This window comes from Bufo gargarizans, chromosome 8 (assembly GCF_014858855.1).
Source record: "Bufo gargarizans isolate SCDJY-AF-19 chromosome 8, ASM1485885v1, whole genome shotgun sequence".
Lineage (NCBI taxonomy): Eukaryota > Metazoa > Chordata > Amphibia > Anura > Bufonidae > Bufo > Bufo gargarizans.
The window spans coordinates 18,670,902-18,815,080 of record NC_058087.1 but is presented as its reverse complement, the minus strand read 5'-3'; the positions used below and the strand labels follow the sequence as shown (position 1 = coordinate 18,815,080).

Sequence of the window (144,179 nt, the reverse complement as noted above, 5' to 3'; positions counted from 1 at the left end):
TAATTATTTCCCATTAATGAGTATGGAATTAGTGAAGAATGCACCGTTATACCATTATTATAATTATAGAACATCAGTGCTCCAATTAGCATTTGCTGGTGCATTCTAACTGTCACTGACTACATGCTATCCAGAATTAAGTACGGGTTATAAAAAGCCAGAATTAGTTCCTGCTCCTGATTTTTGTATCTTTGCATCCTTTCAAGTAAATAGTAAGTAAATCATTATTTTAGTATTGGAATTTCCTTTTTTTTTTTTTTACTGATTTATGGCAGACTGTTCTCTCAATACGCACCATTCAAAAGCAGATTCCGCCATCTAGTGGTCATATCTTATACTGCAACCATCTTATTTTTTATTTGCAAAGTAAAGGGAGTTATTAATCAGGTGCTTTTCAGCTAGTATTGAAACATACGTTGCATTCGGCTTGAAAGATCCATTAATTAATCTTTTATAATGAATAGAATGTTCCATTCTGTTTTATTAAACTTAGGAACATTTGTGGCATACGCTGTGATCTGTCATTCCACTGACTAAGTAAAATCAAAGGATTACAAAGAAACGATAATGGAGCAGTAGGCTATACTATATGTATAGTAATGACAGACTGAATATATTATAGACCCCTTCTCTGGCCTAGACCACCGGTGAATGTAAAATAAAACAAAGTACTGGTAAGCCAACAGAGGAATTAAAGTTAACCCTTTCACTACCTTAAATCATCACAAACTTTATAATTATAAGAAAGACTCAACTAAGATAGTAAGTAAAGAGACCGTACTTTGGTTGTTGCCCAGGGTTCCCTGGAAATGGGGCTGAGCTACAATACCAGACATAGCCTATGGATATGAGTGGTCCTGTTTGGGCGGGGGTGGGGGAGCAGACCTTTATGTATACTATATAGAACAGAGAAAAAAAGGGGAAGTTAATTCAGACCCGTAGGGATCACAACGTATCCCAAAGGAATGAAAAATTTGGGCGCCGACAGGGGTGGTAGGGAAAAAGAGGAAGAGAGAAGGGAGGGGGAGGCAGCTCCAGAAAGTGTTTGTGGTTACAGACACTTAACAAGATAGTATATGCGTGTGCAGGGTGATATATCTACAGTGCTGGACAAAGGTCAAACACTTGCAGTATAGACCCTAAAGATAAAATCAGGGAGAAAAGAGCGCCAAACCCCGTATCAAAGTGCAGTTAAAAAAAAGGAATTGGAATATAAAGCACCACTTTCAGAGATAACTACTATGTTGCACAAAATATATCATAGAGCAATAGCGTGGAGTAAAGATGATGGGTACTCCGGATAGAGGACCCCGAGTACACCCAGCTATAGAGAAGGGACCGACTAAAACCATGTAGACATAATGAAATAGTAGAATAAGAAATTATATAAATGTGAAGTGTCCCTTGAGGCATTTTCACACAAATAACACTCACTTCACTGGGGGGGGTAGTCATCAGGATAAGCATAATACACCTGTGACTTGAACGCCCCCGGCCAGGATCGTATGTAGAATCGTAGTGATGAAGGCAGCAAAAATCCAGTGCTTCTGATCAATCACCTTTAATATGCATATGTGGCTCGACGCGTTTCGGGGACAACAATTCCCCTTCCTCAGGAGCATTACATCATTACAGAATACAAATGGCAATCTAATGATTGCTTGTTATAATCACCTAGGGCCGTGATGGCTAACCTCCGGCACTCCAGCTGTGGTAAAACTACAACTCCGAAGATGCACACTTGCTTGGCTGTTCTTAGAACTCCATAGAAATCAATAGAGCATGCTGGGAGTTGTAGTTTCACCACAGCTGGAGTGCCGGAGGTTAGACATCACTGACTCAAAAAAGTAAAAAAAATAAAAATCTAATCACCTCTGTTATGCAAACGTAAAATAAATAAACAATATAACAAATAAAAATTATAGGCATCGCTGCATCAGAAATTGCCAGTACTATTAAAATATAAAAGTATTTATCGCATACATTGAACAGCATAACAGGAGAGAAAAACTCAAAATGACCGAATTGCTTCTTTTTTTTCGGCGCTTCACCTCCCCAAAAAATTCAAAATAAAAGTGATCCAAAAGTCATGTACACACCAAAATGGTATAATTGAGAAGTACAGTGGCGGAAATAATTATTTGACCCCTCACTGATTTTGTAAGTTTGTCCAATGACAAAGAAATGAAAAGTCTCAGAACAGTATCATTTCAATGGTAGGTTTATTGTAACAGTGGCAGATAGCACATCAAAAGGAAAATCGAAAAAATAACTTTAAATAAAAGATAGCAACTGATTTGCATTTCATTGAGTGAAATAAGTATTTGAACCCCTACCAACCATTAAGAGTTCTGGCTCCCACAGAGTGGTTAGACACTTCTACTCAATTAGTCACCCTCATTAAGGACACCTGTCTTAACTAGTCACCTGTATAAAAGACACCTGTCCACAGAATCAATCAATCAAGCAGACTCCAAACTCTCCAACATGGGAAAGACCAAAGAGCTGTCCAAGGATGTCAGAGACAAAATTGTAGACCTGCACAAGGCTGGAATGGGCTACAAAACCATTAGCAAGAAGCTGGGAGAGAAGGTGACAACTGTTGGTGCGATTGTTCGAAAATGGAAGGAGCACAAAATGACCATCAATCGACCTCGCTCTGGGGCTCCACGCAAGATCTCACCTCGTGGGGTGTCAATGGTTCTGAGAAAGGTGAAAAAGCATCCTAGAACTACACGGGAGGAGTTAGTTAATGACCTCAAATTAGCAGGGACCACAGTCACCAAGAAAACCATTGGAAACACATTACACCGCAATGGATTAAAATCCTGCAGGGCTCGCAAGGTCCCCCTGCTCAGGAAGGCACATGTGCAGGCCCGTCTGAAGTTTGCCAATGAACACCTGAATGATTCAGAGAGTGACTGGGAGAAGGTGCTGTGGTCTGATGAGACCAAAATAGAGCTCTTTGGCATTAACTCAACTCGCTGTGTTTGGAGGCAGAAAAATGCTGCCTATGACCTCCAAAACACCGTCCCCAACGTCAAGCATGGGGGTGGAAACATTTTGCTTTGGGGGTGTTTTTCTGCTAAGGGCACAGGACAACTTATTCGCATAAACGGGAAAATGGACGGAGCCATGTATCGTGAAATCCTGAGCGACAACCTCCTTCCCTCTGCCAGGAAACTGAAAATGGGTCGTGGATGGGTGTTCCAGCACGACAATGACCCAAAACATACAGCAAAGGCAACAAAGGAGTGGCTCAAGAAGAAGCACATTAAGGTCATGGAGTGGCCTAGTCAGTCTCCGGACCTTAATCCAATCGAAAACCTATGGAGGGAGCTCAAGCTCAGAGTTGCACAGAGACAGCCTCGAAACCTTAGGGATTTAGAGATGATCTGCAAAGAGGAGTGGACCAACATTCCTCCTAAAATGTGCGCAAACTTGGTCATCAATTACAAGAAACGTTTGACCTCTGTGCTTGCAAACAAGGGTTTTTCCACCAAGTATTAAGTCTTTTTTTGTTAGAGGGTTCAAATACTTATTTCACTCAATGAAATGCAAATCAGTTGCTATCTTTTATTTAAAGTTATTTTTTCGATTTTCCTTTTGATGTGCTATCTGCCACTGTTACAATAAACCTACCATTGAAATGATACTGTTCTGAGACTTTTCATTTCTTTGTCATTGGACAAACTTACAAAATCAGTGAGGGGTCAAATAATTATTTCCGCCACTGTAAATGAGCTCCGTAGATATAAAAAGAAAAAAGTTATTGGGGTAGAGTATGCTTAGCACAACTACCTAAGGTGAGCCTCCATTTTTTGCTTTATCCACCAGTACTCCAATCTGGAACCTACTACCCTGTGGTGCGCTTTCTTGTATATATCTCTACAGCTTCCTTACGCCCAATCAGAGGCGGCTCTTCCATTAGGCCACTTAGGCCACCGCCTAAGGCCTCGCGCTGGTGGGGGCCTCGCTCTGGCTCCCACCCGACACCGCCGCAAGTACAAATTGTACTTGCAGCGGTGTCGGGTGGGAGCATCCTTAAGTCAAAACATTCGGGGCTTGAGCTCCAGTGCCCCGAATGCTATTCTCCACCCCCCGGTACTTTCCACTGATCGGCCACTTCAGAGCGCTGCGCAACCCTCCGTCCTGCAGCGCATAATCCCGCGAGACCTGCTGCGGGAGGTCACAGATCTCGCAGGATTATGCGCAGCAGGACGCGGTTGCGCTCTGAAGTTTCACTTTAACAACTTGCAGACCACCGGATGACTTAAAACGTGTCCAGCATGGTCCAGATGTATCTCTGCCATGTCTCTGGATGTTCCTGGATGTCCTTGCCAAGTACAAGGTGGGTGGCAAATTACATAATATGAGGCACTAGTGTGTGGGCAAATTTGTGAGGCAGTGTGGGGGGCAAATTACATGATGGGGGCAATGTGGCAGACAAATTACTTAATGGGGGCAGTGTGGCGGACAAATTACTTAATGGGGGCAGTGTGGCGGACAAATTACTTAATGGGGGCAGTGTGGCGGACAAATTACTTAATGGGGGCAGTGTGGGGGACAAATTACATGATGGGGCAGTGTGGCGAACAAATTACGTAATTGGGGCAGTGTGGCGGACAAATTACTTAATGGGGGCAGCGTGGCGAAGAAATTACTTAATGGGGGCAGTGTGGCGGACAAATTACTTACTGGTGGCAGTGTGAGGGGCAAATTACATGATGAGGGCAGTGTGGCGGGCAAATTACTTAATGGTGGCAGTGTGGGGGGCAAATTACATGAGGAGGGCAGTGTGGCGGACAAATTACTTAATGGGGGCAGCGTGGCGAAGAAATTACTTAATGGGGGCAGTGTGGGGGCAAATTACATGATGAGGGCAGTGTGGCGGACAAATTACTCAATGGGGGCAGTGTGGCGGACAAACTACTCAATGGGGGCAGTGTGGCGGACAAATTACTTAATGGGGCAGTGTGGGGGGCAAATTACATGATGAGGGCAGACAGTGTGGGGGGGGCAAATTACTTAATGGGGGCAGTGTTACTAATGAGGGCATTCTAGAAGGGAATTACTATTGGTGGGACTATGAGGAGCACTATTACTATGGGAGCACTATTATTTCTTCAGGATAGTATTTGGGGGTATTGGGAGGCACAGCGAGCAGCAGGATAACACTGTGAGGGCTCCAGGTTGGGGCATGATGATAGAAATGTGAGGAAGCTAAGATGTCTGTGTGTCACACTCTGCAGAGACGAGGCGGCGGAAAGAAGTGTCCGGACTGAATGGAGAAGACGATGACAGAGAAGATCTACATCCGAGGAGACGTCACCTGGGAGGCCCTGGATGTGACAGGTATGTGCTGCTGTATAGCGAGTACAGCAAAATGTGGTGTGTGGGGGGAGGGTCAATTTAGAGAACTGGGCCAGGGTTAATGCAAAGTGTTAATATGCACTGTGAATATAAGTCCTGTACTGTGTTGTCACTGTGCATATTAACCCTTTACTGAGGTGTCACTGCATATTAAAGGGGTACTCCGGGATAGGAAAATAAATCCCCTATCCAAAGGATAGGAGATAAGTGTATGATCCGGGGGATCTGGCCGTTGGAATCCCCCACGATCACCTCTATGGTACTCCAGATCTCCTTGTGCCCGGAGCGGTGGTCAACACTCCCCCTCCATGTATCTATGGGAGAGACGCAGATACAGCACTTGCGTATCTCCGAGTCTTCCATAGAGATACATGGAGGAGGAGTGTTGACCACACCACTGCATAGTGCGGTGGTTGACACAGCTTATTTCTTGAGGACTGAGCCAGGGTGCCGTACGGGATATCACGGGCATCCCAGCGATCTTCGTGGGGGCCTCATGTTTGAGTTTCGCCTAAGGCCTCACAAAGTCTAGAGCCGCCTCTGCGCCCAATTATTTAAGTATCATTGACTTTGAGACAACTTACCACAAAAACACATAAAAAATTTGTCACTCATAGTAAATGCCCATACAAATCTCCCTGCCAACCACATTCATACCAATGAGCCTAGTGACACAGATGTCCCTACACGACAGACCAGCCAAACCAGCCATTGCAGTTTCCTCCTCCATAGCCCTGCAATGCTCTTTACAACAGGAAGTTACATATGACCAGCCAATTAGAAGCCATTTAAAATTAGCCGCCTCCTCCTGTGTTGATGTCAGAGCTCAGCAATGGACGGTCCAGACAGAAGCAATCTATCACAGATCACTTCTATCAGGACCAATAGCTGTCTAGAAATCCCAATTACGTTCGTCATGGGATTGGGGATTTAAAAGGGGTTGTCTCTCTAAAAACAGTCAACATTTTTCAAACCAACATCTGGATTGTAATTGTATATAATAAAACATTTAGTATAGCCAGTGAGTGATACTGAAATCTATCCATATAGCGCCACCTGCTGTTTGCTCTTTTTCTAAAAATTCTCTGTCTAGCTCAGTGAGGTTAGCAAAAATGCTTAGTTCTATCCTTCAACTGCCACCATCTGCAGCAGAAATGACATGCCCCCTGAGAAAGGGCATGCCCCCTGACCTGCCAACTTGAAATTAATCTAGCAGAGCAATTGAAACAATGAATGGGGAGATCTCTGGATCCATGTGAGGTACAGGGCTATGAAATCTGATTTTCAAATTTTACATTACTCATGGGATAACCCCTTTAAAAGCCACACAAATCGACCATTGAGCTACTGAGCTACACTTTGGCCACCATTGGACTATAGTCTGCCTGCGAATAGTCACCATACTACAGACTACAGGAAGATTTATCAAAGCTGTTAAAAGTGAAAAATTGCAGGACTTGCCCATAACAACCAATCAGATTCCAGTTCTCATTCATCAGAGGCTGGGACCAGGGCAGTAACTACCATAGCGGCAGACCATGCGACTGCTATGGGGCCCAGGGCAGGAGGGGGCCCAGTTGGGATCATCCTCTCTTCTACTGGGGGTTATCACTTGGTCAGGACTCTGCCCTCTAAAGGAACAACTTTTAGAAAATGAGGCAGTGGAAAAATGGCCCAAGGGTTATTGAAAAGGGTTTAGGCAGAAACCCTTGTGTCCTCTGTGAGGGCCTGGTTTGATCCTTGCTATGGGGCCCTTACTTCTCTACAGGGAGTGCAGAATTATTAGGCAAATTAGTATTTTGACCACATCATCCTCTTTATGCATGTTGTCTTACTCCAAGCTGTATAGGCTCGAAAGCCTACTACCAATTAAGCATATTAGGTGATGTGCATCTCTGTAATGAGAAGGGGTGTGGTCTAATGACATCAACACCCTATATCAGGTGTGCATAATTATTAGGCAACTTCCTTTCCTTTGGCAAAATGGGTCAAAAGAAGGACTTGACAGGCTCAGAAAAGTCAAAAATAGTGAGATATCTTGCAGAGGGATGCAGCACTCTTAAAATTGCAAAGCTTCTGAAGCGTGATCATCGAATAATCAAGCATTTCATTCAAAATAGTCAACAGGGTCGCAAGAAGCGTGTGGAAAAACCAAGGCGCAAAATAACTGCCCATGAACTGAGAAAAGTCAAGCGTGCAGCTGCCAAGATGCCACTTGCCACCAGTTTGGCCATATTTCAGAGCTGCAACATCACTGGAGTGCCCAAAAGCACAAGGTGTGCAATACTCAGAGACATGGCCAAGGTAAGAAAGGCTGAAAGACGACCACCACTGAACAAGACACACAAGCTGAAACGCCAAGACTGGGCCAAGAAATATCTCAAGACTGATTTTTCTAAGGTTTTATGGACTGATGAAATGAGAGTGAGTCTTGATGGGCCAGATGGATGGGCCCGTGGCTGGATTGGTAAAGGGCAGAGAGCTCCAGTCCGACTCAGACGCCAGCAAGGTGGAGGTGGAGTACTGGTTTGGGCTGGTATCATCAAAGATGAGCTTGTGGGGCCTTTTCGGGTTGAGGATGGAGTCAAGCTCATCTCCCAGTCCTACTGCCAGTTTCTGGAAGACACCTTCTTCAAGCAGTGGTACAGGAAGAAGTCTGCATCCTTCAAGAAAAACACGATTTTCATGCAGGACAATGCTCCATCACACGCGTCCAAGTACTCCACAGAGTGGCTGGCAAGAAAGGGTATAAAAGAAGAAAATCTAATGACATGGCCTCCTTGTTCACCTGATCTGAACCCCATTGAGAACCTGTGGTCCATCATCAAATGTGAGATTTACAAGGAGGGAAAACAGTACACCTCTCTGAACAGTGTCTGGGAGGCTGTGGTTGCTGCTGCACGCAATGTTGACAGAATCCATGGATGGCAGGCTTTTGAGTGTCCTTGCAAAGAAAGGTGGCTATATTGGTCACTGATTTGTTTTTGTTTTGTTTTTGAATGTCAGAAATGTATATTTGTGAATGTTGAGATGTTATATTGGTTTCACTGGTAAAAATAAATAATTGAAATGGGTATTTATTAGTTTTTTGTTAAGTTGCCTAATAATTATGCACAGTAATAGTCACCTGCACACACAGATATCCCCCTAAAATAGCTAAAACTAAAAACAAACTAAAAACTACTTCCAAAAATATTCAGCTTTGATATTAATGAGTTTTTTGGGTTCATTGAGAACATGGTTGTTGTTCAATAATAAAATGAATCCTCAAAAATACAACTTGCCTAATAATTCTGCACTCCCTGTATGTACGCCACTGGCTGGGAATATGACCACTTAGGCCTGTGATTAGATGCAGCAATCATGTTAGTGGGAATGGAGCATTATCACTTCTCGTCTGGCGGGGACCGGAAAAAAGCCGTGGGGATCTGGACCTGCAGGGTCTTCAAAAGGGGAGTGATTTAATTTTTAATTTTGGTCGTTAAACCCCTTTAAGCTATGAGGGCAGGGCAAAAAATCCATCCAGTAAACTATTATCTTTACTGTCCAGCGGAGCAGATAAGCTGCAGACGGCAGATATATAGCAATAGGGTCATAACAATGCAGAATACAGTTTGTGGCTTCTGTGGTGGACATAGTGCTAGTTAAATGACTGCTCTGCACTCGGGAAATTCCCAGGTCCCAAGGTCCATGACTAAAGTCACTGATCTTTATGAAATGAGAAGAGGAATGTAATCGGTAGGGTGTTTGCGAAATGCTAATCTTCATTCGCATGATGGCATGGAAATGGATCCACTTTTCTTTTATCATTAAAAACAAAGTACATGATCAGAACTTCTCATGCAGCATTAAAGGGGAACTCCTGTCTGGGAAAAAAAAGGTTCCATTATAATAACTTGTTAGACTCCTAATGCACTTCATTGTAATGTAGACAAGCTGAAAACAACCAGTGGCTTGTGATAATCAGGCCGGCACTCCATGATACCTCTGGTCATGTGACCTCAGTTTTATACCTTGACCATTGTGTGACCAAAAGTATCTTACCCTGAAAACATCTCTTCTCACGCATGTTCAGGCGATGGCCATCTGAGCAGCCTAAGGACAGGATAACTCAGATTCAAACTGAATATATTATTGACCCCTTTACTGCCCTAGACCACCAGTGAATGTAAAATAAACCCCTTCACTGCCTTAGACCACCAGAGAATTTTAAGTTAAAATCACCATATCACTTACATCCCATATGTTACACTGCACGCTAATTTGTGTCTAGGACTAGGGTAAAAGTTACTGTCTATAGACTAAAGGCTAAAAGGCTATGGAAACCTTCGGGGCAATTTTTTATGATTGCATTTTACCCATTTTGGGCTATAAATCATTTTTTCAATAGATCTTTATTAAAAATGTTCAGCTCTTTCTGAAATATGGAGTTAAACATCAGTCTGTTTGCAGGCTGTCACTTTCTGTTTTCTTCAAATCCCGTCATCTGAAGGCTCTTGTGCACCTCTATCCCTGACCTCCTGAACTCATAAACACTCATTATAGCTCAATTCTTATCAAACTGTTGCAAAATGCCACGTCTGAACCTAAGTACAACTAACAGCTTAATTGAAGTACTCAGGGGTAGACTGGCCATAGACCCTACACAGAAATTTCCTGGTGAGCTGATGCCCAGGAGGCCACCCAAGGCCTACTCATGGCTGCTAGCCAGGTACATAAATATCTGATGCTCTCAGCCATAATTCATGCAGGGGCATTAGGACTTATGCAGCTGGCCAGCAGCCACAGGTGCTTTCCCCCCTGAATTTAATTGTATCATCACCCTCAAGATGATAAGTTTCACACGGTGTCTGGGGCGGCAGTATTTTGTGCTGCACTGCGGTATTTGAGTCTGCTGGGGCGGAATTTTGTGCTGCACTAAGGTACTGCGAGATGAGAAGTTCTCTTTGTAGTGGGTAAAAGGGAGTTGAAGCCGCGCTGCTCTAGATTAGGTTCCCCGGTCAGTGATGAATAGTGTTGGGCTCCACACGCCTTTTCTCTGTCACTCTAACAGGGTTCGATCTTCCAAACACAATAGCCTCTGTGAGGTTCAAAGAACAGGCAAAATAGTGAAGTACCCTTTATCAGATGGTATAAAAAGGTTTTAATGTACTCACAACAAAGTTGTTCAACAAAGGCATATAATAATTATTCCACTTTACAACGTCTCGTTCCTGCCCGACCCGGGTTTCGCTGTCTCGCTTCCTCAGGGGCGAACTGCGCAAATGCGCAATCAGGCTCCTTAAGTAGCCCAGCTGCCTCATTGCATTCAGTATTTCACCGGATCGTATCCGGGAAATACAAGTCAAGCTTTTGTATTATACATTTATAAAACAGCGAGAAGGGTGAACAACCAGTAATCGGTGTTGGCCAAAATGTGTACAACGCGAGGGTCACGGGAAAGGCAGCCTAACATAAAGTCAGCCATGTGTGCCAAAGTCCCAACATACAAGACTCCTCTGTTCTCATCAGGAGGATGACTCTCAATCTCCTCCTCCTCTTTCTCTTCTTCTACCCATCCACGCTGAACAGATGGAATAAAACTTTCATGGGTACTATCCTCTGTAGCGGAGGCAACTGTCTCTTGCTCCTCCTCCTCATCATCATCATCCAATTCGCGCTGAGAAGATGAACTAAGGGTGGTCTGGCTATCACCCTGTGTACTGTCTTACCTCATTTCTACCTCTTCCACATGCAAAGTGTCCGCCTTAATTGTGAGCAGCGAGCATTTGAGTAGACACAGAAGTGGGATGGTTACGCTGATAATAGCGCTATCGCCGCTCACCATCTGTGTTGATTCCTCAAAGTTGCGTAAAACCTCACAGAGGTCAGACATAAATGCCCACTCGTTGCTTGTGAAGAGTGGAAGCTGACTGGAAAGACGACGACCATGTTGCAGCTGGTATTCCACTACTGCCCTCTGCTGCTCACAAAGACTGGCCAATATGTGGAACGTGGAGTTCCAGCGCGTGCTCACGTCACACAACAGTCGGTGAGCTGGCAATTGCAAGCGCTGCAGCAGCGTTGCCAGACCGGCAGAAACTGTCGATGACTTGTTGAAAGGGGCACACACGCAGTGCACCTTCACCAGTAGCTCAGGCAAATTGGGGTGGGTTTTGAGAAACCGCTGAAAAACTAGGTTGAACACATGGGCTAGGCATGGTATGTGTGTGAGCTTGCCGAGCTCCAAAGCCGCCACCAAGTTACGGCCATTATCAGACACAACCATGCCTGGTAGTATGTTGAGTGGCGAGAGCTACAGCTCAGTCTGGTCCCTCATACCTTGCCACAGCTCTGTGGCGGTGTGCTGTTTGTCACCTAAGCAGATCAATTTAAGCACGGCCTGTTGCCGCTTCCCCACTGCAGTGCTATACTGCTTCCAGCTACTGACTGATGGCTGACTTGTGCTGCAAGATGATAATTCAGAGGTGGAAGTGAAGGAGGAGGCAGAGGAGGAGAAGGGGGGGTTGCAGCCACTAACGTAGGTGGCAGCAGAAACCCCGATAGAAGAAGGGCCCGCAATCTTTGGTGTCGGTAGCACCTGTGCCATCCCAGGGTACGACTAACTCCCGGCCTCCACAACATTCAACCAGTGTGCCATCAGGGAAATGTAGCGTCCCTGGCCAAAAGCACTTGTCCATGTGGCAGTCATTAAGTGAACTTTCCCAATAACTGCGTTGGTCAGGGCACGGGTGATGTTCTGGGACACATGCTGTTGTAAGGCTGGGACTGCACACCGTGAAATATATTGGCAGCTGGGGATAAAGTACCGTGGGACAGCCGCCGCCATCAGGCTGCAGAAAGCCTCAATGTCAACAAGCCTAAATGGAAACATTTCCAGGGCCTGAAATTTGGAAAGGTTTGCATTTAGTGCTATGGTCTGTGGGTGGGTGGCTGGGTATTTGCGCTTTTGTTCAATGGCCTGGGGTATAGACATCTGTACGCTGCGCTGGGACACAGAAGTGGATGTGCTAGCTGATGGTGCTTGCAAAGGTCCAGGTGCATGGCGGGAGGCACCCGGGCCTGCGTTTTGGACAGGGGATTGGCCAGCACGTAACACAGGGGAAGAGGAGGCAGTGGTGTGACCTGCAAGGGAGATTGCCGCAAGGGGGTGCTCTGGGGAACAGTTGCAGGCCTGTTTGGTGTTGCCCGCTGTGAGGAATATGGATTAATATTTACTGTCAGCCATGTCCTCACACCCCCCATTTGCTGACAGGATTTCCCTGCTTCAAAGCCCCCAGCCCTGATTGTAATTTTATGCACCTCTTGGCATGACTCAGTTGGCCAGGAAGACACCCCTCAGGGGGTCCAAGCTTCAAGGAGAAGTTCACACCTCTGTGCAGCAGTTGGGAGCCACCTGAATCTGCAGGAAAACCCCCCAGCAGGGGGTATCTGCTTTGGCCTGGATCAATGAGATTTCCTAGACATATTGGCACCTACCTCTCATAAGGAATTATGAATCACCTGGCCACCGCAGACGCAAACCGGATACATATTTGTGTCCCGGTGGCCACGAGGTACGGTCCCATGGTCTTTGTTTACTCGTACCCAGTCGGGGTAGGGAGATACCCATATCTCCCCATAGAAGCCACCTACCGGTACCAGGTTTGGGCTCTAATTGTAGCCGGAACCCAGGCAGGTCCATTAGTCCCAGAACCATCTCCCTGTGACCCTCTGGTCTGGAGCTATGACCCCTAAAGGGTTTTGTGGGTCATTCACCGTCAGCCCAGAAGAGGGGGAGTTGACCCCTCCCTGAGGCAGGGAGGGGGTGGGCCAGCTCCAGGTTAAAAGCCTGGTGCCAGCAAGTAGGGGGCGTCTTTTTCTGAAGAGGGGTCACATGCTACACATGTGTTTAGAGGGACCCAGGAAATAGCAGGAGATCACAGCCCCTCGGGTGGCCTCCGGTTCAGGACATCGCCAAGGAACTTTCATCATACTTGGTAACTTACTTTCACCCTGCTTAATCCTATTGTAACCATATACCCTGTAATCTGTAACCTCAGACCACTGTATATATATTGTCTGTGTATAGTGTGTTATATCTAGTGTGCTCTTATAGCGATTAAATCTATAATTTAATCTTGTGCTATCTTGTATCTCGATCACGAATCCCCACGTCCGTGTTTTGGCCTAGTTATAAGCTACCGTGGGTTGGTTTCTGATCCTATATAATCCCGTTAGCGGACCGGGCTTATATCAAACGAGAAACTGGTGGCAGTTACCCAGGCTGAGTGTGGGCTGTTTTCACTGCGGCAGTGAAAAGGCCCTTCCAGCTTGTTGCCTCTCTGTGCCCGCGTGGACAGGAGGTGTGTGTGTAAACTATACCAGCCTGACCTTACGTGCTCCTCTGGAGGGCGTAACTTCACGTTTTTGGTAAACCCCGTGATCATACCAGGTCTCGTGAGCTCGACGTGGTTGACGTCAGCGGACACGAGGGGTGGTATTCATCACACCCGCCTTCTCCCTTTTGCCACCCCACTGCCTCTTCCAGCCTGCTGCGGTGCTGTGGATCCATCCCCCTCTGTACTGCTGTCTTCGCTCGGCTTGCCACCTTCCCAGGTTGGGTCAGTGAATTAATCGTCCACCACCTCCTCTTCCACTTCCTCACTCTGACATCCTCCTGACTTGTTGACTTAACAACAACCTCAGTTATTGACAACTGTGTCTCATCCTCATCATGAACCTCTTGAGACACTAATTGTAGTTGACTTATTGGTAACTGTGTCTCATCATCATCATTCACCTCGTGAAACACTAATTGCAGTTCTCCACTGTCATCTTCTTATGACTATGGATGCTCCAGAGTTTGGTCATCAGGGCACAAGATCTCCTGAGTGTGTGGGATCTCTTGTTTGCCAAGACTCTGCATGGTGGGTGGAAGGAGTATCAGGGTGAGTATTCTGCTGACCAGACTCTTGGCTACTGAGACTGGACTTTGTGGAAGACAGGGTGGTGCTTGACCGACTGGAAGCATTATCTGCTGCAATTCATCCGACCACCTGGTCGCACTTGTCTGACTTCGAGAGTGGTGTCCTGCGCCGCCCTGCAAACTGGGACATGAAGCTAGGTATCGTGGATGAGTGTGTTTCTTGTGCTCTGGCAGCAGGCACAGTTTCACCACGCCCAGGGCCACAGCCTCTGCGTGTACAATCAGCAGCACGGCCACTTCCCCGTCCCTTACTGCTTGCCTTGCGCATATTAAATTATATATATGCTTGCAAGACACACGTACAGTAGCTCAGGTTTTGTAAGTGTATGCGCAAATAAAGTACACAGAATGTCAGATATTTTTAGGATTTGCACACGTTAAATAAGAGGTATAGCGCAAGTAATGTCGCTATCACCAGCAGTGAAAAAAATTTACACTTAATGAATATCACTGATTTTTAGGATGCGCACACGTTAAACAGGAGGTATAGTGCAAGTAATGTCGCTGTCACCAGCTGCTAATAAAAAATTACACTGATTTAATGTCACTGATATTTAGGTTGCACAAATGTTATACAGGAGGTATAGTGCAAGTAATGTCGCTGTCACCAGCAGCTAAATGAAAATTACACTGAATTATTGTAACTGATATTTAGGATGGGCAAACGTTATACAGAAGATGTAGCACAGGTAATGTCGCTGCCACCAGCAGCAAATAAATTAGACTGAATATCACTGATATTTCGGATACGCAAACGTTATACAGGAGATGTAGCGCAGGTAATGTAAGTGTCCGCCGCGGACACCGTCTACAGAAAAAGTACACTGGATGTCACAGATATTTTTAGGCTGCGCACATGTTAGGCTACTTTCACACTTGCGTTCAGAGCAGATCCGTCTGGTGTCTGCACAGACGGATCCGCTCCTATAATGCAGACGATGGGATCCGTTCAGAACGGATCCGTCTGCATTATAGTTTAGAAAAAATTCTAAGTGTGAAAGTTTCTCAGACGGATCCGTCCAGACTTTACATTGAAAGTCAATGGGGGACGGTTCCGTTTGAAAATTGAGCCATATTGTGTCAACTTTAAACAGATCCGTCCCCATTGACTTACATTGTAAGTCTGGACAGATCAGTTTGCCTCCGCGCGGCCAGGCGGACACCCAAACGGTGCAAGCAGCGTTCGGGTGTCCGCCTGCTGAGCGGAGCGGAGGACAAATGGTGCCAGACTGATGCATTCTGAGCGGATCCGCATCCACTCAGAGTGCATTAGGGCAGTATGGATGCGTTCGGGGCCGCTTGTGAGAGCCTTCAAACGGAACTCACAAGCGGAGCCCCGAACGCTAGTGTGAAAGTAGCCTTAGACAGGAGATGTAGCGCAGATAATGTCGCTGTCTGCAGCGGCCAAACAATTGCAAGCTATTTAGCGCAGGTTGCGCTAAAAATATATATTGCTGCCAGATACAACTATAGTCCTTAAAAGGACTTTTTGGTCTATAACAAGTATAAAAGCTAAAATATTCCTATTTCACTCCCTACACCCACACTATCTCTCCCTTCTGCTCTCACTGACTAAGACTGAGCCGAACACGTGTTATCGGGTGCTATATAGCACCCGATGATGCGATCCAGCCAGCCAATCACTGTAATGGCAATAACCAACATGGCTACGGCATGACAGTGAAGGGCAGAACTTACCTGCACGTTTATTGGTTGCGCAGGAGGAGACTCGAGCATTACGCTCGAGCACACGTGGTATTCGGCCAAACACCACAATGTGCCGAGCATCTCGATGCTCGAGTAAAATTAGTGTTCGGCCAAGCATGCTCGCCCAACACTAATAAAGATACTAAAAGATATACAGTGGATATAAAAAGTATACACACCCCTATGTCAGGTTTCTGTGATGTAAAAAAATTAGACAAAGATAAATCATTTCAGAACTTTTTCTACCTTTAATGTGACCTATAAACTGTACAACTCAATTGAAAAACAAACTGAAATCTTTTAGGTAGAGGGAAGAAAAAAATATAAAAATAAAATAATATGGTTGCATAAGTGTGCACACCCTTAAATTAATACTTTGTTGAAGCACCTTTTGATTTTATTACAGCACTCAGTCTTTTGGGGTATGAGTCTATCAGCATGGCACATTTTGACTTGGCAAGATTTGCCCACTCTTCTTTGCAAAAACACTCCAAATCTGTCAGATTGCGAGGACATCTCCTGATCATCCACAAATTTTCAATCAGATTCAGGTTTGGGCTCTGGCTGGGCCATTCTAAAACTTTAATCTTCTTCTGGTGAAGCCATTCCTTTGTTGATTTGGATGTATGCTTTGGGTCGTTGTCATGCTGAAAGATGAAGTTCCTCTTCATGTTCAGCTTTCTAGCAGAAGCCTGAAGGTTTTATGCCAATATTAACTGGGATTTGGAACTGTTCATAATTCCCTCTAGCTTAACTAAGGCCCCAGTTCCAGCTGAATAAAAACAGCCCCTTGGCATGATGCTGCCACCGCCATGCTTCACTGTGGGTATGGTGTTCTTTTGGCGATGTGCAGTGTTGTTTTGGTGCCAAACATATCTTTTGGAATTATGGCCAAAAAGTTCAACCTTGGTTTCATCAGACCATAACACCTTTTACCACATGCTTTTGGGAGACTTCAGATGTGTTTTTGCAAAATGTAGCCTGGCTTGGATGTTTTTCTTCGTAAGAAAAGGCTTTCGTCTTGCCACTCTACCCTATAGCCCAGACACATGAAGAATACGGGAGATTGTTGTCACATGTACCACACAGCCAGTACTTGCCAGATATTCCTGCAGCTCCTTTAATGTTGCTGTAGGCCTCTTGGTTGCCTCCCAGACCAGTTTTCTTCTCATCTTTTCATCAACTTTGGAGGGACGTCCAGTTCTTGGTAATGTCACTGTTGTGCCATATTTTCTCCACTTGATGATGACGGTCTTCACTGTGTTCCATGGTATATCTAATGCCTTGGAAATTCTTCTATACCCTTCTCCTGACTGATACCTTATAACAATGAGATCCCTCTGATGCTTTGGAAGCTCTCTGTGGACCATGGCTTTTGCTGTGGGATGCGACTAAGGAAATTTCAGGAAAGACCAACTAGAGCAGCTGAACTTTATTTGGGGTTAATCAGAGGCACTTTAAATGATGGCAGGTGTTTGCTGACTCTTATTTAACATGGTTTTGAATGTGATTGCTTAATTCTGAACACAGCTACATCTCCAGTTATAAGAGGGTGTGCACACTTATGCAACCACATTATTTTAGTTTATTTTTGTTTCCTTTCCTCCACCTAAAAGATTTCAGTTTGTTTTTCAATTGAGTTGTACAGTTTATAGGTCACATTAAAGGTGGAAAATGTTCTGAAATGATTTATCTTTGTCTAATTTTTTTTACATCACAGAAACCTGACATTTTAACAGGGGTGTGTAGACTTTTTATATCCACTATCAGGCAACCCAATTAGAAAGATCTGTGCAGGACGGTATTATTGGCTCTAGAAACACTTTTTTCAGTTTTGTTACCTTTTTAAACAAAATAATGAAGGTTAGCAGGGCCGGACTGGCCTGCCGGGATAGCGGGAAATTTCCCGGTGGGCCGGCAAGCCTGAGTGCCGCAAGGCCGCGGCCCTGGTGACAAGTGGGGGCGGCCGCGGCCAGCGGCAGGGCAGAGCAGGAGATGAGCGCCTCCATTGCGGAAGCGCTCATCTCCATAGTCATCTGTATTGCCGTCCTCAGGACGGCAATACAGATGCCTGTGCTGCGGCAGAGGAGGGAGAGGTGTGTCCCCTCCTGTTCCTCTGATAGGCTGCCGGCTTAGTGCTGGCAGCCTATCAGAGCTCAGGCCGGTGCAGGCGGCGCGATGACGTCATCGCGTCCCCTGAGCCGTATAGCGAGGGACACAGACGGAAGAGGCGGCCTGCATCGCATCGCATTGCTGGAGGTAAGTATAAGTGTATTATTTTTTTTTATTTTTTTTATATAGGTACAATACTGGGCTGGCACATAAGGGGGGCTACTGGGCTGGCACATAAGGGGGGCTACTGGGCTGGCACATAAGGGGGGACTACTGGGCTGGGCTGGCACATGATAAGGGGGGCTACTGGGCTGGCACATGATAAGGGGGACTACTGGGCTGGCACATGATAAGGGGGGACTACTGGGCTGGCACATGATAAGGGGGGCTACTGGCACATGATATGGGGGGCTACTGGCACATGATATGGGGGCACTCTGGCTACTGGCACATGATATGGGGGGGTTCTGGCTACTGGCATATGATATGGGGGGCTCTGGCTACTGGCACATGATGGTGGGGGGGCTCTTATTTCTGGCACATGATTGGGGGCACTCTGGCTACTGGCACATGATATGGGGGGCTCTGGCTACTGACACATGATATGGGGGGGCTCTTATTACTGGCACATGGTTGGGGGCACATCTTACTGCAGATTATTGGGGGGCACTATAGGGGCATCTACTGAGGCTAAAAAAGAAGATATTTTATATGGGGGCTCTGTATAGGGGGATTTTATACTGGGACACATTATGGTGGGTACTATGGGGAAGGGGGGGGCACTATGGGGGTCATCTACGGGGGCACTGAGAAGGGGTATTTTATATTGGCACATTATGGGAACATTAGCTCAACTGGGGGCATAACAAATGTTTTGCATATTATAAGGAGAATTATTACTACTGGGGGGGCATTATGGTGGGCTTTATTACTCCCCCATGGTATGATCCCCTAGTAGCAGCACCAGCCTCTCCCTGCTCTGCTATCCCTCTGCCCTTTCTCCAAATCCTTATTATGAAATCTTTCTCATTAGGTTAAAGCACAACATCAGCTCCGCCGAGCCCCCGGCCAAAGTGTTGAAGTGGCGTCCGAGATCCCCAAGGGCCAAGTCAAGTAACTGTAAGTTTTTATGGGGGTTCTACAAAAGAGCTATCGTGGGGCAAAGTTCATATTCGTGTTTACACACGTGTTTTAAAATGAATGCTTTCTCCTATTATAAACAAGTAAATAATGACGCAATGCTGTGGGGCTGGTGTGCAACTTTTTCCAGGGCTGGTTTTTATCCCCAGTCCGGCCCTGCCTGATTAGTTTCCATACAACCTGCCTGACCTGATTCCTCATCTAAAATCTCCCACCCCTGACATGGGCCATTGTAATCAGATAATTCATGTTAAGCTACATTCATACAATGATAAAGAAAAGTCCATTAAAAATGGCAAAATGGTCCGTTTTTAACGGTCGTTTCTCAGAAAATCATTAGTGAGATGGCAGGCAAACAGTTAATTTTATACTGAGACTAGTTTTATGCTTTTTGTCTTTTCTGCCAAGAGTTTCAGCAGAGATTTTGCGCCTTGATCTTTACAGGTACATCTTCATTTTTATTTAAAAGGCATACGATGTATTTTTGACTCGGCAGAACCTTCACGTCGGTGTGCCCAATCTCCGTCTGTCTTTTTCAATGCTGCCAAGTGGCATCTGTTGAAAACATGGCTTCTGTACATAGGTGACTCGCTGTATTCTGCTTCAGTAGAGGAGACCACCTGTTTAAAGTGGAAAATATTCTGTCTGTTCTGTAGAAGGCAGAGTTGGACGTCAACACCCTTTGAAATAATCCTTTATGAAGGTCACTGTAATGTATTTCTTTTACCTTTATTGCTCCTATCTTCTGTTCTGGGCTGTGGTCACATGACCATGTCCGCGCAGCTTTTATTTATTTTACTCACTTAAAAAAGCCAATGTAATTCATCTGTTTTAATGACCATGAAAAACAAATGCAAAACGACCGTGAAAAAGTAACAGATGACCAGAAAATGGATGCAAAAATGGTAGAAAAATGGCCATGAAAAACAGTGTGTCCATTGTTCATGGCCATGTTCGTGTGAATGTAACCTTACATAGCCCTGGCATATTCCACAGCACTTTATAGACATTAGCATCACTCACTGTCTCCAATGGAGCTCACAATCTCAGTTCCCTATCAGTATGTCTCTGGAGTGTGGGAGTAAACCAGAGTACCTGGAAGAAACCCGTGCAAACATTGGGAGAACATAGCAGCCCAGCACTGCAAGGCTATCCTATCCTACCCTATCCTAAGGGGTGTTCTGTCCTTATCTGTGAGCGAGACTCAAGTTGACAGGCAGCTACACTCCCTCCTAGCAATTCATTCACACAGAAGTAAATCCAACAAACTTTTATTGCAAGGATATTGGGAAACTGAGAACAGCAAGAAAATAATGTACTTACTATAGTGAATGAACTCGCAACAATATGCTAACACATTACAGTTACACTTAATACAGTATATCAATATATACATGCATATACAGTCCTACAATGCTAAGCTAACATTCTGAACATACCAGCGATGCCAAATTAGTCAGGATGTGTGGATGATTAGACATGTGCTGCTGTTCTTCAGTGATCTTGGACCATGACTGCTGTGGGCTGAGTTGATGATGTCACTAAGGGTAAAAGGTGATAGAGTACAGTGGCTCATTTGAAAAATTCTAAATATTAAATGCTAACTAGCTAAAAACTATTTATATAAGTGACCACTAGGTGGAGCCAAACAATGTTAATGCTAACAGTAAATGTACTATGCATATAATTTTCTGGGAGGCATGACAAGGGGTTTAACAAAATGTTCATAATATATTAACACTTCTTCTTTGAAAATTTGCTGTTGTACCCAATCAGCCTTCTGCAATGCCCATTACAGTCATTTTAATGACCATTGAGCAGGGTAACAATTGAAGGGTGTTGTCATGGATGTTCCCGCAACAGGTGGCAGGAGATCGGTGAGACTGGCAACACGTGGTTTGATCTGACATGTTTTCTGTTTGGATCAAATTATGTCTGTGTTGTTTCTGGTGCTTGCCACACTTTCTTTCCCCAAGTGTGGCTATTAGGGTCATTTAACCTTCTAAATTTATAGCTGTTTCTCCCACAATGCTGTGCGGTTTATAGCTTCTGTTTAGACCTTTGGATAGATTGTAGTTGGATCTCGGCTGAGTTCCTGCTGCTTCCATTGCTCCTTTAAAGTTAAGTCTTTCCTTTCCCTTTGGTATTTTGTTTGGGTTCTGTGTGTTGCATTTCTCTATTGTTTGTCTTAGGCCTGAAGGAGACTCCTGTCCGTCCTTCCTTTTGAAGGAACAGGTAGTCTTGTTCCTGCCATTAGTACCAGGGTCCTATAAGGCTTGATAGGACTCTAGGCATTCCTGCATATGAACTCACCTACTATTGGGTTCTGTTCATACTGGTAGTCAGTCAGGATTTTGGTTAGGATTTTTGGTTAGTTCTCAGGCAAGATTCCCTGTTCCCCCCTTACCTCCTATGCTCCGTGTGGTGTTTCCCTCCCACAGATCTGCCACAATTCATGACAAACTACTTCCAGTTTTGCCACAAGATTATCAGCACACTACTGCTCTACCCTTGCAACTTTGAAACTCAGTCTCAGAGATTTTTCACATGACCTGTGGAAATCCATGCAGAATCTACATGGAACCAAGCTCCCATTGTTTTCATTGGGAATCCGCACTAAAAAGGGCGACACATCTGGATTAACCCTTTCACTGGGGCTAACCATCTGTCAGATCTGTGGCACTCAAATAAAAAATCTGCAGCAGAAATGCAAGGGTAAGCCTCCGATTTCTGCTGCCCCGATTACGATATTTCCAAAATATATTTTTAACATGTACATGGCTGTTTGTGCTTCTGTGTGCCCTTGGCTTTGCAGCAGTAAGGCTACATGCACATGGTGCTTATTACATATGGATTTTATGCACAGTAGAAAAGTAGATGAGAATTTCTAAATTTCATGGATACGGTGTGGACCTTTTTCACAAGGAATTCGACCTGCGGTGCGGAATTTGAAATCTGCAGCACATCAGTTGTTTGTGTGGATTTTCAGTACAGATTTCACCCTTTGCAATGCATGGGTGACATTTGGGGCAAATCCGAAACAAAATACACAAGTGAATTTGGTGCAGAAATGCAGCAAAATCCATGCCAATAATTTGCATAAACTACACTACCGGGTGCATGTACCCCCAATGAATCTATAGACGTGTGAATAGTGTGAACAGTTCCCTACTTGCACCTGCGCTGTTGACCACATTCAGACCTACTGTAACCATGTGAAATGTGGTGCCAGAAGATCAAGCAGTGTGTCTACAATCAGGACTTTTCTGATTGTCATAAGTAATTCCAGCATAACTTGTCTAATTGGACACCGTCACTTACCCTGACACAACCATCTGTCTACACATCCTTTCCCCAACTGCCTCCGTTCCACTAGCACCTGTTCTATTATAGTCCCTAAGAGTCTCTTCTGTTGCTTTCTGTGCAGTTCACTGTACGCTTCATATACAGATGAAAGGGCTAATTAGAAACAAGTTTATTCTATTGTGTGCTAGCGACAAAATGGACACAAAGGCCGAGTTTATGCGGTGTCTCTGCTGCGGCTCGATTTTGGCTTTGGCTGACAGGGGTAGTACATGGCATAATCTAATAGTATGGGCTGTGTCCCTACTTAAAGTGAATTTATCATCAGAAAATGACTTTTTGTTTAAATCAAGTTGTATGAATTTTTGGTGATTTAAATTTTTCCATGTCATCAAATATATTTAAAAAAAATCCTAAAATCTTGCAATTTTCATTCTGGCCACTGAGCCTCACAATAGGCTGACACTTCCGGTTCTGTGGAGATCACCTCTCAGCAGTCACCACTTTATGATCACAATGACAGGTAACACCTATATGCAGTACCCCAGTACCTGCGACTATAGCTAATCAGACTTTGCTGCTTGTGAGAGATTACAGTTAAGACACCCATCACACTTCATCATGTCCTGGCCAGACATGCCTCTAAGACCTGTATCCCACAGTGGACAATACAGCCATAATTGCCAGCCTACATTCATGAGCCAGAGATTGAATTTAGCAAGACAGCATGCCAAGAGTGCCATTATTTGCCACTTTGCCAGCCTCCATACCTCGCCATCTAGGAAAAGGATTTGCACTGTGTATGCAGCGTCCCACATAAGTGTGTAAATGGGACACTTTAAACATCTGAATATATATGTGTTTATTTGCAACGTATGGTATTTCCTATTATCTGGCTGGCAATGTCATTACACCCACTCGCCCCTAGGTGGTGCTGTCACCATATAATATATATTTAGTAGGGTGTGGCTAGCTTAGAGGAAATTGCTATGTTAAAGTCAGAGTGAGAGAGGAGAAGGAAGCTAATGGAGGAGAGAAACAGGCCTAAATCAACATGTAGCTGTTTTCCTTTCCTCTGCGCCTTGATCAAGCCTGGAGAAGATGACCACAGCAACCAAGCACCAGTCAGTGAGTCTATGTACAAAGATGCAGAGTGCCTAGCGAGGGTAACAGCTAAACTTAGCTCATGGACCTCATTACACAAATGCCTGAGAGCAACTTTCCAAGTGCCAGGACACAAATGGACCGTTAGTGCGCAGAATTGTCCTTTTTCCGCTACACAAGCTGTGATGAATACCACGTCTCGTGCCCGCTTGACGTCAACTACGTCGAGCTTACGAGACGCGGTATGGTCCCTGGTTACCAAGAAGTGACATTACACACTCCTGGAGGAGCTTGTAAGGTCAGCTTGGTACAGTTTAAACAGACACCTCCTGTCCACGCGGGCACAGAGAGGCAACAAGCTGAGAGAGTAATCTGCCACCAGCTCCTCGTTTGATATAAGCCCGGTCCGCTAACGGGATTATATAGGGTCAGAAACCAACCCGCGGTAGCTTATAACTACGCCGAAACACAGACGTGGGGATTCGTGATCGAGATACAAGACAGCACAAGATTAAATTATATATTTAATCGCCTTAAGGGCACACTAGATATAACACTATACACAAAGAATATATACAGTGGTCTGAGGTTACAAATACAGGTAATATGGTACACACAGGATTACACAGAGTACAAGTCAGTTACCGGGTAGATGAATGTTCCTTTGGGTTAAGATGGTGAAATAGTCCTTGGCTGCAGTGATGTCAGCTGTTTTCAGGTCTCTCCAAACACATGGCACGATGTGACCCCCTTTCAGAAAAAGACACGCCCTTTTTCTGGCACAAGCCTTTTAACCTGTAGCTGTCTGGCCCCTCCCCTCCCGGCCTTTGGGAGTGGTCCCTTCCTCCTTGCTGATCCTGGCAGTTCAATGACCCACAAAACCCTTTAGTGTTCATAGCTCCAGACCAGAACGTCACAGGGGGATGGTTCTGGAACCAACAGATCTGCCTGGGTTCCGGCTACAAGTAGAGTCCAAACATGGTACTGTTATCAGGTTTCTGTGGGGAGATATGTATATCTCCCTTCCCTGACATCCCACCACCAAACTAAGACCATGGGCATGTTCATCGTGGCCACCGGGACACAAACATGTATCCGGTTTACGCCTGTGATGACCGGGCAATTCATAATTCCTTATAAATCGCCGGTTCCATGCTGTCTGGTAGATTTGATTGAACTGGGGAATAGCTTAGACCCCCTGCAGGGAGGTTTTCCTGCAGGATCCGTGCTGTCTGAATAGAGGTATGAAATGTAACCAAATGTGGCTTGCTAGGAGTTTTCTGCTATCTGGCTGCAGCTTTGAAGCAGGGACCTCCTGTGGAGTTCACTACCTCTGCTATCTTTCAACAAATTATGGGTGTGAGGACATGGCTGACAGTAAATATTAATCCATATTCCTGACACAAGCCTTCTGGGTCATAGTGGAAAACCTAAACCTTTTTAGAAGTGTATCCTGCAAATAATAAAGCAGATGTGTTGGCCTGCCACAAGGGAGATCGCCCTTAAAGGATAGTTCATAGTAACCAGATATATCAGCATACTTAGTACCAGAGTGCTATAGAGTGAACTTAGGATTACCACCGGGATCCTTGCCTGTAAAGTGTCTACTTTAAAAGGGACAATTTCTTCATTGACAACTGCCACTACCTGATAATAGAAGTACAATTGAACTTATTATTATTTGTGCTATACAGAAAGCTTTCCATTAACAAACTGTACCAACTGTCCAGAGACTATTGATTTTCAGTAAATGTTCAACTGGTTTACAACAAACCACTCCTCATTCTTACTACTGCTACTCTCAACATTTGCACCTTATGGAAATGGCATTACAAACAAAGGGCCCAGCCACCAAAGCACCTTAAACACCACCACCATCAAGGGCACCTCAACCAACATCTGGCTGGTGTTCCCTGCAACGGAGAGCGCCCTGGAAGATTTTGTGCTGTCTTCCTCATCACTGCATACCGGCTCAGGGAGGCTTCTGCTAACCGTGAGTACAAACAACTACTACCCCCATCGGCCCACCGTGAGCCTCAAGTGTTTTCCCCTGCGTGTCTCGGTCACTGCATGTACAGATTACTGTTCGGTGTACTATAGCTTTTATTTTCCACTAAAGAAAAAAAAAAGATGTGTCATTTTCTACCTCTGAGCTGTTTTCCTGGCTCCTACCTCACCATACACTGGCCACTGCCTGATCTACACACCTTGCTTTGCACCTATACAATCAACATCAATGGCATAACAAGTTACCACCAGGCAGGAGCCCCAAATACAGGAAGTGACCCGAGGGAAGAAAAGGTGCACCCTCCATCCACTGCACCGGACCTGGAGATTAACAGCCTGTGGGAAGCCACTGTGATAGACTGTGTCGCACCAAGAGCCACTATCACTCCCATCCTCTACTCTGGTTCATCAAGGGCTTGTTGCATATATATGCAGGATCTACCATTCACAATAGGTGATGGAATGAGCTCACCTCCTCCCCTTCCCTACACAGTGACCTTTGAACAGGTCATCGAGCATGCCTCCAAAGCCCCTTCATAGAAATCGATGAACGTGTCCAGCCTGGAGTATCTGTCCTATAAATAATTTTGTAGGAATCTGTAGAACTCTTAAGATTAAACACAGACACCAAATTGTATCCTGTGATAAAACAGGTTTATAATAGGAGTTTGGACGCTATTTTCGGGGGAGTTCAAGAGCAAGAGGGCTATCCGTTTTTTATCTGGGCAGATATCAAACATGAAAACTGGTGGTTCAATTTGTTATTGGTTTGGAACTGGGGCCCAGAGAAAGAAGCATTTCTCAGGATTGGTGGACTGGATTTTCACACTGACTATATCATTATGTTTCGGGGCACCTACGCTACATGGTGGTATGCTTATTTTTATTTTGGAGGTGACAGCCCTGTCCCCCCTTTAAGGGGTTGTTTGGAATTTTAACAAAGTTGACAAAATAACAATTACAATACTGACTTGGTAAATTCCCCTCAACTCCAACAGTTCTCACCAGCCCTGTAGCAATGATGACCTGTCCATCATTCATGTGAGTCCTGTGGCCAATCAAGGATCTCCAGTGACTCTTGTAAGGCACATGATCGCTGAGATCAGCAATTGGCTGCATCAGACATATGAATGATGTGCATGATGTCATCACTACAGCTAAGCAATGACTAGTTTCTATTGGAAACCATTTCCTGCTATTATGCAACTTCCTTAAAATCCTGGATAACCCCTTTAAAGTTAATTTACTGAAATGTGACGGTTTGTGATTTCATGTACCTTATTTGATAATCACTAGAGGACCGAACGCTACTACCGAGCTGCAGCGCTGGAGCGGCTGGGGATTTAACAGGTGATTAATGGTTATTTTTTTTATTTTAAACCATTTCCTGTTACGTGCTTTTCTTAGAATTCTGGGCAACCCCTATATCTTTGACATAGGATAAAATGGAAATACTTTCAATATCAGAGTCTAGGGTTTAATGATAAAGGAGGCCCCAAGTGAGCTGTTACTACCCTCCTTCCATTTTTTGCCTCCTTTGAGCCAGAGTAAATCGCTCGATGGTAAATTTAGCTGCTTTCTCTTCACAATGCCAGTTTCAGTTTGAATATCTTTTTACACAATGTTCTCCATTTTCACAAACCCTCAGAGTAATTTTTATTTATATCACAATGTCAGTCTGGGCTGAGATGGAGAAAGTATAAGATTTCATAAAAGGGGATTCCAAAATATGAAAGTAATAGTGGAAGACTCATGAGAATAATTTTCCATCCTTTCTATTTTGTATGCAAATACGACATACATTTATTGGAAACTTGTTACAGATTGCATATGCAGTACCTCAGAATAGGGTACTTGCAAACGGTTCTTGTTATGTGATATTATTTAATAATTTAATGCCTTGTGATGTAGCAGAATATCTCTGTATGGATCAGTTGGAGTTAACAATCCTGACTTTGCCTCTGTAGGAAGTTAGGTGTTGGACTTAGATCCGCTCCTACCTCAGTGAGCAGTGTTCTAATGGAGGAAGTGAGAGAAGCTACATGTGCTCACTTCTAAGAGAACTAGGCCTTCATCCCAGAGAATCACTGAGATCTATGAGAGATCCACAGAGAGGAAAATCATCTCTAGTTCACAGTACTCTAGAGAGAGAAAGAAAGAACTAGAAGGTCAGAAAATCATCTCTAGTTCACAGTACTCTAGAGAGAGAAAGAAAGAACTAGAAGGTCGAGAATCTCCATGGCCGAGCACTAGAGTCAGTCAGTAAGGTATTTGCTGTTTAAGGCTGATAGAGACTTTACTGCAATGGGAGACACATTGCTAATACACCCTACACACTTGGACACGGTCCTGGCCAGCGGTATCTTAACACTGTACCCCTCAACTAGGAAATACAGACAAGTTTGCAACAATAACTTTACCAGCCCTAGATTCTGTAGAAAGATAATTGGTTGAGATAAAGGGAAGGAGTACTACAATCTCCATCCTGGCCTATACCTATACATTGCTATCTAGGAAGACTTTTACTGTGAATTGTTTGGAACTGTGTTTTGATACCATTGGATGCACTACAACTCCCATTCTGCATTTTATCAATGGAGATAGTTATCTTCTACAACTGGCCTGCTATTGACTCCTGCACAATTCGCCGGTCATTTGCTATCTCCTGCCTTGCTCCCATACAACACTCATAACACAAAGGGCACACCAACTATCATCAGGCAGAAGCCTCAACATCAGGGTGTGCATGAGGGAAGAAAGGTTGTGCCCTCGAATCACTTCCCTGGACCTGAGGGGCATCCGCGTGAGGATTGCCAATCTGAGTAATTATTGCAGCCAGAGCCACTACCATTCCCATTCTCCACTCCTCCGGGGCTTGTGGCACATAGCATAAAAGGGGTCCTCCAAGAGCAAAAAACCATTTGGTGCTCAGGTCCCAGCATCAAACTCCTTACACTTCCAGTCCCTGCTTGATCAGAAGTGTAATGTGCCGTCTACCTTCACATCATCACATGCAGGCCACTCACGCCAGCAGCAGAGGTGATGTGATTGTAGATTGCACGTCACACTTCTGGTTCAGCAGGGAATGGAAGCAGAGAAGAATAGAACTTGGCACTGGGACCAAAACACCGGTGACAGGTGAATCTTTAATTTTATAATCCCTGCACCTTGCCTGGGAATACCAAAAGGGGTTCCAGCTGTTGAAGAACCACTTTACATTATAAAATTCTGTCTGGTCAACTGTCTATGCAGTTCAGTGTATATACACTATGCATTGAGCTCCTAAGCTCCCCCTAGTGGTGGCTCCAAATACCCATGATTTTGTCCTTTATGCTTTTGCATGGGGCTTTGGAACTGTTTATCACAAGAATTGAGCTTTGAATGGTAAAAAATATATATTGAAAAACTAATCAGTTTAGGATTTCGGACTTGGACAATTTGGATGATTTAAATTTTTTTTTATTCAAGAGTGGATATTCACTTTAAAGGCAACCATACACAGGACAGGGGAGTTAAATTATATTTTTCCAATCCTTTGTTCTCACAGTGGATAAGATAGATGTCTGGCAGGGGTTTATACCCATCTCTCTACTGAGAACACATGAACACTTAGACAAGCTGGGCGTCCATGTGTATGAGGGTTTGGAGGAATAGCTGTCAGATGAAGGAGCTATTGACCAACAGTTATCTAAGGTACATAGGCACCTTATGACTGTAGACAGTAATCCTTCATAGTTTACACTTCTTTAGTGGCATGACCTACCAAATATATAGTGTATATAAAATATCAGGTGGTCAAACCATCAAATATTTGTATCGAGGAATGGGTAGACAGAAACCATACCAAAGGTTGATGAAAAACACAGCTTTGCTACATCCCATATCTACAACTGAACTCCTAGTGTCTTGAATGGGTGCAACTTACTACTCTGCTGCAACTGTGGAAGAATTTGGATATCTTACAAATCAGCTATGGATGTAAACAGCATTGGAAGTTTTTTTTTCCATAGTATGTTTGTAAGTAAGTCTGCCATATGTTCCACTAAAAAAGCATGTTAATTACTGAAGATATATTACATCAAAAGGGATGCAAACTGCTACAGATTGACGGAGCTGTTGATCAACAGGACATTACTCGTGTGTTGAGGGAATATTCATTTTCAGAGCTGCCAAAAATGTACAATCATTTTAAGTGCACTCAATTTAGAAATATAAATCAACCGGGAAAAGTATGTAAGTGGCTTTTATCATCTCAAACTGCACCGGAAAAATAGGAGGAGAATAAGTTATTGGAGCGAACACCCAAAGGCCCCTCTGCCACCTAAGAAAACACCAGGTAATTAGAAGCCTGGGACCCTGTTACAGTTTTTGCATCAGGTCTAAGGAGCTTCCGGTATTGCTTTTGCCTATAACTAGTTCCTATGTCTGCTGGGGCCTGCAGGTCTCCTTGCCATGTAGCAGCACTGGTTTGGACTGGCATCTCTTGGGTCTAGCAGATGAAATGATTCTGAGGGCCCATCAGGAATTTAAAGAGAACATGATCATGCAGAGGTGTAACTATAGAGATGCAGAAGTTTTGGTAGCACATGGCCTAAAACGCCTCCTGCCCCATATAATGAGATCAATACCATGAATGATAGTGGGGTGGCCCTGTCATAGATTTTGCAATGGGCACAAAAACATCATTTTGCACCTACGCAATTATCATATATACATTACCTCATCAGAAAATGTTATTCCATGTCACTATCTATATTTAAAATAATCCAGAAATCCTGCAGTTTCCCACTGAGCCTCATAATAGTCTAACACTTCTTGTTCTGTAGAGATCCCTTCTCAGCAGGCATCTCATTATTATGACAAACAGGATAACAATGGAAATTAACCTATATATACACTGAACAAAAATATAAACGCAACTATTTCGTTTTACTCCCATTTTGCATGAGCTGAACTCAAAGATCTGAAACACTTTCTACATACACAAAAGACCCATTACTCTCAAATATTGTTCACAAATCTGTCTAAATCCGTGTTAGTGAGCACTTCTCCTTTGCCGAGATAATCCATCCCACCTCACAGGTGTGGTATATCAAGGTGCTGATTAGACAGCATGAATATTGCACAGGTGTGCCTTAGACTGCCCACAATAAAAGACCACTCTGAAATGTGCAGTTTGATCACACAGCACAATGCCACAGATGTCGCAATGTTTGAGGGAGCGTGCAATTGGCATGCTGACTGCAGGAATGTCTACCAGAGCTGTTGCCCGTGCAATGAATGTTCATTTCTCTACCATAAGCCATCTCCAAAGGTGTTTCAGAGAACTTGGCAGTACATCCAACCGACCTCACAACTGCATACCACGTGTAACCACACCAACCCAGGACCTCCACATCCAGCATGTTCACCTCCATGATCGTCTGAGACCAGCCACCCGGACAGCTGCAGCAACAATCGGTTTGCATAACCAAAGAATTTGTGTAAAAACTGTTAGAAACCGTCTCAGGGAAGCTCATCTGCATGCTCGTCGTCCTCATCGGGGTCTGAACCTGACTGCAGTTCGTCGTCGTAACCGACTTGAGTGGGCAAATTCTCACATTCGATGGCGTCTGGCATGTTGGAGAGGCGTTCTGTTCACGGATGAGTCCCGGTTTTCACTGTACAGGGCAGATGGCAGATAGTGGTTGTGGCGTTGTGTGGGTCAGCAGTTTGCTGACGTCAACGTTGTGGATCGAGTTGCCTATGCAGTGGGGTTATGGTATGGGCAGGCATATGTTATGGACAACGAACACGGGTGCATTTTATTGATGGCATTTTGAATGCACAGAGATACCGTGACGAGATCCTGCCATTCATCCACGACCATCACCTCATTTTGCAGCATGATAATGCACGGCCCCATGCTGCAAGGATCTGGACACAATTACTGAAAGCTGAAAACATCCCAGTTCTTGCATGGCCAGCATATTTACCGGACATGTCACCCATTGAGCATGTTTGGGATGCTCTGGATCGGCGTATATGACAGCGTGTTCCAGTTCCTGCCAATATTCTGCAACTTCGCACAGCTATTGAAGAGGAGTGGACCAACATTCCACAGGCCACAATCAACAACCTGATGAACTGTATGCAACGGAGATGTGTTGCACTGCGTGAGGCAAATAGTGGCCACACCAGATACAAGTTTTCTGACCCTCTTCCCCCAGTAAGGCAAAACTGTGCCCATTTCAGAGTGGTACAATATTCATGCTGTCTAATCAGCACCTTGATATGCCACACCTGTGAGGTGGGATGGATTATCTCGGCAAAGGAGAAGTGCTCACTAACACGGATTTAGACAGATTTGTTAACAATATTTGAGGGTAATGGCTATTTTGTGTATGTAAAGTGTTGTGTTTATATTTTTGTTCAGTGTAGATAACACAGGATCCACCGTTCACAAGAGGTGATGGTCACAGTTCATATAAGCCCCCAAACCCCCCGCACAGGTTACAGAGCATGCCTACACTCTCTAATAAAAATAAATGAGTGGAGATGAGCAAATTGATTACAAAATTTGAAAATTCAACCTGAATCTTTCAAATAACTCTGATTCTAACAAACCCAAATTTTGTGTGATTTGATTTAGGAAGAAAGAGAAGGAAGGAGGGATAGGGCTAATTTATATCAATAAATTATTTCAAGTGTAGAGGTTCCTATGTTTCATGTTTCCAAAAAAAAACTAAAAAATTACAAAAAATAATACATTTTAGTATCTGGTTTTAATTTGTAAAAATTTGATTAGGTTATTTATGAATATATCTTGCAAAGAGGTATCTCCCAAGGAAAGAGAACCATCTCGCTAGAGCCACCTTGTGAAAGTGGCTTCCTTTGAGTCAAATCCTGACTTTTTTAACAAACCTTGGAACGAGACAAGGCAGAATAGCCAAGCCAAAAATCCTTCCATAGATAGCTGTTTCAGCGTGCTTGCCCCTTATCAGTATGGAGTAGGATTCTGGATGACTGAGTGTGATGCCTTGGATTTAGGCAGGGTACTGGTTCTCCTCAAAAAGACTAACCGTGTATGGAGTACTTTTTGGAAGTGCACCAAGGTATGGAGACTTATAGGCAATGCTCCATGGGAAAACAATATGCAAATAGGTATCTCCCAAGAAAAGAAAACCATCTTGCTAGCGCCACCTTATTAGTCAAAATTGAACTTTTCAACAAGCCTTGGAACATGACAAGAGAGAATAGCCAAGCCAAATATCCATCCGTAGACAGGTGTCTCATGGAGTTTGCCCCTCATCAGTACGGAGTAGGATTCTAGCTGACTGAGTGAGCACTTCCAAGTCTCCATACAGGGCTATTCATCTTATGTAAGGTACTTAACCCTTTCAGGACCTTTTTTTTTTTTTTTTTTATTTCGTTTTCATTTTGCACTCCCTGCCTTTCCAGAGCCATAACTTTTTTATTTGTCTGTTCACATAGCCATATGAGGGCTTGTTTTTTGCAGGACAAGTTGTACTTTCCAACGCCACATATTGCATATGATTGTATGGGAAGCGGGAAAAAATTCCAAATGGGAACTTGCATTGAAGTCTATGATGATTTCACTACTTTCCTACGGAGCCCTATTACAGGCAAGGGCTCCATAGGAAATACTATGCAGCAGCCTTCTGTCATTCATAAAGACAGGGGCTGCTGCACACATTCTCTGGCTCCTCCGATCGGCACACGGAGGAGCAGGAGCACAACCGAATGCGCGCACTTTCAGCGCACTCAGATGCCGTGGTCAGGATTGACCACGGCATCTGAGGGGTTCATTGTCCGCGATTGGCATTACTGCCAGTTGCGGACATGAGCCGCGTGTGTCTGCTAAAAGAAGCAGGCGGTCACTCACGACTAGAGGGCAGGAGCGGGCACCATCTTTAAACACCCGCCCAGCGCCGTACATGTATGGTGCTGGGTGTGAAAGGGTTAAGCCAGTACCCCTCCTAAGATGAATACATCTTGTAAGAATTGTCCATAAGAAAGGAGATTGGCTCCGATACAGCTTCAAATCTGGATGCCTTCTACTGGACTCTACTGGATGATTGTGTCAGAGCATGCGCTCACCCAAGGATCCTCTAGTACTCTGGTGGGCCAGTCTGACTCTGCAGGAGAACTTCAAATGATCAATGAAATAATGTAATTACCTAATGTTCATCTCACAATTATGTTAATGTTCCAGATCGAGTCACCATGAAAGCAGGAGCTAATAATACTTCAATTTGTGACACATAATGGAATCTATCCAGCATAATGTCATCATATGACACATTACTTCATTAGTGGGTAGGTGGTGGGTCTACAGTAGCTTTGCACCATTGCCAAGGACTACCTGGGCCAGACAAAGAATAAATCAAGTAATATGAGAACAACAGGCATATACATCATCCCAGCAGTAGAAAAAAGTAAAATGGAGATTGTGCTTGGCAGATAGAGGCAAGCAGCAGCTGAAGTGATAGGGAGCCATATGTTTCATGCTGTAAATACTTCTACATTTTAGCTGACTGCTCGGGGAAGGAATTTACATATTAAAAGGTTGTTGACTTTCTCTGTCTTCAGCAGGATATTGGGGCAGATCTGTAAATGAATTCACTACAGTTTTCTGGTGGGAATACATTGAAAAATATGGCATTTGGACTGAACGTCCATATTTCCAAAGCCCCTGTGCTACTTTTTCTCAGCATTCGAGAGATTCCATTTGTTTTATACAGTGCCACATTCGTCAACTGGTATCTAAAGATGAACCTAATAATAATGATAATAATAACCTGATACTTTTTAGCCATGCTTTAGTAAGGTACATTACTCATGGGAAGCATAAAGAGGACTGAACAAACTTTGGCGTAGGTGACTATGGCACTGCTTGATATAAATAGTGTGGGATTAAAGCACAATTTTAGGTGTAGTTGCACATGAGAGTAATACTCAACCTGCCCAGTTCCAACACTGTGTCCTGAGGAATGCCAGCGTCTCACGCCAACAGATGCTATAGGTTGTTAGGCTTCTCCTACTCCCATTTTCCACTGCAGCCCTTCTGGATTAGGCCATGACTCTTACTATACAACAGCGTCAGGTTGCTAAGGCATTTGGAACCTGAAGACTTTGTAATTTCTGGTGACCTATTTAAAGGGGAATCATCATGCAATCCTTTGCCTGCTGATTGATGTTCAATCTTTGTCCTGGATCTCTTTCTTTGGACTGATCTTCCTGGTTCTGACCCTGATCCTGACCTCAGCCTTTTTCCTGGTTATTGCGCCTGCCTCACTGGGGATTGTTTGTTTAGTACCTGTTGTTCTGCTCCCGGCTCTGACTCTTGGCTTCATCCCTGACTACACTCCCACCTCATCTTCTGGCCAGTTGCATTTTGACCACTCTCCTTATAATAACAATTGGCTCCATTCCTGAATATGATACTATTACATCAAAGGTAAATATGTTGATATAGAGGCTGCATGGCTTCTTCTTTCCATGGCTGAGCCTTACTTCACCCCCTCCTCCCTCTTTCCCTCTCTCTGCCATTCACAGTATGATTAGCTTTTCACTTTCAAACACTGGAGCCAATATTCTGATGAACTGTGACTTTACTTTGTGCAAGGTCCTAGAAGGACTATAACAAAGCTCAATACCTTCATTCAGATGCCGGATCACTTTGGTACTTAATCAATCTCCTAGCGCTTAATACATACAAGTACTCTTTAAAGAGACCTGTCGCCTCTCCTGACATATCTGTTTTAGCAACTACTTGCATTACCCAAGAATCTATTCTTATGACTCTATGTTGTGCCATTCCTTTATTATTAATGCTGGAAGTTATGAATGAATTTCTAGCAATTTGCCATGAAGATCCAGTGTTACGAGTTGGGGTGGGGGATCCCTGCACAGGCTGATACTGGTAGCACTGACTGGATAGTGTCAGACTGTACATGGGCACACTCACAACTGGTGACACCCCTCTGGAACTTCATAGCAAGCTGCTAGAAATACATTCATAACTTCTAACAGGAATAATAAAGGAATGGTACATCATAGAGTCATAAGAATAGATGCTTCAGAATTAGTTACTACAAGTAGTTACTACAACAGACATGTCAGGAGAGGGGACAGGTCTCTTTATGGCTTAGTGAGAGTTTTTTTGGGTTTTTTTTTGCAGTCTGGTTCAATACAACATAAAGTCATGACTTGAACTGGCTGGACTTTTCTAATTTATTTATTTATTTTATGCACTTATATAGCGCTGACATATTCCACAGCCAGTTAGCATCAAGCTGTCCCTAATGGGGCTCACAATATAAGGTCCCTATCGGTATGTCTTTGGAGTGTGGGAGGAAACCCATGCAAACATGGGGAGAACATACAAACTCCATGCAGATGTTGTCGATGCTAATGATGTAGATACATGGATACAGAAATGCACAGACCCATCTTCCCCTCACACTGGTGCATTTTCCTTAAAGAGGACCTTTCATCGGTCCAAACATTGTAAGATATCTATCAGGCTGTGTAGAGCCCGCAATGTCCCCCGGTATTTTCGGTATTTCGTTTTTATCTCCTGCGATTGGACAGCGCAACAGCCTGGGAGAAGGAGACGCCCAGGAGAAAAAGGGCAGGCTCCTCCCAGTATAACCAAGTCAGCGAAAATACCGGGGGACATAGCGTGAGAACGGAGCGGTGCCCCGGAATAATAGTAAGTGCAGTGAGATCCCGGGGCACCGCTCTACACAGCCTGATAGATGTCTTACAATGTTTGGACCGATAAAACGTCCTCTTTAAACTCATGAGGTTCCTTTCAAGAGAAACAGCCTTGTGTTCCTTGTGATACAATTAGTATAATAGTTACAAATGATTCTGCTCATGCAGTTCCATGCCACCGCTCCCATTCTGTAACAGTACAGTATATCTATCCTAAATATCGCTTATTTCCACCCACTAATCCTCGGTGACGAGTGAATGCCACAAATTGGAATGATGCAGGGAGCTCAGAGGTTTAGAGAGGAAAATCTGTCGCAACCGTAAAATGTTATTGGAACAGATGTGTTTTGCCTTTGAAAAAGCATTCAGGCATAAGAAGATGTTATAGCAGCTGCTAAATGTAAATGCTGAAATCATGCCAAAATATGTTTTTTTTATCTCTCAATTTTTTAACGTTTATTCTAATACAAACCATAGTTGCCTTGACCAGGCGGTTGTGCTGCCTTTAGCAATATCGCCATACGTCTTGTCCATTGATACTCATGACCCATAGCTTTGGAATTGTCCAAATAACTTCTGTTCATGTATATTTAGAATGACTAAAAATGTATATTTTTGCGTAAGCTTAGAATTAGATGTAAGTGTTCATACGTCACACAGAAGAGAGTAATAGATATTGATATAGCAGGAGGCACCAGGTGGCAACTGTCAATATCCCAGGATTACAGATGGTACAACCGATTCTCCAGGTTCTAGATCTGCAGTGAATCACAGGGAGCTACATATTGGCAATGTGAATTAGAATTTAAAATGTTTTCTCTATGGAGGTGATAGGATCAACTTTCCAGGTTTGTTATATGGAGAAAATCAATATGATCTGCATTAATAACTGTGTATGTGAGAAAGAAAGGATTAATAGAGATTACATAGATCTGAGATACATAGATGTCAGATAGATAGATAGATAGATAGATAAATAGATGATAGATAGAGACTCTCCGCTCACATCCGGGATTTCACCTCTCTAGATGAGCAGAGAAAACTCCACATTCTACTGGGTAAAGAGGAGTCCATTGTGGAGATCGCTGCCCAATATGTCTCCACCTGCCACCAACTGAGAGGAAGATGAGATACCATGGACTGTTATGCCCCAATACTGCCCTACAACCCCATCCCTTTACTGCCCACTACATGTTGAGACACCATGGACTATTATACCCCTATACTGCCCCTTTAACCCAACATACACCCCTTTAATTCCCACATCAAACTCCCCTCCACAATACCTATTATTTCTTTTGCTTTGGCAAAGCTAAATGTTTGACTTGGACGTGCCAATAAAGCTTATTTGAATTTGATAGATATATAAATAGATAGATAGATAGATAGATAGATAGATAGATAGATAGATAGAAGAGATATATAGATAGATACGAGACATAGATAGATATGAGATTGAGAGATAAATAGATAGATAGATAGATATGAGCGATAGATAGATAGACATTAGATAGATAGATAGATAGATAGATAGATAGATAGATATGAGATCGATAGATAGATATGAGAGAGAGATAGATAAATAGAATAGATATATAGATAGATACGAGACATAGATAGATATGAGATAGATAGATAGATAGATAGATAGATATGAGATTGAGAGATAGATAGATATGAGACATAGATAGATACAAGAGATAGATAGACATGAGATAGATATTATCATCATTATAATTTTTTTTAATTATACATTTATTTGGAAGCACAATTAATTCCATGGCACTGTACATCAGGAGGGGGTTAGGATGGGTTCACATCATGTTTTTGACATCCAACATATACATTGGGAAAAGGATGCAAAAGCATAGCACACACTTTTGTATCCTGCAGAGTCCGGTAAAAAAAACGTATACGTTAACATATAAATTTTTTTTTTACAATAGAACTCTATGGTGACGGACGCCACTGTATGGCATCAGTCTGAGGCATCTGTTAACATATACATTTGTATACGTTAAACAGGTGGCAAAAACATGATATGAAGCCAGCCTAACATATACGGAATATAAAAAAATAATAATACAATAAATAAGAAACTAATAACAGACTGGTACACCACACCTGGCTGTGTGGGGGCAGTGTGATAAGCTATGGGACTCCAGCCCAACAGAAGTTTTCCATCTAGAGTTCTGCAAGTATCTTCTCCAAGTCCATCGCAGCACCTCGAACTCAGCATGTCGGGCAGAGCTAGGCAGATTTCCACTATGGCTGACTATCCAGCAGAGGGCGCTCTCATACTGGGCGCACATACAGAACAGCAACCCCAGCACTTACCACCATAAAGCCTCACCTGAGCCAGGGAGCCAAGGCCATACCATGCGCTCTGAAGCAAAGCACCAGCAGCCAGCCCAGCCAAGACCACCAACACAGCCTGACAAAAGCCCAAATAAAATAGACTATAGAAAGCTGCAAGGAAAGATACCTAGAGGAATGGAGGAGTGACATAAAGAACTCCTAGAAACTCACCATCTACCAAGCACTGCAGAGGGGGTACACAATGGCCCCTTATCTGGAGAGGCTACACCACCACAAGGACAGACAGACCCTAAGCCTGTACCGTCTGAGCGCCCACAGCCTGGAGACAGAGACAGGGCGGCACAGATAGACATGGAAGCCCCGGGAGGAGAGACTGTATAGACATTGTGACCAGGGGGCCCTGTAGGATGAGGCCCACTTTCTGCTACACTGCAGCAAATACTCACCTGTGAGAACTGCCCACTTCCAGAGACTCTCCTGCCCGCATCCCAGATTTCACCTTCACAGATGAGGAGAGGAAACAACCGTGCAAATAGCCGCACGATACGTCACTACCTGCCACCAACGGAGAGGAACATGATACCACATAGACTGTATACCCCTTTTACTGCCCCCTATACCCCATTCCCCTATGGACTATATATCCCAGCCCCCCATACTGTCCCTTATATCCTCCACACCCTTATGGACTGTAATACCCTAACCCCCTATACCCTTCCCTTTTTCCCACAACCGAATCCCCCCCTTGTCAATGCTTTGTTTTGATTTGGCATAGTTAAAGGGGTTATCCCATCATAATGATCACTGTTAAATCTGTTAATGATTTGACAGTGATCATTTTTGTAAATATACTTGATTAACAAATTCCCACCGTTTAGGATAAAATTCATCCCCACTTACCTTATTGTTAGTGACTCGGTCTCCCCTGGTTACGGCCACTGCTCTTCTCCAAAATCCCGATGGCCGCGCTTGCGCAGAAGACTCCTTCTTTTCTCCCGGCCGGGCCGCGACGGTGACTTCTTCCCGGACAGAATAGTACAGAGCTGTGAACTGCACACGCTGGCTCTGTACTATACTGGCCAGAAATAAGTCACCATGACGCATGCGCGGCGGTGTGCGCGTTCAGTCCAGCGCGTGGCCCGGCCTGGAGAAGACTTCAATCAAGATGAAGCCCGCCCCCAGCCAGAATCAAGAAAGTGAACGGCGCGGTGGCAGCAGGTAAGTATAAAAAGGCGAAGTGGGATAACCCCTTTAAATGTATTTGGTCCTGCCAATAAAGCTCTTGGAATTTGGAAAAAAATAATAATAATAATTTGGGTAGGTTTTCAGGTTACTTTTGAAGGTTTAGATGTTGGGGGAGAGTCTGATGTGCTGGGGTAGCGAGTTCCAGAGTGTGTGGGAACCATTCTTTCAACAAGTATTAATTTTCCCTGCAGCGCCTCTACAGGATAAATGAAGTATTACAATCCGTATTAAAAACAATGTTATGTATATGAAAAGCGAACATATTCTGGGTCCTCTAGGGTGCGAGCTGCTCTTTGCCCAGGCTCATAGTTGTCAATTCACTGGGAATTCACTATCACAGTGTTTGAAGATGGGTTTTCTATACAAGACACGTCATTTAAAGGGGTTGGCCTATCTTATACATTGGGGCATATCGCTAAGATAGGTGCCAGTCCCCAGAGTTGAAGGAGAGAGGATCGCGCATGCCCAGCCACCCTCCATTCATTCATTTCTATAGGACTGCCAAAAATTTCCGTCAGCCCCATAGAAGTGTATGGAGTGGTGGAGGGGCTTACATGGTGCGCTTCCCATTAATTTCTATGGGACTTCAGAAAATAGCCGAGCTTGGCAATTTTCAGCACTCCCACAGAAATGAATGGAGGCCGATTGTACATGCACGGTCCGCGCTCCTTCAGTTTGTGGGCTCTGTTCTAGAGATAATGTAGGTGCAGGTCCTGGTGGTGGGACCCACACCTATCAGATATTGGTGGCATATCCTAGCGATGCATGAGATGGAACAACCCCTTTAGGGATCATGCACACGACCGTATGTATTTCACGGTCCGCAAAACACAGATCCACAAAAAGAAACAGATGACATCCGTATCGCATCAGGTTTTTTTTGCGGACCCATTGTAACAATGCCTTTGCTTGTCCACAAAAAGGACAAGAATAGGACGTGTTCTATTTTTTTGCGGAACGGACATGCAGACATACGGAAATGGACTGCACACGGTTTCATTTGCGTTTTTTTTTTTGCGGTTCCATTAAAGTGAATGGTTCCGCATACGGACCTGTAAAAAACGGAACGGAAACGGAAAGAGAATACATTTGTGAGCATGAGCGCTTAATGTCATTTTAGAATCTATGCACAGAGGATGCAGTCAGGGGCGTAGCTATTGTGGAAGCAGGAGAAGCGGCTACTACGGGGCCCGAGCTCAGAAAGGGGCCCACCCAGAAGAAGGACTAAACAATGTTAGTATTATAAACTGGGTATGTGGTACAGTGGCTCACCAATTTAGCAATATGGAGTGAGGTGCTCTGTCATCGGCACACCCAGAGGCCGCGAGTTGAAAGAGAATGAGTATAGATGGGTATGACAGGCACGCTCTCATATGTTACTGCATGGAATAAATACAGAGACCATGATGGGGTTTAAAATTGTGTGTTTATTTGTATCTAAATATTAAAAGTTGTTTTATATAAAAACAGTTTTTATGAAAGCAATTTTTGGCAGATTTTGTTGGGGATGGGGAGTCTTCTTTCTTGAGTGGCTGTTCAGTTGGGATGTGTAAAGATGTGGTGTTTATTTGTGTTTATTTGTCGTAAAGGTTGGTTGGGGTGTAAGGTGTGTGGGTACTTGTGCCGGGCGCAGCCATAGCTTTCTATTGGGCATGCGCCGGATCTCGGAAGGTCGGGGACTGCAGAAGCCGCCCAGCTAAATGAATATTGATGAGCTGGGCGGCGCTTCAAAAACGGCAGTTGGGCTGAGGCTGGCTGGGCGCAAGTGGAGCTGAAAGCCGCCCCTTGGGCAGAAAGAACAGCGATTAGTTCAGGTTATAAAAAACATGAGTTTACTGTATACATAAGGTGGACAGGGGGGATACTTATATGTTTTTAATGCACATTAGAAGACCTGTGCATGGCATATATACAGCTAATTATGGTTATTGGGCCTGTCAGTGTCCCTTTAAGGTTTTTCGAAAGATAATTCGAAACGATTTCTAAAAATATAGATGTGGAAATTATATAAGAAGAAAAAAGGTGAAATTAGGAATAAATGTATATAAATGTATATACAATGTATGGTAAAGGAACTCGAGGGTCATATACATTTATTCCTATTTCCACCTTTTTTTCTTATATCATTTCCACATCCGTTTTTTTTTTTGAAATCATTCGAATTATCTTTCGAAAACCTTAAAACCAATCAGAAAGAACCAGAAAGAGGATAACCAATTGCGATTCTACACTCCAAAAGTGAAATCCCGCCCGAAACTTAGGGACCAATCGCAACCACCGCCAGGAGTGAAGTGTTGCCCCGCCCTGTCACGAGAGACGCCACACGCACACCCACAAGTTTTTTCCAACACATGGAACCACTTTTATGACTTTTTATGATTATCACAAGACTGCCATAGGAATTCCTCTACCAGGACAAATATCCTGAGGAAACATTGGAAGCCTAACCCCCTTTTTTTGTGTTATATGTTATATGCACATATCCTCACTAAAGTTCACACACCGCACCGAAGTTCTACCACACCTAATACCTAACCAAGAACCATCCGGCACAAGTACCCACACACCTTACACCCCAGCCAACCTTTACAACAAATAAACATCTTTACACATCCCAACTGTAACAGCCACTCAAGAAAGAAGACTCCCCATCCCCAACAACAAATCTGCCAAAAATTGCTTTCATAAAAACTGTTTTTATATAAAACAACTTTTAATATTTAGATGCAAATAAACACACAATTTTAAACCCCATCATTGTCTCTGTATTTATTCCATGCAGTAACGTATGAGAGTGTGCCTGTCATACCCATCTATACTCAGTATTATAAAATGACATTATATACAGTGACATGACATACGGTATACACGTGTAGAAAACAGACAGAGCGGCCGCCGGGCCTGGTCTGAGATAGCGATCTTGACTAGTCACAGGGGTGCGGGTTGCAGAGGAGGAGGGGGCTGCAAACAGGTTGCGTGTTCAAAAATTTGCTGTGGGGCTCAATCATTTCTAGTTACGCCACTGGATGCAGTGCTAAGTTTGTGATCGAACCACTGCTTTCACAGCACAGAGGTAGGATAAGGCAGAAAGTTCACAGGCGGGCCCATGCTTTGCAAAATCACTGTGAATTGAGCCACACGACAAACTCAGCTCTGCTGTATCTGTAAGGACTATTGCAAAAAAAAGACGTAAAATCTCTTTGAAAGAGGAAGCATTTGTGAAATGTCATGCCTAATGGGACGTCATTCAGCTTTAGCTTCGTTGATACCATTTCAGCTCAGTTCAATACTGTAATTCGGCCTTATCGGTGCGGCCAGAATTTTAGAATATCTCAAAATATTAGGTATTCTAAGAAAAAAAAAAGTAGGTATATCTAAGAATAGGCCAGAATGACATAGCAGACGGGGTTAAGACACTGAAAGCAATTGGTTGATATGTATAACAAATAAGGAAGCTGAGCTGGGGGATTCCCCCTGGAAGTTCCCAGACATTACTAGCACTCAGCATCTGCACAGGCCAGCACACTCGCTGCAACTGCACCGTCCAGACCTGCCCATTCCTGGATCCGTAACACTGTAACACCGGACAATAAGGTAAATGTCAAATGTTACATTTGAAATATTTGTATTAATTTGAGTACAACTTGGTATCTTTACATCTTCAGTTTTGCATTGCTGAGCTCACGACTGGGGTGGGGGGGGGCTGGAGCATTAATGTTTCCTTATCGGAGGCATTTATATAAAGAATTGTTCCTAAAAGTAATATTTTTTTAGATACTTTTGTACATTTTTTTTGCCTATTGGAACCAAAAGAGATAAAATTAAGACAAAACCACTACACTAAAATCAGGTATGGCTGAAAAATTGCAGTAAAAACGAATGTACGATTAGGAAATTATACATTTTATTAATTTTAACTTAATTTGACTACAGCTGCAAAGCTGACACGCGCATAGCAAAAAGCATTAACCCCTTAATGACCGCCCACTCTGTCAGTGTTTTGGACGGAGCGCTGCTCTACCAGTGAACTGTAACTAGCTTCTCCGCTTCTTAGGGCAGCCTTTTGCTCTACAGCCAGGATTGGGAGGTAGCGCCGATCCCAACCGTTAACCCTCTGATTGCCACCGTCTGTGACCACAGCATGATCCAATGGGGATTTCCACCAATCTTATTGGTCTAAGTCAGAGGTCAGCAACCTCCGGCACTCCAGCTGTGGTGAAACTACAACTCCCAGCATGCTCTCCATCGACTTCTATGGGCGTTCCAACAACAGCCAAGCATGTTTGTATGCTGGGAGTTGTAGTTTCACCACAGCTGGAGTGCCGAAGGTTGCTGATCCCTGGTCTAAGTGATCTGATCTAAGGCCGGGTAAGTCCTCTGCAGTCAGCCTTGGGGACCTAGAAAGGACCCCTGGACTGTAAGTTCAGTAGTCCCGATTGTCAGGGTGCACCAGTGTTGCCCTAACTGCAGCCTCCGCCATAAAGACACAGAGCATAATGTATTAGCATACAGGAGTATGTTAATACATGGTATAACATCCTTTTAAGACAGTAATTCCGTAATGGGATTATTAAAAAAAGTTATAAAAAAAATCTTGCAAAAAATAATTATAAATAAGCCATTATGTTTCATAAAACTATATTTTATTGTGCGTACTTATACTACACTTATTAGGTATCCGCACGAGCAACTCATGTAACGGGTTATTCCGTGTCAACTATGTACTTTGTAAACAATAAAATAAAAAACACAATGAAAAAATAGGTTTTTCTATATTTGCAATGCAAACAAAATGTACTATAAATTACGAAGTAATTATGTACCCACAAACAGCATGGCTGCTTAAACACGGAGAAGCAAAAAATAATAATATATGGTCAATTAGAGTTTAAAATAATGCCAGTGGCAAGGCAGTGTAATACGGCACCTCTAGACGTTTGCTGTAGCTCAGAAGATCTTCGATTTTTCAGGAGGTATGGAGAGGGTTTTTTTCTGGATTCTGCTCGAATATGACAGAAAAAAATGTTGCCATGTTCCACTGGATATCTTAGATATGGTTTCATACAGAGGCACCATATGGCGGCACAAAGAGTGCCTATGACTTCATAGTAATTAGCTGCCATAGAACTCTGTACCTAGGCTCTGTACATATAGCGGCTCCATGTACATGAGGCCTCAGGGTGGGTTCACATATGCGTTGTATATTCCATTAGTTATAACGGAATATAACGGAATTTAAGGACGGAATGCAAAACGGAAGCCTTTAGAGGCATTCTGTTTATGATGCGTCTAATAAAGTTCTGTGGGCACAAATAATGGTTCCATCTTGTTCCGTTATGTAAGACCGAAAGAAAAGTCCTGCCGACTGTTATAACGGAACAGTTAACGAAATATACAACACATATTTAGAACCCACCCATACACTGTTTTTACGGTTCACTGAGTAGTTTGTGAGTCTCCAATTTAATTGATAATTGTAAAAGAATAGATTTTGGGCCTGTGAAAAAAAAATCTAATTTTGCTGCCAATGTTTTACTCCTAAACAATTAAAGTATCATAAATATTATTATATAATAATAATAATAATGAAAATGTTATTATTACATTATTATAATAGTATATTATTATTAAGTCATAAAAAAGTTAGTAGTAGTGCAAATAGTGGTGGAAATATGGAGATATTAGTAGGAGGAGGAGGAGGAGGAGGAGGGTGGGTGGAATTAGTATTGCTCTCAGTATTATTTCTTTTTTTGTAGTTTCATTTCCATACATTTTAAATATATTGCATATAGATTTTACATTTTTATATGTACAAAGCTTCTCTGTCTGCTTTGTTTGTAGTGTTAAAGTGCTTTTTCTTATTGGATTTTTGAGAAATTGTTCATGATGTTTAGTTTACAGTTTATGCAACAGTTACGTAGAAACCGTATAAACATAGCAAGAAACAAATATAATGCAGAGGAAAATCACAAAAAGCATTCTATCTGTGCTGAAGTGGTCTGTAATAAGCCAGCCATAGCTTTCCTTCTATGTATTCCACGTGAATCTGCCGGACAAAAATGTCTCTTGTTTTATTTCATGTTGTATTATGGGGCTTTCCACACTTGCAGGGGACAGTAATGTGCCTCATGGAGTTACCATATAGAAATGCATGGAGTGTCTACGGCACAGGCAGGGGTGCACCACCAATGAGGCCAGGTGAGGCGGCAAGAAAGGGGCAGCGGAAAGGCCATGGGCAATGAGCGCTTTCATTGTGGCAAAGAGTATATGTTAAGAAAATGCCATGGGGGGGCCGTTTTGGCAGCAGAAAGGCTAGGTGCACCCCTGGGCACAGGCCTGTACAGATCCGTGTACCGCCATTCAGGATCCATGCAGACAGCAATGTGTACAAGGCCTAATTGGGCGTCATGTATATAATTCTTTATTATAATACTATATAATACTATACTAATATGAAATATTAATTATTATATAATGAGAATAATATATATATATATATATATATATATAATACATAAATATATAATGCTATAATACTATAATAAAAAATGTAACACAGGGCCATCGCTATAGGAAGTGTGGAGGCATTAGCTGCACCTGGGTCCTAGTCAGGGCCGGGTTTAGACAAAATGTGACCCTGGGCAAAATCAAAAGTGGGGCCCCAAATCTTGTAATAATGTACTAACAACACAGTAACATTCTGTCGATTCCGGTGCTCCCTCACAGATTTACACCCCGTAAAGCTCCTCACACAGTTCTTTACCCTCATGGCCCCAGAATATGCCACATGCCCCCTCCCCTCACAGCAATGAGTTCCCCTTACTCACGGCATCTGAAAGCGTTAAAAACCGGAAGCGAGGGATTCCTCTTCAGGTGCGCTTTCTCCCAGAGGAGATCAGGGAAAACACCCTGTTCTAAAAATGAGTAGCAGCCTGTACTAGACTTCCAGGCTCATTGTTAGTATATCCAAGTTCAGGCCACTAGATGGCAGCACTGAGCTGTGATAAAGTGATTTCTATACAGAATAATGGAGCAATTTACATCTGATGTAACAAAAAGAAAAAAAAAATGTTTAAAAAGTTTTGAAAATATAAGAAACGATAAAAATTAAAATCACCCCCATTCCCCAACATAAAAAGAAACAAAAAAATAGAATTATAGGCATGGCCGCATGCAAAAGCGCCCATACTTTAAAAATATTTTTAAAAAGTTAGCCTATATGGTGAATGGTATAACAGTAAACAAATTTAAAAAAGGCAGTTTTGAGATTTTTTTATCACTTTATCTCAAGAAAATTGAATAAAAATTGATCAAGTCAAACACAACCCAAATGGTATTGTCAAAACTACAGATCGTCTCGCAAAAAATGATCCCCCACACATCTCCGTGGACATAACTATAAAAAGTTATGACGGTCAGAATATTGCGATGAAAAATATTTTTTTTACAAAGTGAGTGAATAAAGCAAGACTGTAAGCTATGGTAGTTACACCCCTGCGATCAGTTATTGTGAGCCAAAACCAGGTGCGGGTCAAAAACACAGAACATGAGGAAATCTTTTCCATTATATCTTATCTCTATGTAGGCTAACAATAACTGATGGAAATAACTGACCAAATAACTGATGTGTGAACTGGGCCTTACAGACCTCCTAGCTTCCCGGTACCTATCTGTAATACCAGTGTCACAGAGGTAGCAGAGGGGACTTTGGGAACCCTCAGGGATAAGGCTCAGGAGCTGCTGTGCCCCCTCGTCCCATAACAGCTATTTGAAAACTAGATTCCAATTTGAAAAAAAATTCGGACTCGGGGCCGGTTCTAGGGTTGCCACCTTTTCTTCAAGCCAAACCCAAACACTTTAGCACCTCGCTGCACTTTTTTGGTAAAGTATGTATCATAAATATCAGGAAGGCGGGTGGCAGATCATGACCCATCGCCTGGCTTTCCTGCTTTCCCGTTAAGACGGCATTCAAGTGAAAGAACACCGGCTTCAGAGGCAACTTATCTTCCTGACCAATCAAGAAGAGGGGCGGCGAGTCATAATTTCAATCCGTTTCGTGATTGGCTAGGAAGCCGGATTCACTTTTTTGTAGGCAGCGTACCTTCCTGACCAATCAGGAGGCCGGGATGCGAGTCATGACATACTGCCCAGCTTGCTGATTGGTTACGATGCCTAGCAACACATGAAGCAGGCTTCCTAGCCAATCAGGAAGCAAGGAGGCGGATGATAACCCACCTCCCGGCTTCCTGATTGGAAAGGAAGTCGGCTGTATGCTCCCTTGGCGCTGCCAGTCAGAGGGACATCTCCCTCCGACCGAAAGTTCCAATATCGGGGAAGGTATCGGAGCATTTGGGCGAGTACACACACCCTGCTCCAGCTGATTCCGGTACGGCCGCGTCACTTCCGGGTATAGCATTCTGCCAGGTATAGGAATCTGGCAGAACACCGGCAGTGACAGACTCAGCTGATCACCACTCGCCGCCGCTCACACTCCTGTTATAATATGGCATCAGGTACTTCCACCTATCCTGTTTACTACTAAACATAAGTGCCAGTGAAGGGCGGGAGATGTTGTGACACTGGTGCCAGGGATTGGTTGGCATTGTTCATTATAAAGAACATGGTGCCAACCTAACCTGTGTGTTCTCCCTCCATGAGCTGCCTTTCAGTGCCCACCTCAGAGTGCAGGGGCAAACCACCACTATATAGTAACCAGGCACACAGCACAAACTTATGGCATTTCCTCTCTCCGGAAGATTTTCTGTCAAGTTTCCTACAGCAGTGGCAGTGCACATCCTGTAATGTCCCGCCACACGGGCAGCCTGCACGCATTCATGGCAGTGGCGCAGTACACACAACACATGGCAGGGTATACACACCTGGTGCTATGACAGTCCGGCCATGCTGAGAAGCCTCCTGCTGCCATCTCCACGACTGCTCTCCACGCTGTGCAGTTCAGCAGGGCAGGAGCCCTGTGTGAGGAGGAGAGGAAGGGCAGGGAGCGGGATTTGGGGAGAGCACACAGAGGACCTGATGACAAGTGTTCAGCCTGTGCTTCACCGCCATGTCAGGTGAGGCTAACAAGTCTGCAGTTTGAAATGAATCCTGTGCCCGGGTCTGAGAAAGGCTTGTACCCGGGCACAGGAATACAAACCCGGACTGTCCGGGTCATTCCCGTATGAGTGGCAACCCTAGCCGGTTCACATGGCAGAATTTGCCAGCAGAATTTCGGCATGGACACTGCACCAAAATTCCAGCAGTGGGCGTGTGGTGTTTGCCTCCTGTTATTTTCAATAAGATGCAGCGCTGCAGCTTGTGGGCTGTTAGTTTAAAGCCGTGACTGTGCCAAGAAGAGACATGTTTCTTCTTCTTGGCACGTGTTTTGGAGGCTGTGGTGGGTGTCCGCTTGCAGTTTAGCTCCATTCAGTGGAGCTAAGTCGTGAGCGAGTCCGCAGCAGAAACGGGCATGTGACAAGTATGTAAAATTCATTGCTGGCCTCTCTCAGCTCCACTTCGTCGAATGTGAATAGATATGGGTTGTGTAGGGCATGCGGTAGAATGGTGTATTTGCTGGTTGCCATTATACCGGTTGGCGTGTTTATGGTTATGTTTATTTTATTGTGTATTGGGTGGCACAAAGTGCATCATTTATGAAAAAGACTCAATTATTTACATCTAGGTATTATTGTAGAACTGAGGAGGCCTATTACATGGAAGACAGATGATGTATAACCCAAACTGGTCCCAGTAATGTCCCCTGTCCATCCACCCATCATTTGAATGCATTATTCCTGACTGAAGTATTACTTGAGTCCCCCAGTATGGGGGTCTGTGTATCACTTAGGTGTGACATTTTTCTCCATATCCTGCACCTTTGATTTTTTCAGACACAGTGGAGTTTTTTCTCATGGATTCTGTGCCAAACCCTGATGCATTAATTTTTCCATTTTGCGTTTTAATTTTTACTCCCTGCCTTCCCGAAGCCATACGTTCACATAGCCGTAGGAGGGCTTGTTTTTTTAGGGACAATATGTACTTTCCAATGGCACCATCTAATATTGCCTATCATGTAGTGGAGAATTCCAAATGTGGTTGAACTGGAATACAGCACAATACCACCATAGTTTTATGGGTTTTGTTTATACAGAATTCCATATGCGATATACGTCAACTTCACTTTGCTGGTTGGTTGCCATATCCCGACCCCCATACATTTTTCAGAATTATGTCTACAGAGTTGTATGATGGCTCCGTTTTTTGCAGGGCAATCTGTAGTTTTTATTGGTGCCATTTTGAAGTGTGTATTGCTTTTTGATCACTTTTTATTCAATTTTTTGAGAGGTCTAAGAAACAAAAAACTGTGACTAGGCCATTTAGATTTTTTTCCCCCTTTACGGAGTTTACCGTGCATTTATATTTTAATAGTTTGATAATTTTGGGACACTTTTTTTGTTTATTTTTATTTTGAATTTTGATTTGAATTTTTTTCAAAACTTTTTTTTTACGTCCCGCTAGGGGACTTAAACATGCGATCCTCAGATCGCTTCTCCCATAGTTTGCATAGTTTCTGCTATGGTTTGCAATTAATTACCATTGTAGTCTATCGGTGATTTACTATGTTTCCATGGAGCCTATAGGAATACTGCTGTGGCTACAATTGACCACAGCATCTGAGAAGTTAAAAGTGTGTGATTGGAGTTATTGCCGATTGCTGACTTTGCCTCTGAGGGTCTGCTGCAATATTCTAAGACCCTACATTTGCTGTACATGTATGGCGGATGTTGGGAAGTGGTTAATAACATGCTCCAGCACATTCTGTATTATGGACGTCTTCTGTGCAAAATCAAGACACATTTAGGTGCCTCTTATAGCAGTAGAAACTTTCTATATTTTTGATAGTCATAAAGAGTTCCTATGAGCAGTGACTGAGCTATACATCACTGCTGTGCTTCTTCAAGCAAATCCTTTTTACTCACCTTTCCTGACATGTCTGTCGTAATAAATACATGTTTCCCCAAAAATAAAAATTCGGGAACACCTCCTCTTCAACTGTATTTTGCCATTCCTCTGTTATTCCTCCTGGTAATCTAAATAAATTAACTGGGAGTTGGCATTTCTCTTACCGCTGTGTATGTCACTACATACTTTGCACTGTCCATTCACTGCCCAAAGGAATGCCCAGCGGCCAGATCAGTCATGCATTTCCAGGAGAAATAACAGAGGACAATGCAGAGTTCTAGGAGAAAATGCTGCTGAATTCTTATTTTATGACTAAAACTGACTTGTCGGAAGTGGTAACAGATGATTTTTGACACTATGTTTTATCCTAGTTTAGTGAAGTAACATCTTGAATATCTTCTTCTGACCTGTCCCAGTCAAGATGCTTAGGAAATGTGTCGTTTGACCTAATTTCATTTCCATCTTTGTCATGGATGTTTAGAATGCTTATGTTTCTTTTGAGCTGATATTTATGTTGCTAAGCAACGTGATATTGATACATGTATCAACAGACATGCAAGTATTAACAAGTATATATAATATAATATAGAAATACAGCAGGGGCGTTGCTAGGGTCTCAAAAGATTCCGGGGCGCAAGCCCCAATGTATATGGCCCCAGTCAATGCCCCCTGCCCGCACTAGCACTAAAGACATTTTACTTGCTTTACTTGCTGCATAGACACTATCAAACATACAGGAGTATACAGCAGCAGATACCTCCCACATCCAGAGCCTCCCAAGTGGCAGTCTCTACTGATCTTCTCTGTCATCATCTTCTACATTAGGTCCGGACAACTTCTCTCAGCCGCCTCATCTCTGCAGCGTGTGACACACAGACATCTTAGCTTCCCCACATTTCTATCATCACCCCCAACAACCTGGAGTCCCAACAGTTTTATCCTGCTGCTCGCTGTGCCCCCCAATACCCCCAAATACTACCCTGAAGAAAAATTACTGCCATACAAATAGTCTCCCCATAGTAATAGTGCTCCTCCAAGTCCCACCAGTAGTAATTCCCTTCTAGAATGCTCTCATTAGTAATACTGCCCTCTACAGTGATAATGCTCCCCAAGAGTGCCCCCGTTAGTAGGAGCCCTCCAGTATTAGTAATGCCCTCACACAGCCCCCAGTAGAAATAAGGCCCCCCTATTGTTCCCCCAGTGGTAATAAAGCTCTCTACAGCCCCGATGATTAAACACTCCTATAGAGCCTCCTATAGTAATCAGGACCCCAATAATGTCCTTTGTATTTATAAAGCCCCCCTTCACTGCCCCTTATAGTTATAATCCTCCCTGTAGTGCCCTCAGAAATTATAATGCCCCAGACATTCTAAATACAGACCCAATAACATAATTTCCCTCCCTCCACCATACAGCCCCATGTAAATAACATCACGTCATCTCTTCTGCCTCCTCCAACATACAGTCCCATGTAAATAACATCACGCCATCTCTTCTGCCTCCTCCAACATACAGTCCCATGTAAATAACATCAATCCCCTGTCTTCAGCCCCTACAATAAATAGTTCCATGTACAAAACATCATTCCCTCCCTTCAGCCTCATCCAACACACAGTCCCATGTAAGAAACATCACTCCCTCCCAAACCGCCTCCATCATACAGTACTATGTATTGCTACATGCACACAAATGTAAAAATTAATAAATAAATAGGCATTTAGAAACAGACGCACTGTCACAACCATTTTCTAACCCTTTGTGTGTCCATTTTCTCGCCATCTGGCTGTTTAAAAATGGATGAATTTCATTGGCTTATCCCAAACCCCCATAATGGCCCCAATTGTAAATAATGCCCAAATATTGACCCCCAGCATTATGTCCCTCATAGTGGCCGCCAGCATTAATATGGCCCACAGAATTTTTTTGGACTGAAAAAAAACAAAACAAAACATACCTCATCCACTTTCACGCGCGGGGACACTCGCTCCTCACTGGATGCAGCAGGACCTGATGTGATCGTGTGATGTCATCACGCTGGGAGCACAGGTCCTTCTGCGTCCAATGAGGAGTCTGTGTCCCTGTTTGGATAAGGTGAGTATTTTTTTTATTTTTTTCACTCCTGGAATATCATTTATCCCCACTGTACCTGTTTTTATCAGCTGTTAAACAGGCACCCTGTCTAGACAGCTGTTAAAAATAGCCCCATTTATTTCACGGCTAAAAATAGGACATGTCCTATTTCTTGTTGGTCGCTTTTTTAAACCTTTAAAAAAAAAAAAAAAAAACGTGTGAACAGCCACATAGACTGCAATTGGTTATAATTGGTTACATATGGACGCTACTTAAAGGGGTTCTGCAGTTTTTTTAAACTAATAATCTCTCCTCTGGATAGATCATCAGCATCTGATCGGAGGGGGTCCAACACCCGGGACCCCTGCCGATCAGCTGTTTGAGAAGGCATCGGCGTTGGCAGCAGCCTTCTCGCTGTTTACCGCAGGCCCAGTGACATCATGGCTAGTATCAATGGCCTGGGCGGGGCTAAGCTCTGTTCATTTGAATGGAGCTTAGCCCCGCCCAGGCCATTGATACTAGTCACTGGGCCTGCGGTAAACAGTGAGAAGGCCGCGGCACTACTGCCAACGCCGCTGCCTTCTCAAGCAGTTGATCAGCAGGGGTCCCGGGTGTCGGACCCCACCGATCAGATGCTGATGATCTATCCAAAGGAGAGATCATCAGTGTAAAAAAACTGCAGAGCCCCTTTAAACTGCTGTCAGATGACCTAAATAACATCACTTTCCTCCAAGATACAGTCACGTGTAAAAAAAAATCACTCCCCGTCCTTCAACCCCTCCAACATACAGTCCTATGTAAATAATATCACTCCCTTCCCTTCAGCCCCTCCAACATACAGTCCCATGTAAATAACATCACTCCCCTCCCTTCTGCCCCTTCAATATACAGTCCACATGTAAATAACACCCCTCCCTTCAGCCCTAACATACAGTCCCTTGTAAATAACATCACTCTCTCAACCTAAGCCGGGAGGTGGTGTGAGAGAGCAGAACTACAACTCCCAGCATTCTTCTGGCTTTCACACTGTATCCATCTCTTCACTTACCTCTCCTCAGTTACAGAAGCCATCACAGTCAGGGTCTTCTCCACTAGTTCTCCTCTTCACAGTTTAGCCCCGCCCCCTCCCACCCTGATCACATGACGGTGACATCATCGAAGGTCCTTCTCCACCACTGAGCTCTGCCTCTAGCACAGACCACCTGACGGTCCTTCAGTTCCTGCAGTGTGTCCCTGGTTAGTAGTCACACATTTTTTTCATTAGCAGGCAGTACATTCGGGATCGGGGACAAAACATCCGGGGCCCATGAAATACAGAATTTCCAGAGGATGGCTTTCTATACATTATGGGCAGGGCTTGCATTGGCAAAATCAAACTGGTGAAGGTACCAAGGTCTTCTGTGCTGCCAGGCAATAAGTGTTGATGTAAATGGAGCTTGAGCAGACATTTTATTGCAGAATATTTTAGAATTTCTTATATTCATTCCATTTCTTAGTACATTATACAGCTGCAATATGTGCCAGATGCCCAGTGACACTTTTAGGGTATGGTGAGGTGCAGGTTTTTTATGCAGTTTTTGAAGCCAGAATCAAGATCAGGTCAAAACGTATGCCAACTGATGGCATTTGTAAGACTGATCAGGAGCCTTATCCGTCTTACAAATGCATTGAAATGCCAGATCCGTCTTTCCGGTGTCATCCGTAAAAACGGATCCGGCATTTATTTTTTTCACATGTTTTTGCGCATGCGCAGACCGGGAGGACGGATCCAGCATTGCGGTATTTTGAATGCCAGATCCGGCACTTATAAATTACTATGTAAAAAAATGGCGGGTACGGCATTCAGGCAAGTGTTCCGGATTTTTGGCCGGAGATAAACCCATAGCATGCTGCGGTATTATCTCTGTCCTGAACAGTCAAAAAGACTGAACTGAAGACATTCTGAACGGATTGCTCTCCATTTAGAATGCAGGGGGATAAAACTGATCAGTTCTTTTCCGGTATAGAGCCCCTAGGAAGGAACTCAGTGCCGGAAAAAGAAAAAAGCTAGTGTGAGAGTACCCCTAAAGGGAGTCAGTCAGCACAATTTGACATAGGAAACCAGGCATAGGGACTGCCACAGGGCCGCATTAAGAGCATCATGGGCCTGGTGCTGAAGATTTTACTGGGCCTTTTTTTTATAGAAAATGAAAACGCAACGCCTATAGGCATATCTGTTTATAATAGCCGCTCTATTATAAGCAGATATGCCATTCAGGAGCATTGAAGAGCTAGGTGACTATTTCTCACCTAGCTTTTCCATGCTCCTGAAGGGCATATCTGCTTATAATAGATCAGGCTCAGCTATTATAAAGATATATGCCTATAAGCAGATATGCAATTCAGGAGCATGGAAAAGCTAGGTGAAAAAATCATCACCCAGCTTTTCCATGCCCCTGAATGACATATGTATAAATTATACAATATAGTAGGTGAGGTGAGCCAATGCTGAGTTACTTTCTTACCTGCCTATATGTTTTCTGCGCAAGTGTGCAGTACACTGAAGCAGGACTCCAAGCAGGAAGAATTTTTCACGGTCTTCCACTTTACGGCAGGGCCCAGGATCCAGGGGAGCAGTCTGACGTGACGGCGCAGCGCGGCGCGCACAGCTGACCTGTCACTGTCCTGGTGAGTTCTGTAAAGGGAGATTACTCCTTGCGGCCTGTCCTAACAGGGCAGCGGGGCAGCCTCCAGGCGAATTCAGCGAGGGCGAGGCAGTGGCGGATCCAGAGCCTGGTCTCGGGAGGGGCACTTCCAGATTATTTTCTGTCCGCCGCCACAAAACAATGGTGCTTATAGAACAGACTACACAGTGTAGCGGTATACTGTATATTGTGTGGCACAGTGTAGAGGTATACTGTATATTGTGTGGCACAGTGTAGGCTTCATGTGTATAACAAACATATTTCACATGAAAACTTACAGTTACTTGGCTCGGCCCTTGGGGATCTCGGACACCACTTCAACACTTTGGCCGGGGGCTCGGCAGAGCTGATGTGTTTTATCCTAATGAGAAAGATTTTATATTAAGGATTTGGAGAAGGGGCAGAGGAATAGCAGAGCAGGGAGAGGCTGGTGCTGCTACTAGGGGGTCATACCATGGGGGAGTAATAAAGCCCACCATAATGCCCCGTCCAGTAGTAATAATTCTCCTTATAATGTGACAGTGCAGAAAATACCCCCTTGTAATGCCCCCAGTTGAGCTAATGTCCCCACAGTGCCCCCATAATGTGCCGGTATTAAATACCCCTATATAGTGCCCCCAGTAAATGCCCCATAGTGCTCCTCTCCCCCCTTCCTCCTAGTGCCCCCCATAATGTACCAGTATAAAATGCCCCATATATAGTGCCCCAGTAGATGCCCTCAGTTTTCCCCATAATTTGCAAGTATAAAATACCCCTTCTTAGTGCCCCCGTAGATGACCCCAACAGTACCCACCATAATGTGCCCCAGTATAAAATGCTACTGTACAGAGCCCCCCATATAAAACACCCCTTTTTGTGGCCTCAGTAGATGCCCCTATAGTGCCCACCAAGAATGTGCCAGTAAAAAGTGCCCCCAACAATGTGCCAGTAAAAAGTGCCCCCAATAATGTACCAGTAAAATGTGCCCCCATAGATGCCCCTCCATCATGTGCCAGTAACAAGAGGGCCCCCCATCATGTGCCTGTAACAAGAGGCCCCCCCATGCCCCATCATGTGCCAGTAACAAGATGGCCCCCCATCATGTACCAGTAACAAGAGGGCCCCCCCATCATGTGCACATAATGGGGCATGGGGGGCCTCTTGTTACTGGCACATGATGGGGCATAGGGGGGGGGGCGCTAAAGCCCGCCTATCAGTGCCAGTGACGTCACCGGGCTTCCTGGCAGCCCCATGGAGAGCCCCGGTACGTCACCGGAACTCTTGAAAATGCCTTTGCCCTGCGCGATTTAGTGCAGGCAAAGGAGAGCATCAGGGCATGAACTGCTCCGATGCTCAAGTCAGGAGGGCTGCCGGGGTGAAAATGGAGGTATGTCGGGGTTCAGCTCTGAACCCAGACAACCCCTTTAAATATCAGCAGCACTCCTATGCATCTTGCCAATGCATCGCCATCTGGTGGCTGTGTGTGGCATGTAGTATGTTTCTATTAAAGGGCTTGTCTAGGATTACAAAAAAAGTATCTGCTTTTCTTTCATCCTACTTCAGTTTTTTCAATTTACCTCAGCACAAGTGGCTATACCTAAAGTTAGTTGTTCAGGATAAGAAAAAAATAATCTGATTTTCCCCCCCCAGAAACAGCACCATGGGATGTGTCTGCTATCACATTACAATTGAATAAGTGCAATACCAGATTTAGACCACCGGCAGACGTAGCATAGTGTATAAAAGCAGATGCCTTTCTCTGATCCCAGACATACACTGCCAGCAAATGGTGCAATCCATTAACACTGTGCATAGGAGCACTGCAACAATGGAACATTATGACCCATCAATGAGACAGGTTTTAAAAGAAAGTTAGGTAGGACTGACTTCATTGACCCCCACTGCTTCCCCAAAACCCTGTTTTTGGCCACACAGCATCATGAGCATATGCCATACTTTTCATTAAAGATGGCCTTACTGTTTGCCCGGCGGTCGTTCCGCGGCGAACTTTGCTCGTTCGCGATTCGCCGAACATGCGAACATATGCCGATATTCGCACGCGCCATTTTTTTTGCATAGCGTCGAACTTTGACCCATGACACATCCATCAGGTGGGACAGGACAGCCAATTGAGACATTTCAGCACATGGACACACCTCCAACCCTATTGTCACGCCTTGCCCTGTAAATGTGCAGAGATCTGTCAGACAGGCTGCACATGTCTGACTTCTTGATTTGTTTTGATTTGGATTTGAGCTGGATTCACCTTCCCTCAGGTCTACTGGGTTTAATTGTTAGTGAGGCTATTTATTCCCCCCCCCCCCCCCAGTGGCCTGTGCGGGTTATAGTTCTTTTGTAGGAGCTCTTGATTTGTGGTGGATCGTCTGCTCAAGATAAGTCCTCTCCTTCCTTTCCCTTTGTGTGTGTTATCTAGGCCTCTAAAGAGACGCTTGCTTCTTCCTGGTTGGAAGAAGCAGGTTGCCTCTTCCCCTTTCCCTGCTGCTTAGGGGTTTGCCCAGGGTGTTCAGATTTAGGCACGAGGGCATATGCATATCCACCCTAAGGGTATGCACATGGAACATCAGTCTAGGGAAAGCTTTTAGGGATCGCTAGGAGGTGACCCTTTTCTTCCTAGCTTTTGGGCCTAGTCATTTGTTCTGTTGGTTTTCCCTGTTTGGTTGTTTCCCCGCTTACCCACCTGTCGTGACATTATAACCCGCCAAAAAAACTGTCATATTCCTGCTGTTTGCGAAATGGAGGCTATGGATGCCTTAGGTTGATCGCATGCAGGGATTATCGCTGGAGGTTGCTGATCTCCGCAGTTCTGTTGCACGGTGTCAGAATGCTCTGGCATCTGGCGCCCTTAGAGGAAATCAGGTCTGCTTAGAGCCTAAAGTCGCTCTCCCTGATAGGTTCTCAGGGGGTGGTGATGACTTTGTACGGTTCAGGGAGTCCTGCAGGTTGGATTTTCGTCTGCGGCCGATGTCATCTGGTGACGAGAATCAAAGAGTGGGGATCATTATATCTCTGCTCAAAGGGGACGCGCAGTCCTGGGCTTTTTCTCTGTCGACGCGTTCACCATTCCTCCAGTCGGTGGATGAAATTTTTAGAGCCTTGGGCTTGATTTATGATGACCCAGACTGCGTCTCTATGGCTGAATCTAAGCTGCGCAGTTTGTTACTAGGGAGAACGTACTGCGGAGTCGTATTGTGCAGAATTTAGAAGATGGGCAACTGACTCGGAGTGGAATGATCCTGCACTCCGGATTCAGTTTTGTCAGGGTCTATCTGATAGGTTGAAAGATGCCCTTGCTTTTCATGAGTATCCCGATTCATTGGAGACGGCCATGTCTTTGGCAGTGCGGCTTGATAGACGTCTTAGAGAAAGGTATAAGATTCCTCTCGAGCAGAGGTTCCCATCTGTAACTAGATCAGTCCCACCTAGTTCCCGGGGTAAGATGACTTTTGAATCAGGGGCAGGAGAGGAGCCTATGCAGTTGGGCCAGGTTTCCTTTCGCTCAGGTGATAGGGATTTTAGGAAACTGAATAAGCTATGTTACTTCTGTGGAAAAGAAGGTCATTTTGTTTGTGCATGTCCTTTTGTTAAACCTCAAAGCGGTAATGAAAAACTACGGAGGTATTCACATAAAGAGAAAAAAAAAAAGACTTCCCTGACTCTTGGTAGTGTGAATGGGGAGTCTGAGCAAGCAAATATGCATTCTCCCTGCAGCACCCATTTCCTCCTGCCTGCCATGGTGGCGCTAGACTCAGGAAATTGTGATTTTGAGGTATTTGTTGACAATGGTGCGGTGGTAAACCTTATTGATTTTCAGTTCTTCCAAAATCTTGGTTTTAGAACTAGCACTTTAGATAAAGAGATACCAGTGTTTGCTATTGATTCCCCCCCCCCCCCCCCCTCTCACAAAAGAGTCTGACTCATATCGTTCATGACATTAAGTTAAGGGTGGGTGAGTCACATGTTGAGTCCATTTCTTGTTTTGTTATGAAGAGCTTGCCTGCTCTGATGGTTCTGGGTTTACCGTGGTTGATAAAGCATAACCCTACTATTGACTGGCAAATCAGTAGCTGGAGTGAATTTTGTTCGGACAACTGTCTTGGTGCTTCTATCTCAGGGGTGTCAACTACGGTCCTACCTCATTTTCTCTCAGATTTTGTGGACGTATTCTCAGAGGGTGGAGCCCAGGAGCTGCCTCCACATCGAGAATATGGTTGGAAGAAGCAGGTTGCCTCTTCCCTTTTCCCTGCTGCTTAGGGTTTGCCCAGGGTGTTCAGATTTAGGCATGAGGGCATGTGCATATCCACCCTAAGGGTATGCACATGGGCACATCAGTCTAGGGAAAGCTTTTAGGGATCACTAGGTGACCCTTTTCTCCCTAGCTTTTGGGCCTAGTCATTTGTTCTGTTGGTTTTCCCTGTGTTTGGTTGTTTCCCCGCTTACCCACCTGTTGTGACACCTATAACAGAACCCAATCTGGCAGCCATTTTACATTATGTGTTTTACCAGTGTAGGAAGAGGTTGCATTTTGAAGCAGGGACAGTTAGGGACACCAAACGCTAGCTAATAGGGCCACAAAATTCCTTTTAAGGACTGGTATAGGTGTGCTATCGATAGGTGTGATATAGAGGGGTGTGATTACTTATAATATACTTTCTAACATAGAAATTATATTATAGTGTATTTGTATTGTGCAGCAGTTGTGTGCGGTTCTGTTGCGATACTGCAGCTACACAGAGTGCCAAATTCTATTGGAGTAACTAATTGCAACTGGTGTGATATACCTGTTGCCCCAAAAAAACAGCTTGAGGGCTGCTATATACCTGTTTCCGACAAATACTGATTGAGGGGTGCTATTGCTATATACCTTCTACCAAATACTGATTGAGGGCTGCGATACACCCGCTTCCAGAAAATACTGATTGAGGGGTGCCATATACCTTTTTCCACCAAATACTGATTGAGGGGTGCTTTATACCTGTTTCCAACAAATACTGATTGAGGGGTGCCATATACCTTCTTCCACAAAATACTGATTGAGGGGTGCTATTGCAATATACCTTCTTCCACAAAATACTGATTGAGGGGTGCCATATACCTTCTTCCACAAAATACTGATTGAGGGGTGCTATTGCTATATACCTTCTTCCACAAAATACTGATTGAGGGGTGCTATATACCTTCCACCAAATACTGATTGAGGGCTGCGATACACCTGCTTCCACGTCCTGCCTCTTCTCCTTCTCCTCCCATTTGTCCACCACTTCACCTTCCACTGTGCCGTCATTGCGTTCATCTGGCACAAAGCAGGCTTCCGTGGCCCAAATGTTCGAGTGTAAAAAATGATGACGCCGGATAATCCTCTTGCCCAACAGCTGATCGCTGGGTTATCGGAACTGCTAGCCCACCAACTACTGCCATATCAATTGGTGGACTCGGAGGCCTTTAGAAAATTTGTGGCCATTGGCACAATGGAAGGTCCCCAGAAGAGCATCCCTGAACTATATGGCCACGTCCAGCGGCAAGTTAATATATCTCTGGCACACAGTGTCGGTGCCAAGATACATCTGACCACAGACACGTGGTCTAGCAAACACAGGCAGGGAAGGTACATAACTTTTACTGCCCACTGGTGGCCATCAAGCATGTAACCCATGGCACCCATGTGGATTTTGTGTTACCGCCATGGATTGCATGCAGTCCTGCCTCTTCTTCTCCTCCTCCTCCTCAATCCTCCATATCCTCCTCGGCTGACTCCTCCTTTTCCACTGCTACCGCCTCCTCCGCTGCACCCCCCAAGCTCCCCAGAACCTATTCGACGTGCCAGGTGAGACGTTGCCATGCTGTGCTGCGGCTGTTGTGCCTGGAAGCCAAGAGCCACACCGATCCTGCATTGCTTTCAGCTCTGCGGTCACAGGGCGATCAGTGGCTAACCCCGCTCAATTTGACAGTTGGTAAAGTGGTGTGTGACAACGGTGCCAATGTGGAGTGCTGTACATTTGTGTACATCAAACCGATAGGAAATAAAAAATGTCTAGGCTCCAGCAGGGCACATTTTTTATAGTTTCCCTTTAAGACGCATAAAAATGGCCCCGGATTAAAATACAGATTTTTTTGTGGGAATTTTTGCCAATGATCCCCCTCTAGTATGACACTGTCCATGTTGTGGGACTATTTGTGCACTCATAGTTTGCATTTGGTGGGTGCAAATATGACCTGAACATTTGAACGCGCATTCGCGTTCGCGAACCGTCCCGGCCGATGTTCGTGCATCACTAATCTTCATAGAGATGAATGGGAGCATCAGAAACAGCTGAACGTGGTCACTCATCTTTATGAAGAGGGATGGTGTACGCTCACCCTGCGGTATTCGGGGTTAATCTCGTACAAAAAACTTTTTTTTGTCTCCAGTGCATATACAAAATAAACCGATGACATCGTTAGAGTCAGTTGTCAGTGACATAGGTTGGTGAGTGCTCTGTAGAGTACCAGTGTGTGTAATGACATACAGGGGTGATGACCTCATACTGGGCAATTGCCTGAAGTGTACCCTTTTAAAGCTAAAGAAGCTGCAAAGACACCGTTTGGGACATGTTGATAATGTTACCAGCAGTGAGTGATGCAACTGCAGATGATGCAAGCACCCATGTCAGGGACATTCTGATGCTTGTTCCCACAGTATGGGTATTGCATGGTGCTAGTTTTCTAGTTATTAGAAAAAATAATAATTTTATAATGGAAGCTCCATAGAAAGGTCAAGAAAAAAAGTACTTAAAGGGGTATTCCCATCTGAGACAATGAGGGCATATCGCTAGGATATGCCCCCATTGTCTGATAGGTGTGGGCGCTACCTTTGGGACCCGCACCTGCACTGAAAACAGAGCGGGGAGGATACCACCAAGCACTCTCCCCGTAGTAGTGAATGGGAGCGCACCGTGCCTGCGCGGCCACCACTCCCATTCATTTCTATGGGGCCGACGGAAATAGCCGAGCCAGCGGTCAGCTTTTTTTGGGGCCCCATAGAAACGCATGGAGGGCGGCTGCACAGTGCACCCTCCACAACTTTCGGGGCTCCGTTCTCGGTGTAGGTGTGGGTCCCAGCGGTGGGACCTGCACCTCTCAGACAAATGGGGCATATCTTGGCGATTTTCCCCCATTTTCTGAGATGGGGAAACCTCTTTAACACCTTCTTCTGCTAGGCTGAATAGACAGGATGTGGCTGGGTGGGCACCTGAAGTCTAGCATTATATAAGGGCTGGGTCTAACAAAACCCACATCAGCCATCTTCATTGCTGATGCCGCCAACTCCTTATTCTCACATTGCATTTCCATCTTGCATGTACGTTTTTAGCCATAACTGGAAACATCCAAAAAAGAGTAGAAATGTTAAGTCTAATGATTAAAAAGAGGCTATATAGACTGATACAAAGACATCATACAATGCAGTGGCATTCCATCTTGCTAAAGTCTCTTCTAGCAGAATCCATGGCAGGCAATAGTACTCGTGTAATGGTGGCTGTAATGTCCACTGTGGGATATAGAGTTTAGTTTTAGTGATACGAATGGCCAAATCGTGTCTAGGTGTGAAAGGTGTCTTAACAGTGTCCTTCACTGCAGTAAAGTCTTAGCAGCTTTTGGTAGCAGGTTACCTTACTGACTCCAATGCTTGGCCATGCAGATTCTAAGTTCTCCAATTCTCTCCTTTGTCTTTCTCCTTCTTTCTTTTAGTAGATAAAGCAGAGATTGGTGAGTCTCTGTAGCTTTCTGGGCCTAGGAATAAGGCGCACAAGGCATAGCTTCCTCTCTCCCTGAACTCCAGTCTAGACTCTCCTAAGGTTAGTGGTGGTGCCAGCCCACACCCAACTTCCTACAATTGCTGAGCCAGGATTGATAACCCCGGCTGCTCCATCCATACATAGTTATGCCGGGTACAATATATACTGTAACATAACACTACATAACTGTATAGTGCATAACAAACCATTTGCAGATACCCCCTGCCCTGGGGTACTGCATATGGCATCTGTATCATAAAGGCACTCCCCATAGAAGTAATGCTTCTTTAGAAGAATGCCTATGTAATGCAACATGCTATGGAATTTGTTAATTTTATTTTTTTAATTACAACTCAGAGTCAGAACTTGTATGGAACAGTTGCCATGGCTATGTACATGAGCCTAAGGTTTGGTTTCACATAGTCATAATATGGTCAGACTTTACGTTACATAGTAAAGGGGTATTCCCATCATACAAATGCAAAGACATCCCTGAAGCCCACTCCAGATATCAGCTGAAGGTCTGAGGAAACTATATAAGACACACAATCACTTTTTTGCTACTAGCACTTTTGTTCATTAGATGGCATTTTCTGTCTTTCTGCGATCTTTTCCAAAAATGCAGTGTGTTGGATCTTTGGAGTTTTTTTTTGTTCAGGCATTTATACATCTTTCTGTATAGTGGGCAAAAAAGCCTGAAAAATGTAGTTCACACAGCTATTTAGAAGAAAAAAATGCCTTAAAAACTGAAGAGAATTTTTTTTAACATAAGTGTCAAATGTCTGTACAGTATGCAAGGACCCTTAGGTATTTTGCAAAGGCAGAATCCACTGCAGAAAGCTCCATGCCTCTTCACAGATTTCCAATGTGAATGGTGTAGACCCACTGGCGGTTTAGCCCCATTAAATGGAGCTAAACTATGAGTGGACACTGCTGTGGTTTCCAGTGGCGCTGGATCATATACTGCTGCAAGAAAGGACACGGCTTTTCTTGGCACAGTCGCAGCTATAAATCACGGCTGCATGAAGCGCAGCGGTGCCTCCCAGCATCCGCACCAAATTCTGGCAGCAAGGAAACATTGTGAAGGTTTAGCCTTAGGTTGGTGTCACACAACTTTTTGTGGCAGTTTTTGAACTAAAGCCACAAGTGGATCTAGCAGACAGGAGAAGTAGAAGCCCTTCCTCTAGGGCTCATGCACATGAACGTGTGTGCCCCGTGACCATGCTCTGGACCTCAAATTGTGGTCCACAATGCGAGGGCACCATTTGTGTGCATGCCGTTTGTGTGTTCTGTTTTTTTTTGTGGTGCAGAAGCACTGACCAAAATCCCACGGAAGCGCTCCATAGTGCTTCATCTCTGTACCGTTCCGTATCTTGCGGATTACGGACCTAGTCAAGTGAATTGGTCCACATCCGTGATACGGAGCTAACACGGCCGATGCCCGTATAGTGCGGACACGCTGCTTGCGGGCCACAATACAGGCACTGGCGGCACACGTTCAATTGCATGAGCCCTTATAGTTGTCAATCCCTTCCAGTCCACTTCCGGTCTTGGCTTTAAAAACTGCCATAAAGTGCTATGTGTGACACCACCCAAAATTGTGCACCCTCATCAAGTGCCCGACTAGTCGCCCTGCCCCATGTCCTGCCGCTGTGTATGGATCCTCACTGCATGGATCAGACCTTGTGCAGTTTGCGAGAACGGGTCTGTGCTGCATCAGTTGTCAGTAAGTAGAAGATTTCTACGTCTCCTCCTCATTCTGAGGGTCTGTATGACACTGCAGTGTGCCGCTCAGTCCTCTGCCATCTGCCCACATACTTTCTGTGGTAAAAGGATAAGTGACAGTTATTGCTGCTATCACGAGGCACATCAAGTCCCTTCCTCATTATCTTATCTCTCTGTCTTAAATTATTCATCTCAAGAAGTTGAATACAACTTTGAGATTCTCAAATAGAAGAAATATCAGACAGCATTGTAAGATTGCCGCTGAAATTATAGACAATAACTGCACTTTGCTATGTATATACAGTTGCAAGAAAAAGTATGTGAACCCTTTGGAATTATATGGATTTCTGCACAAATTGGTCATAAAATGTGATCTGATCTTCATCTAAGTCACAACAATAGGCAATCACCGTCTGCTTAACCTAATAACACACAAAGAATTAAATGTTACCATGTTGTTATTGAACACACCATGTAAACATTCACAGCGCAGGTGGAAAAAGTATGTGAACCCTTGGATTTAATAACTGGTTGAACCTTCTTTGGCAGCAATAACTTCAACCAAACGTTTCCTGTAGTTGCAGATCAGACGTGCACAACGGTCAGGAGTAATTCTTCACCGTTCCTCTTCACAGAACGGTTTCAGTTCAGCAATATTCTTGGGATGTCTGGTGTGAATCGCTTTCTTGAGGTCATGCCACAGCAGCTCAATCGGGTTGAGGTCAGGACTCTGACTGGGTCACTCCAGAAGGCGTATTTTCTTCTGTTTAAGCCATTCTGTTGTTGATTTACTTCTAAGCTTTGGGTCGTTGTCCTGTCCATTCAGGCGGCCCCACAAAAAAAGATAGAGCATGTCCTATTTTTGTCCGCAGCCACGGACAAGAATAGGCATTTCTATCACAGGGCCGGCCACGTGCGGTCCACAAAATGCAGAACGCACATTGCCGGTGTCCGTGTTTTGCAGATCCGTAATTTGCGGATCGCAAAAAACACTTGCGGATGTGTGAATGGACCTTAATACTAGTGCAAAAATTCCCTCCAATGTAAGACACTCCATCCACACAAACGTATCTACGCTATGAAGTAGACAGGGCCACTATTACAGTATTATCTATTAGTGGGGGCCCCAGCAGCACCTCGCCCCCCTCCTTGCATCCTGTAGAAATAAATCTTTTAAAGGATATGAATTTTATCGCCAAGACACATGTCAAAAAGTATGAAATACAGAAGAAAGAGTGCAGTAGGCAGATATAGCCCATCAAGGAGTCTTGGAAAGCTAGGTGATGTCTCTGAATGGCGCAGTTTCAGAAATACTGGCACACCCGGGCCAAAAGCCAATAATCATCCCTTTTTGCAACTCTGATAAATCGCCCCATTTACCCATGACAACAGCGAGGGATACGTGTGCAGACAGCCTATCGCACACCTTATATACCCACCAAGGCAGTCCACCATACGCGACTTCCTTCATGAGCTACTCTATGCCAACGTCGAGAGTAGGAAGTGGTCATAATAATGTGACTCAACCGTGTATATAACTAAAGATGTCCAAGACACCTTCAATATATGTCAGCTTGTTCAGCCGACCGTTTTATTTCCAATTCCCCCATGCACATAGGGGCATGTATGTGTTTTCAGTGAGAAGAGAAAGCTGCTGCTGAACACCCCTTGTGGCGACTTATCTCCTTGGGCATCGAAATTCTCTGCCGTGACATAATCTGTCGGAGGAGGGTTGGAAGCCCCCATACATATTAGATTGTTGGACATCCCACTGCAATTGGCGGGTTTGTCTGACAATAGTCTAAGGCCTCCTTCACACGAACGTGTGCGCCCCGTGGCCGTGCACATTAATGGGTCCGCGTTCCGCAAAAAGATAGGGCATGTTCTATCTTTTTGCGGAACGGGAGTACGGGGAGAAACCCCACGGAAGCACTCAGTAGTGCTTCTGTAGGGTTCCGTTCCGTGCTTCCGTTCCACACCATTCCGCATCTCCGGATTTGCGGACCCATTGAAGTGATGCGAAATGCACGCGGAACGGTGCCCGTGTATTGCGGGTCCGCAATACGGCAACGGGACACCTACGGTTGTGTGCAGGAGGCCTAATATGTATGAGGACCTTACCACGTGGCTGAAGGTACCTTCTTAAAATTAGTAGACGGCTCTTATCTTTACAGTAGCTGGAGTTATCCCTGAGACCTAACACGCTCTGTGGATGAAGACAGTGCAGTGCTAAGGTTAATGTCGGAGGAAAGAAAGGCCATGGCTGCTAGCACTATGTGTAGGTGTCAGGCAGTTGCTTTTATACCACAACCTCCAATAGGCGAGTGAAACTTCCTCAAAAGTCCTGACAATGATGGGGGTTGAGCCATGATGGGGGTTGACAGTTCTTTGCTATTCAAATGATTTCCAGTTGACTCTGTTTGCAAACTTTGATTTGTTTCTCCTCAAGGCCAGAATCCTGATATATTAAGGTCATAGCTGGAGTCATGTGGTTGACCTGTACCTAATGTTGGGACACGTTTATCCACCTCTGGCCTCGCTGCACTGGTAGAGTCACTGGTGAGTTCTGCTTTTGCTGCATGAACCCTGCAGCTCCGTTCTAGATGCTAATCTCTACAAACAGGATATTTAGCATTATACTCTGCCGCTTAGTTTCTCTTTTGATAGAACTTGTTTTGCCCTGTATGTCAACATAAAAATAGGTAACGAAAACAGTCAATAAAAACTTGAGTGGTTTTTTTTTCAGTTAAAACTCACAAAATGTATATCTCTTTTTTTATTTTTCCCCTCCCCCTCTTCTCTTTCTTCTGTCTTTCACCTCTCTTCCCTCTTTTTTTTTTTTTCCTTACACATTTCCTTATGTGCACGCTCTTTCAGGATCATCCTGGTTAACCCTCTGGGCCACTTGGGCATTCCCCCCCTTGGCCTCTGTTTTTTAAACACTGCAGTTATGGAACCAGTGGCCTGGTATACTTCATGCCTTAATTGAAAAAAGCTTGAGTGGTTATTGGCCTAGGAGCGAATGACCAGCAAGGATCCTTGCAGTGGGAAACATAGATCAGAAGGCTCCCTTTGCTTTGGGGCACTTATAGTTTCTGTGTTGCAATTTCAAGTAAAGTACTAGGTTAGAAAAAAAGACACCAATGTTTATGGGAAAATCTCCTTTAAGGCCTCATGCACACGGCTGTTGACGGGCCGTTTCCGTATTGAGGCCCGCAAAAAGCTGGTCCGCAATATGCGGGCACCGGCCGTGTGCACCCTGCATCACAGATGCGGACTCACTCGAATAGGTCCGCAATTTGGATGGTCCGGTGCGGAACGGAGGCATGGAAGCCCATGGAATCACTATGGAGTGCTAAATGTAAACACTCCTTTTTTGCAGTGCAGACGGCCATGGACCCATTCAAATTTGCGGGCCTCAATGCACGGAAAGGCTGATCAATGGCCGTGTGCATGAGGCCTAAAGAGGATTTCCACCCAAAACATACCTTGACTGTCTGTATTTCTCGGTTGTATGGCATGACGGCATAACTACTGAGCTATTATTCCCAGCTAGTAATTCCTGATACAGGTGCTCCGTCAGGAGGGAAGCAGAATTATCAGTGTAGGTCTGTCATGGACGTACCGAGACATACGGCCGTCCCCGTGACAGTGAGTGGCAGGAGATCTTTGAGACGGGCAACACGTGGTTTGATTTGCCATGTTTACCTTGTGGATCAATAGGCGTCTGTGTGTTTTTCTGGTATTGGCCACACGCTTCACCTCCAGGTGATTGCTATTGTGGTCATTTAACTTTCCCTATTTATTATTGTCTCTCCCACAATGCTGTGCGGTTTATAGCTTCAGTTGGACCTGTGGATAGCTGGTGTTTGGATCTCGGCTCAGTTCCTGGTGCTGCCATAGCTTTTTGGAAGTTAAGTGTTACCTTTCCCTTTGTATTTTGGCTTTTCTGTGTGTTGCATTTCTTTGTTGTTCTGTATTAGGCCTTAGGGAGGCTCCTGTTAATCCTTCTTTTTGGAGGAACAGGATGTCTCACTCCTGTCATTAGTACCAGGGTCCTTTAGGGGTACATAGGACTTTAGTAGTGTTGATCGAGCATGCTCGGCCGAACACCAGTTCAGGCTCGAGCATCTCTATGCTCAGAACATGGCGGTTACTGGCATTACAGTGATTGGCTGGCCGGAACGCATCATCGGGTGCTATATAGCACCCGATGACGCGTGTCCGTCTCAGTCGTAGTCAGGGAGAGCTGTGCTGAGGAAGGGACAGACAGTGTAAGGAGTGATATAGGAATAATTTTATTAGAAAAACTTTTCAGAGACCCAAAAGTCCTTTTAAGGACTATTGTTCTGTGTGGCAGCAGCAATATCTATTTTAGCACAAACTGTGCTAAACAGCTAAAACTTTACAGACCCAAAAGTCCTTTTAAGGACTGTTGTGTGTGGCAGCAATATCTATTTTTAGCACATCCTGCGCTAAATAGCGTGTAATAGTTAGGCCGCTGCAGACAGTGACATTAGCTGTGCCACATCTCCATGTGTAAAGTGTGCGCATCCCAAAAATATCTGACATCCAGTGTCCTTTTTCCAGTAGACGGTGTCCACTGCGGACAGTGACATTAGCTGCGCCACATCTGCCAGTGTAACATGTGCGATGAAAAAATGTATCTGTGACATACAGTATACTTTTTTCGCAGACGCTGGGGACAGTGACATTACCGTTGGTACATCTCCTGTATAATGTTTCCTCATCCCAAATACCTGTGACATTCCCTGTAATTTTTTATTAGCCGCTGGTGACAGCATTGACATTATCTGCAGGATATCTCCTGTGTGACGTTTCCACATCCCAAATACCTTATTAATTTTGTTTGCGCATACACTTCCAAATCCTACGCTACTGTACGTGTGACAGACTTTCAAGCATATATAACATTTATTATGCTGATGAGCAGTAAGGGACGGGGCAGTGGCCTGTGATGCTGATGGTGCACGCAGAGGCCGTGGCCCTGGGCGCGGTGAAACTGTGCCTGCTGCCAGAGCACAAGAAAAACCAATCACCACAATACCTAGCTTCATGTCCCAGTTTGCAGGGTGGCGCAGGACACCACTCTTGAAGTCAAACCAGTTGGACCGGGTGGTTGGTTGGATTGCAGCAAATAATGCTTCCAGTCGCTTAAGCACCACCTTGTCTTCCACCAAGTCCAGTCTCAGTAGCCGAGTCTGCTCAACACGATCCCACACTCAGGATATTCCGAGGAGCTCTTTTCAGCACCATTCCTTGATTTGGCTCTTTTGCCAAGCACGCTTGAAGAGGGACAGATCTTGTGCCCTGATTCCCAAACTCTTGAGCATCCACAGTCACAAGAAGATGACGGTGGGAAACGGCAATTACTGTTTAATGAGGTGGATGATGATGAGACACAGTTGCCAATAAGTCAACGGCAATTACTGTCTAAAAAGGTTGATGAAGAGAATGAGACACAGTTGTCAATCACTGAGGTAGAGGTCAACAAGTCAGGAGGATGAGCAGAGTGAGGAAGTGGAAGAGGAGGTGGTGGACGATGAAGTCACTGACCCAACCATGGGAAGGTGGAAAGCCGAGCGAGGACAGCAGTACAGAGGGGGAGGGATCTGCTGCACCGCAACAGGCTGGAAGAGGCAGTGGGGTGGCAAAAGGGAGAAAGCGGGCCACACCAAACAGGCCCACAACTCTTCCACGGAGCATCCCCCTTGCGGAAATCTCCCTTGCCAAGGGGTAGGTGTTTTGCAGTATGGTGCTTTTTTGAAGAAAGTGCGGATGACAAAAGAATAGTAGTTTGCAACCTGTACCACACCAAAATGAGCCAGGGCGTGAACACTAGCAACCTCACCACCACCAGCATGATCTGCCACATGGCATCCAAGCACCGTAATAAGTGGGCCGAACACCTGGGTCCACAATCTGTGTCTGTGCGTCACACCACTGTCTCCTCTTCCCCTGTGTTACAGTGCTGGCCAATCCCCTGTCGAAGGTGCAGGCCCAGATGCCTCCCGCCCTGCACCTGGACGTTCGCAAGCACCATCAGCGACCACATCCACTTACGTGTCCCAGCGCAGCATACAAATGTCCTTAACCCAGGTATTTGAACGCAAGCGCAAACACCCAGCCACAGGCCATAGCACTCAATGCGCAACTTTCAAAATTACTGGCCCTGAAAATGTTGCCATTTAGGCTTGTGGACACTGAGGCCTTCTGCAGCCTGATGTCGGCGGCTGTCCCACGTTACGCAGTTCCCAGCCGCCACTATTTTTCAAGGTGTGCTGTGCCCGCCTTACACCAACATGTTTCCTGTAACATCACACGTGCCCTGACCAACGCAGTTACGGGGAAGGTCCACTTAACCACGGACACATAGACAAGTGCATTCGGCCAGGGACACTACATTTCCCTGACGGCACACTGGGTGAACGTTGTGGAGGCCGGGTGCACATTTCCTCAAGTCATTGACAGCTTCAGCCGGATTGTGAACACTGCAGCAGCGCTGGAAATTGCCAGCTCACTGGCTGTTGTGCGACATGAGCACGCGCTGGAACTCGACGTTCCACATGTTGTCCAGGCTTTGTGAGCAGCAGAGGGTAGTAGTGGAATACCAGCTGCAATATGGTTGTCTCCTTTCCAGTCAGCTTCTGCTATACACAAGCGAGGAGTGGGCATGGATGTCTGACCTCTGTGAGGTTTTAAGAAACTTTGAGGAATCAACACAGATGGCAATAACGCTATTATCAGCGTAAACAACCCACTTCTGTATCTACTGAAACGCTCGCTGCTCACAAGTAAGGATGAATCTTTGCATGTGGAAATTGGGGAAGACATTACACAGGGTGATCACCCTCAGTTCGTCTTCTCAGCGCGAATTGGACGATGAAGAGGAGCAGGAGATGGTTGCCTCCGCTACAGAGTGTAGTACCCATGGAAGTTCAATTCCATCTGTTATGCGTGGGTGGGCAGAAGAGGGGAGGAAGAGGATGAGGAGATTGCTGCCATCATCAGGAGGATGACTCAAAGTCTTGCCTGTTGGTACTCTGACACACATGGCTGACTTCATGTTAGGCTGCCTTTTCAGCGACCCGCTCGTTATACACATTTTAGACAACATGGATTACTGGTTGTTCACCCTTCTCGACCCCCGCTACAAAGAGAACTTCTCATCTCTCATTCCTCTGGTGGAGAGGACGAGCAAAACAGTGCAATACCAGAAGGTCCTTGTTGAAAAATTGCTCCAAAACTTTTCATCTGACAATGCTGGCGGCAGAGTCTGTAGTTCCTTGGGCAACCGAGGAGGGGAGACCAGGGGAACACACAGCAGTTCCAACAGAGACAGGGCAACACTCTCCAAGGCCTGGGACAGTTTCATGACACCCCGCCAGCAACCTCACCCTGATGCGTGGCCTAGTGTCACAAGGAGGGAAAAATTTGGGAAGATGGTGACGGAATACATAGCAGACCGTGTCAGCGTCCTCAATGATCCCTTAGTGCCTTACAACTACTGGGTGTCCAAGCTGGACACGTGCTACGAACTGGTGCTCTTCGCCTTGGAGGTGCTGGCCTGCCCTGCTGCCAGCATTTTGTCTGAGCGGGTATTTAGTGCTGCTGGGGGCATAATAACTGATAAGCGTATCCGCCTGTCAACTGAAAATGCTCACAGGCTGACTCTTATAAAAATGAACAAGGCCTGGATTGACCATGACTTCTTGACTCCACCAGAGGAAAGCTGATGAACATAAAGGCACTTTAAATGTGTTGTTTATAATGTACTGAATACACTGTATTCCCATGTACCCCTTCCGCCACAAACAAGGGTATATGGTTGAATCTTCCTTTTCTCATCCTCCTCCTCCTCTTCCATAATATCAACATGATTATTCGTCGCATATAATGTTTTACAGGGTCAGCTCACCTGCAGGGCCTCGCATATAATTTTTTAGAGGATCAGCTCACCAGCAGGTTCTCACCTACAATCTTTTACAGGGTCAGCTCACCTGCAGGCCCTCACCTACAATCTTTTACAGGGTCAGCTCATCTGCAAGCCCTCGCCTACAATCTTTTACAGGGTCAGCTCACCTGCAGGCCCTTGCATATAATTTTTTAGAGGGTTAGCTCACCTGCAGGCCCTCACATAATTTTTTAGAGGGTCAGCTCACCAGCAGGCCATCCATCATAATTTTTCAAGGGTGTATGATGCCCTTTTTTATGTGTAATAAAAGGTGTATTGGAGTGCCGTTTCCTTGTCATTTTTGGCAGCCCTTTCACTTAGTGCATAGGCTTTATGAGTGTAGGAGTCCCACTACCTGAACAATTGAACCACAATGTGAATGAGGCCCTTCTTTATGTGATATACAGGTTATATTGGAATGCCTCTTCCTTGTAATTTTTGGCAGCACTTGCACTTTATATACAAGTAAATATACAGAAAGAATGTTTCCTAACAATTTTCCTCTAAAATCGATTTTATCTTTGGTTTTGTGCGTATTATTGTCAGTCTGTAAAAGTGGTGTACTACTCAGACAACACCAGCAGCGACCTGGGAGTCCAAGATGCATCCAGACATCCTCCCCATGCTGTTCCCAAACCATTTCAGTGGTGTTTACATCAGATTCTGACCTTTTCCTGTGAACCAGACACCCTCCCCTCTTCAGAGCAGGGGGTGCCTGGTTTAATGCTCGGGTTATCCCATTGTGCATCCCAAGGTGTTCAGCCCGAGCACCTGAGCACTTTGGTGCTTGATCAACACTAGACTTTAGGTATTCCCGTGTATGAACTCACCTACCTCTGGGGTGCATTCATACTGGTAGTCAGTCAGGGCTTTGATTAGGATTTTCACTAGGAGGTGTCCATCTTCCTTCCTTAGTTTTCAGGCCTTACTTCCTTTCCCCTTTCTCTCCTATGTTCGGTGTGGGGTTTCCCTCCCACACTAGAGCGTGACAGGGTCCCTGCAATTGAAACATCCGATTTTGCATTAGCTTTTTTTTTTTTCCATATCTATTGTCATAACTTTTATATTTTATTCTTGACATACTGCAGTATGAAGTGTTGGGTGCCCTCATTAAAGAGGTTTTCTGGGACCCACCGTGTCCCGCAAACTCACTTTAACTACTCATATCTTGCTTGTGAAAGAAACTTCCTAAGTAACTTACCACCTCAAAGGTGCGTGGATTCTGTGGAAATCTGGTCACATGACTGTTCCTTATCAGGTTTATCAAGTTTCTGATCTGGTTGATGGACTGCTATTGACGGGGCCAGAACTACTCCTCTCTCTCTGGTGCATGTGCAAACTGCTCAATCCACCTCATTAACACATGAGCCAGGGAGAGGAATAGTGAGGTCCCCGTCCATCGACCAGAAATCTGGTAAAGGATGTGACTTTAGCAGAAACAGGATTTTCAGAAGAGGAGTGTCACGTGACCGGGTTGCAAAGTCACCTATCCATGCAACTTCATGATGGTAAGGGTGCATTCAGACAACCGTTTTTCTGGGTCGGCATCTGTTCTGCAATTAAAAAACAAAACAAAAAAAAAACAACATGTCCTATTCTTGTCTGCAATCGTGGACAAGAATAGGCATGTAATGCTGCAGAACCCCAAGGGCGCACACGCACACACACACGGTGATGGACCATGTGATTGGAGCATGTGATCTGACGTCACCACAGGTCCTAGCCGGTAATTCATCATTAAAGAAGTAAAGAAGAGACCGGGAACTACGCAATCAAGAGGAGAAAGTGAGTTAATTTTTTTTATATTTTTTTTAACCCTCAATTGATCACCTACTAAGCATCCTGTATTCAGAATGCTATTTTCCCTTATAACCATGTTATAAGGGAAAATAATACAGTGAATAGACTGTCACCTAGCAACCATGCGTGAAAATCGCACCGCATCCGCACTTGCTTGCAGATGCTTGCGATTTTCACTCAGCCCCATTCACTTCTATAGGGCCTGTCCTGCGTTAAAAACGCAGAATATAGATCATGCTGCGATTGTAGACCATCTTTTATTTTAGAACTTTGTGTTGTGTCGTTCCTATGTGTTTTCTTCCTAGCAATTTATGAATCATTTGACAACTGGGGGTCACCATTTGGGGGTGGCCCTACACATTCTGTCACTGGCCAATCAGGTCTGACTGCATCCGAATGATAACTCGCAGTCATTGATCCTTACATTTCTAGGAAGAATAGCAGAGGAACAATGCAAGACACAGGGGGCATTTACTAAAGACTGGTATTTCAGTCATTTGTCAAAAAACCCTCTGGAGGAAGATCCATCCAAGTTATTAAAAGGTGCAGGACTCTTAATTAATTTGTTGCATGGGGTGGAGACGTGGAGTAGAATTCAGTTAGACTTTATGTCAGTTTGCTGGTAGCAAATGTGTAAATCCGCCACTTCTTCTATGCTCCTCTCACTTTTTAAAAAGTGGCAAAAGCAGCAGTAAACACAAAACTAACACGATCTTTGAGCAAAATGCCCTTTGCAACAAATTTTGCTACTTTTTATGCCAAAAACCCGGTGTTAGGCCTCATGCACACGACAGTTTTTTTTCACGGTCCGCAAAAACGGGGTCCGTGGGTCCGTGATCCGTGACCGTTTTTTCGTCCGTGGGTCTTCCTTGATTTTTGGAGGATCCACGGACATGAAAAAAAAGTCGTTTTGGCGTCCGCCTGGCCGTGCGGAGCCAAACGGATCCGTCCTGAATTACAATGCAAGTCAATGGGGACGGATCCGTTTGAAAATTGAGCCACAGTGTGTCATCTTCAAACGGATCCGTCCCCATTGACTTACATTATAAGTCTGGACGGATCCGCACTGCCTCCGCACGGCCAGGCGGACACCCGAACATAACTTGAAGCGTCCCCATCACCATGGGAACGCCTCTACGTTAGAATATACTGTCGGATATGAGCTACTTCGTGAAACTCATTTCCGACAGTATATTCTAACACAGAGGCGTTCCCATGGTGATGGGGACGCTTCAGGTTAGAATACACTGCAAACTTGGTACAAGACTGCCCCCTGCTGCCTGGCACCACCCGATCTCTTACAGGGGGATATGATAGCACAATTAACCTCTTCAGGTGCGGCACCTAAAGGGGTTAATTGTACTATCATATTCTCCTGTAAGAGATCAGGGCTGCCAGGCAGCAGGGGGCAGACCCCCCCCTCCCCAGTTTGAATATCGTTGGTGGCACAGTGTGCGCCCACCATCGCCCCCCCCCCTTCCTTCCTCTATAGTTAAAAATCGTTGGTGGCACAGTGTGCGCCCACCATCGCCCCCCCCTTCCTCCCTCTATAGTTAAAAATCGTTGGTGGCACAGTGTGTGCCCACCATCGCCCCCCCCTTCCTCCCTCTATAGTTAAAAATCGTTGGTGGCACAGTGTGCACCCACCATCGGCCCCCCCTCTCTCTATAGTAGTAACAACTATTGGTGGCAGTGTGCGGCCTCCCATTCCCCCCCCCCCATCATTGGTGGCAGCGGAGTTCCAATCGGAGTCCCAGTTTAATCGCTGGGGCTCCGATCGGTAACCATGGCAACCAGGAAGCTACTGCATCCCTGGTTGCCATGGTTACTTAGCAATAGTACAATTGTAGAAGATTCATACTTACCTGCCTGCTGCTGCGATGTCTGTGACCGGCCGGGAGCTCCACCTACTGGTAAGTGAAAGGTCTGTGCGGTGCATTGCTAAAGAACTGTCACTTACCAGTAGGAGGAGCTCCCGGCCGGTCACAGACATCGCAGCAGCAAGCAGGTAAGTATGAATCTTCTACTATTGTACTATTGCTAAGTAACCATGGCAACCAGGGCTGCAGTAGCTTCCTGGTTGCCATGGTTACCGATCGGAGCCCCAGCGATTAAACTGGGACTCCGATCGGAACTCCGCTGCCACCAATGATGGGGGGGGGGGAGATGGAGGGGGGCGATGGTGGGCGCACACTGTGCCACCAACGATTTTTAACTATAGAGGGAGGAAGGGGGGGGGTGATGGGCACACACTGTGCCACCAACGATTTTAACTATAGAGGGAGGAAGGGGGGGGGCCGATGGTGGGCGTACACTGTGCCACCAACGATATTCAAACTGGGGAGGGGGGGGGGTCTGCCCCCTGCTGCCTGGCAGCCCTGATCTCTTACAGGAGAATATGATAGTACAATTAACCCCTTTAGGTGCCGCACCTGAAGAGGTTAATTGTGCTATCATATCCCCCTGTAAGAGATCGGGTGGTGCCAGGCAGCAGGGGGCAGTCTTGTACCAAGTTTGCAGTGTATTCTAACTAGAAGCGTCCCCATCACCATGGGAACGCTTCTGTGTTAGAATATACTGTCGGAAATGAGTTTTCACGAAGTGAAAACTTAGATCAGAAAAAGCTTTTATGCAGACGGATCTTCGGATCCGTCTGTATGAAAGCAACCTACGGCCACGGATCACGGACACGGATGCCAATCTTGTGTGCATCCGTGTTCTTTCACGGACCCATTGACTTGAATGGGTCCGTGAACCGTTGTCCGTCAAAAAAATAGGACAGGTCTTATTTTTTTGACGGACAGGATACACGGATCACGGCCTCGGCTGCAAAACGGTGCATTTTCCGATTTTTCCACGGACCCATTGAAAGTCAATGGGTCCGCGAAAAAAAACGGAAAACGGCACAACGGCCACGGATGCACACAACGGTCGTGTGCATGAGGCCTTAGGCTGAAGTAAATGACCACCCACAGTGTTAAAGGGGTTTTCCGAGATTGTAATATTAATGACCTATGCTTAGGATAGGCCATCAATATGAAATTGGCGCGTGGGGGGGTCTGACACACGGGACCCCCACCCACCAGCTGTTTAAGGAGGTTGCAGCACTCTCCTTACAGCTTACAAAGCACAGCGCCATCCATTAGATAGTGGCTGTTGTTGATATTGGGCTCAGTGGTTAGCACTGGTGCCTTGCAGCGCTGGGAACCTGGGTATGAATCCGACCAAGAACAACATCTGCATGGAGTTTGTATCTTCTCCCCATGAGTTTTCTCTGGTTTCCTCCCACACTCCAAAGACATACTGATGGGGACTTAGATTGTGAGCTCCGCTGGGGACAGTTGGATGATAATGTCTGTAAAGTGCTGCGGAATATAGTAGCGCTATATAAGTGCGTAAAATAAATAAATATATTGCAGTTCAGCCCTGCTCACTTGAACGGTACTGAGATGCGCCTAGGTCATGTGACTGATGAATGTGACATCACTGGCCTAGGAAGAGCCCACAAGAAGGCCTGATTGGCAGGGGTTCCAGGAGTCAGACCTCTGTTGATTTGATATTGATGACCTATCCGGAAGATAGGTATTCAAAGTCAAAATTTCAGACAACCCCTTTAAGAGAATATGCTCCAGAATCCTATACATATATATATATATATATATATATATATATAATCTGTATGTGTGTGTGTTTATATGTACACATATCTATGCATTATTACATATATATATATATATATATATATATATGTATATGGGGGATTCAGCCCGCACAACCCTATGCAGGTGCAGATTGCTATGGCGAAAGAATATATATATATATACACACACACACATTATTTTACATTCCTTCTCTGCTCCCACCCTTCTACTGCTCTGCTTTTGCAAAGTGTCAGTCTTCACTTTAGTTTCAGAATTCTATTCACGAACCATGGGACTCAGGATTAACAGTATTGTTTGTCCTACTCCGAAAAAGCAACTGAAACTATATCCAGTTGGTCAGATTATCATTGCAATAGGCTTTATTTATAGAGCACTCTAAGTGCTTTACGATTGGGGTAAACTCACTACAAATACAGAATAGGAGTGAGGAGGGGGCCTCTCTCTCTATTTCCTGGGTGCTGGAGCTGCACCCTGTTTTCGGATGGTAAATGTCACACAAGTAATTTCTCTGTGTGTTCAAAATGTGCCCTGAAAGCGTGTGCAAAGGAGGTGTTCCTGCAGACGTCAGAGGGAGCGTGGCTCGGCTTTCACTGAGTTTCCTCTTCCCATTGAAACCTACAAGTCGTATTACTTAATCTCATCTGCATAGGGGCAGGTCCGGACAGCCTGCAGAGCAACTCCTCTGTGTCTACCCTCCCTACTACCTCCCAGACAGAAGGTTGCTTCCGTATTAGTCCCAGGTGTTCAATGGTGAGTAGTAAAGGGGGGTCCTGACAGTGATACTTTGGGGTTAAACTGGGGGAATATGAGTTCTTTACTTTGCTACATATTTACCACACTCTTTATGATGTACAGTCTCAGCTCTGCTACGTTGTTTCTTGTAGTCCCTTATATCGCTTGAAAGTGGAAGCATGATTTCTCAATATTGAAAGTGACACTCAAGAAAGAAATGTGCTGCCGGCTTGTGGACGAGGCACAGACATAGGCTCCACGACACACTTCTGAATTCTGGTGTCTTAGACCAGGCACGCTCAACCTGCGGCCCTCCAGCTGTTGTAAAACTAAACCTCCCACCAAGCCCTGCTGTAGGCTGAAAGCTGCAGACTATCAACCTGATTGTATTATTATTCAGGGGTAGGGCTAATATCTTTATATAATATAGACTCTAGTGTATTATACTGTGCCCTCTATTTCCCAGTAGAAAATCTTCTTTGGGAAACACAGTCCTCATCCCTGACCATAAGGACCAGGTAGCGCTCTGTCAGTACATGGCGGCCTCCCCTCTACTGCCACGCTGCTCCGCTGTGTACTGGTGCTTATTCTGACACTAGGGCTGGGTTCACAGTCCTATTTTTGCCATCCATTTAATGCATACCAAAAATGTACGCGTTACCAGATGCCTCAGACTGATGCCGTACAGTGGCGTCCGTTCACCATACAGTTCCATGGTAGAAAAAAAATGTACGTTAACGTATGCATTTTTTTATGGACTCTGCAGGATACAAAAACATGGAGAGCTGCACATTTGTATACATCAAACCGATAGGAAATAACATTTCTCTAGACTTCAGCAGGGCACATTTTTGAGAGTTTCCCTTAAAGAAGCATAAAAATGGCCCTTGATTCAAATATATATTTTTTGTGGGAATTTTTGCCAATGGTCCCCATCTGGTATATCACTGTCGATGTTGTGGGACTATTTGTGCACTTCTAGTAAGTATTTGGTGGCTGCAAATATGACCTGAAGGTTTTTCAGGTTCGCTTGCCATTAAAGTGAATGGGGCCCGCCATAAACACGCAGTTCACGAACATTTGATCGTAAACGCACATTCGCGAATCGTCCTGGCCGATTTTTGTCAATCAATAGTTGGCACCTGCGGTGGTCCTCCCATGTCCACATCCTGAAACATAAGTGGTTGGGCATCAGTGCACTCAATCTCTTCCACTTCTGGAGCAGGGCAATGTGGACGGCCCTCGGAAACCCCGCCAGCAAAGTCATCAAAAAGCATAAGAGACTGCTGCATGACTTGGGGCTCAGACTGCTTGGCTGATTTGCAAGGGGTTGAGGTGAAAGACAGATGCCCATGGGTTGCAGGGGCCAAATCTGCGCTTTCAGCAGGAGACCGGGTGGGAGACAATGTGAAGGAACTGGAGGCACTGTCAGCCACCCAATCTACTACCGCCTCTACTTGTTCTGGCCTCACCATTCGTACACCGGTATTCGGGCCTACAAAATAACGCTGAGGTTTTTGTCACCTACGTCAGAGTTCCCCAACTCCAGTCCTCAGCGCCCACCTTACTGGTCAGGATTTGAGAATATCCCACAGATTGGACACCTGTGGTAAGTCCTAAGGCATTGACACTAAATTTATCACCTGCTCAATACTAAGGAAATCCTAAAAACATGACCAGTGGGTGGTCCCTGAGGACTGGAGTTGAGGAACACTGGTCTACTTGGACCTGAGGAAGGTGTTTTCATTTGGGTTTGTAGCAGACACAGATCGACCATGTCCTCTCCCTGCAACAGGAGGTCCACCAACACCAGCAGCACCACGACCACGTCCCTTATTTGATGCTCTCCTCATTCTTTGAGGTCACCCACCAAACTAACAGACGGATTAACTGTATTAATTTCCCTGTCAGGTATGCTTTGTAGGTGTACCTCACACCAAAAATGGGAATATGACGTGCACCTAACTAACAGACGGATTAACTATATTAATTTCCCTGTCACGTATAAAGTGCACATGTATCTCACACCAAAAATGAGAATATGTCACCCACAGAATTGACAGCCAGATGAATTATTATATTTCTGTGTCAGGGGTACAAAGCTGGTGTATTGCACCCACAAAAAGTCATTTTACTGTAGGCCACCCACAAAACAAAAAGCCAGATTCCTAACTCTCTCCCTCCCTTCAGCTGCCTGCTTCCTGTCCCTGCACTACTCAGAGCTGATGGGCGGTGCTACACGTGATCCAGCTGGTATAGAGGCTGGGTCACATGATGCACCGGCCAATCACAGCCATGCCATTACTAGGCATGGCTGTGATGGCTTCTAAGTGCCTACAGCTCAAAAGCTTGTTGATTGGCTGCCCTGCAGCCTTTCAACAAGCTTTATTAAATGCTCGAACTCGAACCCAAACTTTTCCGGCATAGTTCGGGTTCGGGTCCGGGTACCCGAACACACACAGTTCGGTACGGACCCGGACTTTACAGTTCGGGTTCCCTCAACACTACTTAAAATGAAAGGGTTTGGTGGTGAAAGATACATTGAGTGAAACCAGCCTTAAAGGAATTTACCAAGACTTTTATATATTGGTGACCTGTCCTCCAGATCAATATCTGATCACCAAGGATCCGGGTGTTTGAAGGGGCCACAGTGCATTGTATAGCGACTAGGCTTGGTATTGCAGCTCAATTCCTTTCACTTGAAATGGACTGAACTGCACAAAGGTCTATGTGACCAAACAATGTGAAGTCAGAGGCCACAGTACTCACCTAAGTGCCGCAGCCCCTACCAATGGCTGACCCGCAGGGATGCCAAGGAGTCAGACCCTCGCCGTTTAGATATTGATGAACTTTCCTGAGCTCAGGTCATCACTGTTTCATAATAAGTCAAGAGTTAGAGCTCTGAATCTTTGTGCATGGAAATGTGAAGCCTTGTGTGGTGATCTTAAGGGCCCTTTAGTGTGTAAGGGCCCATGACTGCAAGCAGTGTGGAGAGTCCCTTGAATTTGTACACACTGGAAGTGGTACTGTGGTGGTATACTATGGGTAGGGGAGTTGAGATAAAGGTTTCCTGGGCTCTTACCAGGTTGGTTAACTGTGAGTCAATACTGTGAGGGACCTGGTCACTCAGCATTTCTTCAGCTCCCTCTCCTCCCTCCCCTTTATGATTTGGTTTTCAGTTTTTTTCTATATTGAACATATTCAAGTGTCACAGCTGGCAGGGTATTCCCAATGGACCGGAAGTGGGACTTGCCGTCTACATGCATGCCACTGCTGCCGATTGGCCGGCAGTGGTGGTGTGCGCGTAGACAGCACGTCACACTTCCGATCCAGGGGAACTGGAAGTGGAGAAGAAGGGAGCTCAACTTTGGAACCAAAGCATCAGTGATTCTTTTTTTGTTTTTTTCTAACCCCTGCATCTTGCCTGGCCATATGTAAAGTGGTTCCCAGTCTCTGAGAAACCTGTACGGGATATGTATTGGCTAATTTGACCACTGGGTGGGCGCAAGATGCATCACAAACTCTAAGGACCCTTTTTTTGTTTTGTAGGTAAACTTTGGGTTTAAGAACCTTTGAAGTTGGATTGAAACAGAAGTGAAGATTATTACTGGTGATCTTGAAGTTCAGGTTTGTTATTTTTGTTCTTCCCTTGCAAAGAATTTCTAGAATGTTTTTATACAACCCACCCTTAGGTTGAAAACCAATCAAACAATCTGTGCTATGAGTAAGCTCTAAATTCCCATCATAGACAGAGTTAGGGCTCATGCCCATGGCCGTTGCCTGTTTTGGGGTCAGCAAGTTGTGGATCCGCAAAACACAGATACTGGCCATGTCCGTATCTGATCTCTCGAATGAGGAGAGAAAAGCGATTGTATATCACACTCTCTCTCATCGCTGCAAGAGACAGCATCGAGACGAGCCTATAGACTTTCTATTGAGCCCGTCTCCTGCAGCGAAGACAGAGAATGTGCGACGGCCCGGCAGACGGCCTGTGGTCCTTTCTTAGGCTGCTTTCACACTAGCGTTCGGGTTTCCGTTCGTGAGCTCCGTTTGAAGGAGCTCACGAGCGGACCCGAACGCAGCCGTCCAGCCCTGATGCAGTCTGAATGGAGGCGGATCCGCTCAGACTGCATCAGTCTGGCGTCGTTCAGCCTCCGCTCCGCTCGCCTCCGCACGGACAGGCGGACAGCTGAACGCTGCTTGCAGCGTTCGGGTGTCCGCCTGGCCGTGCGGAGGCGTGCGGATCCGTCCAGACTTACAATGTAAGTCAATGGGGACGGATCCGTTTGAAGATGCCACAATGTGGCTCAATCTTCAAGCGGATCCGTCCCCCATTGACTTTACATTGAAAGTCTGGACGGATCCGTCCCAGGCTATTTTCACACTTAGCTTTTTTTAGCTAATATAATGCAGACGGATCCGTTCTGAACGGAGCCTCCGTCTGCATTATTATGGGCGGATCCGTTCAGAACGGATCCGCCCGAACGCTAGTGTGAAAGTAGCCTTAGAGTTTTTTTTCTTTTTTCGTGATGCCAGTTGCATTGTGACTGACAGCGCTTATGCACAAAAGTTCAGCTGGCTTTGCCAGTCACAGGGAAGGGGCAGGGAAGGGGGCATGGTTACTGTGACTTGAAGCAAGGACGCCGCTGCCTCCATGACTTCAAGCCTGACTAGAGAAGCGCGCCGGCAGGGGATCAAAGAACATTTTTACAGCTTTTGCTTCATCTGCCTGCAGGAAGAAAATGATTATTACAAACATGCTGCTGGCTACTCTAAGGTACTGCTGCCGGCTTGGGATGTTTGTTGGAGGTGACAGGTTCCCTTTAAGTTGATGGTTTTGGTGGTACCCAGGTGTAGAAATGAAAGAGTGGTGTAAGGGTAGCCTATAATGTCCCTTTAGATGTGGCTGTGCACGTGTCACGGTGCTCCTACCTGGATACGCTGGACCCCAGGTGTTTTCGTCCAAAGAAGAGCAAGGGATAGTTGATGAAGGGGTTGATGAAATAAAGTGAGTCCAGACTTGTTTTGGAGTTGATAACAGCTTTACTTGAATAAACTTTAATCAGGAAACAATCTTCCAACTTTTTCTTGGTTACCAGCAGGATTTGGCATAAATTCTGGCAGGGAAACACACTCGGCTCTGCTACATCTGTTGCTCTCTGGCTTTGCTGTGCTAACAGCATTAAATAGAAATCCTTTCCTTTCTGCTGAACTTTACTTTCTGTAGTCTGGTCTGTCTTTATCTTTATCCAGGGTAACTTTCTTCCTGGCTTGTGAGGCTTGCAGCTTTGGCCTCCATATCCAGCAGAGCTTAGGGATGCTCTGCTGGCTTGTACACAGCCTTCCCCTTACCGGGGTAAGCTAGACTACCTTTCACTAACTAAAACTCCTCCCTAGAGGGAGCAAGCTAGAATGGAAAGAAGGTTCCATTGTAGACAAGGTAGCTCTGCCTTTACTGCCGCCATCTGCTGGGGAACCAGGCATATTACACTTAACCCTAACATTTACATGGAAAAAAATATGCAAATTATACAGGACCTGGACATTAATATATATGATGACATTATATTAACCATAGAAGACAGTGGGGAGGTGTGGAAGGTGGTAATGTACCTTTGGCGAGTTACAAATGAGCTATATGAGCACTTCTCTCTCCCGGTTCTAGTGATCGTAGCAGTCTCAGCGCTTAGACCCCTGACTGATTAAACTTTAAAGAGGACCTTTCACCACTCCTGACATGCCTGCTATAATAGCTTCATGCATTCCCCATGTAATAACAATTCTGGAGCATCTATTCTTATGACTTAGTGTTGTGTCATTCCTTTATTATTTCTACTAGAAGTTGAATGAATTGCTAACAGTCTGCAGTAAGAAGACAGAGGGGCGGTAACCAGTTGGGGGGTGTACCTGCACACTGAAAATGTCAGCACTGATTGGATAGAGTGAATCTGTGCAGGGACACACCCCCAATTGGTTACCGCCCCCTCTGTACCCTTACTGCTGACTGCTAGCAATCCATTCATAATCTCTAGTTGAAATAATAAAGGAATGGCACAACACATAGTCCATAAGAATAGATGCTCCAGAATTGTTATTACATGGGGAATGCATCAAGCTATTAAAACAGACATGTCAGGAGAAGTGACAGGTCCTCTTTAATATGTCTCTGACACATCAAAAAAAAATATTTGAAAACTCAGTGACCCTTTAAGGTGCCCATACACAAAAGGTTGACCTTCTGATGAGCCTAATCAGGGCGTTGCTAGGGTTTCAAAAGAGCCGGGGTACAAGCCCCAATGTATATGGCCCCAGTCAATGCCCCCTGCCCGCATAGACACTATCAAACATACAGGAGTATACAGCAGCAGATACCTCCCACATCCAGAGCCTCCCAAGTGGCGTCTCTACTGATCTTCTCTGTCATCATCTTCTACATTGGGTCCGGACAACTTCTCTCAGTCGCCTCATCTCTGCAGAGTGTGACACACAGACATCTTAGCTTCCTCATATTTCTATCATCACCCCCAACAACCTGGAGTCCCAATAGTGTTATTCTGCTGCTCGCTGTGCCCCCAATACCCCTAAAAATTACTGCTATACAAATAGTCCCGCTATAGTAATAGTGCTCCTCATAGTAATTCACTTCTAGAATGCTCTCATTAGTAATACTGCCCCCTACAGTGCCCCCAATCATGATAATGCTCCCCAAGAGTGCCTCCATTAGTAGAAGAGTCCTCCAGTATTAGGCTACTTTCACAGTTGCGGCAGTGTGATCCGGCGGGCAATTCCGTTGTCGGAACTGCCCGCCGGATCCGACGATTTTGATATGACTAAAAGCACGGATCCGTCTCACAAATGCATTGCAAGAACGGATCCGTCTCTCCGCTTGTCATGTGGACAGACGGATCCGTCTTGTATATTTTTTCACATTTTTACCGGTCTGCGCATGTGCAGGACGGATCCGGCACTAATACATTCCTATGGGGAAAAATGACGGATCCGGCATTCAGGCAAGTCTTCAGTTTTTCTCGCCGGAGATAAAACCGCAGCATGCTACGGTTTTATCTTTTTGCCTGATCAGTCAAATCGACTGAACTGAAGACATCCTGATGCAAACTGAACGGATTACTATCCGATCAGAATGCATGGGGATAAAACGAATCAGTTATTTTCGGGTATAGAGCCCTGTGACGGAACTCCTATGCCAGAAAAGAAAAACGCTAGTGTGAAAGTACCCTTAATAATGCCTTCACACAGCCCCCAGTAGAAATAAGGCCCCCTATTGTTCCCCCAGTGGTAATAAATCTCTCTACAGCCCCGATGATTAAATACTCCTATAGAGCCTCCTATAGTAATCAGGACCCCAATAATGTCCTTTGTATTTATAAAGCCCCCCTTCACTGCCCCCATAGTTATAATCCTCCCTGTAGTGCCCTCAGAAATTATAATGCCCCAGAAATTCCAAATACAGACCCAATAACATAATTTCCCTCCCTCCACAATACAGCCCCATGTAAATAACATCACGCCATCTCTCCTGCCTCCTCTAACATACAGTCCCATGTAAATAACATCAATCCCCTGTCTTCAGCTCCTCCAACATACAGTCCCATGCAGTAGCACCGCGGCCTCCTCGCTGTTTACTGCAGGCCCAGGCCATTGATACTAGTCGTGATGTCACTGGGTTTGCCGTAAACAGCGAGAAGGCTGCAGCACTTCTGCCAGAGCCGCTGCCTTCTCGGATGTCGGACCCCTGCCAATCAGATGCTGATCTCTCCAGAGGAGAGATCATCAGTTTTAAAAAACTGCAGAACCCCTTTAAACTGCTGTCACATGACCTAGATAACATCACTCTCCTCCAAGATACATTCCCATGTAAATAACATCACTCCTCTCCCTTCAGCCCCTTCAATATACAGTCCACATATAAATAACACCCCTCCCTTCAGCCCTAACATACAGTCCCTTGTAAATAACATCACTCTCAACCTAGCCGGGAGGTGTCACGCCTTGCCCTGTAAATGTGCGGAGATCTGTCAGACTGGCTGCACATGTCTGACTTCCTGGTTTGTTTTGATTTGGATTTGAGCTGGATCCACCTTCCCTCAGGTGTACTGGGTTTCATCGTTAGTGAGGCTATTTATCCCTCCTTGGCTGATCGCATGCAGGGATTATCGCTGGAGGTTGCTGATCTCCGCAGTTCTGTTGCACGGTGTCAGAATGCTCTGGCATCTGGCGCCGTTAGAGGAAATCAGGTCTGCTTAGAGCCTAACGTCGCTCTCCCTGATAGGTTCTCAGGGGGTGCTGATGACTTTATACGGTTCAGGGAGTCCTGTAGGTTGTATTTTCGTCTGCGGCCGATGTCATCTGGTGACGAGAATCAAAGAGTGGGGATCATTATATCTCAGCTCAAAGGGGACGCGCAGTCCTGGGCTTTTTCTTTGCCGACGGGTTCACCATCCCTCCGGTCGGTGGATGAATTTTTTAGAGCCTTGGGCTTGATTTATGATGACCCAGACGGCGTCTCTGTGGCTGAATCTAAGCTGCGCAGTTTGTTACAGGGAGAATGTACTGCGCAGTCGTATTGTGCAGAATTTAGAAGATGGGCAACTGACTCGGGGTGGAATGATCCTGCACTCCGGAGTCAGTTTTGTCAGGGGCTATCTGAGAGGTTGAAAGATGCCCTTGCTTTTCATGAGTATCCCGATTCATTGGAGACGGCCATGTCTTTGGCAGTGCGGCTTGATAGACGTCTTAGAGAAAGGTATAAGGTTCCTCTCGAGCAGGGGGTCCCATCTGTAAAGGGATCCGTCCCACCTAGTTCCTGGGGTAGGATGACTTTTGAATCAGGGGCAGGAGAGGAGCCTATGCAGTTGGGCCAGGTTTCCTTTCGCTCAGGTGATAGGGATTTTAGGAAACTGAATAAGCTATGTTACTTCTGTGGAAAAGAAGGTCATTTTGTTTGTGCATGTCCTTTTGTTAAACCTCAAAGCGGTAATGAAAAACTACGGAGGTATTCACATAAAGAGAAAATAAAAAGACTTCCCTGACTCTTGGTAGTGTGAATGGGGAGTCTGAGCAAGCAAATATGCATTCTCCCTGCAGTACCCGTTTCCTCCTGCCTGCCATGGTTGCGCTAGACTCAGGAAATTGTGATTTTGAGGTATTTGTTGACAATGGTGCGGTGGTAAACCTTATTGATTTTCAGTTCTTCCAAAATCTTGGTTTTAGAACTAGCACTTTAGATAAAGAGATACCAGTGTTTGCTATTGATTCCTCCCCTCTCTCACAAAAGAGTCTGACTCGTATCGTAAGGGTGGGTGATTCACATGTCCATTTCTTGTTTTGTTATAAAGGGCTTGCCTGCTTCGATGGTTCTGGGTTTACCGTGGTTGATAAAGCATAACCCTACTATTGACTGGCAAACAAGACAAATCAGTAGCTGGAGTGAATTTTGTTTGGACAACTTTCTTGGTGCTTCTATCTCAGGGGTGTCCTACCTCAGTTTCTCTCTGATTTTGTGGACGTATTCTCGGAGGGTGGAGTCCAGGAGCTGCCTCCACATCGAGAATATAATTGTCCGGTCAATCTCATCCCTGGAGCTAAGCTGCCAAAATCTCGACTAAGCTTCTCTTTCGGGTTGGGAAAGGTTGTAAAGGGAAAGTATATTGCTGAGAGTTTGGCAAAGGGACATATTAGGCCACCTAAGTCCCCTGTGGCCGTCGGCTTCTTTTTCGTAAAAAAGAAAAACGGATCACTTAACTGTGTTTATATAACCTGGAATTGAATCTCATTACGGTCCATGTCCCCTTCCTTTGATTTCTGATCTATTTAATTAAATTGTCGGAGCCAAGGTGTTCTCCAAGCTGGATTTAAGAGGAGCTTATAATCTGATCAGAATCAAGGAAGGAGATGAGTGGAAAACAGCCTTCAATACACCCGAAGGTCATTTCGAGAATCTTGTCATGACCTTTGGTTTAACTAATGCGCCAGCGGTCTTTCAGCGATTTGTGAATGATGTTTTCCATCATTTAGTGGGAAGGTTCATTGTTGTTTACCTTGATAATATACTAATTTACTCACCCGATTTGGAGACCCATCAGGATCACGTGAGACAGGTGTTGTCGATCCTTCGGGAGAATAAATTGTATGCAAAATTGAAAATATTTGTATTTGCTGTCCAGGAGCTACCATTTTTAGGATACCTGCTTTCTGACTCTGGTTTTCGTATGGATCCCGAAAAAGGTCCGGGCGGTACTGGAATGGGACCGGCCTGAGAATCAGAAAGCTCTGATGCGGTTTTGGGGTTTTACCAATTGCTACAGAAAATTCATCTTGAATTATTCCACCATTGTAAAACTTTTGACAGATATGACTAAAAAAGGCGCCGACTTCTCTGTCTGGTCGGATGAGGCATTACAGGCCTTTTCTGCTATTAAGAAATGTTTTGTGTCTGCTCCCATTCTTATGCAACCTGATGTGTCTCAACTATTTATCGTGGAGGTTGATGCATCAGAAGTGGGGGTCGGAGCAGTTCTGTCGCAGGGTCCATCCCATAGCAAATGGTGTCCATGTGCTTTTTTCTCTAGAAAGCTCTCGGCCGCTGAAAGAAATTATGAAGTGGGAGATAGTTGCTGGCTTTCAAATTGGAGGGGGCTACTCATCCTATTACGGTATATACTGACCACAAGAATTTGGCTTACTTGCAGTCTGCTAAGCACCTGAATCCTAGACAGGCTAGATGGTCACTGTTTTTTACTAGGTTCAATTTTGTGGTCACCTTTCACCCTGGGGTTAAAAACGTCAAGGCAGTTGCATTGTCACGTAGTTTTCCTAGGGGCAGTGATTCGGAGGATCCCGCTCCGATTTTGGCTGATGGGGTGGTGGTTTCCGCTCTGTACCCCGAGTTGGAGATGGAGGTGTTGGGGGTCCAGGAGGAGGCTCCTGATTCTTGTATCCCAGACAAGTTGTTTGTTCCTGCTGAAATGCGATACAAGGTGTTCAAGGAACATCATGATACGGTCCTTGCGGGACATCCTGGAAGCAAATCCACCATAGATCTTATTTCCCGGAGATTCTGGTGGCCATGGTTGCGCAAGAGTGTGGAGGGTTATGTGACAGCTTGTGAGACCTGTGCACGCGCCAAGGTGGCTCACACTCGGCCTTTAGGATTCCTTCTTCCTTTATCCATCCCGTCTCGTCCTTGGACGCATTTGTCCATGGACTTTATTACCGATTTACCGTGTTCCTCTGGGAAAACTGCAATTTTGGTGGTAGTGGACCGCTTCAGTAAGATGGCACACTTTGTACCGTTGCCTAGCTTGCCCAATGCCAAGACTCTCGCTCAGGTTTTTGTCGATAACATTGTGAAACTACATGGCATTCCCTTTGATGTGGTGTCTGATAGGGGGACACAATTTGTTTTCATGTTTTGGAGGGCGTACTGCTCTTGCCTGGGAATTCAACTGTCTTTTTCCTCTGCTTTTCATCCCCAGTCGAATGGTCAGACAGAGCGCACTAACCAAAACCTGGAGACCTATTTGAGGTGTTTTGTTGCTGAGAACCAGGATAACTGGTCCTCGTTCTTGTCTCTAGCCGAGTTTGCCTTCAATAACCATAGACAGGAGTCCACTGATAAGTCGCCATTTTTTGGCGCATATGGTTTTCACCGACAGTTTGGTACTTTTTCTGGGACTGGATCTTCTGGGATGCCAGAAGAGGAGAGATTCTGGTCCGCCTTGTCATCTATCTGGCGGAAGATCCAAGTTAATTTGGAAAAGATGGGTGAAAGATATAAACGGATGACTGACAGGAGACGTATGACTGGTCCGGACCTGTGTGTGGGTGATTCGGTGTGGTTGTCCACTAGAAACATTAAACTGAAGGTACCATCTTGGAAATTGGGTCCAAGATTTATTGGTCCTTACAAAATATCTGCGATTGTCAACCCGGTGGCATTTCGTCTGGATCTTCTGCAGACCTAGAAGATCCATAATGTTTTTCACAGGTCTTTACTAAAGAAATATGTGGAACCATCTCCATTGCCACCTGCCACCATCCTGGTAGATGGCAATTTGGAGTTTGAATCCTCTAAGATTCTCGACTCGCGTGTTCGTGGTTCCCTCCAGTACCTGGTACACTGGAAGGGATACGGTCACGAGGAAAGAATGTGGGTTCCGGCTGCTGATGTCAGTGCTAGCCACCTGGTGAGGGCCTTTCACAGGGCACACCCGGATAAGGTTGGTCCGAGGTGCCCGGAGGTCACCCGTAGAAGGGTGGGGGGGGGTACTGTCACGCCTTGCCCTGTGAATGTGCAGAGATCTGTCAGACTGGCTGCACATGTCTGACTTCTTGGTTTGTTTTGATTTGGATTTGAGCTAGATCCACCTTTCCTCAGGTGTACTGGGTTTCATTGTTAGTGAGGCTATTTATCCCTCCTACCCCCAGTGGCCTGTGCGGGTTATAGTTCTTTTCTAGGAGGTCTTGATTTGTGGTTGATCGTCTGCTCAAGTTAAGTCCTCTCCTTCCTTTCCCCTTGTGTGTGTTTTCTAGGCCTCTAGGGAAACGCGTGCTTCTTCCTGGTTGGAAGAAGCAGGTTGCCTTTTCTCTTTTCCCTGCTGCTTAGGGTTTGCCCAGGGTGTTCAGATTTAGGCACGAGGGGATATGCATATCCACCCTAAGGGTATGCACATGGGCACAGCAGTCTAGGGAAAGCTTTTAGGGATCGCTAGGAGATGACCCTTTTCTCCCTAGCTTTTGGGCCTAGTCATTTGTTCTGTTGGTTTTCCCTGTTTTTGGTTGTTTCCCCGCTTACCCACCTGTCGTGACAGGAGATGATGTAAGAGAGCAGAACTACAACTCCCAGCATTCCTCTGGCTCTCACACTGTATCTGTCCCTTTAATTACCTCTCCTCAGTCACAGAAGCCATAACAGTCAGGGTCTTCTCCACTTGTTCTCCTCTTCAGAGCTTAGCTCCGCCGCCTTCCTCACTTATCACATGATGGTGACATCATCGAAAGTCCTTCTCCACCATTGAGCTCTGCCTCTAGCACAGATCACCTGACTGTGATGTAATTACAGGTCCTTCAGCTCCTGCAGTGCATCCCTGGTTAGTAGTCATGCATTTTGTTTTCCATTAGCAGGCAGTACATTCGGAGCCCGGGACAAAACATCTGGGGCCCAGGCCCCGAATGTTTTAATCTAGTGACTCCCATGAGCCTAATCACCTCTCAGTATTAAAATTAAAAGGCATGAGCCAAGCGTGCTTGTCTGTGAGGTGCAGTACTATAATAGTTGATCTGGTAATACACGTAAGCAGTGGCGTACTAAGGTGGGGGGGGGGGTGGGCTTTACTACTATGGAGGGGACACAGAGGGCTTTACTACTATGGAGGGGGCACAGAGGGCTTTACTACTATGGAGGGGGCACAGAGGGCTTTACTACTATGGCGGGGGCACAGAGGGCTTTACTACTATGGAGGGGGCACAGAGGGCTTTACTACTATGGAGGGGGCACAGAGGGCTTTACTACTATGGAGGGGGCACAGAGGGCTTTACTACTATGGAGGGGGCACAGAGGGCTTTACTACTATGGAGGGGGCACAGAGGGCTTTACTACTATGGAGGGGGCACAGAGGGCTTTACTACTATGGAGGGGGCACAGAGGGCTTTACTACTATGGAGGGGGCACAGAGGGCTTTACTACTATGGAGGGGGCACAGAGGGCTTTACTACTATGGAGGGGGCACAGAGGGTATTACTAATGTTAAGGGGGCACAATGGGCATTTCTACTATGAAGGGGGCATAGAGCCAGAGGGAATTACTACAATGAAGGGGGCACAGTTTGCATTACTACTGTGAAGGGGGCACAGTTTGCATTACTACTGTGAAGGGGGCACAGTTTGCATTACTACTGTGAAGGGGGCACAGTTTGCATTTACTATTAAGGGGGCACAATGGGGATAACTACTGTGAGGGGGTACAATTTTTTGCACATAAGGCTGGTTTCACATCACCATTAATTTTTTCCATTCTTCTGATCCATCAGACGAACAGAAAAAAACAGGATCCTGTGCATCTGTTGTACACATTTAGCATCCGTTTGCATCTGAGATCTGTTTTTGTTAAGACGGAAAAACAAATTCTGCATGCAGGACTTATTTTCCATTTTAAAAAAACGGATCTCAGACAGAAATGCCTCAAACGGATGCACAGGATCAGCATTTTTACAGGATCCTGTTTTTATTTCTGTTCTTCTGATGGATCAGAGGAACGGAAAAAGAAACTGAGATGTGAAACCAGCCTAAGATTAAACATTGGCTGAAATGTCTGATTTTGAACTTGTAAATGTGACAATCATTTATGATCACTGAAGACTCCATGTGACAAAAATGTCATCTCTAATGCTGCAAGCTTTAAGGAGTAACTATAAGTGTTTGGCATGATTGGCCGTTCTGCACAAAACCTACTGTGCTGGTTCACACCAGACTGTGTGCTAGGGCTCATTCTCATGAACGTATTTTTTGTCCGTTTCCGTTCTGTTTTTTTGTTTTTTTGGTTACCCATATACAAAACCATTCACTTCAATGGGGCTGCAAAAAAAAAAAAAAAAAAAAAACCAGGAATTGACTTTGTGTGCATTCCATGTCCACATGTCCTTTTAGCAACAAAATAGAACATGTCCCATTACTGTCCGTATTAAAGACATGTATAGGACTGTTCTATTATGGGTCAGCCATATCGCCGGTATCCATGTTTTACGTATCTTTAATTTGCGGACCGCTAAACATCCAAAAGTTGTGTGCATGAGCCCTTAGGCCTCTTTCACACGACCGTATGGCTTTTTCATTGTTTTACGGTCCGTTTTTCATGGATCCGTTCCGTTTTTTGTTTTTCCGTTTCTGTTCTATTTTTCCGTATGGCATATACAGTATACAGTAATTACATAGAAAAAATTGGGCTGGGCAAGAAATTTTCAATAGATGGTTCCAGAAAAACGGAACGGATACGGAAGACATACGGATGCATTCACTTATGTGTTTAGTTTTTTTTGCGGACCTATTGACTTGAATGGAGCCACGGAACGTGATTTGCGGGCAATAATAGGACATGTTCTATCTTTCAACGGAAATACGGAAGAGGAATGCATAAGGAGTACATTCCTTTTTTTATTTTTTTGCGGAACCATTGAAATGAATGGTTCCGTATACGGAACGCAAAAAACGGCCCGTAAATGGAAGAAAAACAAAACTGTTGTGTAATAGAGGCCTCATGCACACGACCGTTCCATTTTTTTGCGGTCCGCAAATTGCGGATCCGCAAAACACGGAAGCCACCCATGTGCCTTCCGCAATTTACAGAACGGGCGACCCATTGTAGAAATGCCTATTCTTGTCCACAAAACGGGGCCATGGAACGGTGCAGCGGATGCAGACAGCACACAGAGTGCTGTCCGCATCTTTTGCGGCCCCATTGAAGTGAATCTGTCCGCACCCGAGCTGCAAAAACTGTGGCTCGGATGCGGACCAGAACAATGGTCGTGTGCATGAGGCCTAAGACTGTTGATGGTCAAATTGTTCGTATGAATGACGTACGACTGATGGTCACATTCTGGCGGATACTAATCTTGTGTTTCTGGCCTCTTTAGGGCTGGGACAGTAAAGATATTTTTAGGACTTTTTTTTTAGGTCAGTGATGATGTAGGTCAGTGATGATGTAGGTCAGTGATGTCGCTTCCTTTTTCACTCGTTTTCTGGCAGGTCACAGTAAGTTCAGGAGGCATAGACAATGAGCATAACCTGACTGACCAGTGATCCCTGTTCATTTACACAACACAGGGGGGGGGGGAATGTGTAGAACCCAGATTTGAGCAATCTTGGGTTTGGCTTGTGTCATCAGCTAGAGCCAATAGGCAAGGCCACATTGTGAGACAGCAGCTCGTATTCCTTATCCGTAATGCCTGAGGAGGAGGCGGGGGGGGGAATAGAAACCGTGTGATTCATAAAGGGGAATCGGCTTTGCTCACATGACTGCGATCCTCAGAAGTTCCATAAACTTCTCAGCACTCAGGTTCTCATGAATGTGAACGGGACTTTCAGCCTGCAGGTATGTACTGCTTCTGCGGCTGTACTGTGAGCGTTGTCACATCAACCCCTTAGTGACCAGCCTGTTTTCGCCCTTAATGACCAAGCAATTTTTTCTTTTTTTTTTTTACTTTTTGTAAATTTACAGCTTTCAACAGCTGTAAATGTTTTTTTTTTTTTGTATGAGGGCTTGTTTCTGCAGGACAGGTTGTAATTTTTAATAGTGCCATTTTGAGGTACATATAACTAACTTTTATTAACTCTTTCTGGGAGGGAGATGGGAAAAAAAAACAATACTGTCACTGAGTTTTGCTTTTTTTTTTTTTATTATTTCAGACTGAGAATACTGCCACTGAGTTTTTATGTTTTAAATTTTGCAGCGTTCATTTTTTGGGCATAAATAACATCTCTCTGGGTCAGTACGATTACAGCGATACCAAATGCTTTTTTTTTTTTTGGACCATATACGGAACCATTCATTTCAATGGGTCAAAAAAAAACAAACAAAAATAAGTTACTCCGTGTGCATTCCGTTTCCATATGTCCGTATTTCCGTTCCGCAAAAAAAAATAAAAAAATAGAACATGTCCTATTATTGTCCGCATTACAGACAAGGATAGTACTGTACTATTAGGGGCCAGCTGTTCCGTTACGCAAAATATGGAATGCACATCTGTATTTTTTGCAGATTCGTTTTTTGCGGACCGCAAAATACATACGGTCGTGTGCATGAGGCCTTAAAGAACATCTGTCAGCAGATTTGTACCTATGACACTGGCTGACCTGTTACATGTGCGCTTGGCAGCTGAAGACATCTGTGTTTGTCTCATGTTCATATGTGTCCCGCATTGCTGAGAAAACTGATGTTTTATTATATGCAAATGAGCCTCTAGGAGCAACGGGGGCGTTTGTCACAAGTTAAGGGTTAGGGAAAACACCAATTACACACCACAACTTATAGACAACAATCTAGGCCTCAAAAGCTAAGGAAGAGGGATGGTAACCTCCTAGTAATCCCTAGGCCTTACCCTAACTCCTGCCAGTATGAGCAGATCCTGATGGTGGAAATACTCATACACCGGATACCTAAAGCCCTGCTAAAACTGACGAGCCCTAGGATAGGTAGCAGGGGATGAGACAGCTGGTTCCTTCCAGAATGAAGGAACCTGCATCTCCCTAAGGCCTAGAAACAACACACACCAGATAATAAGAAACAGCGACGGTAACAAGTACTTAGCTTAGAGAAGTATGGAGAAGCAGCAGATCCAAGACAAACCAGCACTAGCAACTCCAAGCAAAACCTATCAACCGCATGGTCAGCAGTGTGAGGCGGATCTAAATAGAGCCTCATCCCTGATAACAAGCAGCACCGGAGAGGTGAGATCCTGCAAAACAACAACATACAGAGACCTGTCAGATAGCCTCACGTGCAGCAAGTCTATCCGATCTTCTCACCTCTCACAGGAGGGACCGTGACAGCGTTGCCATTACACCTGAAGGCTCAGCTCTCTCTGCAACTGCCGCACCCTCTGTACTTTGATCTACAGGGCCAGGCAGTTTAAACGTACGTCATCATGCCTGGAAAACCCCCTTTAATCACCCTTTAGCTAATGGTCCTGAAAAGTCTCCTAAAACGACAGGGGCTTTTGAAATGCAGTTTATATTAGAAAGTGTTGTCATCTCCACATAACCATGAAAAGCAATGTTAGAAAATAATTTCCCATTAGTGGGAAGTTACCCTCTGTGTTTTCTCTTCCTCATTCACATTCTGTACAGGATGTAAAAGTGAAAAGATTTTTGAAACTTTTGATTTAAGAATATTTTTGTGGGAGATTTAAATGTAACTTATGGATGGACGTGTGGGCTCTGCTTCGTACCAGGTGATCATGCGTGTTTTTCCTATGCCTATAATTGTATCTGGCATGAAAGTAGAGCACATTCAATCACTAGAGCCATCTCAATAGATGATACCTCCCTCTGCAGCATTTCTACATCCGGCCCCCACCTACTATATATTATATATAATACCTGGAGGCATCTTTTACTTTTTTTCTTTTATCATGTTTACTATACTGGGATAAATAATGGAGCAGATTTACTAAAATGGTCATTTCATACGCCAATCTTAGTAGGACGGATTATCCACAGGGGTAAGATGTTCTCAGACTGCAGTACCCCAGACCTGGGTGTATATACCATTGTTTAGTTATGTTATATACTGTACCAGCATGACAGGGTGGTTAACTGCGTGGTGGACATAGCTGGTTTCTGAAGTGCTGCTCCCACTGGACCCCTGCCAATCAGATATTGATAGGCCTATTCCTGTGATGGCTAACCTCCGGCACTTCAGCTTTGGTAAAACTACAACTCCCAAGATGCACACTTGCTTGGCTATTCTCAGAACTCCATAGAAATGAATGGAGCATGCTGGAAGTCATAGTTTCACCACACCTGGTGCCAGAGGTTAACCATCACTGTCCAATGCTGAGGATAGAGCATCAGTAGCAAACTCCTGGGCTACCCCTATCTATATGCAGTAAACTACCCCTAGTGGTGGCTGCAGGTAGTAACTGTATTCTGTTGTGGGACAGACTCCGTGTAAATAATGGATGGCAGGGACTTTTTGTTTCTTACAACATGTTATATGAATGCCATTAACTACATAGTTATTCATTGCAGCCTTTATTACAGATATCAAGCAAAACCAAACTCCACTCCATCAGCTAAGGATGACTTAAGGAAGGGAGAGTCTCATTAGCGTCACTGGAAACCTCAGCTTTACTTACATTTCAGGTGAGTCGAGGCGGTGGAGTTATGATGTAATAGTGTCATGGAAAACTTCCCCTGATTCACGCCTGTTGTTCACTAATCTTTGTAGGTTGCTGCTATTATCCACACCCTTTTTAGTGATGATACAGAACTGGGAAATATGGATAAAAACACAGGAGAACAACTCAACAGAGCCTACGAAGCATACCGCCAGGCATGTATGGATAGGGATCGAGTCAAAAAGGAACTACAGCAAAAGGTAAGTAGCCATTGTAGTCTATAGAGGTATTATACTATATTACACTTGTTAACAGTGTTTACTCAAGTACTTGTCATGTTACTTAAAGAGGACCTCTACCCTCTCCTGACATATCTATTTAGTAACTACTTGCATTCCCTATGTAATAACAGTTCTGGAGCATCTATTCTTATGACTCTATGATGTGCCATTCTCTTATTATTCCTGCTAGAAATTTTGAATGAATTAATAGCAGTTTGCAATAAAGGTCCAGATGGGTTTTACCAGTTGGGGCGTGTCCCTGCACAGTCTGACATTATCCAGTCAGTGCCTCCAGTGTCAGACTGTGCAGGGGACCCCCCCCCCCCCCAAACTGGTAACACCCAGCTGTACCTTCATTGCAAACTGCTTTCAATTAATTTACAAGGAACAATAATAGGAATAATAAAGGAATGTGTAACACCCCAGAGTGGTGTTACCACTCCTATACCCTGCTACTATCTCTAATGGGCTAACACATCGTCATTGAATGTATTTTGTTCAGGTCTTCCACAGTGTGCATTCCTAATATCTTTATACAACTGTTATGTTCATGTAATGTGCCTGGTTCACCAGCAGGTGGCAGCAAACACGGCAGAGCTATAGTTAGAGAGAATGGAACTTGCCATTGCATGATAACCCTCCTCTGGAGAGAAGTGGGCTATTCCTACTTCTTGCAGGAAGGGTGGGGACCAGTTAGAGTCAGTCTAGTTAACCCCCAGCTAGGGAAAAGGTGTGCAAGGGAACGTCTCTGCTGGACGTGCCCATGCCAGCCAAAGCACCTTAATCTCTGCTGGCCATGGAGGCCAAAGTTTGAAGCCTCAGGAGCCAGAATGAAAGTTCCCTGGCATAACCTAGAGTCAGACTACAGAGAAGAAGTGCAGCATACAGAAGAAGCTGAGTTATACAGCCAGCCTGCAGCAGAGTGAGAGAAAGATATAGCAGAGTTGAATTTGCCTGCCAGTTTAATGCTAAAGCCTGCTGGAACAAAGACAAAGCCTGAACCTGTTTGAAGAATTGTTTATTCAAGTAAAGCTGCCATTGAACTTCATCTTAAGGTCTGGACTCAAGTTATTCTTTCAAATCCCTCAATTATTCCCCCTATTTATTGCTTCGGAGCCAAAGCCTGGAGTCCAGCAGTATCCAGGTAGGAGCACCGTGACACACATAAAGAGACATTTAGGCCGCACTACACCACTCGGCATTCCTACCACACCTGGGACGTGTTATAGAAAGGGCCCTGGGGGGAGGGGCCCGTTGCAAATGGTACATCATAGAGTTATAACAATAGATGCTCCAGAATTGTTATTACATGGAGAATGCAAGTAGCTACCAAAACAGTCATGCCAGGAGAGCAGACAGGTCCAGTTTAGAGAGGGCCTGTTCACTCTCCTGACATGCCTGTTTTAGTATATATGTCCATTCCCCATGAAATATCATTTATAGAGCACCGTTGCACATAACTCTGTGTTGTGCCTTAACTCTGTTATTCCTCCAAGAATACTGGGTGGGCTCATGCACACAAACTTTTTTCCGTGTCTGCACGGTTTTTTTTTGTTTGTTTTTTGCGGCCAGTATTCAGAATCATTCAATGGGTCTGCAAAAAAAATGAAAATTACTCTGTAATTTTTGCATGGCCGTTCCGCAAAAAAAGATAGAACACGTCCTATTCTTGTCCATTTTGCGGACAAGGACAGGCATTGTTACAATTGATCTGCAAAAAAAACGGATGTCACACAAACCGTCAACCATATTTTTTGCGGACCGCAAAATACTTATGTATGTGTGCATGAGCCCTTAGACTGTGTAGAGGACACATCCCCAAACAATTGCACCCAGTTGAGAATTTATTCAAAACATTTTAGAAGGAATTACAGAACAATGGGGCAACGCAGAGTTCTAAGACAAGATGCTCTAAAATTGTTATTTCATGAAAAGTATTTACTAAAATAATAAACGTGTCAGGAGAGCTGACAAGTTGTCTTTAATAAACGAATGAAGCTAATACAGTCCTGATCAAAAGTTTAAGACCACTTGAAAAATGGCAAAAAATCATATTTTACAGTGTTGGATCTTAACAAGGTTCCAAGTAGAGCTTTAACATGCAACAAGAAGAAATAGGAGTGAGAGAAAACATTTTTTGAGCATTCAATTAATTGAAAATAACGATTAAACTGAAACAGGCTGTTTTTCAGATGATCCAAATTTTAGGACCACAAAAGGCCAAATCTGTGCATAGATGTGGATTCATTGTCATTTTCTGTCAGGTAGTTACACGTTGTGATGGCAAAGGCAAAAAAACTCTCCCTTTTTGAACGTGGTCGGGTTGTTGAACTGCATAAGCAGGGTCTCTCACAGCGCGCCATCGCTGCTGAGGTGGGACGCAGTAAGACAGTCATTTGGAATTTCTTAAATGATCCTGAGGGTTATGGAACAAAAAAGTCAAGTGGAAGACCCGAAAAAATGTCATGAGCACTGAGCCGGAGGATCCAATTGGCTGTCCGTCAAGACACTGGACGATCCTCGACCCAAATTAAGGCCCTTACTGGTGCTGACTGCAGCCCCATAACCATCAGGCGGCATCTGAGACTGAAGGGCTTCAAAAACAAAAAACATCTTCAAAAGACCTTGTCTCCTTGAAACGCCACAGAACTGCTCGTTTGGACATTGCAAGAGAGCACCAAACATGGGACATTCAAAGGTGGAAGAAAGTTTTAATCTCTGATGAGAAAAAAATGTAACCTTGATGGTCCTGATGGTTTCCAACGTTACTGGCATGACAAGCAGATCCCACCTGAGATGTTTTCTACACGCCACAGTGGAGGGGGCGCCATAATGGTCTGGGTGCTTTTTCCTTCAGTGGAACAATGGAGCTTCAGGAAGTGCAGGGGCGTCAAACGGCCGCTGGCTATGGCCAGATGTTGCAGAGAACATTCCTCATGACTGAGGGCCCTCGTCTGTGTGGTAACGACTGGGTTTTTCAACAGGACAACGCTACAGTACACAATGCCCGCAGGACAAGGGACTTCTTCCAGGAGAATAACATCACTCTTTTGGCTAATCCTGCGTGTTCCCCTCATCTAAATCCAATTGAGAACCTATGGGGATGGATGGCAAGGTAAGTTTACAAAAATGGACAACAGTTCCAGTCAGTAGATGGCCTTCGTGCGGCCGTCTTCACCACTTGGAGAAATGTTCCCACTCACCTCACGGAAACGCTTGCATCAAGCATGCCGAAACAAATTTTTGAAGTGATCAACAATAACGGCGGAGCTACTCATTACTGAGTTCATGTTTGGAGGGTTGGATTTCTGTTTTGGGGGGGTTTATTTTTTTTTTTTTGGAGGTGTGGTCCTAAACTTTTGATCAGCTGAAAAACAGTCTGTTTCAGTTTATTCGTTGTTTTCATTAAATTGAATGCTCAAAAAAAGTTTTGTCTCACTCCCATTTCTTCTTGTTGCATGTTGAAGCTCTACTTGGAACCTTGTTAAGATCCAGCCATGCTAAATATGATTTTTTGCCATTTTTCAAGTGGTCTTAAGCAAATACAGTCCTGATCAAAAGTTTAAGTAAACCTTAGGCCTTGTGCAAACGACCATGTGCCGGCCATGCCCGTGCTGCAGACTGCAAATTGCGGTTGGCAATGCACGGGCGCCGACCGTTTGCCCACCGTTTGCAGATGCAGGCCTATTCACTTGAATGGGGTACGTGATTCACATCCGACGGTCCGCCTCACAAGAAAGTTGTGCATGCACTACTTTTTTTGCAGTGCGGAGGCAAGGACAGGAGTGGTTCTGTGGCCCTCCGTTCCGCACCGCACCGTATCTCCTGGATTGTGGACCCACTCAAGTGAACGGGTCCGCATCCGTGATATGGTGCCACAATACGGGCATGGCCGGCACACGGTCGTGTGCATGAGGCTTTATAAAAAGAACATCAAATAGCTATTCATCAAACCTGTATGTAAATGTGTAATCTTAAAGGGAATGTCACATATTTTTTTTACTAATAAAAGAACAGATATATATTTTCTTTTCTTTTTTTTTTCTTTTTGGCTTAGATTTTTTTTTTTGTATTCTATTTTCTATACATGTAATTGGAACCTTGACGCATTCTGTGTTTTTTGCTTGAAGTAGGGTTCCCATCCCAATTGTAAATGATGCAACAGACTTCAGCATAAATTGTAATTAGATGGTTGTTTTTATTTGCTTCCAGGTTACTGCAGCTTTACCGTATGTGAAGTTTCGGCCCAATGGCCTTCTTCAGACTAAGGCCTCATGCACCCGACCGTTGTTTGGGTCCGCAACCGAGCCACCGTTTTGGCGGCTCGGATGTGAACCCATTTATTTCAATAGGGCCGCAAAAGATGCGGACAGCACTCCGTGTGCTTGTCCGCATCCGTGGCCCCCCCTCCGCGGCCCTGCTTAAAAAATATAACATGTTCTATTCTTGTCCGCGCTTTGCGGACAAGAATAGGCATTTATATTGCCGGCGCCCGTTCCGTTCTGCAAATTGCGGAAGACGGCACGGTCGTGTGCATGTAGCCTAATGCCGCTTTAAGAAGAAAGGATAAGATAGGCGCATTTACACAGCGGCACAGCCACATATCACACTGCGCCTACCTCATTTTTTCTTCTTAAAGCGGCATTAGTCTGAAGAAGGCCATTGGGCCGAAACGTCACATACGGTAAATCCGCAGTAACCTGGAACCAAATAAAAACCACCATCTAATTACAATTTATGCTGAAGTCTGTTGCATCATTTTCTATACATGAGCATGGCATTCAGGGCTGATTCCCACTGCCATGATTGAGTGGGAAGCATGGTCCGTGTGTTGGCCGCATCTCGGGGGCCGACCTCGGCTCCCCTGCCCCCAGCTGACTCTACCATAGTGATTTATGACACAATTCATTTCATATGTGACTGTGGATCTATTGCACTGTGATGACATCATCGGGTGAGTACAATACAATAGATCTGCCATCAGAGAGGAACTGACTATTATAAATTACTCTGATGCCGTCAGTTCGGGAGACGCGGGTAAGACACGGACTGTGTTTTCCGGGCCAATCATGGTCGTGTGAATCGGGAATCTGTCAGCAGGAAATTCACTGCTAACCCAGACACAATCCCTTGTAGGTCTAGCTCAGCTGAATGTACTGATACCTTTCACTTAGCGATCCATTGCTTCATTCTGGACAAAACGTTCTTTCACTCCATATGCAAATGAGCAGTCAAGTGCATCAAGGGCGGGCCTGGGCCACTCTGTGCACTTTTGCTCCTCCTGATTTCTCTGCCAGCCTCTCCCTCTCCTTCTTGATTGACGGGGCAAGATGACCATACAGGAAGGGGAGGGAGGAACTGGCACAGTGGCATAACTAGAAATGACTGGGACCCACTGACCCCCACTCCTGCAGCTAGTCAAGACGGCTCTCTCAGACCAGGCCCGGCAGCCGCTCCTTCCGTTTCCTACACGTATGTACTATACGTCATGTCACTGTATATAATGTAATTGTATAATACTGTTGAAGGGGCCCTAACAATTAAAGTCCTCCTCCTTACGGGTCTCTTCTGGGTTTGGGCCCAGTAGCAGCCCCTTACCTGGCGTCCACTATAGCTATGCCCCGGACTGGCAGAGGAAGCAGAAGGAGCCAGGTTGCACTGCGTGGTTTGGGCGTGTCCTTGGTGCATTTAAATGTAAATTTTTATATGGATTAAAAGCTGTTTTTATCCAGAAAGAAGCAACAGATCAATAAGTGAAAGGTGTCATTACATTCAGCCGAGCTAGCCCTACAAGACACTGTCTGGTTTATTAGTGAATTTACTGCGATTCCCTTCAAACCACATAGGAATTTATAGTGTGGAAATGACTCATTGACTTATGTAGGAGAACATTGTGGGCATGCTCTGTGACCTGTGCAGAGGTCACTGTGTTACTTTTAATACCTTTGACCGAAGAGAAGTGATTTATACAAAAGGGGATCAGTGGCCAGAGTGAAAACTGCAATATTTCAGGATTTTTTTAAAATACCGATAGCAACATGGAAAATTGTAAAATGTAGCGAATATTCTTTGAAAGTATTCCAGTCACATAAGAGGTAAAAGCGGGCGGCGCAGCGTATGTCCTATCAAAATAATCTAAACGTCCCTGTATGCTCCGTGTCACTTTATCAAAGTGGAGCTCAGACTGTAAACAAGTTTGTAAAGTCCATAAATAGATAGAATACAGTAGTCGGCGCTCACCAGCGTAGAAAAACACACTTCCGTATTGTCCATAAAGACATTCCAATGAAAGGCGGGGGTGGAACAGCTCTCATACAGCCTGGTCAGCGGCGACAGCCTCGCGCTTCTTTAGGCCACCAACGTCATCACGCTACAGCGTGCTCACTTTTAAACATTGTACGGTGGGGTAGTCATAGTAACCAATGACGCTACCTCGTCCCGATCTACTGCCAAACCTACAAATACAAAACAAGCCCCACATATATGGATACATATAAGAACAACATTTACAAGAATACCCTTAGATCATTTTTAGCATTTAAGCCTAATGGGCCCATCGCTTTTGAACGGATAATTCCATCTTGCTTCCTTTTGTAGCAATAAGCGGTGTCTATCGCCCCCTTGTTGGGGGCAGGGAACAGATTCAATACCTGCAAAGCTTCGGGAACTAGGACCCCCTCCATGTATTTCCCTCTATTACCCCGGGACATCCTTTTCCTGATTTTATAGAATTGATATGTTCCCTGAACCTCTCATACATGCATCTAATAGTTTTTCCTATATAGAAACGGCCACATTGGCACATCATCAGGTGCACCACATATATACTTTTACATGTTATCAAACTTGTGACAAATTCCTCCAAAATTGAGAACCTTATCCTGGGAGTTATATTTACAAAGTGCAATTCCCACACCTAAAATTCCCCCTAAGCCTGCGAGCCTGTAACCAGCTGATATTGTATTCTCTAAAAGTATGCTTAACCTAAAAATTTGATCTAAACAATAGGTAATTTTCTGATGCCATATGCCATTAAATGGGAACGTGTCATCAGAAAATTGCTGCAAGTTTCTGCAGATTTCACACTGCTCACTGAACACGTAGAATTGGCTGACGCTGAGCAGCTTGTAATCTGTGCATCTGAGGCAGTGTAAGCAGTCGTCTCATAAGGCCATGTTCACAAGCTCAGGATTCTGTCAGGATTTAGACCAGATTCTGGCAGAACTGGCGCTATGCTGGAAATGCATGTGAATGGGGTATAAATAACTCCATTGTCATCCTTTGGAATAAATCCATGGATTGGCTCCGTTAAATTAAAGTGATGCCGCATCCACATTCGGACCCACTTGTCAGTCCACGGCAGAGATGCCAGATTCAGCTGCAGATTTATGGCAAACCTCTGCTGCGTGAACATGGCCCTACTATAAGAAGTATGATTAGAATGAAGGGTTACGTCTGTATAATAAAGTTCTTATCCTGTGTTCTTTAGACCGTTTTTTATGAGCAGCAGTTACATGATAAGCAGAAACAGATAGAAGATCTGAAAAATCTCAATCTGGTCCTGAAAACGAGGCCCCCCTCATCTGCTGGAGCAGGTAACGCCCATCAAACCTATAGAAACTATTTGTTCTGCCATAGTTTTATTTATTTTTAGCTTTTTGCTTTCAATGGTTATACAATGTATATAAAGTCTGTACTGTAAAATAGTAACAAAACCATCAATGTGACACAGTACGTGCCTCCGAAGCTGGCAGCAACCTGTCCTGTACATCCGGCCATAGACTTAGCTATATTTTATAAAAAGTTATGGATGTGCATATTTGGATTGACAGCATGGCCATTTGGTTAAAGGAGTAGTTTCATGAAGACAACCCCAGTCTATACACATCATGGAGGGCCCCTGCCCACTCTATGTGCAAGTACACAGCATGAGCGGCTTTGTTCCATTGGACTTAAAGGGCATCTGTCAGCAGATTTGTACCTATGACACCGGCTGACCTGTTACATGTGCTCTTGGCAGCTGAAGGCATCTGTGTTGGTCCCATTGTTCATATGTGCCCGCATTACTGAGGAAAATGAAGTTTTAATATATGCAAATGAACCTCTAGGAGCAACGGGGGCATTACCATTACACCTAGAGGCTCTGCTCTCTCTGCAACTGCCACGCCCTCTGCACTTTGACAGGACCAGGCAGTGAAACCATCATCATGTCTGGCCCTATCAATCAAAGGACACAGCAGTTGCAGAGAGAGCAGAGCCTTTAAGTGTAATGGCAACGCCCCCATTGCTCCTAGAGGCTCATTTGCATATATAAAAACTTCATTTTTCTCAGCAGTGCGGACACATATGAACATGGGACCAACACAGATGCCTTCAGCTGCCAAGCGCACATGTAACAGGTCAGCCAGTGTCGAATGGTACAAACCTGCTGACAGATGCCCTTTAAGCCCATCTTTTCATAAGATGGATAATTATTCATCTGAATGGGTGACCTGTCATACTGCATTTGCTAGAGCTTCCCACAGTTAAATCAGCCATTTGCTGAGGAACCAAACCCTTTAAAGTGATTGTATGGATGAGTAAATGAAAGTTTCAGAATCGTGTAAAATAATGAAATAAGTTATGCTCACCTTACTGGTCCCCCTGCCGTTCCCATTATGATGCTTCTCAGTTCCATCCATTATCTGGTCCCTCTCAACATGGAAATGTGACCACTCAGCCAATCACTGGCTAAGGCTAGTCACTGATGTGGACCGTGATGGGCTGAGTGATCCGGTGTCGAGATAGACCAGGCAGTAGAGACCGGAGGGAGAACTTGGATGCGTTGGAACAAAATAAAAAAATAAAAAATTCCATAAACGTAGAAGCCAACACTGGATTCAGCTGAAAATTCGTAGATTGGTAACAACTATGTTAGGAGAGTGACTGTTGTATTTTTGTTAAGGAAAACATAGAATTTAACACCATTTTGTCCATGTAACTAGGAGGATTTTGTGTGCCACCTCCGTCCCCCAAATTGGAGAATTCAGACAGTTGGAAAAGTGAGACTGCTTCCCTTGAGAGTCTGCAAGAACAGTTCAAAGTCAGTCTGCAGCGAGAAAAGCATTTCAAGGTAACACTTTATTGTATTGAACAGAATACACCATATTCTTCTATATGCCATACTGTTGGCCAAACCAAGTCATAAGGTTGCAGACTGCCACGTGGGCACATGGAAAGCCACACTGGGCGACAAAGGCCCAGGAGAAAAATCCCATTTACGGACCACTAGGGTCTATTTCTTTGATTCAAAATTATTTGATTTTATTGATGATATAGGGATTGGGTCCCAATAATAATTTCCAGTAATAATTAAATAAACAGTGCACAGTAGTAAATAAACAAAATAAAATAAGGGAAATAATAAAACAAAGAAAAAGTGCAAATAAATAAATACCGTATATAAATTTGGAAAATGATAAAACAATGAAAAATGTAAAAAAATACAAATAATTCTGCCTTCCCACAAAAAAAGCACCCATCTATCAGAACCCATCCAAACCAGCAGAACATATGTGGCATGGGTATCAGGTGCTCAGACACTAATACGTTCACATATTCTATATTTGACCCCAAACAATCAATAATAACCTCTGACTGACAACTTTTGCCTGTCCTATCTGTTTTGGTGCCATTATATTATAAACTGTATCATCTGTGTACAGAATTAGTTGCTAAATGTAAGCAAGGAAGTTAAAGGGGTTCTCCGGGATTTACATATTGATGGCCTGCCTCAGGATAGGTCATCAGTATGTAGTCGGAGGGGGTCCGACTCCCGACTCCCTAGAACCAATGAATGTGTATGGGGACAAGTGATCACTCTAGTGATCCCTCGATCCTATACAGCAGAGGAGATTGCTGCATGTAAATGCAGCTTTCACCTCCTGTAACGATTAGGTAATTATCAGGAACCGACAATTCATTCCAGATAATTGCCTGCTGTTTCGGCCCGTGTAAAGGGCCCTCAGAACTAAAGCGGAGAATCTGTTCTCTGAGCTATATTGACGTCACACAAACGTTGCACAATGCACACCTCTATGACATTGCTCTGCACGGGGGAACTAGAGGATTCCCATTTGGGGTGAATATTTATTGAACAAACTACCTAAGAATAGAAGATGAAAAAAATTAAGGAAAATTTATTTTATTCCTGTGTCATCTCATATCTAATCTATCTATCTCATATGTATCTATCTATTATGTATCTATCAAAAATATATATTAACCTATAATCCTGTTAGGGCTGTTTCATTACTGCATTTAGCATTATACACGATTGGATAATAATGAATATATATATTAAATAGTGAAACAAAATCAGAATAATAAAAAAATTACATATTTCACATCAGGTTATCTATCTGTGTATCTATCTAATCATATATATTAACCAACTTTCCTGTTAGGGCTTGTTCACTGATGCATTTAGCTTTACATTTGATCAGATGCTGATCAGTATACAGTAAAACAAGCTCAGAATAATAAAAACATAAAAAAAAATGTTTCACAATATACAATCCAATTGTGTAACCCAGTGTATATAACACGTTTCATGACGTTTGCTTATGAAATGCCACATGTTCTATTCCAGGATCAGCTGGATATAGAAAAACTCCATGTCTTGAAATTAGAAGGAGAACGTGACAAGTTGGAGTCTGTCCTCGCCAGTAGGAATGAAGAAATTCAATACCTAAAAAAGTCATTGAAAGAATCCAGAGAGATAAAAGAAAAACCAGACCAAAAAATAATCCTGGACACAGAAGTGAGTATATTCGGGAAGCTATTATTCTCACGGATACCAATGATTCCAATGTGAGTTATTGAAGCCTAACTTGTTCCTGTTCCTATATATACCTATGCCTGTAGTCCAGCTTCTCCTGGTTTCTGGTATGCATTAATCAGCCACTAGGAGATGATCTAACACTGCAGATTGTGTATTTCATTTCCATTTATTGTTGTTTTTTTCACAAAGCCTTAATCATTCTCAGCTTTTGTCTTTAAGTTTCTATCCCCCCATAGTTTGTATGTAGACCTTTTCTCTCACTGAAGTTGGTCTCCTCAATATCACTGGGAAGGAAACTTTAACTGGTTGTGTTAGGTCTCATGCACACTGCCATATTATGGATCATACAAAACCCATAGAATTATATGGAACTTCCATAAAGGCTCTGTTCCGTGTGCACGGACCTAATAGGGAGTTTCTGCATCTTTAATGCTTTATGTAAGCCTTATTCCTTAAAAAGCATAGAACTCCTTAAAGTTGAAGACTATGGACACCTTTGACACGGGAAACATTAATTTAACATATGTTAGTGGTTACCTTGAGTTTAAAAAGTTGCATCCCTTCATTAATTTTCAACACTCTGATATGAAACTTGCAACCTGCTGTGATGTGTCATCAGAAAATGACCTATTGTTTAAATCACGTTTTTATGTTTAACATTTTTAAAGAATTGTTGATGATATTATTTCCAATTTTCCATGTCACTATCAATTTTTAAATAAAAACCATAAAATCCTGCAGTTCTCGCACTGGCCACTAAGCCTAATAATACTCGCCACTTCCTGGTCTGTACAGATCACTTTACTGCAGTTATCTGCTTATCTGTCATCTTGATCCTCCCTGTAATGATATCACCTCTGTGTATAGATAAGACAGGATCCACCATTCACAATAGGTGATTGTCAGAGCTTATCTATTCTTTCTTTGTACAATGACCTCTGAAAAGGACACAGAGCATGCCCAGTAAACTCTCCCATAGAAGTCAATGAGTTCCCCTCCTGACTATTGTATCTGTGGACCATGCTTTCTAAAAAGCTCTGGCAAGATGGCAGCCACCATAATTATGTTCGGGAAATAGAATAAAAAATCAGTAATTGGAAAATAAAATCCAATTAGGAAAAAAGGAGATGTGTCTCTATCTGGTTTTAACTGGCAGATAACATTTTTGGTGACACATTTCCTTTCATTTCAGACTTTACTTACGTGGATGTGCCCCTCCCAGTATTCTGGATGTGAGGTCTGCTGGCAATAACTTGCTGTCATGTATCAGTACAGCTTTATCCCTGTACTGATTTCTCCTTCTACAGCTCATGAGGGATCTAACCTCTCTTATTCTGATTTCCCCCTCCTTCCCCCTGAAAGGTCTTTCGTGGGTACTCTCACCTCTGAACAGAAGGAACAGTCTGTGCAATTCCCCCTCCTCCTGCTGACTGCTGAATGGCTTTTCTCCCTATCTATTAGCCTATACAGTCGGCCTTACCTCTCTCTGTTGCTATCTCTAACACTGAGAGAAGGGAGGAGGAGAGCAGAGAGAGCCAACACAGCCATAAGCAAGCAGGACAACCAGCTATGTGAAGGAGCTGCCAACTCTGACAGTAAAATACTGGAAAGTTGTTTAAATTTGCATTGCAGGAGGTAAATAATAATAATAATTAAAAAATCTGCCTATAAGCTCCAGTTTTAAAGGCTATGTACACTTTTGGCACAATTTTTTATTATTGCATTATACTCGTTTTTTTTTTTAATTGGTCTTTAGTAAAAAATAAAAAAAAGGCACCCTTTTCTCTGTACAGCCTTGAGATTCTCCAGTAGCATGCTGTCTGTTTTCACTCTGTTCCATGAGGCAGCTCAGTTGACGGCTTCTTATCTCTGACCTTATAAACACTCATTATAGCTCAATTTTTATTTTAAGTGTTTATGACCTTTTAGTAATTTAGAGATGAAGGTTATTAGATGCCCGGCACTAAGTGACAAACAGTTAACCCTTTGTGACAGAACGGCTGAATATTTTTAATAAAGACCAACTGAAAAAAAAAGATTTTAGCTCAAAATGAGTAACATGCAATCATAAATAATTGCTGCGAAGGTGTACACAACCTTTAAGCCTCTAGCCGCTGGGTACTCTACAAAGTGTAAGTTGAGGAGTGCACAGCCCATCAGGACCCGCGTCGCCCCTTTCAGTGACGACAGTTGATGCACCCTCTTTGTAAAGAGATGAGACTCTTCGTCATTCTGTAGATTACAGTGACTACACAATGATTATACCATGAGTAACTTTCACACTTGTAACTGTGGATTTCTGTCTATTTTTTCATGAGATGAGAAACATGAACATTGCTCAAGATCCTGCTGCAGCAGCTACAGCCGTCAGTGAAAATGCAAGGTTCAGTATTATTATTATTTATTGCTATTGATACACTTTGTACACATGGAAGTAACACGTACATTACTATATTTTCCGTGCTGTATCTTTAAAGAGATTTTTCAGAAGTTTTATATTAATGACCCATCCTTCAGATCCGCTGATTGCAGCAGAGCACACAGCGCGCTGGAACTAGACACAGCTCTGTCCACCATGTAGTGGCCATGCCTGGTTACTGCATCTCTCTCCCTATTCACTTGTATATGGCTGAGCTGCAGTCAGCCTGGCTCCAGATACCAATGACAAATTACCAGGACCTTATTGAGTAACTCCCAGCCCGTCTAGCTGCTGGTCATAATAATGTGACTCAACTATCTATCTATCATTTGTCTCGATAGATAGATCAATAGATATGAGATAGATAGATAAAACAAAACCAGAAAAAACAGCAGCACAGTCACTAGAGTAGGCAGGGTTCATTCCCACCGGGACCACAGGCACAAGGTCCACTATGAGATTCAAAAACAGAATAAAATGAAACAGCTCTGCAATACACGGTGTATAGGGTGTTGGACCCGGTTTACTGCCCAAGCAAGGTTTCAGGCAGACCTCATTGTGCTGGGCTGAAACGTTGCTTATCTCACTGTCCTTTACATAGTATTCGGAATATTCTCAATAAGGGGGGCAATCACAATTTTTGAAAATTTACATAGGACACCTCTAACAGCTGTTCCCAAATCGGGTGCTCACACATAAACTATTATATTTCGAGTGATATTGCAGCATCTTGTAGTGTACCTCATGTACTCCTTTAGTAGCTCAGTCAGATTGTGATATTGTCTTAGCGTTGGGTTGTCCCACCAGGAAGCTCTCTAATGGCCTCAATTTCCAGCACAATAAAGACTCGGCCCCCTGAGATTTGGAGGGCTACCCAGCTCTAGTCACTACCTGTTGGAGTGTAGCTCCATTTCAATAACAATATGGACTTTGTGTGACATGAGAGCAGGAGTGTTTTTTATTTTTAGCAGAAAATATGTCGTTAAAGCATATTTTTTATGTGACTGTCCATTAATATTTCCTATTTGCTGTAACTCACTTGTCAGCTTTACTGTGTATACTGTGACTGGTGGCATGCACAGAGCAGTAATGTATACTGTGCCTGGCTTCATCACAGTTTACCTCGCTGCACTGTTCATACCCAAGGCATACACAGCAACAATGCATGAATAAGATTTCTAGGAGCCTGGTTGTGGCTGTATCGAGCACGGGGCGCATTAATAAATACTGTCCCATGAAGGCGTGCACTTCTTAATAAATTTGGCTCATTTCACTCCAATGAACTTCAGTTTAATACTGCCATATGAAACGCCATCCTCGATACATTTTTTCATTATCTATTAGGAAGTTGCTGAACTCCTCATTATTCATGGTCTAAGATTCATTGTCATAAAGACGTTAATCTTGATCCCTAAAAATTCTAAAATGAGGTTTGTTCTTCTTTATTGAATATTCATTTTATTTTACTTTTTAGATTATTCATCCATTTTTTTTTTCCTATCGGTTTACGAAAAGCTTTAATTATGTAGAGTCACAGAACATCCGCCATCATTAACATTCAGATTTTTTATTTTTTTTCCTTTCCAGTTCGGTTCTTTGTACTTAGATTGCATATGTTAACACACATCAGTGTTCTCCGCTTCCTCTGTCTTTTGTTAGCATATTGTATCTTCATATTCTATAATTAGCGTTCCCCAGTAATGAGTTTGGCACTAACCAGCCACTGGTTACACTAATTAGTCTATGCTGTGTTTTGTTACCGTCCATTAATACTTTACTAGTTTTTTATTAGTTTTTATTAGCATTCACTAGTATTAGTTGTTAAGCATAGTCTTTTGCTTTTATTAACACTTTACTGCATTTTCTAACAGTTCAGAGCATCAGCTGGTTGTATTTGCAAGCGCTCATTAGTAATCGTGTCATCCGTAATTAGTTTCCATTAATGTGCAAGCTATATGCGTACATTCATATTTATTCACTTGAAGAAATCTCATTAGCACTATCTCTTTAGTAAGGTTGGGTACATGATGATTACACATTTATTTGTACCCTTCTTAAAGTGAATCGCCACGTTTTAGGCTACGTTGTTGTTAGTACCTACGTTCAGTGCGGATTCATTTCATACCTTAATAACTGGTAGAGTTCTTTTTTTTTTTTTTTAGATACATAGCTCCAAATTCCCTGTATAGACATAAAGCTAAATGGCAAACCGCTGACTGCCTGCAGCCACCACTAGGGGGAGCTTAGAAGTTTGCTGCATACTGTTCCTACATTGATCTCAATAATAAAGCAGTAAGCAATCACATGTTTAAATATAGGGTCGGGATTCCTTTTAACCCCTTAACAACCAGAGTATATAGTGGTATCTTGGTTTTACAATGGCTGTTTAGGGGACTCCTTCAGAGGATTGCCAGTGCTACGCACTTTAAAAGCCCAGACTTTTGCTAATAGGCATCAGGTCACAGGACCAATAATGTTGTTCTCCAATCATTTGACCCCTTAGATGCCATGGTCAACAGTGACCTCTTACTTTGTCAGACTATTGATGACCTGCCACGCAATCACAGGGGCTGATGCTTAGCTATAGCAGCAGGGGACCTAACAAAAGACCCCATGTGTCATAAGCATATCCCTAAGAGCTCATGTACACGACTGTATTCGTTTTGCGGTCTGCAAATCGCAGTGCATGTCGCCATTTTTTTTTTTTTTATAATTGTCTTTTTATTAGAGAAAAAAGTACAATAGTAAAAGTGCATTTTTACAATTTTTCATGTAAACAATTAACTATCAGGAATTTTAAATGGATGAAATAACCGAAGTGAGAATACAAATACAGCTTCATATATCCAATCCTAACAAGCCATAATAGGCCCCAGAAACCGGGTAGATGAATCTCACTTTATAAAATGATAGTACACACTTATAAAGACGAAAAGGGAGAGTAAACGTGACAAGACACAAAAGGATAAACATACCAAGAGGGGGAAGAGAATATTAGTCACTCTTATCAAAGAAAGAGTCCCAAGGTTGCCAAATCCTTATTAAACTTATCTACTGTGTTATTAATAATTGCTGTCAAATACTCCATTCTTCTAATTTCCGCAATACTAGCAATCAGATCTAATTTAGTAGGTATGTCCTGTCTCTTCCAAAACTGGGCAATGAGGCGTTTTGTCGCTGACAATTCATGAAGTGCCAAGTGAAGCACTGGCTTCTTTAGGACCATTGGAAGCATGTTCAGTAAGAACATATAGGGGTCCAATGAAAACTTTACATTAAGAAGCTGCAATAAAAGGCTCTGGACTTCCTTCCACAATGGAAAGATGAATGAACAATCCCAAAAAATGTGGAATAAAGATCCCTGTCCTGAATCACACCTCCAACAAATACCAGAAACCGTAGGGTTCAAATGTCTAAGCATCTGGGGGGTATGATACCAAAACATTAATATCTTGTAGGAATTCTCTCTGTAGTCGCCATTTATTTTTTAACTCCACTAGCAATGTCCTATACTGGTCCACAAAATGAACAAGAATGTGGATTCAGATGTGGACCAAACATACGGTCTAGCATGTCTGCCATTATAACACTGACCATGAATTTTAAAGCATCATAAAAATCAAACAATGGCTGCTTCACAGCCTCTGTGGGGTAGGGGGGGGGGGAGACAATATATTATTAAAGTTAATTCTACTTATTTTTTATGATAAACAGCAAAAAAAATTGCAAAAAACAATGGCAAAATTGCTGTTTTTATCATGATCAATGGTGAACCGCACTGGAATAGTTTTTACATTAGGAAATTAAAGCATACATACGCCTTCAAACAACATTTTTTTGCTCTGGTTATTTTCATTCTGGGAAGTGTATTTTTTAAAGGCTATGTACACCTTCGGAGGCAATCTTTGTTTGTAATTGCATTTTACTAGTTTTTGGCAAAAAAAATATATTTTTTAGTTGGCCTTTATTATAGATATTGAGCTATTCTGTCACAAAGGGTTAACTGTTTTTCTAACTGTGTGACTGGTACTTTCACTTTGTGCAGTTCATCTAATAAGCCTTATCTCTAAACTACTGAGAGGTCATAAACACTTATTTAAACTACATATTTATCAGTAAGATAAAAACTGAGCTATAATGAGTGTTTATAATGTCAGAGCAGAGAAAAGGAGCCCGTCAGCTCCCCAAATGACAGAAAATCCACAGGCTGCTACTAGAGCATCTCAGCTCTGTACACAAAAAGGGCTCTATATTTTTAATAAGACCAACAGAAAAAATGATTGTTAGCTCAAATTAAATATAATGCAATAATAAAATGAAATGCCTTCAAAGGTGTACCTGTGTATATAGCCTTTAAATTGGAAAACATGAAACAGGAATCTGATGTAAGAAAAACTCCGCTAAGGCTTTTACACTAGCATTAAGACAGCGGGTTGTTCCGGCAGGGAGCAGCCTGCCGGAGATGTCTGGATCTGGAACCCGCCGGCCCCATAGATCTGACCACAACCCAGCAAACATATTTGCCAGATCTCTGCCGGTCCCAATTATAGTGAATGGGGTCGGATGGAGATGCGTCGCAATGCATGCAGGCTGTTCCCTGGCGAATCTCAAAATAGCAGTTTTAAACAAGTCTAAGCTGATGAGTGCATCTTCTGACAACAGGCTTGTCAATTGTTTCCAATGACAACCTACATTGTGCATGCCGCTGTAGAGAAAATACAGGTTATAACTCGGGATCAATGCAAGATAGGTAAATTAATGCATTTAGAACATTACTCATTATGTGTATAGTATCTGTATATAAGTTGTGTATACATATATGTTATATTTTCAGCGTGATTGGTACTTATTTTTAGCATTCTGTTACAGCGGCTTTCTAGGAGAATTTCCCGGGACTTAGCTTTTTTAGCATATAACACACCAACAGTCACGGGTTATAAGTTAATTCTCCAAAGAGATTTGCAAGTCACAGATCTGTGTATTTCCATCGCTGCCTCTGAATGGTTCTCAATGAAATGTTCTACACACAGGCTAGGTGTTGAACGGATTTTCTCTGATCTAAAGGAAGAATTCAGTCGGATTTGCAAGTTAACGAGAGAACAAAGCAGCCAGCTGAATATATTTCTGACGAAGAAGGAAATTGCCTCTGGTAATGGTATGATGTGTCTTACATTTTACTGTGAATGAAATGCATTATTCCAGCTCCGATGATGTAATTGTGACATTTTCCGACCCACTTCTCGCATTACATCCCGCTACACAGATTTCAGCTCCTGGTGTACAGATTTAAATGATCTAAAGATTATAGTTACAATTTTTTCTGTTGATAAATAAATAGATTGATAAGATAGCCAGGCAGACATATGATAGATAGATGTGTTCAGTGTTCTTCAGAACAGCGTTGATATGGGCAAACCTATTTTACAATCCTTGATGTAGTAATAAAACAGACACTTCACACTTACAAAATGTCACAAAATCTGATCCTCTTTCATTATAATAATCTAAATCACTCAGTCTCCTACTGTATTCTTGTTTTCTGTCAGGACACCAGAGTCTGCTCCCCCTGCACTATAATAACCTAAAAGATCACTAAAGTCTTCTCCTCCTCTATTATAGTAACCTGGTAGGATCATGGAGTCTGCTCCTCCAGCATTATACAGTAGCAACCTAACTGAGGACCTTGCCTGTTCCTCCTGTATTTCAGAAAAGTCTACTTCACCTGCATAAACTGCACAATAATTAACAGAGCAGCAAAGTCTTCTGCCCTTTGTATTTAAATTTGGTAGGACACCAGGCTATCTGTGGCTTAAAATGAGTGGGAAGTCATGACGCCCATTTCTGTACTTATCTCTAGGTTTTGAAATGAGTGGGACATTGTGACACCCATTACTGTACCTATGTTTGTGTTGTAAAATGAGCGGGAAGTCGTGACACCCATTACTGTACCTATCTCTATGTTTTACAATGAGTAGGCATTGTGTCCTAAAATGAGTGGGAAGTTGTGACACCCACTACTGTACTTATTTTAATGTCTATAAATAGGTAGGACATTGTGACACCCATTACTGTACTTATCTCTGTCTTGAAATGACTGGAAAGTTGTGGCACCCATTACTGTTCCTATTTCTGTGTCTTAAAATGAGTGGGATGTGACACCCCTTACTGTACATATGTCTGTGTCTTAAAGTGAGTTGGAGGTTGTGACACCCATTACTGTACCTATTTCTTTGTCTTTAAATGTATTTCTAGATAGGAGTCCAAAATCTCTTGAATAATTCACTACACGGTACCCTGGTAAATTATCATATATTATTCAGATATGGCACTATATTACCATATGTATTTATCCATCTATGTCACCCTAGGAAACTTTAAGAAGAGGCATATGAAGTGTTTCCTCCAAGTTGCATGCAGGTTTTATGACCTTCCTACTTCATTGTGCAGTGCCCCAGAATAGGGTCACTGTAAAAGGATAATCCGATGTCCTTTTAAATTAAGGAAAATATTCTGATTTACTGTTTCTGTACCAAATAGCATTGTATATAAAAATAAAAAAAATCGGGGTTAATGCCTGGACTCAACCCCTTTAGGTTGCTTAGGAGATGGACCTAAGTCTGCCCTGGGGTTAGTCAGCCCATAGAGATTCTGTGCTTGGCTGAGGAAGAGAGAGGACCTACATGTTCTTACTCCTCAGAGCTAGGCCCGATTCGTGGAGAACCTTCATCTCTGAGGCATTCACAACCATTGCTACACCAAAGTATTCCAGAGAGAGAAAAGAAACTAGAAGGTCCAGAATCTGCCATGCAGACAGGAGGTATTGTGCACGTTTACGGCAGAGAGAAAGAGACTTTGCTGCTGTGAGAAGGAACATTGCCAACACACCCTTCCATACTTTGAGGCAGCTTGTCCAGCTGTACCTTAATTCCGTACCGTTCAGCCTGGAAATTAGGGAAATGTTTATAAGAACCTAAGTTGCAAAGAGCTGGCTATGGTTACAACTTCCTGTCCTGTATGAAGCTCGGCTCTGAAGCACACATTGCTCTTCTACTTACGGAAATATTGGAGGAACATTCAAGAGAAAATGTAAATGTTAATATTTAGGTGGAGATGCACTTTAAATATATATCCCTATCTATGTATTCACTGTGTACAATATTTTACAGATGTTCTGTTGCAGTTTTCGATGCCCGTTCAATGCACTGATGAAGAAAATGAGGAAGCCCAGATACTACAGAAACCAATGGATAAAACGGTCAGATCACGGTTTGCATCGATTACTCCCCGAGGATTGGGACCAGATGATGAACTGAGCATCTCTGTGGAGTCCCTTTCAAACTTGAGCGTGAAGTTCCCACCGAGTCATGATGAAACTGATTTTTTGGAGAGCTCTCCTGGAAAGCTCCCGATTCTTTCTCCATTTTCAGAGCAGGAACCGAATCCCAACAGACAACTTCCTGACATCACGCTGAAGAATTTCAGCACAGCACGGTCAAGTCCGCCGTATTCACCTCGATCACCAAGGACTGCCTGCCACTTGGATAAGCATGCTGAACCAGGAACCAACTACAGAGGCACAACTGTGCCAACAGGGGAGGACAGTGGCCTCTTTTTGGCAGCCAATAGCCCAGCTGGTGATTGCAAAAACACTTTCCACCTTCCAGATCCTCCAGAGTTAGATAAATCTGCAGAGATCACCGAGAGGACAGTACGGGGACCTCAGCAGGTAACTGAAATCTCATATGAATTATACATGGTTTATTCCTTACTCTCTTTTATTCTCTGGCAAATATTAACAATTTACAATTACATCGATTATTTATTCACATGCGAACCTACAGATCTTTCGTATCGACATGTTGTGATGTAAGGGTTACAGATATTCCACTTTAACTATTCTGCAAATTTTGCTAAGGACTCCAATTTCTCACAATACAAATTCAACATAAATGTTGTGACGCTTGTTAGAGATTATCTGCCCACTTCTTGGACTGTGTAAAGGGCCCTTTAAGTGGGCAGACAGAATCTAAAGAGTAGGGTCCTCCACTCACGGATCCCCTCTATTAACCAGAGTGGACAGCTACTAAGAATGGCGCCTGCTCCGGGAAAGATGACCAAAGGGTGAGACCAGTACTGATTAAAAATCGTTTTGATCCTTTATTCGATAATTCAGCATTGCACAAACAAAAAAACACGGCACCTCGACTGTAGTCGCGTTTCGGACAAGTTACATGTCCTAATGGCTAAGGGCATGTAACTTGTCCGAAACGTGTCTACAGTCGAGGTGCCATGTTTTTTTGTTTGCGCAATGCTGTATTATCGAATAAAGGATTAAAAGGATTTTTAATCAGTACTGGTCTCACCCTTTGGTTGTTTCAAGCGGTCAGGAACCGGACCGGAACCGGGCTCGATTGTTACCTGGAAAGCAGGTGAGCTGGAGTCCACTACTTTGTCATTACATAGATGATCATTTATTTGTTTTGGGTGGGGGTTTCTTGTTTTAAAGTTTAAAGGGGTTATCTCATGAAGATCACCCCTATCCTGGCTTCATAGAAGGGGGTCCCACATCTATAAGCCAGAATGGACCTAGTGAGCCAGAATGGCTTCCATACCGGTGGACTTCAGCTGTCCTTGTACTACATGCACAATCATGCATATGAATGACTTCCAAGTAATACTATATTTTCCCTGCGTTGACTACTTCGAGCCTGGGTGACCACATCTTTCCCTGGCTCAATCAATTGGCGGTGTCGGGTTTGGGACCCAGGCAAATTATTGATCATCCCTCTTTAAAGACAACCCTTTAAAGAGCTGTTTTGTAAAATGCATATTCTATTTTGATTATAATTACTGAAAGGCTCGCCTCCCACCAGTCTTACAGAAACTTCAAGTGAATGGTGCAATTCACTGTATGACGGACTTTAATATAGATGTAAATTAAGCATTTGCCCTGGATTAAAGGGGTCATTCCATAATTAATGTAAAAAAAAATAATCAGACATCATATAGCAGATAATCTCATTGCTTTTGCTAGATTTATATCAACCTGGGGGGTGGGGGTGTCCTTTCAGCTTCACTTCAGGGAGGCTTGTCCTGTCTGCTGCAGCAGCTCTCTCCCTCATCAGGAGGTAGTTGAATGATGGAACTGAGCATGTGCGACCATCTCGGGGAGGTGGGCAGAGAAATAAGAAAAGTCCTATTAATTGTTTTCTCTACTTAACTATAATAAGCTACCCATGTGGTTTCTGAAAGAAAAAAAAACAGGAGGCAATGTGGCCCAGCTGTTTTTTAGCACCACCAACACTTGAAGAGACGAAAAGGGGCACATGTATTGTGACTCGTGACCGTCTCTCTTGCCTCATGGCTTACAGAAGAGCATTGCTGCCTGAGGTTAAAAAAAATAATAATTGGAAAAGCGAGATAAAATACTCGCTATATCTACAATCAAGATCTGTTTGCTTTTATTTTTGTTTTCCAGTTTTTCAGCTATGACCTGCAGTATTCCATTTCACCACAAGGTGGCAGTCTGCATTGTGTATTTTTCCCATACCAGAACATAAGAAACAGCTGGTATGTGATTACAAGTTGATAAGAAAAAGAAAAAAAACTTAAAAACAAAAAGAAAAAAATGGTGTTGAGCTGTCAAAAGGCACAGGGCAGAAGGTTAGATAATTGACTTTCGCACCGAGGTGAAGGGGGGATCTTAAGATGACTTTGGCTTGTGAGTTTTAGAATTGTTTATGAAAGAGAATCTGCTGGGGTTTTTTTTTCATCATTTTCCTCCTTTCTTTTATTTGCCACCACTGAACTGATGGCAAAAATAAATACTTTTCTATAAACCGTATTTTTAGCTTATAAATGGAGAATACATCCATGAACAATTATGCACAAAATTGGATCACAATATTTTCCCTGAGAAATAGATATGAATAGTAAGTGGGTGTTTTTAATAATATCATCTATTATCCTGTTTATTGTGGGTCAGTCCTGCAAACCCTACTGTGGTGCAAAAGAGGTGGGGTTTATTATGCTAATGTGCCATTGAGGGGTGGGGCTTAACATGTAGGGATTAAATTGCTAGCATATACTGTATACACTATATTTAATACTTTTCAGCCAAGTAAATTAGAATGCAACCTACACTTTATAAAGTTGCTCAACCATTAAAGGGATGGATCATCATGTACCGGACTAGACATTTTATAGTCTTAAAGGGGAACTCTTACCTCTCCTGACACGTCTGTTTCAGTAGCTACTTGCATCCCCTTTGTAATAGCAATTCTGCAGCATCTATTCTTATGACTCTATCATCATGACTCTACGCTGTCATTCCCCTATTATTTCTGTTGGAAGTTATGAATGAACTACTGGCAGTTTGCAGTAAAGGTCTAGATGGCTGTTTCCAACTGGGGGGTTGTCCTTGCACAGTCAGACACTAGCAGCAGTGATTGGATAGCATCAGATTGTGTGGGGACACACCCATCTGGACCTTCATCTTCATTGGAAACTGCTGGCAACTGGGGATGTTCGGGTTGTGGCTGAATTGAGTTATGGATTCTGTTATCACGGAATATAATAGAATTCTACGACGGAATACCAAACGCATCCAGGCGGTTTCCGCTATGCAGGAGTCGTGTATAACGGAAACCAGCCAGATCCATTATGCTGCCCATAGACTTTTATTATGATGGAATGCAAAACGGAATGCCTCTTAAAGGCATCCATCATAGAATCCCATTATATTTCATTATAACGGAATCCATAATGAAATTCAGCCACAACTCGAACCTGAACTTGAAAACTTTAAGTTCGCTCATCCTTACTGGCAACTCATTCATAATTTCTAGCAGGAATAATAACAGAATTGCACAACACAGAGTCATAACAATAGATGCTCCAGAATTGTTATTACATGGGAAATTTAAGTACCATAGTTACTTTAAAGAAGCACTCCCACAAAATTGTTATTCTCTGACCTGTTAGAAAGGTACATGATGTAAAATGTAATGAAGGTAATCTTCTTACCGGTGACTCTATTTGTGAGTTATAACCTCCATTCTGATCCTCAGCTGTGTCATGTGATCAACTCTGATCTTAAACTGACACAGGACAGGAAGTCAGTTATTTCTCCATTCATTCCTACGAGACCCACATGGAGGCTCCCATAAGAATACATAGGGAAACTAGCTTCCTGTCCACACATAAGATGCTGTGTTATCTGGAGAGTCAGATTGTTGGTCACATGACACAGCTGAGGATCAGTAGGGAGGTTATAACTCACAAATACAGTCACTGGTAAGAAGATTACCTTCACTACAGTTTACATCATGTACCTTTCTAGCAGGTCAGAGAATAAACTATTTTGTGGGAGTGCTTCTTTAAACAGACATGTCAAAGAGATGACAAATCCTCTTTAAGTTTCCCTGCAGCGCCACCACAGGACAAATGCAGAATTACACAGTTCCTTTAAAATCAATATAATATACTCACCAATATCATTTTAAAGACAGTCATAAAACTTGAAATAACATGGGAAATGTACCATGAATTTTTCTGGCAAACTCCTTTTTAGCCCTTTTGCCACAGATCTGCTGATTTCTGGTCACCTCTGAATTCAACTACAATGGCTGCCCACTTCTTAGGCTAGCCTTTGCATATCATGCTTTTGTACTCTGAGACACTCCCCCAACACCCCAGGTAAAATGAAGTATTACACAGCACCCAATAAAATCAGTACTATGCCCGGTCATGCTAGGTCCTCCACTATCACTATTCATAGCTATCATATAGACATAGATGGAGTAAGCTTAGGTTACTTTCTAGCTTAGGTTAGTTTCACACTAGTACCAAAGCAATGTGGCAGGCTGGACCGGCAGAGGACCCGGATAACCACCGTTCACCCATTGTCTACAATGGAACTGGTAGGGATCCAGTCTCTTCCCAACATTTAGTGGGATTCGGTCAGACAAAAACTGTTGCGCACTGGGGTGTAGCTATAAGGGGTACAGAGGTAGAAGTCGCTACCAAGACCAGGAGCCTGAGAGGGCCCAAAGACCCTTGTGCCACATAAGAAGACACCGATATTATAGAAAGTGCATGCAGGTTACACCTCTGGCTGGAGGGAAGGGGTTTAGTCAAGAATGTGGCATAGGGGGCAGGGGGGTACATAGAAATCATTGGGCCCCATAGCAAGAATCTGAATTGGGCCCCACTAAATCTGCCCACCACTGGCCCATCCCACTACCTTCCCTGGCTCCTCTCCTGCCATACCCTCAGCAGTGACAGCCGTGTAGGCATTAGGAGCAATGCGGGTGACGGGAGCGGGGTACGTATTAGGCTACTTTCACACTTGCGTTTCTATTTTCCGGTATTGAGATCCGTCATGGGGTCTAGATACCGGGAAAAAAACGCTTCCGTTTGGCCTCATTCATTGTCCGAGGGCACTGTCCACTATAAGCAGCACACAGGCACAGTTCATGGGGCGGGGGGCTATTGTGGCACTGGCACAATAGTATACCAGTGCCACCATAGCCCCCCTTGCCTTATGTCTGCTCTTCTCTGTGCCAACAGGCCCCCTTATGAACTGTGTGCTGCTTATAGTGAATACTGCCCTCATGAAATTGCTCAAGGTCTCTGCATGCACATTCTAATAGGTGTGCATGTTCTGGGTAATAGTCAGGTCAGCTAAGTTAGTTTTCCTTTGCATTAGTTTTTAGTACCTTGTACCTTGTCCATCAGTTTTCTGACTGAACTTACTGGGAGGACTGCAACTCTCAGCAAACCCTGAACTGCAGCCCACAACAACAGTCACAGCTTACAGACCATGGCTAGCTAAGTCAATAGCCCCCAACACAAGTAACATCAGGATACTGGGCAGCACACACCTCTCACCTACGCAACACACTCCACACGCGCCGCGCTCAAGGTTTCCTACTTTCGGGTCTACAAGTGCTACAGAATGAGACCAAAACAAGATCACCGATTGGACGAGTGGCCCAATGAGTCCCCTCCCCTTAGCCAATGAAAGTCTACATTAGAAACCCGCGGGCGGAGATTGGCTGCTGACTGCAAATATGGGGGTGGGGCGGTCATGCGCGTTGTGATTGGCGGAAAGGAACATGCGGGGGAAATAGAAAGTGACAACCAACCAAGCGTCGTGGTTGTCATAGCAACTTAACCAACTTGAGCGCGACACGATACCAGATCCTATAGAGGCTTATATAGGGGAGGGAGAATGAAGGGGCCCTCACACCTTACTACCTGAACAGAAGGAAAGCAGGGCCCGGGACAGAAGACAAGTGGGCCGCCTCAATGTCCCATATAACTAGTAGTAGGCAGTGATCATAGTACATAATACAGATGTAGGGGGCGAGGCCTTCCATGTGCAAGGGCCCTATAGCAGCTGCGTGATCTGCCTATATGGGTGGTACACCACTGATAGGGGAGAGGGGGGTGCAGTTTCAATTTTTGCCTCAGGCGGCACGAGGGCTATGTGCTTTCCTGCCCCACAAAGCACTGAGGGAAGGAGGAAGCCTAACCTGAACTCTTGCACCAGGGCCCATGCACCAGTAGTCCCTGGTTGCTCGCAACAATATTTTGTTCACCCAAATCCTGGCCTAAATGCCAGGGTGCGGCTGGATTCCTGCCGGATCCCACTACGATCTATGGGGCCTGGTGGTCAGGCAGCACTGTCCTCCTATACCGGATAAGGAGATCTCCACCAGACTGTTCCTCTGCTGAAACTAGCCTTAGCCAGGCTGTCTAGACCTGCTCCAGATTTAGCACTAGGGCTCAGACTGGATGATGAATTTGGTGTATGGCTAGACACTTTTGTCTCACGTTACTCCAACTACTGGTTGGATTACTTTGTGAGAGATATTTCCATCAAAATGGTGGCACTAAATGTTGCCTATTAGACCATACATCCCTTTCCCACTAAGTCACACCAGGCTAATAATTTCTCTAAACCCAGATGTACCAAATTACTTTGAATTGTGCCACATTTTGGTGCAATTCACCCCCAAATCTAGACATACTCACATCAGTAAATGTAGGCAATTGCGTTATTCTTTATTTAACAGTCTATGCTGTTTTGTGGAGGTCATTTGACCTTTACTGAATTTTTTGACCGCAACATTGTCTGCAGTGAATCATGGAAAATAAATGATGTTGACAAAAGCCTAAAAGGTCAACCAACATAAAAAGCATCATGACAGCTGAAAACACAATTGGGAACGGCACTCGTTGTCAGTCACAGGCAGATAATGGAGGTCCATGGAGTTCTTCAACATGTAGTCATCACGTTAACATGCTGCCAAGTAATTCCCTTCCCTAATCTCAATATGCTGTAATTGGTGTCTATAAAACATCCAGTTTGGACATCTGTACACGACTTCCTTCCACTCTTGAGGTTGACGTATTAGCATGGACATCTCAGGTTATGCTCAAGAGATTCCATATGGTCCATATGTTGTTGACCCAACCCAACAAGGAGAGCGAGCGCCGATATCAAACATAGCTATTTATAAAAATGAGCAATGCAGATTATTTCATTGTAAATTCTCCTAGGAAGACTTAGCAGCTCTGGTGGGCTGTGATACATTTCTTCACCATGGTGAAAACAATCATTAACTGTTACTTGTATCTTCTGGGAAAGGCATGGGAGATATCAGCATTTTCTTATAACTTTGCAAATTAAACTAAGTTGCCGTTGCACCTAAAGGCTCAGCTCTCTGCCACTTCTGCGCCCTCTCCACTTTGCTTAAAAGGAGCAGACAGTGAAAAGATCATCATTCCTGTCAATCAAAGTGGAGAAGGCACGGCAGTTGTAGAGAGCTGAACGCCCCCGTTGCTCCTAGAGGCTCATTTGCCTATAATAAAACATCATTCTTCTCAGCAATGTGGACACATATGAACATGGGACCAACACAGATGTCTTCAGCTGCCAAGCGCACATGTAGCAGGTCAGCCGGTGTCATAGGGACAAATCTGCGGACAGATGCCCTTTAACAATAGATCCCCCTCTATTGTCTCAGATTCTTTTTAGCCATAAACCCCCTTTAGTTTATTTTGCATAGTAATAAGGCCATCATTTATTGGCCAGAACAGAGAGCAGCTACACAGAACTTTTCTTGCCCTGGAGGACTCAACAGGTTCATGCACTACATGGTCCACTCATTGATTACAATGAGAACAGCGTAAAGCTCCTGTTACCCTACACTGGCGCTGTTAGCGCATCTACCACATTATCTTGTACTCCGTTATCACTGTATTGTCTGTGGTGTTACATAGGACTGCAGGTAACATCTACTACATTATCTGCACTGAGAGCTATCACTGTGTTATATGTGGTGTTACATAGGACTGCAGGTAGCATTTACTGCATGATCTGTATTTGGAGAGTTATCACTGTTATGAGGTGTTACGTAGGACTGCAGGTAACATCTACTACATTATCTGTACTCAGAGAGTTACCTCTGTGTGACCTGTGGTGTTACATAGGACTGCAGGTAACATCTAATACATTATATGCACTGAGAGCATTTACTGTGTTATCTGTGGTGTTACATAGGACTGCAGGTAACCTTTACTACATTATCAGTACTCAGAGAGCTATCACTGTGTTATCTGTGTTACATAGGTCTGCAGGTGACCTCTATGATGGGATACCCCTTTAAATGGTGGCTACACAGTATTGCAGGTTGTGGTTGCTACATGGGATTGTCCTCTTATTTACAGATTGTCCACTTTTCACTAAGGTGTTGATCAGCCACCTAACTGCTCTGCTCAGCAAAGGCTTTGAGGGAGCATTGCTTGGATATATTGATTACTTGGTATACGTGGTTCCCGTCACTATATTAGTGCATTTTCCTACTTGGTCTGTAATGCGGTGATGTAAATCTTTGGAATCATCCCAACGCCAATTTCACATAGATGTAATAGAGCAGCATTGTAGACCCTTGTCCCACCAGTGGTTCTACCGCCCCACAAGATAAATCCTCACATGGCTCCATGGTGACCTCGGTTTAGTAGTGCTGTAGAGGGGCAGGGTCTTGCTGCTGTGATACAGACCCTAAAATGCGATTATATTATGTCCTAGGATAGTTATAATTTATCTATGATTTCAATGGCAATGAAATCTCTGAAAAATGATCTTCATTGCTTACATGACTAGTAGAATAAATGATAGAAAAGCTTCGAGAACGAGTCTGCTTTAGATCCTAGGCATGAAAGTTCAGTATAATCTATTTAATTATAATACGTTTAGAGCAGAAACTTTCATGGCTGTCTATATCTAAAATCAAAAATTTAATTTTGTTGAAAATAAATTAAGACAACCATCATTTTGGGCAGGAATCTTTTTTATTTGCTTCGTATTTATAAAAAAAAATTGAAAAAACAAATTGTATTTTTTTCCAAAATTGTTCAGCAGTTCTGGGATGAGAAACAAAATGCCATTTGTACTGTAATAGAAAAAGATAAGCAGCACACTCAAAAAACTGTCGACTGCAATCCCTCTCAAGATCACGGACCAGGATCCAGCAACTTGAAAAAATTGAGAAAATAGGCAGCACTCCAATTAAAGTAAAGTCATTGCAGTGCTGCCTCTTTTCTCCATTTTTAAAATTTTTATTGAATACTAGATTTGTGCTATTTGTATTTTTTATTTTTTTTGCGGTGTATATTTTTATATTTTTTGTATTATCTTGTTTGGTGTACAATCAATAAAATATATATATATACCTTCTATATTTTTTTCTGTTTTAGCCCATTTGGAAGCCATCATCGCCTCATGACAGTGACCCATCAATTCCAGGGAGTGAGAAATGGGATCGGAATACTTCTTCCGTATGTGAATTTTGCCAAGCTGTTTTCCCACCATCGTCTGCATTAGGAGGAGATTTTCTAAGACATCTTAACTCACATTTTTATGGACAGTCTTAAAGATTTTTCACATGGAAGATCATCACGGTTGTCTATACTCTTAATCTCCATTTCCTCTTTTTGGAAACCATTTCCACTTAATGATTACTTGGGTGACAGGAGTTTATCTTGTTGGCCATGTTTGGGCTGTCCATTCCGAATATCTATTCTATAACCCCTAATAAATTGCATTATTTTAAATGCATTATCTGCATATACTGTAAGTTGTAGTAAATGAATTTCTAAGAGTTATCATGTAGCTTGAGTATGCAACTACTGGGCCATATGGTGAATTTGCTTTATTCTGTTTTATTGTGCATTTTTGTAGATAATTTTTTTTTAATATGGTTTCATTAGACATAAGGGGCACATTTATTAAGTATGGCCTAAGTACTGATACTTTGAGGCTGAGTTCACACATAGAGGTCTCGGCTAAAGGAATTTAAATTTTTAATATCCACTCTGTGAACTGCAGTTTAGCCGCTTAACCGCACAGTCATTAAAAATAAAAATTTATTTTACCTGGGGGAATTTAAAATTGTGCCGATCTCCCCAGCTATGCGTTTTTAGGACAAAATATGTGAACACAGCCTAAGGCCCCCTGCACACGAACGTTCGTGAGCGCCCCGTGGTCGTGGTGCGGCCCGCAAAATGGGTCCACATGAATGGGTCCGCGATCCGGCCGTTTCGCAAAAATATAGGACATGTTCTATCTTTTTGCGGAATGGAAGTACGGGACGGAACCCCACGGAAGTGCTTCCGTTCCGTACCATTCCGCATCTCCGGATTTGCGGACCCATTTAAGTGAATGGGTCCACATCCGTGATGCGGAATGCCTACAGAACGGCACCTGTGTATTGTGGATCCACAAATGCGGTCCGCAATACGGCAACGGGAAGCACACGTTCGTGTGCAGGGGGCCTAAAAGTAGAGAATCTAGGCTCAAATGGGCCAGACTGTCTGATAGATTTGGTGCAACGTAGACTCTTTTCCTTCTTTCTGCCACCTGTTAGACCAGAATTCTGCACACAAACACCGGCACACAAAGATAATAAGACTGTCTCATTTTAAGGCTACCTGCACACTTAGCGGAATACGCAAGTTTTTCAGTGGATTATGACTCGGAAAAACCACAGTGTAAGGTCTAATGCACACGGCTGTTGTTTGGGTCCGCATCCCAGCCGCCGTTTTTGCGGCTCGGATGTGGACCCATTTACTTTGATAGGGCCGCAAAAGATGCGGACAGCACTCCCAAAAAATATAGCATGTCCTATTCTTGTCTGTTTTACGGACAAGAATAGGCATGTTGACAATGGGCCGCCCGTTCCGTTCCGCAAATTGCAGAAGGCACACGGGCGGCTTCTGTTTTTTGCGGATCCGCGGTTTGCGGACCGCAAAAAACTGCACCGTCATGTGCATGTAGCCTAATACAGTACCAGCAAAGTGTATGAGTTTAGACAAACCTCCAGCGCACTTAGCTTTTTTCTTCCATGCGGAAATTGACCTGCCGTGCAGATTTTGAAATCCGCAGCGTGTCAGTTGTGAGGATTTCATTCTTTGCAATGCAAGCGTGAGATTTGCGGCAAAGCTGAATCAAATCCGCGACAAAAGCTACAAGTAAGACATGGTGGATTTTGGTGTGGAAATGCACAGAAATTCACACGGAAATCTGTACAGATTTTGTTTATAATAAATCTGCACCTCTGTACAGGTAGCCTCAACAAAGCCGTATTCTATGTACACAACATGGCGAGCATGGCGCAAATTGCTTTATTTTATTTTTTTGGCACAACACTATAGAATTGTGGTTAATACAAAATTCATAAAAAATCTGCTGCAATATAAGCTGGAAACGAGCCTCAACCACATTAATAATTCTTCCCCAATGTATTTGCTGTCTCCACACAGGTTTCACCTCTAAGGCCCCTTTCACACGGGCGAGATTTCCGTGCGGGTGCGATGCGTGAGTTGAACGCATTGCACCCGCAGTGAATCCTGACCCATTCATTTCTATGGGGCTGTTCACATGAGCGGTGATTTTCACGCAACACTTATGCGTTGCGTGAAAATCGCAGCATGTTCTATATTCTGCGTTTTTCACGTAACGCAGGTCCCATAGAAATGAATGGGGTTGCGTGAAAATCGCAAGCATCCGCAAGCAAGTGCGGATGCGGTGCGATTTTCACGCATGGGTTCTAGGTGACAGTCTATTCACTGTATTATTTTCCCTTATAACATGGTTATAAGGGAAAATAATAGCATTCTGAATACAGAATGCATAGTATAATAGTGCTGGAGGGGTTAAAAAAAATAAAAAAGTTAACTCACCTTATCCCCATGATCGCCTAGTTCCCGGTCGGTCTCTTCTTTAGCTGTGACTAAAGGACCTGTGGTGATGTCAGATCACATGCTCCATCACCATGGTGATGGACCATGTGATTGGAGCATGTGATCTGACATCACCAAAGGTCATTCAGCCCAAGCCCACAGCTAAAGAAGAGACCGACCGGGAACTACACGATCATGGGGATAAGGTGAGTTAACGTTTTTATTTTTTTTTAACCCTTCCAGCGCTATTATACTAAGCATTCTGTATTCAGAATGCTATTATTTTCCCCTTATAACCATGTTATAAGGGAAAATAATAGAATCTTCAGAACATCAATCCCAAGCCCGAACTTCTGTGAAGAAGTTCGGGTTTGGGTACCAAACATGCGCGATTTTTCTCACGCGAGTGCAAAACGCATTACAATGTTTTGCACTCGCGCGGAAAAATCGCGGGTGTTTCCGCAACGCACCCGCACATTTTTCCGCAACGCCCGTGTGAAACCAGCCTAAGGCTGGTTTCACACGGGCGTTGCGGAAAAATGTGCGGGTGCGTTGCGGAAACACCCGCGATTTTTCCGCGCGAGTGCAAAACATTGTAATGCGTTTTGCACTCGCGTGAGAAAAATCGCGCATGTTTGGTACCCAAACCCGAACTTCTTCACAGAAGTTCGGGCTTGGGATTGATGTTCTGAAGATTGTATTATTTTCCCTTATAACATGGTTATAAGGGAAAATAATAGCATTCTGAATACAGAATGCTTAGTATAATAGTGCTGGAAGGGTTAAAAATAATAAAAAAAAGTTAACTCACCTTATCCCCATGATCGTGTAGATCCCGGTCTGTTCTTTAGCTGTGGACTGAATGACCTTTGGTGATGTCAGATCACATGCTCCAATCACATGGTCCATCACCATGGTGATGGAGCATGTGATCTGACATCACCACAGGTCCTTTAGCCACAGCTAAAGAACAGACCGACCGGGAACTAGGCGATCATGGGGATAAGGTGAGTTAACTTTTTTTATTTTTTTTAACCCTCCCAGCGCTATTATACTAAGCATTCTGTAGTCAGAATGCTATTATTTTCCCTTATAACCATGTTATAAGGGAAAATAATACAGTGAATAGACTGTCACCTAGAACCCATGTGTGGAAATCGCACCGCATCCGCACTTGCTTGCGGATGCTTGCGATTTTCACGCAACCCCATTCATTTCTATGGGGCCTGCGTTACGTGAAAAATGCTGAATATAGAACATGCTGCGATTTTCACGCAACGCATAAGTGATGCGTGAAAATCACCGCTCATGTGAACAGCCCCATAGAAATGAATGGGTCAGGATTCAGTGCGGGTGCAATGCGTTCAACTCACGCATCGCACCCGCGCGGAAATCTCGCCCGTGTGAAAGGGGCCTAAAAGGTATCCATTTAACATAGCAACTACCAACTGTATAAGGCTAGGTCTACACGACGACATTTGTCATGCAACATTTTTTATAATGGCAGTCTATGGTGTCGCACTGCAACATGCAACATGCTGCGACTGCGACGCAACAGTCGCAGAAAATCCATTTGAGATTCAAAATGTTGCGCTACAAATGTTGCAGTGTAGTTGTGCCCTATCTGTCGCGCGACTTATTGTCGTCGTGTAGACCTAGCCTAAGAGTGGTGTCACCCCTTGTTTAGTTTTGGCAAAAAAATCACTTTTAGGGCTCATGCACACGGCCCTATTTTCCGGTCTGCAAAAAAACCTAATGACATCCATGTGTTGAACCCGTTTTTTGCGAATTCATTGTAACAATGCCTGCCCTTGTCTGCGAAACGGACAAGAATAGGACATGTTCTATTTTTCAAATTTTTTTGCAGAAAGTACTTGCGGACCTACGGAAATGGAATGCACACATTTCCGTATTTATTTATTTTTTGACCCATTGAAGTAAATGGTTCAGCGTACGGGCTGCAAAAAATCTGGAACAGACACAGAAAGGAAATACGGTCATGTGCATGAGCTGCATTTTGCAGGCTCTCATTGCCTTGTTTTTTTTGCTTAAAAAAATGCCGTGGCCAGATGTAAGTCAATAGAAAATTATGAAACGCACTACAAACCGTGTGGGTTTTATGCTGTTCTTCTTCACTTGCATTACAGTTTTTAGGATCCGTGGCTTTTTTTTTTTATTGAGCATACTCTAGGTATAGCATTGTTTCTGGTGTTTTCCAAAAAGCTTCTCTCTAGGGAAAAAAATGCCTGAAACCAAAAAAAAAAACCGCATGTCAGAAGCAAGTTGCAAAACAAATTCACCACTTTCTGAAAAGGGGGCATGGTGAGGATGGAAATTGTACGGGTTCAGCAGGCCCAACACATTCATGTTCATTGCGCAAATGAAGGCAGAAGTCTTTGGCAGCTCCGAGCTGCCTCAGATTTCAGACTGGCGCACAGCCTGCCGGACAATGCGCCTAATATATAACAAGGCCTGCGCCTCGTCATAAAAAAGGCTTATCGTCCGGCAACGCATCAGATTGTTATGTGTAAAAATAATCTTTTTGTGTATTTTTCCCCAAAGTCCAAACACATTTGCTTCACCCTAAAAAAATAAAAAAATAAAAATGCTCTTTATTCCCATTAGAAAAAAAAAACTGATCTGATCTAAAACATTTTATGAACATGTGAAGAGACAAACCCCTTGAGCAACACGCTAACAGCATTCTTGTACTTTAACGCTAGATTCCATGTCCTGTTCGAAGCACAAATGCTTGTAAGTGCTTTCCTTTTATTATGAATATGCGATACAAGATTAATAAAATGTGTTAATGAAGAGAGAAATGGTAAAGTAACATCATCTAAAAAAAACAATTTTAACCCACAACATTCTGAATATATGTATTTATAGAATCTATGTATTATATTCCTCAGACATTGTATATTACTGTATGTTTGCCTTTTAATAATAATACTTCAGAAGGAAAAGGGAAAGGTTCATATTTATATTTTCAGTAATTGTTTTCACGTATGTTATTTTAAAACAATGCATTAAATTGGATTTTATAAATTGTCAAAAAGTAACATAATCTCGTTTTGTCTATATTTCCTTCATTACTACTAGACACAATATTTTTTTTTTTAGCAAGTTTGTGTTGTGCTTTAAATATTCCATAAACCAACCGAATATTTAGAAAGTAATTATTTTATTTAACCAGTGAAGCCTCAATACTGTTAAATTCTAAATCAGGATGTCAACGTAATTCTAGTTCATTTTATTATTTAGACTTTTCTTTAAAAAAAATGTATACGTTTGCTTTTATTTGATTTCTTTCCTTAAAGATTTACTAAACGCAGTCTTTACAGCCACACGTTCAGGTATTTTTAACTGAGTTTTTTTTTTTTCATCCAAATAATTTTTATTAGTTTTTCAACATACGTAAGTACAAGCAGGGTTCAGTCTTACAATAATCAAACAGTGAGAACCATACAGGTTAAGCCTCATGCACACGGCCGTTGCTTTGGTCCGCATCCGAGCCGCAGTTTTGGCGGCTCGGATGCGGACCCATTCACTTCAATGGGGCCACAAAAGATGCTGACAGCACTCCGTGTGCTGTCCGCATCTGTTGCTCCGCTCCGTGACCCCGCAAAAAATATATAACATGTCCTATTCTTCCGCGCTTTGCGGACAAGAATAGGCAGTTATATTAAAGGCTGTAAAATTGCGGAACGCACATGGACTCCATCCGTGTTTTGCGTATCCGCTGTTTGCGGACCGCAAAACACACAACGGTCGTGTGCATATAGCCTTATACAGTTTCTGCTATAAACGACAGAATTTTGGCTACACTACTAACCAAAGGAGCAAACGGCACAGTAACAAAGCATAACACAAAGAAGAAAAATAATGATTATTAACTATGATTAATATTCAGTTCAAGAATAAGGGCTCATGCACACGACTGTATGCATTTTGCGGTCCACAAAAAACGGATAAGCAAAAAATACAGATGACGTCCGTGTGCATTCCGTATTTTGCAGAATGGAACAGCTGGCCCCTAATAGAACAGTACTATCCTTGTCATAATGTGGACAATGATAAGACATGTTCAATTTTTTGGGCAGAATGGACATACGAAAATGGAATGCACACAGAGTAACTAATGGATTATTTTTTGCGGACCCATTGAGATTAATGGTTCCGCATACGGTCCGCAAAAAAAAACTGAACGGACACAGAAAGAAAATACATTAGTCTGCGTGAGTCCTAAGAATAGTCCTGGTAGAGGATAGTCATGCACACGAAACGTATTTTGTTTCCGTGTCCGTTCCGTTTTTGTGCGGATAGGATGTGGACCTATTCATTTCAAAGGGTCCACCAAAAATTCAGACAGCACACTGAGATGTTCGCATCCGTATGTCCATTCCGCAGCCCTGCAAAAAATATAGAGCATGTCCTATAGGCCTATTGCACACGGCCGTTTTATTTCCCCGTTTACTGGCCGTTTTTTGCGTTCCGTATACGGTCCGTATACGGAACCATTCATTTCAATGGTTCCGCAAAAAAAACGGAATGTACTCCGTATGCATTCCGTTTCCGTATTTCCGTTCCGTTTTAACATAGAACATGTCCTATTATTGCCCGCAAATCACAGTCCGTGGCTCCATTCAAGTCAATGGATCCGCAAAAAAAACGGAACACATACGGAAATGCATCCGTATGTCTTCCGTTTCCGTTCCGTTTTTTCCTGAACCATCTATTGAAAATGTTATGGCCAACCCAATTTTATCTATGTAATTACTGTATACTGTATATGCCATACGGAAAAATGGAACGGAAAAACGGAACAGAAACGGAAACACAACGGAAACAAAAAACGGAACAGCGGATCCACGAAAAACGGACCGCAAAACACTGAAAAAGCCATACGGTCGTGTGCAATAGGCCATAGGATAGGCATTGCTACAATGCAATATGAATGTAACATACATACGGTTGTGTGCATGTAGCCTAAGGTAAAGAAACGGTTGGTACAATCTACATGAGGGAGCTGTAGAGGAGCTGACAGTACTGCCAATGTTAAAATTACGTTACCCCCCCCCCCCCCATCTACTTGACATCCAGTGTCCATATAGAATGAAGTTTTAAAGAGGAGGACTGTTGTAAAGCAAACATTTGTTCATACATGCAGGTGGAATTCGCCAACGCAATCACTTCATCTAGTGCGGGGGTTTGTCTTTTTTTCCAATGGCGGGTAATGACCAATTTAGTCGCCATGAGTATTTCAGCGCATTTTTTTTAAGCTAAAACCAGGAGTCGATTAAAAAAATTAATTACTGATTTTGGCTTAAAAACCTGAGCGTGTGGCCGCGCCCTTACACTAAAGATTTCTAGTTAAACCGCTGCCTTCCGGTTGTGCGGGGGTGGGCTGGCTGGGGGGTTCGGTCTGTTGAGAACATCCAGCATGCTAAACCCTTATCCCACATCAGTCCTGCTCCAGCAGCAGCTTCTGTCCTTCCTTCTATACCTAGAGACTTTGTTTATAGTGAGAAGAGCGATACTTCCCCAGCCCACCTCTTACTGCCCCTGCCTAAAAGGAGCGCCACTAATTACACCACACGTGTAACAAGGAACAAACTGGAAACACCAGTAAACAAAGGCAATCTTCATTTTAGCAATCAAACCCGACAGCCGGCTATGAAATGCATCAGCGCAGAGGCTATGACTCAACCCGTATAGTGGTAATAAATGCACCTCATGACGGAGACAGTCAGGATTCTTCACATCACTGCTAATACATCCAGGGACGAGGCTAGCAGAACTCACGCATTTCATGCATCAATTAAACCTTTCGCCTCCATAGGTTATATTGTTATAAATCAGTAAAGTTTAGTTTTCTGGATTTCCTTGTTGCGCTTGTGGTCTATAGTGTAGTTTAAATGTGGTTTGTATTTTCTTTTCTGCTTCGCATTCTTGATGGCATAGGATAAGAAATAAGATTCTGCTTTTATCCTCCGAAAACAGCACCACTCGAGTCCACAGGCCGTGTCGGGTATTGCTTTTTTTTTTCTAATGTTATGCAACATAGGACAAGTAAAGCTATGAGATGAATTTCAAGATTTTCTATGATGGATTTTCAGCATGTACAGGTGAAACTCGAAAAATTAGAAGATCGTGCAAAAGTCCATTTATTTCAGTAATGCAAATGAAAAAGAATTGCATTAATGCAGCTTAAAATTTGAATTTTGTGAAAGGGTTCAATATTCTAGGCTCAAAGTGTCACCCTCTAGTCAGCTAATTAACCCATACCCCCTGAGCAAAGGGGACCTGAGATTGAGACTTTGGGGTTTCACAAGCTGTAAGCCATAATCATCCAAATTATACCAAATAAAGGCTTGAAATCTCTCGCTTTGCCTGTAATGAGTCTCATATGTTAGTTTCACCTTTTAAGTTGCATTACTGAAATAAATGAACTGTGCACGATATTATAATTTTTCGAGTTTCACCTGTAAGGCTGAGTTTACACTTCGATTATTTGATCAGTTATTTCTGTTAGTTATTATGAGCCAAAACCAGTAGCGAAGCCTACACAGAGATAAGGTATAATGGAAAGATCTGCTCCTATTCTGTGTTTTTGACCCGCACTTAGTTTTGGCTTACAATAAAGGCTCATGCACACGGCCGTTGCCCGGCAGTGCCCGTATTGCGGCCCGCAAACAGTGGGTCCGCAATATGCGGGCACCGCCCGTGTGCACCCTGCATCACGTATGCAGACCCATTCACTTGACCGCACGGAAGCACTATGGAGTGATTCTGTGGGGTTTATGTCTGTGCCTCCGCACCGCCAAAAAGTAGTGCATGAACTACTTGTTTGTGGTGCGGATGGACCACGGACCCTATTCTAGTTGAATGGATCTGGATCTGCCTGCGGTCCCCAATGCATGGAACGGCCGATCAACAGCCGTATGCATGAGCTCTAACTGACTATAATAACTGACCAAATAACTGAAGTGTGAACTCTGCCTAAGGGCCACAATGCTCGGTCATGCCGAAACGATGTCACCCCTAGCCAGCATTATAGAAATATTAAAGATGTTGGTCAGCCGGTATATATGGTACAAAAAAGTAATACCTCAACCAATTCCCTGCCAATTGCTGTTCAACGCTTTCCCAGTTCCCCACCTATATCTACTTCCTGGGCCCTCTTGACACACAGGAAATGACTGATAAGCCAATCACTGGTTGCAATGGTAACCTACCCCAGCTAGTCATTGGCTGAGCGGTCATTTCCTGTGTGTCAAGAGGGGCCAGGATGTAGAGACGAGTTGAGACTCAGGAAGCGTCGGAACAGGAAGAGTGAGATTTCTTTTTGAAATGTATATAGATAATTCTGACTCTTTTAAGTTAACTTGTTAAGCTTAAGTATGGCTTGCTAGGGTATTCCTATCTTAAAAGTGGATCAAGAGAGGGGCGAACATGCACAGTCACCTATCCATTTATCCTCTGACTAGATGTGGTAGTCAGCAGCCGGTGAGGGGACTCTGTCCTGGAGATTGGTGTGTGTCCCAAAAGTGGGATCCTCATCTATCTACATTTATGGCAAAGTCTGTTTACATGCCATAAATGTCTAAGATGGGAATTCTCCTTAAAAAACACTTTAAAACAACGATGATAATAATAATAACAGGCCTATAGATATTATACACAGTTTTAAGATAATAACCTATTTGAACCACAGCGCTCCTGGTTAAACATGGTGCTGCCTACTAAAACAGTAAATTAAATATTTAAGCTGCAATAGCAGACACAGCCCATAATCAAGAGGGGCACTATTTCTCAAAAAAATAAAAAAAACTGAGGTTTTTTTCTTATGAAGGATATCCCCTTTAAAGAGGTTGTCTCACTACAGTAAATGGCATTTATCAGAGGAGAAAGTTAATACCAGGCACTTACTAATGTCCATATTGCCTCATTTTTCCATCACATTATACACTGCTCGTATCTAGGGGTTATGACCACCCTGCAATCCATGAGTGGTGGTCATGCTTGCACACTATAGGAAAAGGCGCTGGCCTCTCTGGTTTCCTTCTAAGTTGTTCTCTCTAAGGGTGTGTTCACTTCGTGCACATGTCCAGCACCCACAATATTTTTATGTCCTACTCAGAGAGACCCAGAGGCAAAACTAATATCACCAAATACAAAACTCACCATAGGATCAGTACGCTCATCACATGGTCAGTCACATGATCCATCACCATGGTGATGGATCATGTGACGGACCATGTGATGAACGTAGTGACGTCATCAGAGGTCCTATTCCTCACAGAACAAGACAGAAGAGATGCCGGCTGCGCGAACAAGTTGATTAAGGTGAGTTAAATTATATTGTTATATTTTTTTTTAACCCCTCCAGCCCTATTGTACTATGCATTCTGTATTCAGAATGCTATTATTTTCCCTTATAACCATGTTGTAAGGGAAAATAATAATGATCGGGTCCCCATCCCGATCATCACCTAGCAACCGTGCGTGAAAATCGCACCACATCCGCACTTGCTTGTAGATGCTTGCGATTTTCACGCAACCCCATTCATTTCTATGGGGCCTGCGTTACGTGAAAAATGCACAAAGAGGAGCATGCTGCGATTTTCACGCAACACACAAATGATGCGTGAAAATCACCGCTTATGTGCACAGCCCCATAGAAATGAATGGGTCCGGATTCAGTGCGGGTGCAATGCGTTCACCTCATGCATTGCACCCGTGCGGAAATCTCGCCCGTGTGAAAGGGGCCTTAGAATTGCTATTTAAACAGTCCTCCTCATCATGCTGTTCACATTTTGACATCATGAGACCAAGACAACACCTAACAATTTATCAACAGTACCTCGTCAAGCAGGATGTTCTCAGACGGAAGTGGCCACTGAGCTTAGAGTGTCATGAGTAGGTTGTATCAGAGATACAGAGAGACTGGAAGAGTCACAGAAAGGCATAGAAGTGGACGTCCTTTGGCCACATCCCACACTGATGACCGCTTCAATGTGAACAATACCCTGCGGAACCGGATGATGAATGCCATGATGAATGCCACACAACTCCAGGCACATTTAAGGGAGGTGAGAGGCACCCAAGTGTCACTGTCAGACCATTCGAAACCATTTACATCAGCGTGATCTGTCTGCTACACGACCTGCAAGAGTACCTGACCACACTACCAGTCACAGGCGTCATTGTCTTGCATGGGCCAAGGAGCATCTATGCTGGACGAGGGACCAGTGGGCCTCAGTGCTGTTCACTGATGAAAGTCGATTCACGCTGAGCAAAAATTATGGCCGCCAACGATGTGGTGATGTAATATTGACAATGAGTGACATTAGTAATGTGCTTTTCTCTCAGAGACTCAAAGGCCAGGGACAGATGTGTGTCTGTGGCAACTCTCTGCTCAGTAGACCTACAGTATGTGATATGTTATATTTTTAGGCAGTTGGATATCCCTGATGCTTTCACTACTCACCAATAATTAATTACCAGTTTTTAGGGTAAAACAGAGAGATGGGGCCTTTTACAAAAATAATCATGTGATTAATCATAGAAAATCCCTTTAACCCCATAGTAAGTGACTGAAGTCCCCCAAAATTCCAGTGACTGGCCCTAATAAAACTTGGTTTCTTAAAAAAATTAAGGCTACTTTCACACTTGCATTAATTCCGGCAGAGGATCTCAATACTGGAATTAAACGGATCAGTTTTGATTTTGCACTTGAGGGATGCGGTTGTGTGAAATCAAAACGGAAAAAAAACTGGATCCGTCACTAAATACATTGAAAGGCCTCATGCACACGACCGTTGTGTGCATCTGTGGCCGTTGTGCCGTTTTCAGTTTTTTTTCGCGGACCCATTGACTTTCAATGGGTCCGTGGAAAAAACACAAAATGCACCGTTTGGCAGCCGCATCCGTGATCCGTGTTTCCTGGCCGTGAAAAAAATAGGACCTGTCCTATTTTTTTCACGGCCAACGGTTCACGGACCCATTCAAGTCAATGGGTCTGTGAAAAAACAGGGATGCACACAAGATTATCATCCGCGTCCATGATCCGTGTCCGTGATGCGTGTCCGTTTTTTCCTATCATTTCAATGGCAAACTTGACTTAGATTTTTTTTTTCATTTTTCATGTCCGTGGATCCTCCAAAAAACAAGGAATATCCACGGACGAAAAAACGGTCACTGATCATGGACCTGCGGACCTTAAAAAAAAAACGGTCGTGTGCATGAGGCCAAAGTCAAAGGGCGACAGATCAGTTTTTTTAGGCTCCTAAAAAAATGGATCAGTCACCATTGACTTACATTGTTTTACAGTGCCGGATCCGTTTTTTTTTTCTGCTTTTATGACCGGACACAAAACCGCAGTTTGAAGCAGTTTTGTGTCCCGTCACAAAACGGAATGCAGACGGAACGGAAGACATCCTGATGCATTCAGAATGCATGAGGGCCAATTTTTCCTCTGCCGGATCTCAATACCGGAAAACAACAACGCAAGTGTGAAAGTAGCCTAAAAAGAACACTTTTTGCCTCTAAAATGGTCACTTTATTGGGCATATTACCCCATTATTGTACCATGGGTTCTCAGGAAACGTTAATAAAGGAGATGTCACTAGTTGTAGAGCTGGAGGAAGGTTCTGCATCCTTTCCTGTTCCCTCTTGTCTCCTCAATATCTACAAAAAGGAATGCAGGAAATAAAATGCTGGAAGTGACAGCAGCAGCGCACCTTGAGCTGCTTATTATTTTGTCAGTGTCTAGATGTAACGCCACGCACAGCCTGTGGCACCCCCGTTCTCTCCCTGGAATCACAGACAGCTGCTTGTAGATAATTATACTGTCACTGCTTGTTATATTAGAGAGGAAAACAGTGCTGTGACAGATTCCAAGACTCTCCATTTTGTCATTGATTTTAGCTTATTAGTCTATTATTATTACTATATTTTCGGTTTCTGCAGTTCTTATTCCTGAACAACTTATGTAACATCTTACAGCTTCATACTATGGAACATATGTTGTTTTCTACAGTTCCTTCAGGGAATCAAGATAGAGTTCTTTATATATTGATGATGAATTGTACATTGGCTCAGTGGACATGTATACTTTTGTCAGTTTCTCATATATACGTGGAAGGCCTGAAGCATGAGGAAGGAACGGACTGAGAACGTAAAGTGGCCCTGGAAATAAAAATAAACTAAAAGTGGCCATGTTGTGTAGGAGGCCCAAATTGACAGATGACAGGGTCAACAGTAGATAGGAGCCGGCAATACTATAACTTGACACATTAAAGGGGTTGTCTGAGTTCAGAGCTGAACCTGGGCATATCCCCATTTTCACCCAGGCAGTCCCCCTGACATGACCATCGGAGCAGTTCATGCTCCGATGCTCTTCTTTGCCCTGCGCTAAATCGTGCAGGGCAAAGGCATTTTCTGGAGTTCTGGTCTCCTTAGGGCTGCCAGGCGGAGGCTTCCGCCCAGCAGTGAGCCCGGTGACATCGCCGGCACTGATAGGCAGGCTTTAGTGCTACCCTAGCCTGTAAAACGGCTAGGGCAGCGCTAAAGCCGGACCATCAGAGGCGGTGACGTCACCGAACACACTGCTGGGGGGAAGCCTCCGCCCGGCAGTGTGTTATTGTAAATAAAAGAGCGCAAGGCAATGGAGAGCATTGTAGCATGAAATGCTCCGATGCTCTTGTCAGGGGGGTGGCCTGGGTGAAATTATGGGTATGTCTGGGTTCAGCTCTGAACCCGGACAACCACTTTAAAGCTTCCTAACATAGCCAAATATCACAATCCATCATAAAACACATCCCCCAAAACTGTCCCTCTGTTGTGGCCTGGGCCAGCTGCCATGTTCTGTCCTTCTACTCCAGTTGCCTTGGGATGGCAATACAGTTAAATTCAGGAGTCAGAAGGGGAGCGTCACATCATTATTTACCATGGCTGGCGTCTACAAGAAGGATCAGGAGGCCCCCTGGGTATCAGCCCACTGGGAAGTTTCCCTGTAGGGTCTATTGGCCAGTCCACCCCTGAGCATGGAGATATATTGCATAGCCTTTGGACATCAATAGGTCAGATCATTAAAAAAAAAATTGATCATAGAGGTTTGACTTCAGGGACCAAGGTCAGACTGGCCCAAGAGAGTGCCAAAGCGGACATCACCACATTACTACAACTTCTAAAGAAGACATCATGTAGAGCCAATCACTTCCCAGAATCATTTCCCATGGTGGGTTTAAGAAGACCCAGTCTGACACTGGAAAGGACCCCACTGGCATTGAGAATAAGCTAGTTTAATTAGCATTCACTAGAGAAGAGCGGGTAGTACATGTGCTACCTCTCCACATTTAAACAGCAGCTTTCCTCAGGAGCAATCCTATTAAGCCAGGAATAGTGCTTGGTAGGGTTGAGTTTGATGCTTCCCCAGCAATGCAGTAACTACTGCACATGCGCCGACGATGACATCATCGTCCACCCAGAAGAGACGCTCAACTTAGTCTGGGTGGAGAATGACGTCATTGGCTCATGCACAGTAGTCAGGGGAAGACTTGGCATTTCAGAGGCAGCGTGATGACATCACCATGCGCTGACAGCATGATCGCTGGGAGCGTATGGTGAAGTCATCACGCTTGAGCGCAGGTCCTTCATCAGATCCTAAGAGGAGCGTCTGCTTCTGTGCATGCAAGTGGATGAGGTGGATTGTTTTTTTTGTTTTGTTTTTACTTAAAAAAACTAACAAATTATTACAGCTGAAGAGCACTATAGAGGACATTATTACTGCTGGCAGCCACTATGGGGGATGTTATTAAGGGCCCCTACGGATGACATTATTACTGCTGGGGGGAAATATGGGGGACATTATGTATACTGCAGGGGTTTGAATTTTATTTAAAAATAGCCAATGAGAAACATCCATTTTTGATGGCCGTAAAAAAACTGATGCAAAATAGCCATTGACAATGGCCAGATGGCCAGAAAATGAATGCAAAACTGGTTGAAAAATGGCCATGAAAAACTGACAGTGTGTCTGTTTTTCAGGGGCATTTTTTTCACTTCACATGAATGTAGCCCAAGATTTAATAAAAAAAACAGCTTAGTACATTGTAAAATTTCGACTCCATCGATGGAGCATCAATAAAACACGTGACTACTACGGACAATCTC

General features: G+C 44.0%; 1 protein-coding gene across 11 annotated transcripts; it reads left to right on the top strand.

Annotated features, from left to right (window-relative positions):
• The first annotated feature begins 43,340 nt into the window (after positions 1-43,340).
• TANK (TRAF family member associated NFKB activator) lies at positions 43,341-128,877 on the top strand. 11 transcript variants are annotated; one of them, XM_044304182.1, is made up of 11 exons: positions 43,341-43,594; positions 82,926-82,986; positions 98,151-98,252; positions 98,338-98,487; positions 105,998-106,103; positions 107,493-107,620; positions 109,139-109,309; positions 111,649-111,713; positions 116,780-116,904; positions 118,916-119,475; positions 128,517-128,877. In XM_044304182.1, the coding sequence occupies exons 4-11, from the start codon at positions 98,389-98,391 to the stop codon at positions 128,691-128,693; spliced, it is 1,431 nt and encodes a 476-aa protein (XP_044160117.1). In that variant the 5' UTR covers positions 43,341-43,594; positions 82,926-82,986; positions 98,151-98,252; positions 98,338-98,388; the 3' UTR covers positions 128,694-128,877. The 11 variants fall into 11 exon arrangements, with proteins under 11 accessions (XP_044160117.1, XP_044160113.1, XP_044160115.1 ...); XM_044304178.1 differs by having other exon boundaries at positions 82,926-83,003; XM_044304180.1 differs by having other exon boundaries at positions 82,926-83,003; positions 98,139-98,252.
• The last annotated feature ends 15,302 nt before the right edge of the window (positions 128,878-144,179 follow it).

Excerpts from the sequence above, each read along its gene's own strand:
- TANK (XM_044304181.1), top strand. The coding sequence starts at position 98,389 with ATGGATAAAAACACAGGAGAACAACTCAACAGAGCCTACGAAGCATAC. Across the intron at positions 111,714-116,779 it reads GCCGTCAGTGAAAATGCAAG|GCTAGGTGTTGAACGGATTT; the intron begins GTTCAGTATTAT and ends TTCTACACACAG. Across the intron at positions 119,476-128,516 it reads CAGTACGGGGACCTCAGCAG|CCCATTTGGAAGCCATCATC; the intron begins GTAACTGAAATC and ends TTTCTGTTTTAG.